At 34.8% G+C, this 144,179-nt stretch overlaps 5 protein-coding genes and 1 long non-coding RNA gene across 8 annotated transcripts; 4 read left to right on the top strand and 2 right to left on the bottom strand.

Annotated features, from left to right (window-relative positions):
* Window positions 1–35,976: 35,976 nt before the first annotated feature.
* On the top strand, window positions 35,977–40,536 carry LOC105165944 (uncharacterized). The gene is made up of 6 exons (XM_011085100.3): window positions 35,977–36,174; window positions 36,535–36,667; window positions 36,801–36,904; window positions 38,882–39,053; window positions 39,147–39,287; window positions 39,362–40,536. The coding sequence occupies exons 1-6, from the start codon at window positions 36,125–36,127 to the stop codon at window positions 40,328–40,330; spliced, it is 1,569 nt and encodes a 522-aa protein (XP_011083402.1). The 5' UTR covers window positions 35,977–36,124; the 3' UTR covers window positions 40,331–40,536.
* A 5,696-nt stretch (window positions 40,537–46,232) lies between these two features.
* LOC105165945 (ATP synthase delta chain, chloroplastic) lies at window positions 46,233–47,205 on the top strand. The gene has a single exon (XM_011085101.3). It carries the CDS (start codon window positions 46,268–46,270, stop codon window positions 47,075–47,077), a length of 810 nt encoding a protein of 269 aa, XP_011083403.1. The 5' UTR covers window positions 46,233–46,267; the 3' UTR covers window positions 47,078–47,205.
* Window positions 47,206–77,309: 30,104 nt separating this feature from the next.
* Window positions 77,310–84,633, top strand: LOC105165946 (phosphopantothenate--cysteine ligase 2). Of its 3 annotated transcripts, none has more exons than XM_011085102.3 (10): window positions 77,310–77,695; window positions 80,066–80,235; window positions 80,351–80,474; window positions 80,560–80,604; window positions 80,696–80,781; window positions 81,069–81,121; window positions 81,209–81,268; window positions 82,181–82,282; window positions 83,240–83,359; window positions 84,189–84,633. In XM_011085102.3, exons 2-10 carry the CDS (start codon window positions 80,082–80,084, stop codon window positions 84,423–84,425), a joined length of 981 nt encoding a protein of 326 aa, XP_011083404.1. In that variant the 5' UTR covers window positions 77,310–77,695; window positions 80,066–80,081; the 3' UTR covers window positions 84,426–84,633. The 3 variants fall into 3 exon arrangements, with proteins under 3 accessions (XP_011083404.1, XP_011083405.1, XP_088738658.1); XM_011085103.3 differs by lacking the exon at window positions 77,310–77,695 and adding an exon at window positions 78,240–78,403; XM_088882532.1 differs by lacking the exon at window positions 77,310–77,695 and adding an exon at window positions 79,618–79,733.
* On the bottom strand, window positions 81,811–83,359 carry LOC148787488 (uncharacterized). Its single transcript, XR_016066368.1, has 2 exons — window positions 83,222–83,359; window positions 81,811–82,359 (listed from the first exon to the last, which is right to left on the bottom strand). It is a non-coding gene; the product is annotated as an uncharacterized LOC148787488 (long non-coding RNA).
* Window positions 84,634–84,826: 193 nt separating the features above from the next.
* LOC105165947 (uncharacterized) lies at window positions 84,827–90,765 on the bottom strand. Its single transcript, XM_011085104.3, has 5 exons — window positions 90,354–90,765; window positions 89,432–89,506; window positions 87,174–87,313; window positions 85,445–85,582; window positions 84,827–85,190 (listed from the first exon to the last, which is right to left on the bottom strand). The coding sequence occupies exons 1-5, from the start codon at window positions 90,625–90,627 to the stop codon at window positions 84,984–84,986; spliced, it is 834 nt and encodes a 277-aa protein (XP_011083406.1). The 5' UTR covers window positions 90,628–90,765; the 3' UTR covers window positions 84,827–84,983.
* A 6,517-nt stretch (window positions 90,766–97,282) lies between these two features.
* Window positions 97,283–97,852, top strand: LOC148787489 (zinc finger BED domain-containing protein RICESLEEPER 1-like). Its single transcript, XM_088882382.1, has one exon. It carries the CDS (start codon window positions 97,283–97,285, stop codon window positions 97,850–97,852), a length of 570 nt encoding a protein of 189 aa, XP_088738508.1.
* Window positions 97,853–144,179: the final 46,327 nt, after the last annotated feature.

Consider the following 144,179-nt stretch of genomic DNA (forward strand, 5'->3'; position numbering starts at 1 on the left):
CTATAACCATTAATAGTATTTCTTTTACATAAACTATATCAAATATGAATATATTTTTTCTAATGCAAAGTGAGTTTCATAAACGGCAAAATATACATACACAAATTTTGATAAGAATTTATATCATGATCTTACTATCATGAATAGCTAATTTTATACCCGATTCAATTAAAAATGAATATTCTCTCTCTCTCTCTCTCTCTCTCTCTCTTATACTGTGTACATTTCTCAGTGTTTCAAATTTTAAACTTCTTATGTTGATAGGATATTTAAAATTTCTTTTTTCATTTTTCTAGAAAAATCAAGAGAAATGTACATATATGAACAACTACAAAAATGACATGAGGGTTTACAAAAGTATAGATGTCAATATTAAAAAGCATTAAATACAATATCAATATATATTAAAAGTTATTAGAATATTTTATATAAATATGAAAGTTTGTGGATGCAAGGTTTTAGCCAAACATAAAAATTGAGAAGTTTTAAGAAAGTTCTATATATAAGTCTAGAAGCTTTTATATTATTTAAAGATATTTTTTAAAGAATCTTTTAGAACTTCTCACCAAATCATTAAGATCAATCTTCACCATCTATTGGAAGAGCCAAATGTATAAATATTGGGTTGGAGTTCATTTTTAATAAACACATTTTGGTAAAACAATGTTTTCATCAAAATTTTCCATCAAAATCTTTTACTTATTTACACATTATCTAAGAATGGAGAAAGAAAACAATAATATTTAAAAATCAAGAACTATGCATCATGCACAATGCATCTGTTTTACTAGTATCTCATAAGCTATGGTTAGCTAGAACAAGACACTCGACTTTTCTAGCACAAGACACAAACATAATCTCCAATTGGGTATGATTGACCGCTTTAGGTATCTATCACCTAATAGTATGAGAGAGAGAGCAAGGGAAGATTGAAAGGTAGAACTAGACAAATATGTATGTCATCCTTCAAGGATGACCTTGCCCACTTTTCCCCAACTTCGTCATCGATCTTTTAAGAGCAACTGGTGAACACATTCTGCCACTAAACCTGCATTTTGTCTTTGTTACATCCAATCACCTTTAACTTTTTTCTAACTCCTCTACCAATGCCAAAATGGATACAGTGTAGACAATAATTTGCAACCTACAAATGGAATTGAAAGGCACCTCAAGGTGCGAGTGGGTCGGCTCGGGAACGCACAAGCAGAAGCGGTGATAATAAAATTTGTAAATTATAACGGAAACGCAATAAAACCATAGTTCCAAGGGGTGTACCCTTGGAGTTCCCTGGCGTTCAATTTAGTTAATAATAATAAACGACAATACTAAAATTAATGGGGCTATTGGGTGAATGAAATACGAGGTACTAGAACTTAAATCAAAAATTACCTTTTCTTGATTTATTTCGAAACTCCTTTGTTTGATTTGTTCACCCAAGGCCTCAACGTAGAGATGCTCTAAAATCGTGTCCACACACACCAGAATTGAGATCCTCAATTCTCTTTGATAGAAGAAAATTATGGAGAAAACATATCAAGTGTGTATGAGAGGAAGTGGGCGGCCAAATGGTGGAGTTAGTGGAGAGGAAATTAATTTCTTTTTTGTGTATTCATTCATTAGTGATTCTAAATGGCTAATATACATACATATATACAATATATATATATCTTGAATGGATGCATTAAAATATGTCTAGGTTCATTTAACCATCCATAAGGTAATAAAATCCTTTATTCCAAGTAAAAGATGACGAACATGACACCTTTCAAAAGTGAATTTGTTAGTCTATAATTTTCTTTTCCAATCATTTCCACCAACTTAATTAATGGGCTTGGGCCGATTTTAATTAATTAAAATACCAGGCCCAATTAATCAAATTTAATTTTATTAAAGTTCATTTAATTAAGTCCATCATATATTTAATCCAATTAAATATATGAGTTAAATAAACTTTTGTTAAATAATAAGTCCAACTTATTAAATGATAAGGGCAAGCCCATTATAAATTAATCCAATCAATTTATCCTTGGGTTTATCCATCCAATGGATCCCTCTCATATATAAGTAATCCAATTACTTATGGAATTACTAATTAATTTCTCGTTCCTTCTCGGTAATTTGTGTGTGACTCTTTATGTTCACCTTTCAGCTAGACTTGGACTAGTGTCCAATGCTGTTATTAATTAAATCCAATTTAATTAATAATTCTTGATCAACCTTTGATGAAGAAAGCCTGTCACCATGAGTGGTCGTCTAGCAACGGTCCATGGCACTAGAGACTAGGTGAAATTCATGTGAACTTTTAGGCTCCCAAGGCCAGATGGGTACTGTCCTTCCGTTTATCATCTCCCGGCCTTAGTCTAGGTATGGAATTGGGTGTCGGTTTCCATCCTGGACTAGGCGTCTATGCTTAATACTTGAGATCGTGTTACACCAAATTGCTCGACATAGAAACCTCTTCTTCCTATTCGACCAATGACTGTGGCCACAGCTTTATAGAGCTTAGATGCATCTCCAAGTGCATAGGAGATACCTCTATCATATTTTGACAGGGGACGGATCCTTTTCTTAGAACTCACCGTCCTCGCTACACTAGACGAGGCTTATGATGACCATGTCTGAGACACGATCACCTCTCGCACAAATCTAAGATACAGTCATCGCATGCACGTGACTTTCGTGAATCCTCAAGTCTGAGGACTACTCCTGTACTATTGGAGCCAGAGACTCAAGTCATACCGATCAAGCCTCTGACGCTTCCATATGATGATCTCCGTGAGTCAGTTCAGTTGATTTGAAACCTAGCTAATCGACCCATTAAGATCGCTTAGACGTCTCACGTCTGTTTTCGATGAAATAGGGCACTCATCAAATGAACGAGACTCTTAATGCAAGTCTCAGTAGGACTCTCGATGCCTAGTCTAGAGGTCCTCGACTTGGAACATTTGAGACCCAATCCTAAATAGTTGGTTTCATGACCGCCATCCAATGCGTAGTCCAACTGTTGCACGGTTGTTAAAGTAGTTTGTGGGCATCTGTTGTGACATCCAAGCAATGTTTGACGTAGTTTGGTAAGTACAACAGATACGTGTGTCGACAACGAATTCTTACCATATTCATCGGGACAACATTGTTGAAATAAAGATTGCTTGAATGGGTCTCAAAACCGCCAATCCAATTAGCTTTTGGTCACCCATTCCAACAGGAATACCACTAATGATGAATGTTCTTTGTTTGCAACATATAAAGTTAAATTACTCTACCTTTCTTAAAATTTGGCATAATAATGAACGTTTCCTATTGGTTAGGGAATTATAGATTCCCTGTCATAGCACGAGCTTGGACCAGCCTGGCAGACATCAGTTGGACAGGAGCTTTGATCCCCATCAGGTGCAATCTCGACATACGATGAAAAATATTTTGGCCTAGTTGCATCAAAAATTATTTTCTAGTCCCAATTCATTTGTTGGTAATCACCCCAATGCGTAGTTGTCTCCTATGCAGCTGCAATTTGCTCCTACTCCTAGACCCTTACCTCATCATGCGAAGTCTGGTTACAATATTCTGCTACAAAGACTTTTACACATCGTACATATCCGAAGTCTGATTATAATATTCTGCTACAAAGCCTTTTATACATAAGTCATACATAACCTCATCCATTGTTTTAAACCTTTCAGTCTTGCACTTTCATAATGAGCACCTAATCTTCTCGCAGTCTATATGTGCACGTTGACACTTGTTCCATTCTATGAAAGCGTGAACACCACCCTTAAAATCTTGCATAATCCCCACATTTCCCATCAAGTTCTTCCCATCTATCTACCTCATCAATTGTCTTAACATGCCTACCTATATATATGAATTGTACACGCACATAATCATATACAATATTCGATACTACTATACGTCATGCATGTATATAAGTTATAAATTAATTAATTGCCACTAATAATAATGAATATTTAAATATAAAAATTAAATAAACTACACAGAGAAAAAAAAGAGAGTTCCAATTGTTATCTGGTTAATCACAATCCACCTCCTCCAAACTCAGCTCACAGATCAACTAAACACGATGAAGGTACAATTTATATTGTACTCGAAATCAGAGAGAGAGAGGAGAGTATGTGTGTTTTAATGATTCAAGAGAGTAAATACAAATGGGATAAAAGCCATATATATATATAAATTTGTGTGGGCTTTATGATACAATTTTTTATGAAAAAACTAGCAATTGATAAGTAGTCATTACAACAAATTTCGGTAAGTTATGACACAATTTATGACGGGCAAAACTATCCATCGGGAATAACTTTTAAGTTTGCAACGGTCATTGCAAGATGCAAATTGGCCCGTCCTTTTCCATTGAATTACCAATGAAAAATAGAGAACCAAAGGAAATGTTATAAATGTCGTTGAAAATACTGTCCCAAAATTGGAATGGCAATATTCAATCCAAAATACTGTTAAAATTTATATAGCTGCAAATCTATTGTGACTGGTTCTTTGATAGTCATCGAGAAGACTGACTCTATGATAATGTTTGCAACAACACGTCCATTGAAAAATTAGGTTCTTTTTTTTCCAGCATCAGATGATGTCATCCATCATAAGATCATCTCAAACACCATCTTGAATTGGGACAGAATTTGCTCATCGTAATAAAATAATCTTTTTGAATTTTGGTATTTCTATTGTCAAGACCATAAAGTTAAGAACATTAGTTGCACCTCTCGTTATCCTATGGGACCAGAAGTGTGATTTTCTTATATTATATTAATGAAAAGTTTACATGATTTACTTTTAATAGTTTCAAGAATATTATGCACCCATATACTAAGAAAAGAGTTGATTATTCCTTACATTATACATATCTATGGTTTAAAAAGCATGATAAATTAATACTATCTAACACAATTAAATAAATTCACATAGAAACATAAATTTTGACCATAATTAGTCAATATTTGTTATAGAATTGTCTGTTGTCAAAGAGTTTACATTCTTAATTATGGCAAAACAAGTTGTCATGATTTTTAGTTATGATTAATGTTTTAACCAAGACTATTGAAATAATGCCCGTCAACCATGGCAAATCTATGGTTAATTACTATTTACTCTTCAAATTGGTTATGTTAATTAATTATGATCAAATACCATAATTCTTATAACGATATTTATACGTTAATAATTTTTATAAATTTTCATCTAGAATATGACAATGATTACAAGTAAGAGCGAAAGAATAAGTTAAATATGCAAAACTTGTGAAGAAAGTGAACTCAAGAACCCTCATGCTCCCTCCCCGTCACACATCTAATTTTTCAAAAATTGCACAACCTAAATTTAACATCCATCTAATCACCTCCAGAGCAATAATCAATTAGAATAGCCTTCAGCGAAACCTCTTGATTCTAGACTTACATAATAAATCGCTCAATCAGATACACATACAAAGGAACCACAAACCAACCACATATTCATAAATCAAAGTACACCACTCATGTCCAACACACACTAAGAACAAATGAAAACGAATTGACCAACTTCCCAATCCTATAAAGAAAAATTAATAGCCAACACCTAATATGTATACTTTCTTTCTTGATACACAACTGGATAATTGAAGATCAAGAACTCGAACATACTACAAACTCTATGCACAATTTAGAAATACGAACAACTCAAGTTATAAAGTCTAAACTAGAAAGAATTAGAATACCATGGAAGAGAGCCCTTGTTCTACAAACCTTAGGTCTCACAACATCAATTACTAACCTGAAAACACAGCTAACAAGACTAGGTGAAGGATACTATCTCATCAGATTTAACAATCCGGATGATTATTTTCTGGCCCTACCAAAAGGACCTTGGTACCTATTCAATTAATACCTAGCTACTCACAGTTATATCCTAATTTTCGTCGACAAAAACAAATACAAAAAAGAATATATATCCAGATACAACTCTCTTCCCTTCGCCTACAATGTACCAGATCACACAGACAATTGGGAGACCAATAAAAAGTCCCCCATCCTTGCGCTACATATTAACAATCATTAGCAAACTATCAGGTATAAAATTCATGTACTTTTCCTATCAAGGCTAGGTCATGAATCCAAAATATTGTAGTAATTAAAATCAAATATATAAAGAATGCAACAATAACTAGGAGGAGATCCACATGCCAAATCAACAAACACAATATACAAAGAATCAGAATGAAGACACAACATGAAGTAACAAATCAAAGTATAAGGGAAATCATTATTCATAAAAGCAGAATCCTCCGACACTATACAACAATAGAAATAATTAAAAGATTTCACCTATCAAACACAAAATAGTCAACTCTCATAACATCAAGTACCTAAACATACTCAAATTAAAGACAAAGGACACATGTCACAAACAATTCAGGAGGTGGAAACCAATTCTAAGGTGGTTCCGAAAGATAAAGAACACGTGGCACAACTAGCTAAAGGCAAAGTACATGTGGAAAAAATAGCTATATAAACTAATATAACCTCAAGAAACAACAAAACAATGCATACCCATGAGACGATTTAAGGGACCGGACAAATTACCATCCATAGGTTCACACTTCACTTTACTTAAGATAACAATTGATGGTTCAAGAATTAAAATCTTTCAAGACACATCAGCTTAGCAACAACTACAAGTAAAGGGATTTAGAGCTTCTCTATGCACAAATAAAGCATTTTCAACAGTACCTATCTTATCGGCAACAATAAAAATCAATAAACTTAGCATGCATGCAACTTTGGTTACTACATAAGATAATATAAAATGAATGATTACCACTTCCAAATGCACTACTCTTTAACCTAATACTAGAAACACCATCATTCCTCTTCAACGACCATAATTTTTCTTAATTAGAACTCTCATCCCCTCCCCCCAACCCAACCAGACACACTTTTATACCCATCGAACAAAAAAAATATGAGATGAACATCCCTTCTCATGTTATCACCCACTTCCAATTCTCTGTAAGTACAAAATTAAATAACAACAATAAATCAAAACAATGCACAACAAAACATGATCCTCCGCTATCAAATAGTGGCCCGAATGTGGAAATAGATTATTCCACTAGGAATAAATGAGTTTATAGTCCAACCCTTTCATACAATTTCACTTATTTTTCAAGAAAATCCATTTCCAAGCAAACCATCATTGAAGTGGCACAGTAGCAAGGGGCTTTCAAGAGAGAATACAAGAAGTCAAATTTCACATGACACAAATCCATTTGCAAATGAGGGAACTCACCCCTAGATTATCAACTAAACCACAAATGAATTACTATTGCCCTACGAAATAGTGTAGAGCAACAACGCGAGCACAACCTCATTCGCTTGACATACAACAACAAATTTTTTTTGCTAGAACTCCGAAGAACAAAAAGACCTAAATTTCTAAACTCCATGCGTGATTTGATACACAGGCATCAGCCACATGTTATCATACTTCTTGACACAAGTATGCATGCTAATAGAGTTCATCAAGTAATCTAATAAATGTCCGTTGATGGAAGTATTGTTATATCATCCATGGTTATGTATAGGGGTGGAAATTAGACTCGTACACTGCAGGACCCGCCGCACTCAGGTCCAAAAAATATTAGTCAGGGTGGGTAACAGGTCCTAAAAATTAGGACCAACTAGGGTCAAGGGTGGGCCTCGGGTCTATAGAGACCCACCCCAGAACCAACTCGATAATATATATAATATATGTAAAATATGTATATAATATATATGTACATATATATTTATATATATTTTACTTTGGAGGCATTGATGTGTTCTCGTCGTTGGTTATGGAATGAGGTAAATGGTAAGTAAAATTAAAATTATATTTTTTTACTTTAGTTTGGTAGAATAAATATTAATAAAATATTATATTCTTTGTTTGTTTATTGTAGGTACTTGTTCAACAGTTGAAGATTTGTCCAACAATTCTTGACGAGGAAGGAGATGAATGATGATATTGTATTTATTTTGATTTGAAAATATATTTTTGGACATGAATATTTGAGGAACAAATTTATTTGTAACCAATATGTTGAAATCTTTTTTATTTATACAATAAATAAAAAATAAAAATATAACCGAGTCCATCGGGTTAGACCCGCCTCGATGGGTTTTGTACTGGGGAGGGCAGAGTGTAAAGAAAATCGTGGTGGGACGGGTTCTGGGTCCATCCGAAAGCTGGCGGAGTAGGTTCCGGGTGTTAGAATTGATGACCGGAAAGCCAATTAGATTGGCGGTTTTGGAACCATTTAGCAATTTTTATGAATGTGATATTATCTTGATGAATGCAGTAAGCATTCATCTATGGCACCATGTGTTTATTGTGCTTTCTATTTACGTTGAACAGTGTGTAACATCACAACAAATGCCTAAAGACTAATTGAATAACCCACGTAGTTGGATTGCACATAGGATGACAACTATGAAACCAACTTCTGAAGACTAGTCTGAAACATTTCAAGTGGAGAACCTCGAGACTGGGTATCGAAAGTCCTAAATAGACTTACACTAAGTATTCCATTGGATAACTATTGTGTTTCATCGGCGACAGACATGGGATGTCTATGCAATTTTAGTGGATTAGTTCACAAGGTTGTTAACTGACTGAACTGACTTACGGAAATCATCATATAGAAGCCTCCAATAATACAGGAGTAGTCCTTGGACTTGAAGAATCGTGGCAGTCGCATGCATATGATGGCTAGATCTGGCGAGAGATGACTGTATCTTAGATGTGGTCGTTATAAGCTGTCCAATGTAGTCGAAGTATGTAATGAGGACAGTGAATTTCAAGATAGAATCCGTTCCCTATTAGTATATGATGGATATATCTCCTATGCGCTCTGAGATGGTTTAGATTCTCTATATTTATGGAATAGCAATTGGTCGAATAGAAAATAGTTTAGGTGGTCGATCAATAGAGTTAACGCATCTCAAGTGTTCAACATAGTTGCCTGGTCCAAGATGGGAACTGGCGCCCAATTCCATGCCCTAAACTGAAGCCAGGAGATGCTCGACAGAAGGACCGGACCTGTATGAAACTCGAGAGCCTAAATATTCACGCCAACATTCACCTAGTCTCTAGTGCCATTGACCGTTGCTAGACGACTACCCATGGTGACGGGCGTTTTTGTTAATGATTAATTGGAAAAAACTAATTAAAATAGATTTAATTAATTATTTGTGTTGGACACAACGTCTAAGTCCAACTGAGGGTAAGCCTGAAGAGTCACATACAATTCACTATGGAATTGATGGAATTAATTTGGAATTGGTGGAATTAATTTGGAATTAATTCAAGAAGAAACGAATTAATTTAATTGAATTAAATGCAAGGAGAATATATATATATATATATGCTTTGATCATTCATTTAATAATCCATTTGATGGATTGCTCAACAATTAATTAATTGGATTAATTAATTTTTGAGTTTCACCTTTAATTAATTAGATTAATTTATTAAGTTTGGCTTAATTAATTGATTTGATCAATTAATTAGGGTTTGGGTTTAGATTTATTTAATTAGATTAAATGAATCTTTGAACTTTGTTGGGCTAAAATTAATTTAATTAATTATTGTCTAATGGATTTTGGTTGGGCATGATTTAATTTGATTATATCAAGCCCAATACATACTTGAAGTTCCATTTGAGAGATATTGGAGCAAGTTAAGAAGTTGAAAGTCCTCACCATAATGAACATGATGAAGTGGTTTTTTTATCATGTTGAAGGTTATATGCATGTGTGTGTATAGGTTGCCTTTGAGGCAAACTTGATAGTTATTGAATTTTGAATTCAGTTGTATGTAATAGACAAAACTACACACATATCAAACGTAACCTACCAAGCCACGAATTTGCTCATTTTTTCTCTATCAAAATATTTTCCTTTTGTTCTATATTGAATTGAATTCAAGTTAGAACATATAAAACAATGCAAAAGCACTAAACAGTAGTGTTTGTTTGGAGTTATTTTTCTTCTTGTTCTTTGTCTATCTAGCAATAGGAAAAAAAACTATATCTATTCCATATTGTGTTGTGTACAAATTAAAGGGGTTCTAATTTGGATACTAAAGTGAACGGAAGAGGAACGAAAAGGGAAAAAATGCACATTGCTGCTCATCTAAAGAAACAAAAGGTAAAGCTTCATGTTGTATTTCTATACTTTTGTGTCATCCTTTAGCCACATGTCTAACATGCTTATATATTTATTATTATGCTTCTGACAAACATCGAATGCCCGAGTATTTCATAGGGAACACCCCTTTGAATCATTTTAATTTTTTTTATTTTACACTTCCTCCACGTTCTTGCGCCATACCAATTCTTTCATCGGATCCACCCAAATCTGCTCCAAACCCGCCCCATTGCCACTCCAAGAAAATAAATTATAAATCACCTTAGGAGATCTTAATAAATTGTTAGATTTATCTTAGAATTTAGGAGGGCTTTTTTTAGTTTCAAAGAGTTTACATTTCCATCATTACATGCAATATTGTGGATTAAATGATTTAGGATAGCATGGACACCCTTACACTAGGTCCTATATATAATTTGGAGCTTCATTTATACGTGAATATTTAGACAGAGGCCTCGCAAATTTTGTTTGGAATACTCTTTTTTTTTCAACATGCAAAGTTACACATATCACAACCTTATTGTCTAATCACTCACCTATATTATTAGATAATGTATGCAACTATAGTAAATGACACAAATTCTTTAAATTTAAAAAATATACGGTATGAACGCCCATAATACATAAGGATTGTACCCAATGCATGGATTTATAGCAATAATATCCCTCTAGATTTTGGTTCTACAAGCAATTGTAATAGGTTAATATCATTATCCTTAGCATAGAAGAAAAATACTTGGGTAATATTGATAGTAAAATAACATACTTAAATAATTGCTTAAATCAAATATATACACAAGTTGGTCCTCAAAATAATGATGCTTATTATCAAAGGAAAAAGAATTAAAAAAAATAATGAAGTTAATAAAAATAAAGGAACAATATTGAAACAAAGAGTTAAAATAAATTGAATAAATAATAGAGAACTAAAGAATAAATTTTATCATGCATATATGCAAGCTATAGGAAAAAAAATAGTTTTATTAGTGCAATTAAATATTCAAATAACAACTGAATATTTAATATGAGCAAAACAAAGACATCTTAAAACACTATTTACATATCATTACAACCCAACTGATATCTTTTATTTCATGAATCTTATTATATGGGATTTGGAAGGCTTCCTTTGTTAATGTATCTTATTAAGGTTAAAATTTCAATCATATAGGGCTTATCATTATATTATAAATTTACTTGTTTTCGTATCTAGGTTTATTAGGTAACTAAGTAGTATAAATAAGTTATATAATCCAAAATATTGAGACCAGATCTCATCTTATCTTTTATTCTCCGTGTTTTCTATATAAACTTCTCTCTTTTCCTTTGATGTGTTTTCTTATTAGCATGTGAGGCTAGTTCTTTTATTTTTGATAAAAGCTATGGTGAATATTTGATTCAAATATATTGTGAGATCTAATTTGTGCTTTCTACTTCCATTCATTGAAGTATTTGTTTTTATTCTCTAAGCTCTTATTATATATAATCTGACTTTTGAATGATTTGATGTTATTATTCATTATCAAGAATATTTACTTAGCCAATTGAACTTTCAAATTCATAATTATTTGTTTAGTCCAATAACTAATGACGACACGACATAGTTCATTAGGTCATAGTTACCGATTGTGTTAAGGGGATTGCACAATCTAGTTTAAATAAATCCTCATTGAAATTTGTTTGTTAGAATTGGGCCTTTCTAATTCTTAATGTTATTTGAAAATTAAATCTTGAGTACGTTCTCAGCATTGCTTACTGATTAGAAAATTAGACCACGGACGTTCCTTGACTAATGAAAATACAAGAAAATGTGAGGTTGTTAAGTCGTAGCAATGACCACAATCAATTTATACATTATGAGTGATTATTACATTTACATCGATGACCAATAGAGGAATCAAGCATGATTCTTTTTTGAGGATATGAACCCATCAATAGAAAACCCGTAACTGCTTTTCCATTTTCGTCCAATTAATTTATGCAATGTACTATACAAAATAATATCTAACATAATTGTAAACCATATAAGACCATACATGTTACAAGTAATCTCTCCATTTCAAACTATATTGGTCCCCAAATGAATAGCTTAAGATAATTAATATTATTCTTACACAAGGACTTTTACACTCAATAAAGAGAAAAAAGGCTAAAGATACATATATGGCAAGAAAAGAAGGTTCCAAGAAAACTTATGACAAGCTACAACGTAATTTTATTCAATTCACATCACAAAAATTTGATTTCCTGGAAGTACTAATAACTAGAACCCTCACATTTAAATCAGTCTCATACAAACTTATAGTCAATGGGTTCGAAACAACTAAATGGACATAAACAAAGGCCCACGCAAGGGGATAGATTATCACCATATCTCTTCATACTTTGACCCAATATGTTAATATAGATAGTATCTGATGTTATCGGAAAAAAATAATTTGACTATATTAAGATACACAAAATGTCCCAAGCATCCCCATCTTATACTTTGTTGATGATTGTATGTTCTCATTTAAATCTTCATATAAAATAATCAATACTATTCAAATCATATTAAGATCGTTTGCCTTACCAGCATACCGAACCATTTGTTGGAAAAAATAAAAATATTATTCTCATTAAATATTAACACAAATGAAAAAATAAATATACTTGAAATTAAATTTTATTATACAAATGGGACAAACAAAGAGAAATATTTAGGAATCCCCTTAACAGGAGGAACGACAAGAAATAAAAAGTATTTTTTAAACTTCTCCCCAAAGTACAAGACAAAATATGCAGTTGGTACACAAAATTGTTATCCCATGCAGAACAACTCATTTTCATAAACATGTGTTGAGTACTATACCACTTTATACAATGAATATTTTTAAATTTTTCCATAACCATTATAAAAAAGGCGGGTTTCGGGGAGGGTTTTGAAATGGTATTTCTTTACTTTGAAACGGGCAGATGAATACTGAATTTATTTGGAGCAGATGTTGGAACAGATTGAAATCCGTCTCTGCAGTTGGCGTTATAGAAATGTAGGAACAATTTACGAAAAACCGTTCCAAATTGAGACGATAATTGTATCGGTTCTTCAAATTCATTCCTAATATCGATTTAGTCTGAAAAGTTATTAATTTAGCAATTGGAATGGTTCGGGACGATCTCTGGAATGGTTAGTTATGGTTTTTAGTTGAAATTTTAGAACGGTATTTGTATTACACGTGAGTTCATTTTTAAACTGTTTATTCTTGTTAGGAACGGACTTTGGAACATTATTTTGCAACGGGTGGTTGAATTTGGAACACATTGTAGAACTACGTTAGTAATAGAATTAGGAACGGTTGGCATAATTTGAAATACATATGACATACTTATTAATAATGCTATTTGTAACGGTTTGGTCAGTGTAGGAACACTTTTTGAGGAAATCTTTGGTGAGGGCTTTAGAACTGTGTGTAACATTTTATTTAGCATTACTAAACCCGTTCCTAAGTTTGATTTTTTTAAATTTTTATTATTTATTATTATATTTAATAAATATGAATGAAAAAATAAATTTATACATTTTAACAAATTTTCAAATATAATTAATTTAATTTAATAAATTCCTATAAATTTAATTAATTAAATAAATATAAAATAAGGGAATTTAATAAACATTAGGAAACATAAATAATTTTTAAAAAATTTATATTAATATAAAAAATATTTAATTACAAAAATGGAAAAAATTATAAAACCTAATCTAAGTGTTCCTTGTCATTCTCCTGATTCTCGACCGGGGGATTTGTCAGAGGTGGTGCTGCAGTCGACGAGGAGGCCCGCATCATGTCCATCATGTCGGCCATCTTCATCTCGAGACGGCTAACCATGGCTGGGTTTGAAGGTTCCAGTGTCGGTGGCGGTGGCGATGGCAATGTGACTGTGCGGCTGGAGACGTGGGCCTCAAAATCAAGGTCGAATACTCAGCCCTTGTTCTTGGCCCCGACTGCAACCAGCCACAACTGTTGCTCCAACATCGCCATTGAAGCCTCGGACTTGGCGGGGGCACTGAGTCGTCGGTCGTGGGTTGGGGCTAACGATCCTCTAGCATTTTCTAGAACGTCTCCTATAAAACAAATAAAATTATTAGTACTTTATTAAATAAATAATTAATTATTAAAAAATAATCTCGTCGCCCTCGGCCCACTCCAACTGCCATTCTCTTTCTTCTTGTAGCAGCGCTCAAATAATTCCATCTGCTTCGGCAGCTGACCGAGCTCTTTCTCCTGTATAAGGAAATAGCAATTAATTAATTAATTAGCATAACATTTATAAATAATAATTTAATTAATACACAAATAATTTATCTTTACTTACCAACTTCCTGTTGTGCATGTCGACTGAGGAAGACCCCCCTCCTCAATAGACAGTCGAGGACGCGATGGCGATCGCCACCTGGTTCACCTTATTCTTTGAGAACTCCTGTTGGCATTGCTGTCCCAGTACGCTTGGAGCTGGAGCCAAATCCCATTGGCCAGCCATAGGGGCCTGACCAGGCTGGACGAGGCGACGGAGAAGTTTTCCTGATGTACTTTCCGGCCCACATGTGGAAGACCCAGAACAAGGACTCATCGTCATAGTCCCACCAGTAGGTTAGCTACAGTATTAAGAATAAACAAAATATTAATAAAATAAATTAAACAATTAGATTACATATTAGATAAAAAAATAATTTAAAACTAATTACCTTCATACTCTTGAACCAGAAATACTAGTGCTCTGGCGGCACCTGCCTCAGACACGGCCATGGGTTGGGGAAGTGTCCCCACGACCGCATTGATGCGCTTGCAAACTCCCGGTCAAACCTTAAATGTATTTTAAATTAAATAATTAATTAACCTTTTAAAAATAAAATAATTCATAATAAAAAATTAGGTAAACTAGCTTACCTCGCCTCATGGAGGATGGTGGGGGGATTGATGGTGGTGGTGGAGCAGCCACTGGTGTGGCAAGTTGCTGTAATGCGTCATCCGGAGCCGTGCATACAGCTCCAGATGTAGCAACATTATCTGGAGTCTACAAGGCGAGGGACGGTGAGGGTGTATGAAGTGGTGTGGGTGGTTGAGGGGATGCTTCCCCAACCTGGGAAGCATCTGATGGTACTAGTGGCAGTATCGAGCCACGATCGCGACCACACTTCTGCCACGTGGTAGAGGCGGCGTACCACTAGACATTATCTACACCAATTATACAAAAGTATTAGTCTAAATTTTTGTGTTATTGACATTAATATGTCATTAATATATTATTTACAAAAAATTATGAAATTGATCTAAATTAATTTTTTGATTATTTACATTATTATGTAAAAATATAAATATGTATTGGGAATATTGTTCTAATTTATTTTAATTTTTTATTAATATGTAAAAATATTAATATTTGGAAAATTGGTCTAAATTAATATTATGATTATATACATTATTATGTAAAAATGATATGGGAATATTATTGTAATTTATTTTTAATTATTATGATTAATATATAAAGTGTTAATATTGGAAAAATTAGTCTAAGTTAATTTTGTGTTATGTACATTATTATGTAAAAATGATTTTGAGGAATATTGTTCCAATTTCTTTTTAATTTTTTGAATATTATGTAAAAGTTTATTAATGTATTATTGTTAATATTGCATTAATTATTCTGAAATTCTTTATTAATGTGATTAAAAATTTGATTAAATTGCATAAATTACAGAAATTGTGTAATAACACATAAATTGCATAAATTTAACATATATTGCATAAATTGCATAAATTACAAAGAAATTTCATAAATTACACATGTATTGCATACATTACAAATAAACTGCATACATTACACATGTATTGCATAAATTATAAATAAATTGCATAAATTACACATAAATTTTAAAAAATACAAAAAAATTTATAGAAAATTTTTAAAATACCAAAAATTACCAAAAAATTAGGAAAAATTGCAAAAGTAGTTTTTTGAAAATTATTTCTAAAAATTATTACAAAAGATAATTTTAAAAACAAAAAAATTTAAGAAAATTTTTCAAAATACCAAAAATGCAGAGAAAATAGTTTTTCAATTTTTTTTAGAACATATCATCTGAAAATTACACAAACACTAACAAATGCAAAAAAATTACCAAAAAATTTTATAATTACCAATTATTATGAAATTTTGAAAAAGAAAATACATAAAAATATTTTCAATAACATTTCTCTTCAAAAACTGAAATTTTTGTAAATGTTTCAATAAAATTTCTCTTAAAATAATTTCAGAAATGGGTGAGGGGGAGTCGGGGATTTTTGTTGTAGAAATGAGGGTGGGGGTGGGGGATAAATAGGCGGAAATGGCGGGGTGGGGTGGGGGATTATGGACAAGAGTTACTTGGGAACCTGTTTGATGGCGGCTGAGAGGGAGATAACAGCAGCGGACGGCGATAGGCGAAGGGTCACAGGTGCAACACCCAGTAGAGATTGAGAGAGAGGAAGGGAGAGAAAAGAGAAGGAGGAAGGAGAGGGAAAAAATCTGCTAAGTGTTTTATATATATTGATTTTTGGAACGGGCGTAGGAGCAGTCATTTTTAAGTAACCCATTCCTACGCCCGTTCTGAACTAACAAAATGATAACGTTTCTTGTGACGTACTTTGCTTAAAAAATCATTCCTATTTAGTAACTGTTTCAAATCTGCTCAGGTTTGCGAAAGACCGTTCCAAGATGGAACGAGCTTCAGAATGGGTACCCTGGCCGTGTTAAATTTCGCCTTTTTTTTAAGTGAACATCATAGACCGAATAAATATTATCTATAAAAAGATTTTATGGCAATCTAAACTACAAGAGGAAAAAAATTAGTTTAGTAAAGGTGAACAAATATGTACAACACTATATATGAGAGCTCTACAATTTCCTTGATATCAAATCTTCAAGCATTGATACATATTTTAAGATAACATGTAGTTTGCTCTACAAATTCGGAGGAGATTGCATATACACATCAAAGAATATGTTTCAAACCCTTGGATTGAAATTCAAAGCTAAGAATTGGAGGATTACCTTCATTTCAAACAATGCAACACTTTTTATTTAAATTTATAAATTTTATTTTTTTCCATATTTTTCTAGTCTTGTAATTCTTTATTGCAAACTTGACATTTTGTGTGAACAAAATTTTGGCATGCCTAGTGGGAAAATCTCTGCCCTTTTTCTCTTCTTCATACATCAAAGTTCAATAACAACCAAGAAGGGTCAACTCCCCATGAATAAAAAGACATTTTTCGACGTCACCACGATCGGTGAACCCTCTACTTAGAGCAAAACCATTGACACAACTCCCTCTGACGATTAGAACTGCAAGTCCTACTGAGATCAGCTCAAGGTCTACTCCTTTCACTACCCTCTCGCCCTGATGATTGAAGTGACAACATGGAGAAACAACATGCACCAATGGCCCAAGCCATCGCCAATCTCCAACAGATCGTTGAGGAGAAATACCTCAAAATTAGTCAATCGATGAAAGAATAAGATTCTACAAATATTGAAGAATGCAAGCACAATCATACCTCCTTAAAACCATATTGAAAAAGATAAGCAATTGGATAAAAAACCACCAAAGCACGAGTATATGGAAAACTCTACTCATTCTAAGCTGACACTACGAAAAGGGACCATAGCTGGGGGAAAGCTTGAAGAACATACATGACAAGGATGCATGAGTAGGCAAAATGAATCTTGGCTTCATGAAGGATGCTTGAATGATGGTCTAGAACCTCTTTTGTGCAGAATGTTCTTATTGCAAACATATGTGAAACAAAATGCTTGAATGGCTAACAGATACATGGCGTCATGAAAAGATGCTTGCATGATGGCCTAGTGCGTATTTCATGAAAAGGGCCTTGTAAAACTTGGACTATGGAATCTTCCATGAACCCCATCGCGTGATGGAATGACAATTCAGAAGTATAATTTTTCCATCGGATTGTAAAATAGGTGACTAGAAAGCTAATTAGATTGGGCTTTTGTAATTCATTTCTAACAATTTCTATGTAATCTAATATTTACATTTTTAATAAAAGTAATATTCAATCAATGGCGTTATCTTTGTTGTGCAATTAAGAAAGCATTAACATAAAGAAGTAAACACAACAAAGAATCACACCATTGAATAAATATTACTTTTATTCGAAACAAAAATATTACATTACATCAAAATTGTTAGAAATGAATTGCAAAGCCTAATCTAATTGGTTTTATGGTCACCTATTCTAACATTCTTCCACTTGACCTAAAGCCAATCACTCATTTGCCTCAAACCTATCTTCCCAAGATGTTTTTCATGATCTAGGATACGGGCTTGGTCAGCGAATTCGCTATATTTTCCAATTGAGTTGACTCAATCCATCCTTACGTCACCTCTACCTACCATCTCTTTGAGCAGATGGTATCATCAATATGTTTGGATCAATGATGAGATCTCAATTCCTTGACTTGTGTTATAGCCTCGTTGTTATCACGAAATATGACTAGTAGCTCGGCAATGGTAAGAACTACACCCAACTCCTAGATGTAGTTTTTCATCTAAACCACCTCCTTAGCTGCTTTTGAAGTGGCTATGTACTCAGTTTCGATAGTGAAATCAGTTGTAGTATCCTGCTTGAAACTTTTTCAGGCAACCACACCACCGGTAAGCTTGATTACAAATCCTGACTGTGATTCGGCATCATCGTCATCCAATTGGAAGCTAACATAATTATAGCATTCCAGTATCAACTTTCCACTGCCATAGACAAGGACATATTTTTAGTCCTTCCCAGGTACTTAACTATGGTCTTGACTGCAGTCCAGTGTACCTTTTCGGCACATGCTTGATATCTGCTTGCTCCACTCAAAGCATGAGCGACGTCAGGCCTAGTGCACTGCGCAACATGTTGAATGTTGCCTACAGCGAAAACATAGGGGAAGTTCAACATCTCTTTAAGCTCCTCATCAATCTTTGGAGACTGTTTCTGGACAACTTAACCTCATGTTTCTTCGGAAGAAAACCTCACTTGTAGTGTTTCATCTTAAATATCTTTAAGACTTTCCCAACATCCATGTTTTAGGTCATTCCTAACATCCTCTTAGATCTTTCCTAAAGATTTTGATCCCAATGATGTAGGAAGCCAAGTCCTACATGGAAATTTAATTGGATAACCATACTTTAGTATCTCCTAACATCTTGACATCATTTTCAATGAGCAAGATATTGTTCAAGAAAAGCATAAGGAACGGAACAAAGCTCTTGTTTACCTTCTTGTATATAAAAAGGTCAAAGTTATTCTTGATGATATCATAACCCTATATAACTTTATCAAAATGTATGTTCCAGCTTTGGGAGGCTTGCGTCAAGCCATAGACGGATTTTGGAGATCACAGACCTTCTGCTCTTTTCTTTCTTCAGTGAAACCCTCCGACTGATTCATATAGATCTCATCCTCAAAGAGACCGTTAAGGAAATTTGTTTTGATGTCCATTTTTCATATTTCATAGTCATACCATGCTGCTCCATTTAGCATAGTCCGAATGGACTTAGCTATGGCTACGGGCTAAAAGGCCTCTTCAAAGTCGACCCTAGGTCGCTGAATGTATCCTTTTGACACAAGCCTAGCCTCAAAGGTTGTTACCTTCCCATTATCCCCACGATTACGTTTATAGATCCATTTGCACCCAACGGGCTTAACACCTTTACGTTGGTCCACCAACGTCCAAACTTGTTTCAAACTCATTGAGTCCATTTCAGATTTAATGGCTTCAAGCTACTTTTCAGAATCGATGTCCAACATCACTTCTCCAGACATCTTTGGATCATGATCCAACTAACAGATCACGCCTAGAAAACAATACCTCTTGGGAGGATAGGCACTCTAGCTGAATACGAAGGAGTGGAACATTATCAATTGGAACATCAAGTATAGATGATGTACCTGCATTCGACTAAGGTGCCTCACTTGATTCCTCAAGGAGTAACTCATCGCGTCGAGTATCCAGTAGAAAAGTTCTTTCCAAGAACACTGCATTCCTTGAGAGAAATACCATTTGCTCAGAGGGTCACAAAAATAGTACGCTCAAATGAATTTTTCAATAAATGAGAAGTAAAATTGTTGACCCAAATGTTTGAACAACTTTTTCTATAAACAAGAGCGAAAAGACAGTAACATATAATATTAAACCAGAAGCTAGTGTTTGGGATGCAGTGCACTTGTTATATTTTACCCTGCCACTACTTCCCACAACGGCTCGTCAATGAGCAGGATCATTTTTCTTGGAATCCAACGAACACTAGGGCAATTAAGTAAGCTAGGTAAAGGTTACATGGAGCTCCTTCAAGTGATTCCAACAACATCAGCCACATCAATAGAATATTTGGGTGTCGAAGCACTGATTGACCTTAGCAATCGCATGACAAATGGTCGTTGGATTAGGGTTAACATGTGGGGAATGGGCTTCTTCAACAGTTCATACAAATGTCGTGATGACCACTAGATCCATGGCCTTGCCAAAATGTCTGTAGTAGAAGAAATATTTTGGGGGAGGACAGAGTTTAATGCACTTTTAGGATACAATTAAACATGCAAAGCAGGTGAATGATTGCTGATGGGATACTAATTGATACAATATTTATATAGGAAAAAAGGGAACACATGCATCTAATTAAAGGTTGGTGGTAGATAGTAAAGTGGCCAACAAACTTAAAATAGTAATTTCTAGCATCCTTGATGTAGCAACAATTTGACATCCATTTACTTGTTCGAAAACAAGTGTTTTTGGGTGACAAGTCAATATTTTTTAAAAAAGTAGAGCCGCCACTTTAGTATGTATATGCATAACAACATATCTTATCGTTTCTCCTTTATATTTGTATTTGCGAATAAATCATTACATTATTCCATAACTTAAAATGTTGTAGGGAAACATTATACAATGGGCTTTCGTATGACAAAAACAAGTGGGGTTGATGTAGTATTCTCACATTCTCCTCACAATAATAATTTTATAGCGCTTAGTAATAATGCAAGATATCAAATTTAATCTCAAATTGGCATGGTTACAAAATAGGAAATTGAGTACCATATTATTACATCTGAATAGGTGCTTATAGGGGAATTATAACTTCTACATATAGTATAGCCTCTGCATATCATAGAGTATAATTCCCCATCTTCAGGAAATCACAAGATGAACTAAGGTTGAGGGTTTGAACCAAGATATCATTCTACGTATTGTAATGGATGCCAAAGTATGCTAGGATCGCGGTAAGGGTAATTGCACTTTGTTGCACGTTTTTGCCTTGATTCAACACAGGCAAGTAAGTCTTCCTGCAACTCCTGAATTATAGCGTCTGAACAAGAGAGATATTCCAATAAACCTAGAATAACCTCGTTAGAGAGTTGGCATATAGGGGGATCATCCTAGGTGAATGTCCCACAGTACGACCCCTTGAACCGGAGGAATTAAACATGAAAAAATATTAAAACATCTCATCAATTAACTATAATCATTAACCATATAAGACACGAATTTATGAAAAATAGCCAATAATCAAATGGACGTTAGTCCTAGGGTATCCACATAATCATATTCCGGGATTTGTAGTCGTCCAAGATGTCCTAAGAATAACATTAAGGCCACAATTGCATAAGCGAAACACACTGTCCTTGTCTATTAAATGCTCGAAAATGAATTGTTTTCTTGATCTAGCATTTGAACTGGTTGCAGAGCTACATCTCGAAGCCATCTTATCTTCAGACATTAAATTAAAGTAATTGTTAAGAACACCAGAGCAGCTGGTTTTAATATCATGAACATTAAGCATTTATATTTATAAGAATTTGAAATTCACAATGATTCGTATTTATCTATTTTTAGTAAGTCCTCGATGGCGTAGTTTCACTTAAACTTCAAATAAAGTTCCAAAGTATGTAACTATATGAGGAAAGCACTAAAATCAATTTGGTCACAATTACATACGGCATAACATTCATCAATAATTGCTTTAGATGTAGGTAAATAATTAACACAGGAGAATGGGAGAAAGAACAGCAGCCCACATACTATGATTTATTTTCATATTCATAAGGAGAGTGAAACTTTAATAAATGATATAGTAAATAAACTATGATATACTGGCAGAGAGCATAACAAACACCTTATACATGGTTTGATGATTGATTCATTTGAGATTCCAGGTAATGTAGTGAAAAAGTTATTGTATTATATACAACACGATGAATGGAGAATCCTTATCATGGTCAAAATATAAATAAAGCCCAAAGATAATAGATGACCACGGAAGAAAACCTAAAATTGAATTACATTAATTTTCTTTCAGGAAGAATTCTAGATTTTCCTTGCATCAGGCAAAGCAGTTGGGTTGATGTTTATTGCAAGTGAATCGATGTATGAGCAAAGAACCAAGCCCAAAACATGAAGAATAGGGTTGCACGCAAACATATAAAGTTGATAGATTGATAAGAAATTTTATCTTATTCTAGTGCAACTAAGTAATTTGGCCACACTATCAACCATATTGTCCTAATCTAGTAAATACACATTATAGTAGTTATACATATAATCAAAAGCAGATTGAAACTAGTAAATGACTTACAAATCAGTCACTATCCAACTAATCCACAAGAAAAATCCCAAATACGCTATTTGGGGTATTTATCCCATATCTTAAAGTAACAATAGCCAACATATACTACACAAGACATAGAACAAATCAAAAGGACTCAAGTGCAAAACTCTCAGCCACAACGGAGCTCTACAACTGAGAAAGTTATACATCTTCCTTGGCATTAAATTTTAAGCTTTGATACCATATTTCAAGGTGACATGTAGTTGATCCAAGAAGCACGAAGAGATTATGGATCAATATCAAAGTACACTTCAGACCCTTGAATCGAAGTTCAGAGCGAAGAATATGGGAATTATTTTCACTGAAGAGATTGTAATACTCTCTATTTAAATTTATAATTTCATTTTGTCCATATATTTTTAATCTTGTAATTCTTTTCTGTAGACCTAAAATTTTGTGTAAACACAATCAATATATATAACCTATGGTTTTTAAATATTACATGAAAGCTGTAAATAATGAAGATAATACCCTATTATACTACTTTTAAAATGTAAAGTACTTTCAAAGTAAATACTCTCCTAGACCTCTCTTAAGGCGCAACACAAGGTCCTCTTCCTCCTCTTCTCTACAATTTTAATGTTTAAAATCACCATTTGGAATATGTTTGTTGTTTCCGCTACCTCTTTTTGTTGTTCTATTTTGCATTTGCACTCATCATGTATTTGTGAATTGTGCTAGGACTTTGGGACTGAATATGGCTAGTTTTGCTTGATATGATCTACTACTATTGCTCCTTTGGTCTTTTAGTTGGCAGGTTGATCCTTATTGGAATTTATGTCGCTTCCTTTTATCTTGTGAGCACTTTGGGTTTGTTTTTAACTCCTGTGCATACTTGTATATTGGATATCATGTTCACTTCTTTGCTTGAAGTGCTACATGCCTATTCTTTTGTGAGAGGGTGAGTGATTTTCTTAATTTTAAGCATTCCTCGTTGTAACTCACCTTCCTCTCTAACTTTGACAGCCTCTCTTTTTTGCCTTCTCTTGATCTAACTATATTTGGAGACGCTCTCCACACGTGGACGCTTGTTGGTTTTTGTTGCATAGTTTGTGTTACAGGTACTTTGTTAGATCCAATGATTTGAGAGTTCTGGCAGAAACTTTTTGACACATTAGATTATCGTCTCCAACTTTTTATAAGGGAGTAGTACTCCTTATTTACGCTTTCCTGCATTATTGTAGGGGAGTAGTAGTCCTTATTTATACTTTTGATGAATCTATTGTAAGGGAGTAGTACTCCTTATTTACGCTTTCCTGAATTATTGTAAGGGAGTAGTAGTCCTTATTTATATTTTTGGTGAATCTATTGTAAGAGAGTAGTACTCCTTGTTTATGTCTTTCTAGAAAATGATAGGGAGTTTGTACTCCCCATTGTAAAATTACTTTTATTTTGGCTTTAAAAAAGAAGGGACAGGGACCCCGAAAAGTTCCCCCCACCTCGAGTGGTTTAACTAAAAGTAAAATAAAAAAAATAAAACCTTTTACATTACAGACCAAACCTTACCATAGTCGGATTTGGAAACAAACACATAAAACAATTTTGATTATAAAGGGATCAATAAGATGGAATATTAGAAATGGAACTAAAATTGAATTCTGGAATCAAAAATCGCTAGATAATTATTATTGAAAGACATAGTTAATAATATATCCGACCACCTACAAGTATTACACATAACAAACTTTTGACACCACATTAGACTTGGGACTTAGACCCTATATAACATTCTATTAACCAAACCATTATCGACAAAATACTAGTAAACCGAATTTCCCATATAAGTTAAGAAGATAAATAATTATGAATTTAAAATAAGACAGGAAGGTTTACCATAAAAATCGTCTACCAGTACTTGATACATTACTACATAGTAGAAGAAAACTCATAATTGTACTTTGGGGGGGTGGGGGGGGGAGCCAATTCTAGTGTTCTTTTCTTCACATGCCTACTAACACACCATAATTGCCCATAGCAAACTTTCTTTCAAGTTGAGATCTCTTTAAGGGTATTTGAACAATATATGGATCTTGAGAAAAGAAAAATTGTTAGGCCTGTTGAAATGTCCCCAGTTAGAATCCTCCGATATTTAAGTTAATTTGAGATCTAGATAGAATAATTCAAACTGGAATATTTTATAAAAGAAAAAAAAATACAAGTGGATCGGTCCGGGAACGCGCAAGCGGATCGGTAAATTAAAAATTCATAAATTAAAAATCGAATTTAATAAAATCATGATTCCAAGGGGTGTACTCTTGAAGTTCCCAGGCATTCGATGTAGTAAATAAAATAAGCAATAGAAACTAAACCAGGGCTTATGGTGAAATTAAAACGAAAAGTGCAAGAAACGTAAATCAAGGAATACCCTTTTGTTTGATTTAATTCGTAACTCCTTTTGTTGATTCATTCACGCGAGACATAAATGTAGAAGTCCTCTAAAGATACGTCAACACCACATTGGAATATGAAATTCCTTAATTCCCTTTGCTAGAAGAGAATAAGGGAGAAAAACACACACCAAGTGTTTTGAGAAAGGGGGCGGCCGAATTTGGGGGTTCTAGGGTAGGAATAATTTTGTGCTATATAATCTTATTAATTATTCCAAATAACTAATATATATACCTTATATGGATGTACTAGAATGTGTCTAGGTTGATTCCACAATCCATAAGGTAATAATTCTTTGTTTCAAATAAAGAATAACTAACATAGCACTTAGCAAAAGTGAGAATTGCTAATTAATTATTTCCATTCCTAGAATTATCCAATGAGTTTTAATTAGGGGTTCTTTGGCTGATTTTATTATAATAAAATACAAGGCCCAACTAATTTTAATTAAATCTAATTTAATTAAAATCCACCTAATTAAGCCCATCATATATTTAATCCAATTAAATATATAAGTCTAATAAGTCTTTATTAATTAATAAGTCCAACTTATTAAATAATAAGGGCAAACTCAATATAAATTAATCCTATTAATTTATCCTTGGGCTCCTCCAGCCAGTGGATCTTTCTCATTCGTAAGTAATCCAATTACTTATAAAATTAAGTCTCAATTAATTCCTCGTCCTTCTCGGTGATTTGTGTGTGACTCTTTAGGTTCACCTTTCAACTAGACTTGGGTTAGTATCAAACACTATGGGTGGTCGTCTAGCAATGGTCTATGGCACTAGTGACTAGGCGAATTTTCATATGAACTTTAGGCTCTCGAGTCCATACGGGTACGGTCCTTCCGTCTACCATCTTCCAGCCTTAGTCTAGGCTTGGGATTGGGTGTCGCTCCATCCTAGACTAGGCGCCTATACTTAATACTTGAAATCACCTTTCGCCAAATTGCTCGACATAGGGACCTCTTTTCCTATTCGGCCAATGACTATGGCCACAGGTTTGTAGAGCGTGAACGCATCTCCAAATACATAGGAGATACCTTTGTCACGTATTAATAGGGGATGAATCCTCTTCTTGAAACTCACCATCTTCACTGCATGCTTTGACTATACTGGATAAGGCTTATGATGACCATGTATGAGACACGATCACCTCTGTCACAAATCCAAGATGCATTCATCATACATACATGACTGTCGTGATTCCTCATGTCTGAGGACTACTCCCATACTATCGAAGCTGGGGATTCGAGTCATACTCACCAAACCTCCAAGCTTCCATATGACGATCCCAGCGAGTCAGTTTAGTCAATTCGACACCTAGCTAATCGACCCACTAAGATCGCATAGACGTCCCACATTTGTCGCCGATGAAACATAGAACTCATCAAATGAATGTGAATTTTAATGCAAGTTTCCATAGGACGCTCGATACCGATTCTCGAGGTCCTCGACTTGGAACATTTCAGACCTAATCCTTGAAAGTTAATTTCATGACCGCCATCCAATGCGCAGTTCAACTATTGCACGATTGTCAAAGTGGTTTGTGGGCTTTGTTGGGATATTTAAAAGAAATGTAAATATATATAATGAGCACAATAAAGGAAACTCCAATTGCGAATACTCATTTTATTCATTAAATAATATTACATGGAATGGAGTTATTGTCAGAATGCATTACATGTATGCTAATCTAATTGGCTTTCAGGTCACATATTCTAACATTTTAATGCTAGTGAATTGTAGTAAATGTGCCTTACCCTAACATAAAGCATAATGAATGTATTTATATGGGAAAATATTCCCTCTTACTTGGTCCACGTGGCATCATCATCAACTAAGTGTAGTTCGACGATCGACGATCTTGATTTTATGGTTATTAGATTGGGTTATTGAAGCGGCCCGACCCAAACCAAAGTAGAAGGGTGCGAATCCTATGGCATAAGTTGTATTTTTCTTTATGAAGAACAACATTTATGTCCTTTTGCAGATAATTATAATATAGTCTTATCAAATTAGGAAGAAACTTATGTCCCCAATATGCACCCTCTGTAAACTAGAAGAAAAAAAAAATATAGGAGCATATGTTTACTGCTTACCCATACTTCATCTTTTTACAACAATATATACTTGAAATTACAAGAATAAAAACTGAAAAATGTACCATATGATAGGGATATAACCTGTTAGATGGAAAAAATCCTAAAAATGCCCTCTTAATGGTGAGAAATACCAAAAACACCATAAGATCTGTGCCCATGGCATCAGGTCCGGTCGCGCTTCATTAACCTTTTTCCAGAACCCAGATGACGTGTAATAACAAGTTAATCCTAAAGCCACAACCCGAACCGGACTCTGCTACCACTGAATGAATCGGTATGGCTTGGGAACGCGGTTGAAGTATGAAATAAAAAAAATTATTAAAACGAATCCAAGGGGTGTTCCCTTTAAAAATTCTGGGTGTTCGGTGTTTGTCAAAAGCATAATAATCAACATATAAACATGCTAGACAAGCTAGAGGATAAAACAAAAATCATAAAAACAAAATATGAAACTTTACCTTTTTATTTCTATAGTTGAGCAGCAACGTGCGTTGTTCCCTTTACGTTCTCTTGTTCACTATAGGATCCAAATTAGAACCTTTCTAATTTGTCCATACCACACCAAGGAATATATATAGTTCTTTTTTTATTGCTAGATAGAATAAAGAACAAAAAGAAAAAATAACTCCAAACTAACACTATAATTTAGTGCTTTTGGAATGTTTTATGTTCTAACTTGAAAATGTAGAACAAAAAGGAGAACATGTTTGGAGAGAAAAGAGAGCAAATTTCGTGGCTTAGGTATTGGTTATACATGATATAGGTGTAGTTTTGTATATTACATACAATTGAATTCAAAATTCAATAACTACCAAGTTTGCCTCCAAGGCAACCTATATACACACATGCATATAACCTTCAACCATGATGAAATAACCACTACATTATCATCATTATGGTGAGGAGTTTCAACTCCTTCTTAACTTATTCCAACCTCCCTCAAATGGGCTTGGACTTCAAGTATGGATCAGGCTTGATTTAATCAAATTAAATTAAGCCAACCAAAAATCCATTAAATTAATTTTTAGTCCAACTAAGTCTAAAAGTTTATTTAAACCAATTAAATAAATCTAAGGCCAAACTCTAATTAATTGATTCAATCAATTAATTAAGTCAAACCAAATAAATTAATTCAATTAATTTAAAGGTGTTAGGCCCAAAGTTAATTAATCTTATTAATTAATTCTTTAGTCATCCATCAAATGGACTATTAAATAAATGATTCACTCATTTATATATTATCCTTGAATTAATTTAATATAATTAAATTAATTTGTTTCTTCTCGAATTAATTTAAATTAATTCCATCAATTTCATAGTGATTTATGTGTCTCTTTAGGTTCACCCTCAGCTAGACTTGGGCATTGTGTCTAGCTCAAATAATTAATTAAATCTAATTTAATTAATTATTTTCAATGAATCACTAATCAAACATGCCTGTCACCATCGGTGGTCGTCTAGCAATGGTCAATGGCACTAGAGACTAGGTATATATTGGCGTAAATATTTAAAGCTCTCAAGTTCCATACAGGTACAGTCCTTCCGTCGACCATCTCCCGGCCTTAGTCTAGGGCATGGAATTGGGCGTCAATTCCCATTCTGGACCAGGCAACTATGTTGAATACTTGAAATTCATTTACTCTATTGATCGACAAAGGAAACCATTTCCTATTTGATCAATCGCTATGACCATAGACTTAAAGAGTCTAAACATCTCAAAGCGCATAGGAGATATATCCATCATATACTGATAGGGGGCGGATTCTATCTTGAAATCCACCATCCTCAATACATAATCCGGCTACACTGGAAAAGGCTTATAATGACCACATCAAAGACACAGTCATCTCTCGCTAGACCAAGATATAGCCATCATATGCATGCAACTGCCATGATTCCCAAGTCTAAAGGCTAATCCTGTACTATCGGTCCTGGAAATTCAAGTCATACCGACCAAGCCTTAAAGGCTTCCGTATGAAGATTCCCGCGAGTCAGTTCAATCAGTTAACAACCTTGTTAACTAATCTGCTAAAATTGCATAGACATCTCATGTTTGTCACCGATGAAATACGACAGTCATCCAATGAATGCAATACTTAGTGCAAGTCTCCATAGGATTCTCAATGCCCAGTGTCGAGGTTCTCGACTTGGAACGATTCAGACCAACCCTCAGAAGTTGGTTTCATAGCTGTCATCTAATGCACAGCCCAACTACATGGGTTATTTAATTGGTTTGTAGGTATTTGTTGTGACGTTAAAACCTCATTGAATGTAAATAGTAATCACAACAAACACATAATGCCATAGATGAATGCTTACTACATTCATCAAGATAACCCACATTCATAAAGATTGCAAAATGGTTCCCAAAACCGCTAATTCAATTGGCTTTCTAGTCACCATTTCTAACATTTTGTTGAATAGATGTCGTCACCGCCGTCCGAGCAGATGCACGATCTTTTTTCTTCTTTCTTTTTTTTTTCAACCGGGTCGATGGGTTCCAAGTTTGGTCGTTTTTTAAAGATTTTCACGGGTTTTGACCAGTTGACTCCGGGTTTGACCTCCCCTGTTTTCGTACCCTAGCCCGGACAGGATGCAAGTCAGATTCCCGATCCAACAAGCCGATCCAATCCGAGTTTGAAAACATTAACTTAATATAAGCAGCGAATTCATAGGTAATCAAGGTCAGACAGATTAGGACCAAACATGACCTCAAAGATAACTTTGCCAAAACATTTCGAATTTCCATTGGAATTTGTACAAACACTATGGCAGAAATTTGAGCCCTTAGAGATAGAATTTTACTAACAATACAAAAAAAAATTAAAAAATTTATGAAACTGACTCAAACTGTGTATTATAATATTATTGTCAGGAAGGAGAATAATTAATGTCATTACCTTGCAAGATTGCTAGAGAGCTACACTAACTTCCACATCTCGCTTAAATTTAAAAAAAAAAAAAAAAAGAAAATCCCATAGCTTGCAAATACTGTTCTGCTGTAGGGATCAAGCGGCAGACCTTTTGGCAATACTTGAACTATTAAATTAGACTCAAATTTTATACAGAAACTGCATTTATGTGTAAAAGGTTTCCCATTCTGAACATCGAACACATACTCTTGTATAAATCTTAGAAATAATTACGTTTCCTTCCATTTAAGTTTGGTATAATTATATATAAACCCCTTATAATTTAAAAAATTATATATAATTTCATTTAGTAAATAGATCTTTCGTTTGTAAGAATTCAATGAATTTGCTGACATTAACAAAAGAAAAAATGCTATATTTACCTACTTGTTACTGACTTATTGCAAGTCAAACAAATTTTTTCTAATTAAACTATCCTTATAATGATAAAAATATACCGTCTCACATATATTAATATGTGAAGACGTGTGAGGGTAATTTGATCATAGAAAAGTTTATTTGACTTGCAACAAATCAATAATAAGTCAATCGAGGGTAAATATAGGTTTTTATATGATTTTTTGTCAATATCAGGGAATTCGGTTAATTTTGCTTAATGGAAGGACTTGCATGTTAGATGGAAGCAAACTTTTGGGATGCCAAATATAATTTTTAAGTCATAGAGAGTTTACATATAATTACACCAAATCTTAGGGGAGGTTGGGTGTAATTATCCTAAATCTTAATATTATTAATACTGTTTCTGTTAAAAAGAATTAATAGGTAGCTTTTCTTAATGTAGTTTATGATATTTCCTTATTATCTAATTGACCAAAGTCTAAGGTCTCATTAATCTTGAAATTTGCTTACATACTAAGAAACCTCTCACCTATCTGAAGCTCATATACGTCTCCTTTTAGTATTTTTTCTCTCCTTAAAATATCTCACAGCCATCGGATTTCATCATCATCTCCCAAGAAAGTAATCACTATTCGGAACACTATGAATTCAGGTTTACTGCCATGGCGATGCTTGATTCATTCTTCAAACAGAGCTTCAAGCGGCAGACCTTTTGGCAAAAGAATCAATATTTGAAACTATTATATTAGACTCCAATTTTGTACAGATACTGCATTTATGTGTCAATCATCTTGGCACCGAAAAATAATTTTAACAGCATATCTAATATGCTGGTACGAAACCGCATAGACTTGGCTCATGCGGAGCATTATCGATTGGACATCACATGCCTATCACTATTTCTAAATGTCATTGGTCATTGACCCAGTACGATACTGCGAACCTTCCGGTTGTCCTCATGCCACTTCTCGAACTTCAAACGTTCTTCGCATGTGGACCCTTCCGGCAAAGTCCGAGGAAGAGACCCATCCAGAACATAGGTCTGGTTCTCAAAATCTAGGACAATCCTAAGATTTCGTGGCCATTCATTTGTATTTTATTTCGTTAAATTTATTAGTCTCAAGAAATACAGTTAGTGGATTCTTAGACATTTACACCAAATGGAAACAAAAATTTAGTAGATTATTGCAATATTATATATCAAGTTTAAGACTTAGTTTTTAGTCACTAACCCATCCGACTATTTCTTCAAAAAGCCCACCACTTTCAAGTGGGGTTTTTAGGAAACCATTCCCTAGTGGGCTTGGAGTCCACAAACGCAATTCTCCATGTCCCGCTTTTACGATTCATATGGAAAAAGGCTTTATGTGAGGTAACCTATACCATTCTCATCCAATGAGATCCTCATGTTATTTTGCCTCACTTCTTCACATGATCCCGAGGACTCCAAGCGAATCACGCTACTCAGTGTTAGGCCTGACCAATCAACCAAATGAATATCTCAACTGCCACCTCCCACAACTCGTGAGACCAACCGATCAACCAAACGAATATCTCAACTGTCGTCCCCCACGACTCGTGAGATAGGGAAACAGGAGTATATTCCATTCATTCACAATCATAGTGTAGCTTTCTTCCATTACAAACGTGGCATGACTCGTGAGACCATGAATGAGTGAATGTAGCATCCACAACATATTATTGTGGATGGAAGGCTTGAATTTAATCAAACTATTTGAATTTTAATCCATTATGGGCCTAATATTTAACTATGGACCATTCAAGTGAGAGTTAAGATTGTTGTAACTAAGACCTCATCATTATAAGATTTACATGCATCAGTTTTAATCATTGAGTATAAACAGATGCATTCCAAACACATCATACTCCAAATATTAAAACATACACCACATGCAAAAACAAGCCTAACATGCCCATGTTGGATGATCACAAGCCCAATCCTAAGTGATTCACTGAACTTGCAGTGAGTCTATTGTCAATCTAGGGTGTGGCCCTAACTATTACAAAATAGTAACCCATTACTATTCTAATGGGCCTTCCTCTTTATTCTTCTTCCGTCGTGAGCTCGGTCCAACGGGCCTAGGCCTTCCTCTCCTTAGAAGCTTACATTTATTCAAAATAAATAAAACCTCACTTTCCTAACTACACTCATTACAACTGAAATTGAAAACCCTAACTAAAAGTTGGGGGGAGTACAAAAGGAGGGAGAAAGCAAGCCTTATTATTCCAAGGCTAAAAACGAAAGAAGGAATTAAAACAAAGAGGCACGCATGCCTCACCCAACATAAAATTAAACCACGCATCCGGCTAATGGGCTTTGTGATCATCCCTATTGTTTATCCAATAAATAATAATTAACTCATTTATATCAAATATAAGCATGTTAACCAACTAAATACAACCCATGTATTTAACAATAGGTATCCAATATCTAATACTAAAAACATAATTAAACGCAGAAAATAATATACTAATAATGCAATTAAAAAATGGATATCAACCACACATCCAATGTACAATTTTTTTGTTTGCTTGGAAACCATTTTCAAATTAATTTAGGGCACAATTAAATTTTAAAAAAATCCAATTTAACTAAAATTAAAATTTGCTAATATTAAAAAATTGCAGAAGACAGAAAATTCTAATTTTTCGGAAAAAATGGCACAAAACGACCCAGCCGTTCGGACAGCAGATGGTCGTCTGCTATTGACCGCACTCCCTCCTGGCCAGTGACCGACCGGCAAGCCAGCAACGGTCGTACAGATCCATTTTTTAAATTTTATTTTTGAATTTCTACAATTAAAAACTGAAATAAAGCCATGCATTTCAGAAAATCCAATTTTAAAAAATGCATAGATATCCATAATTTAAAAGCTAAATTAATACACATTAAAATCATAAAACATGCTTTTCAAGAGCATATTAAACACGTTATTCATGCTCAACACATAATAACATGTTAATCGTAAAGCCACAACACTGAACCGGGCTCTAATACCACTGAAAGAATCGGTAGGCCCGGAACGCGGCAGAAGCATGAAATAGAAAAAATTATTAAAACAAATCCAAGGGGTGTTCCCTTTAAAATTCCCGGGCATTTGGTGTTTGTCAAAAGCATAATAATCAACATATAAAAGCATAGAAACAAAATATGAAACTTTACCTTTTTGTTTCTATAGTTGAGCAGCAACATGCGTTGTTCCCTTTCCGTTCTCCCGTTCACTATAGGATCCAAATTAGAACCCCTCTAATTTGTCCACACCACACTAAGGAATATATATAGTTCTTTTTCTATTGCTAGATAGAACAAAGAACAAAGAAAAAACAACTCCAAACTAACACTATTGTTTAGTGCTTTTTTTTTTTTTCTACTTAAATACAATTCAATGTAGAACAAAAAGCAGAACATTTTTTGGAGAGAAAAGAGAGCAAATTTCGTGGCTTAGGTGTTGGTTATACATGATATATGTATAATTTTGTATATTACAGACAATTGAATTCAAAATTCAAAATTTTGTAACTAATCCTATACTATCAGAGCCGAGAATTCAAGTCATACCGACCAACCCTCCAAGGCTTCCATATGACGATTTTGCATGTTAGTTCAATCTGTTAACAACCTTGTCAACTAATTCATTAAAATTGCATAGACATCCCATGTCTGTCCCCGATAAAACATGACACTAATCCAATGGATGCAATACTTAGTGCAAGTCTTCATAGGACTCTCGCTGCCCAGTCCCGTGGTCCTCGACTTGGAACGTTTCAGACCAACCCTCAGAAGTTGGTTACATAGCTGCCATCCAATATGCATCCCAACTACATGGGTTACTCAATTGGTCTTTGGGCATCTGTTATGACGTTAAAACCCCGTTCAACGTAAATAGTAAGTACAACAAACACATAGTGCCAATGAATGCTTACTACATTCATCAAAATAATCTCACATTCATAAAGATTGCAAAATGGTTCCCATAACCGCCAATCCAATTAACTTTCTGGTCACAATTTCTAATAATTTGTTGAACAGATGTCACCGCCATCCAAGCAGATGCACGTCCTTTCTTCTTCCTCTTCTTCTTCTTTCTTTTTTTTTTCAACCAGGTCGATGGGTTCCGAATTTGACTGGTTTTTATAGATTTTCACGGGTTTTGACCGGTTGACTCCGGGTTTGAACTCCCCTATTTTCGTACCCTTGCTCGGACCGGATTCAAGTCAAATTCCCGATCCAATAGGCCGATCCAATCGGAATTTGAAAACATTGACTCAATATAAGCAGCGAATTCATAGGTAATCAAGGTCAAACAAATTAGGACCAAACACGACCTCAAAGATAACTTTGCCAAAACATTCCAAACATCCATTGGAATTAGTACAAACAATATGGCAGAAATCTGAGACCCCTTAGAGATATAATTTTATTAACAGTACAAAAAATATATTAAAAAATCTATAAAACTGACTCAAACTGTGATTTATAATATTATTGTTAGGAAGAAGAATAATTCATGGCATTACCTTGCAAGATTGCTAGAGAGCTAGACTAACTTCCACATCTCGCCTAAATATAAAAAAAAAAAATTCCACAGCTTGCAAATACTGTTCTGCTGTAGGGATCAAGCGACAGACCTTTTGGCAAAAGAATCAATATTTGAAACTATTATATTAGACTCCAATTTTGTACAGATACTGTATTTATGTGAGAAAGGTTTTCCATTCTGAACATCTAACACATACTCTTGTTTAAATCTTAGAAATAATTTACATTTCCTTCCATTCAAGTTTGGTATAATTATATATAAACCCCTTATAATTAAAACAATTATATACAATTTCGTTTAATAAATAGATCTTTCGTTTGTAAGAATTCAATGGATTTGTAAAAATATAACGTCTCACATGTATTAATGTATGAAGACGTGTGAGAGTAATTTGGTCATAGAAAAAATTTATTTTGACTTACAATAAATCAATAATAAGTCAATTAATGGTAAATATAGATTTTTATCTGGTTTTTTGTCAATATCAACGAATTCAGTCAATTTTGCTTAATGGAAGGACTTGCTTATTAGATGAAAGCAAACTTTTGGGATGCCAAATATAATTTTCAAATCATAGAGAGTTTACGTATAATTATACCAAACCTTAGGGGAGGTTGGGTGTAATTATCCTAAATTTTAATATTATTAATACTATTTCTGTTAAAAAAATTAATAGATATCTTTTCTTAATGTAGTTTATGATATTTCCTTATTATCTAATTGACCAAAGTCTAAGGTCTCATTAATCTCGAAATATGCTTACATACTAAGAAACCTCTCACCTATCCGAAGCTCATACGCGTCTCCTTTTACTATTTTTCTCTCCTTAAAATATCTCACAGCCATCGGAATTCATCATCATCTCCCAAGAAAGTAATCACTGTTCGGGACACTGTGAATTCAGGTTTACTGCCATGGCGATGCTTGATTCATTCTTCAAACAGCGCTTCAATGCTGCCAAATGGTAAACCCCAATTTCAGTCTTCTTATCTTTATTTGATCTGACCTGACCTGATTCCTCTATAAATTCTGCTACATCATGTGCTTTAGGGTTTTATTTTAGCTTCTTCAAACTGTTGAAAAGAGTTAGTGTTCATGGAGCCGGAAACTTAATCTTGATCTTATTATTGATATGCGTTATGGTAGTATAAATTAATTATTTTAGGCGGAAGTGTTGAATCAGACTTATTTGCGGTGGTTGTGTCCTCTTTTTGTATACTTGAATTGTACAGTGATTAGTGAATTACCGGTGGTTTTATGAGTTGGTTGTGGAAATATGCACTCTGATTCAACCTGTTTTCAATCTTTTGGTGCGGAATTGCAGTAAAACTTTGCTAAAACTCACAATCCCTCGGATAAAGTTACTGAGGAATCGAAGAGAGATTCAGTTAAAGCAGATGCGTAAAGAAATTGCAAAGCTACTTGAAACTGGTCAAGAAGCCACTGCCAGGATTCGGGTATTAATACAGCACATAGTTACTCTTGTTATTTTGTCATAATGATCATCTGTATAACATTTATGTGAAGCCATTGAGGAGATGTTGAAGGATTTGTAGTCAACCTTTCTGAATGTTATTTTCTCTTGGTCAGGTAGAGCACATTATAAGAGAAGAGAAGATGATGGCTGCACAAGAAATAGTTGAGCTCTTTTGTGAGCTCATTGCTGTCCGCCTCCCAATTATTGAAGCGCAAAGGTATTACTTCTCTTCAAATGTTAACATTATTGATTATAGTAGTAGCTGCAATAGTAGAAGTAGTACTTATAAGAATTTGAATAGTGATAGAAGTAATTATTGGGTTCTGAGCTTCGTTTATTGTGAAATTATATGAGAATGGTTTATTTTTCACGAGGTTGAAATTGGTCTCAAAGATTTCTGAGGTCTTATGTTACTGAGGTCTGCTAATAGTTTTACGAAGTAATTACCAAACTTTGTGGTCCAAGCCCAAGATGCAAGTAAATATTGGATCCTTCACTCCTGATGTTTTGCTTTAGTATCCTTTGTATAATTCACAATTGTCATGCTGGCACTGTCACTTGTTTTTTCCCTTTTTCATTCTAGCGTAGTGAATAACAGTTTTTGCTTCTTTTGCCTTCTGGTTGGTGATTTGTAGATATCCTCTATCTCGCTTTCTCTGTGGTCTAGGACTGTCATATGTGAAGCCTGGCCCGTAACAGTATGGTGGCAATTGAGTGCTTTAGTAAATACTGTTCAAGTAATTCATTTTTTTGGTTGAAGTTTCTGTCAAACAAATTAATGGCACAGAAATAGAATTTACTAGCTCAGTGTCTTCTTTTGGAAAAATTAATTGTCTGAACAGTCTTGAAAAACTGAACTAGGACCATCCATTCACTTAGGTCTAGACTCTAGAATTATGCATTTGCCCCTTCAGTGAATAACATGTCCATCCATTTTTCTTGGAAAGCAAATTTGGTATCATATCCCTCCATAGACCGAGTCAGAGAATCCTGTTTCAAGGAGCACGGAACTAGAAATCCTAGAAGTCACTTGCACTTTTTCTTACCGGACGAGCTAACGTAACGAGCTTCCCTTCTACTACAGAAGCATAATGACAATGCGCATGTGAATGGAAGTGTGAGAGTGCATCAAATTGGAATTGAGTTAACAGTTTGATACCCCAAATGCATCATATAAATTGCACTAGCAATGCATATTTCTAATATGGACCCAATTTAATAAATCACAGCAGTATGCATTTGTAAGTCATCACACGTGGCAGATGAAAAGTAGCTTCGGTTTCCGGTAGGAAGAAGGGAATAAGAACTTCTAGTTGCATTCGAATATTTATTTTACAGCACCATACACCTGAATGAAGTTAAAAGTGTTGTATCTCACATTCATGGCAGTGTTGATCTATTCATGCGTCTGAATGTTGGTTCTTGCTATGAGCTGATGATTGCATGGGATTTTCTCAATATAAAGACACACTCACAATTAGCCTTTTATAGCATAGGCCAAGTCTACATTGGAAAATCTCATATGAATTCAATAGAGAATTGATTTTCGTCTTCGGTATAGATAAAATTTTTCATGTTGGTGAAAGCTTTTGGACAACCACCTTTTGAAGAGGATCTAGAGAAAGCCATTTCCAATTCCAGGCACTCCCTGTAGCATCCAAATTTACATCCTTTTCGGGTTTGGCTACAATCTGACGTTCTTGATAAAGTTGAGGCAAGATCTTATTATTGCATAGGTGCTAATTCAAACGAAGGACCCTGCCATTTGAGTTATGGTTAGGTAGGGGGAGGCCATTGAATCTTTACCTTCGGGGTCACATCATGTTTACCTTAGGTATGAACTGCAACCACAGGAACAAAAGTAAATCCCTGCCCCACTGCTAGAATGAAAAGGGAAGGGCCAGTATCGACAGACAGTCGAAAAGCATTGGCGGAGGCGTTCCCCCTTTTCACCAAGGAAGACACAAGCCTCATTGATGACGGAAGGGGGGAGGGGGGATTGTGGAAGTCTGAAATGAGGGTTGGTGTAGTCCGTTTCTTTTTCTTCCTCGTGGAGGTGGCTACTTTGTCCATTACCGTAACTATATCCTTTATTCTGTCCCAGTGACCCTCTGAACTTTTTTCTTGATGTGTGAACTTTTTGGAGTTTGATTTGTCTTGTGAGCTAAGCCTGTTCATGTTGTATGCATTTCAGGGATTGCCCTCTGGACTTGAAGGAGGCTATTTCCAGTGTATGCTTTGCAGCACCGAGGTGTGCCGATCTGCCAGAGTTGCTACAGGTGCAAATTCTGTTTGCTGGTAAATATGGTAAAGAATTCGTGTCTGCTGCAACTGAGCTTATGCCCGAGTGTGGGGTCAATCGGCAGGTTAGACAAAGTGGCTCTTGTGCTCCATTTTACATAGCCACTTGTATTCAGTTCTTCTGTCTAAAATTTTCTTTTTGAAATTTGGAATTGCAGTTGATAGAGCTTTTATCCATTCGAGCACCTGCACCCGATGTAAAGTTGAAGTTACTGAAGGAAATTGCTGAAGAGTATGAGCTAGACTGGGATCCAAGTGTTACTGAAAGTGCATTGTTGAAACCACATGAAGACTTGCTGGTAATTACTGCTGCTTCTTGATTGCATTTCAATGTTCTGAACTGAGCTCCTTTTCTTTTCCCTTCCCTTTCCAGAACGGGCCATCGCAGTTTGTCAGTGGTTCCAAAGTCCCTCTTCCCAAAGAGAAGCATGATGAAGACGCTACAGCGGAACCTGCCGCCGACGAACACTCTGATTCTGATGCAGACTTTGACATAATCGATTTTCCTGAAGTCCCCAAGCAGGCATTACAGTCAAATAAAGGCTCCGTCACAGCACCAGAGATGTTGCCCTTTCCTGCCTCTGCTCTATCCGATGTTGATGATCAAGAAGAACCCAATCCTTCTGGAGGTAACCAAAATCTATCAAACTTGGGGTCTGAGGATGTAATGCTGGAGAAATCAGCTATGAAAGAAGACGCATCACCCAAAATTTCAGCCAGTCCAGTGGGAGACAAACAGTTTGTGCCATTCATATCTCCTCCATCACAATCTCCAGCATCATTTCCTGCGAGAGAGCACAGTTCACCTCCTGCTGTTCCGAAGACAAAAAATGTTAATGTGGATTTGCAAGACGTATTGGCTGCAGCTCAGGCTGCTGCAGAAACAGCCGAGCGTGCAGCAGCAGCTGCCCGGTCCGCAGCAAGCATTGCTCAGCTCCGGATCAGTGAGCTTGTAAAGAATAAGAACGATGCCGTCTCGGTTCCTACTGTTGAGAACCCATTTCATCTCGAGAAATCCAAGTCAGATGTGGTGGAAAAGACCGATCTACTTAAACACAAGTCGGTTGGTGATTCTGACAGTGCTTCGACTTCTCCAAGCCAAAATGAGAGTTATGAACAATACACGACTCACCAACCAACAGCCCATCCCTCACACTTTGATCCACAAGTGGCTGCTGGGACTTCTCTCGGCAGCAATGTTCTCAATCAAGGCGCCGGACATCACCAGCCACAGAGATTGCCCTCGTTGGATGACGAGACTTACTTCTCATACCCAAACTTGTTCACATCTCAAGGCTCAAATGTCAGCCCTCATGCCCAGTCACCTGCGGACTCCAAGTAAGCAAGACAGGATTTACATCCGTTGTGTTGATATTAATTGCTATAGTCTTGTAGCATTTCTATTCTGTATTTGGGTTGTGAGGTGAATTGCGCTTTTCCATTCGAATAATTCTCTATCTGCACGTTCATACAACCTGTTGTAAATTGAGTTGATGCCATTCTCCATATTTCATATGAGACGAGTTATCAAAAAATAGTTTTTGAAAATGCTGATCTCTTTACTAGCAAGGTGAAAGTGATCTTGTTAGCAGGCAACACATGGGATGAATGCATGTAGTTTCAGACGCTTAACATGTTCGAAATACAGCCATCTCAAATTTGGAAGGAGATACGGTGCAAACACTCTTATGACACATTTTGAATACATAGTTGGTTCTAATGCTTTCAATATTTAAGCATTTCAAATGATTTTGATTCTGATTATTTTAGTTATAACTTGATATCTTGTATATTATATGCACACATATCTGTCATGGTTAAGCCGAGACCAATGCAAGTGTTTGAACTTATGTATAGCTTGTGTATATTATGGTCGAATTCATGAACACATTACTTTGTGCATTGAGTGTAAATAATTATTCTATACCTTTCTTCTTAAAAAAAATAAGGTATATGTCAACCATCTAACTATTCTGACACTTCGAGGTCGTTGGAAATTTTGCAAAAGAAGTTTTCCAAGTACAAATGATCCTTTGAGGTCGTTTGAAGTAAAATTCTGAAAAAAAAATTCAAGTAAATGACCCTTTGAGGTGGTTCGAAGTAAAAATCTGGAAAAAAAAAACAAAAATCTTTCCAAGCATAGATGACCGTTTGAGGTTCCATGCAAAGGGGTCAGTTGGGACTACGATAAGAGAATAAATTCATAAAGTAAACCAGACAACCAAGAAAGGCCAGTTCATTGCAAAATGTTATCAATGGAATCGGGAGGCCATCTTCACATTGAAAATTAGGAAAGGGGGATGGCTTCGCGATCGAGCATCGCGATTTGACCAAAAAAAAGAAAGAGACGAGAATTTCAAGTCAGAAGTACCCATTTTTCCTGTCTCCCATATTAGACTAGCAAATTCATCACTCTCCAGGCTGGCTGGATCTTCTTTCGAAAAAGCAGCCGAGTTATCATCCAATGGGGGTTGAAGCAAGGAAGTGTTGGATCCTACTGTAAAACTCTTGCATAATGTTTGGTTTTGTGTTTTGGAGTGTTCTATTTGTTAAATTGTTTTTTTAGGTATTGGGTCATTGAATACTCTTGAGTTTCGTATGATCCATCTATCTACGTTGCGACCAGTTGAGAGTCGGTGTATACATCTGACTGTTTTACTCCAGCATCCAAAGCGTTCTTAAGCCAATAATCAGGGCCTCGCATCATGCTTCATTGTTTGTGGTGGGGAAAACAAGCCTAGCTGCGACCTCGATTTCCAAACTTCCTGGTCCTTAGAGCAAGATTTTCGCTCAGCACTTGAGGTCGAGGATCCATGGCTACATGCAGCATCCATCCTTCCTCTCTAAGTTGTTCTCCTTCCTGTTCACCTACCAACTCAACTATAGAGTCAGCAAAGACTTGGGCTTTCACAACCATTTTTTATTGGTACTCTATATAAAATTCACCTAACTCTGCCACCCATTTTACTAATCGTCTTGAGGCATTAGGTCGAAATGTAATCTGTCTGAGCGAGTGATTAGTCAATATTACCATGTTGTGTGACTCGAAGTAAGGTCTTAACTTCCTTGGTGTTGTTACTAGTGCCAGGGCCAAATTCTTTATCTGGATGTATTTCTTTTCAGCTTCTGCAGCATCCTGCTAGTATAATATATTAGGTAGCTTTCCCTACTTCTACTCTTACCAAGACCGAGCTCACTACATCATCAAAAACCGCTAAGTATAAATATAAAGTTTCCCACACGTTGGGTTTGCTAGTAGTGGCTGGGTAATCCGGTATTGCTTCAAGTTTTTAAGGGCTTGTTTGCACCCTACTTCCACTGAAAATCCTTTACCTTCCTTAGCGTTTTGAAGCGAGGCAGATTTCTATCTGTCGACCTGGCTATGAAGTGAGCTAAGGATGCAATCCTCCCTGTTAACTTTCATACATCTTTGATTGTTTTTGGCGAGCTTATTTGAAATAGCCTCTATCTTCTCCAAATTGGCCTCAATTTCCTTTTCACTTACCATGTATCCTAGGAATTTTTCATATCTAACTTCGAAAGTGCACTTGGCTGGGTTTAGCTTCATGCCGTATCTCCTCATGACCGCAAAGGCTACTTGTAGGTGAGACAGGTGCTCCTCCTCTTTTTTGCTCTTTATCAGCTTATCATCTACATATACTTCCATGGATGTTTCAATGGGATCTTTAACATCCTATTGACAAGTTTTTGATATGTGGCACCTACATTCTTTAAACCAAACGACAATACATTATAATAATACATGTCATTTTTAGTAAAGAAGGAAGTTTTATCTCTATCTTCTTCGGCTATAAAAATTTGGTCATATCCCTAGTATGCATTCGTCATGCTGAATAAGGCACAACATGCAATGAAGTCCACTAACAAGTCAATCCGAGGTAGTGGGTAGGGATCCTTTGAGCATACTTTGTTCAAGTCCGTAAAATCCGTACACATCCGCCACTTTGTTGCTGTCTTTGGTACCACTACGACGTTGAGTAACCATTCCAAACCTCAGCTAAATAACCTACTTCTAACAACTTGTTTACTTCCTTCTCAATTATTCTATTGCGCTCTACCCAAACGATCTCTTTTCTGCTTCAGAGGCTTGGCTTGAGGATCCACGTTCAACATATGCACAATAACTTTTGGATCTATTCCTCTAAAATCTGAAGGACTCCATGCAAACATATTTGTATTTTTTTCTTATAAAATCGATCGTGAGGGTTCTACGAGCTCATACACAATCCAGTCCTTGTTGTTTTGTTTGGCTCCCCTGAGAACAACTCTATCCCCTTATGCTCTTCCACTGGCTCTATGCATCTCATTCTTTTATTTTCTTCCATCGTGCTACTCCGAATTATTTTCGATTGATAAGGCACTTCTCTATCTTTCTCAGATCTGTTTCGTCTATCTCTTCCTCTATCCCGATCTCAATCTCGACCCTAGTATTTGACCATTCTCCATCTTTTATTGAATTCATTTCATCTTCGTCTATGTATTTTTGGGCTAACTGCATCAATTGTTCTACATCCTATGGGGGTTCCTAGCTAACGCTGAAGCGAAAGATCACTTTTTTAGACCATTTACTAATATACTTACCATCATGTCTATTCTCACGTCCTGCACTTTCAGAGTTTTATTATTGAATTGACCTATAAAACTTTATGGATTCATCATCTGTCTGTCGAATAGTGAATAGGTAGGTAGCTTATCTTTTTTCTTTCCTTTTGCTACCAAAGTGGAAAGTGAATTTTTGGATCAACTGGCTATAAGATTCTATGGTTTCATTTGGTATACTAGTAAACCATTCATGTGCTTTTCCTATCAAAGTAATCACAAATAATTTTTCATTTATAGAGTCAGTTTGCCCATATAAATTCATTTCAAGTTCGATGGCTAATACATACTCTTGGGGGTCCTTGGTTCCATCATACTTAGGTAGATCTGGCAACCTGAGACTTGGGTCCACTAACTCAATGAGTATTTTGTTTGGAAATGGCGAGTTCTTATTCTATGCTACCAATTCTCCATGCCTTTTCAATTCACCTATATGTTGGCCCGGCCTTTCTATCTGCTTTCCAACGTCCTCCAACTCTGCTCGTGAAACTGTTGGATCCCTTCGTCTTTCTCTTTTGCTAGATCCAGACTCTGATATTTTCTTTTCATGACCTTTCTCAGGTACCTGCCCTTTGTCGCATTCTGCTCAACTTGTAACCTCCTTTGGGTTGTTCCTGATCTCTTTTCCTTTGATCCTGAACAACTGTCTCCTTACAGGTTCTCAAACAACTAGCATTGACCATTCTTCTTTCATACTCTACAATGGCATTTCTGCTAACCGCTTCAATCATCCGCTGCAATTCCTCATGGGTTAAATGTACTATTTTTTCTTCCTGTCTTCTGGGGTTCTGTTCCCCTTGCTCCAATTGTGTTGGTTCTTCCATAGGAGTGTGATCTCCTATGGAGGTTCCTTCCACCTCGAATTGAAATGATTCTTTTTTTAATTTCCTACAGATGACGCCAACTGATTAGGGGTTGCAGGTCGTAAACTACCTCGCGTCTTCTGAATAAGTGTTGGGATGTGAGAAAATAGCAAATTATTAGGCCTATTGAGAGGCCCCTAGTTAAGACCCTTCGACGCTTAAGTTAGTGATGGGTCGAGATAGAAGAAAACGATCTCAAAGTATTTAGTGAGATTTTTAGTATCATAAATGTCTTACCATAAATGAATTGTATATGGGACATTTATAGTGTCGGAATGGGACCACCAGCCTGTCTGAAAGGGTCTACTTACCTCGTGCCACGTGTCATGATCCTAAACTGTAAGATATCAGATGAATTGACGACCCTAAGCAATGGGTCCTTAGAACCGAGTCGTAGGTCCAGATCCGGCGCGAATCTTTACCCTGACCTTCTAATAAATACCTACTTTAAGGACATTTGTGTCATTTCTTCTATAATTTCCTTAGTCCCGATCATATTTGATGTATTACACACTGAGTGGAGTAATTGCAGGATATAAGAATTTACAGCCAAGCTTATTTTTTTGGGGTGAAGACAACATCAACAATTCAAACTACTGACACACTATTTATATCAATACACCTTGTTGAATATTATTAATTGTGCTTGAAGGTACGCAGTGGGTCGGGTCGGCTCAAAATCAGTATAGACTAGTTCGAAAAAATTCGGTTTAGAACTAACCCACTACTGTATAGGATCAGTTCTAAGCCTTTAAATGGGCCCTGATCGAGTCCATTTATGAACTCAATTCCAGCTCACGAACCAGCCCGATTGAGGCTTGAACGATGTCTGAATGTGCCTTTTTTGTAATTTTTGAAATAGAAGTTTTCTTTTGAATAATTACTTAGATTTATGATTATATTATGAAAAAAAATAAATTGAACTTAAATAATAGTTAAGAGTACATAATGAACTTAAATAATAACTTGACGAAAACGCTTACAATAATAAATTTAGATGATAATAAATTCAAAAAGTATTTAAATTAAATTTTGAAAAAAATAAACAAAGAGTAGTAAAGAATTAAAGTACTAAATATTTAGAAGTAGAACAAAAGATAATAATTTTTAGAGTTTTAAAAATATAAAAAAAAACTATTGAAATAGTTAATTTTTTTTATATATCATGCATTATTTTTATAAAAGAAAAGGTTCAATAAGTTCAGTCCAGCCCAGCTCAAACGATAAAATAAAATTATTTAAAAAAAAAAAGAGTGAGCAGGAAAAGAGATTTCAAACTTAAGAAGAGAGAAAAATAACAAATTGTGAGAATAAAGGGAAAAAAATAAAATAAATAAAAAGCAAATGACAGATAAAAAAAAATGCTCTTTAATTATATAAAACTACAGATAGTAATTGTAAATTTGACTGAACTTGAAGCAATAGATCTTATTTTACCTTCACACTATTTCAATATTTGCAAAACGGAAATTTGAGGAAAAAATATTGTTATATTTGGACTCATTTTCAAGAAATTGTTTTCTGAAATCATTGTGAAAAATCTTTCTTGGATGTGTTATTTCGAATTCTCAATTTTACCCCTAATAAAGACCAATAATCACGCGTAGGTGTCTGGCATTTTGGTCAATCTTCGCAAAATATGTGAAGCGCACACGTGTCAATTTCTTATCTCGTTGAGATAAGATGCCATTCTTCTCCTCAATCACTAGATAGTTACTCTAATCTCCACCGTTTGTCAGTTAAGCTTCCCGAATCCTAGCCGTTAATCCCTATCCAAAATCCCTCTTCTCCTATCAATGCTTCTCAAAATTCTTTCCCCCAACCAGAAGCAGCTGCCACCGTCGTTCGCAATGGCCGCCACAGCCGCCGCCGCCGCCGCCCTGCAGCAAACCCCAGTCACTTTCTCGCCGCTGTTATCCCAACTCCATTCCAAACCAATTACCAGACTATCCCTCTCGTCAAACCTTAAAATCCCTAAACTCACTATCAAGCCCCTTCTCCGCCGCCGCGGCCGCGGAGGCGGAGCCTCCGGCGCCAGAATGGCAGACACCGCAGCTGGAAGTTACGCCAATGCCCTCGCCGAGGTCGCGAAGTCTAACAACACGCTCGATGAAACCTCCGGCGACGTCGAGAAGGTCGAGAAAATATTCTCCGATGAGCAAGTGCTGAACTTCTTCACCAATCCCACGGTTGGCGAGGAAGAGAAGCGGAAAATATTGGACGAGATCGCGAAATCGTCAGGCCTGCAGCCTCACGTTGCGAACTTCCTCAACATTCTGGTGGACATGAAGAGGATCGATCTGATAAAGGAAATCGTGAAGGAGTTCGAAGTGGTGTACAACAAATTGACAGACACACAGGTGGCGATCGTCACATCGGTGGTACAATTGGAGTCGCAGCATCTGGCGCAGATCGCGAAGGAGGTCCAGAGACTGACCTCGGCGAGGAACATCAGAATCAAGACGGTGATTGACCCGTCTCTGGTAGCCGGGTTCACGATCCGGTATGGAAATTCCGGGTCGAAACTGATTGACATGAGCGTAAAGAAGCAGCTTGAGGAGATTGCTGCAGAGCTTGATCTTGGGGACATTCAATTAACTGTATGATTATTATTTTTGTTCCTAATTTTTGGGATAAGAACTCTCCCTCTCTCTCATGCTTGTTTCTGGGAAGGGTATAATATGTATGGATCTATGATTTTTTTGGTGGAGAATATATGTGTAGAGTTTAATTCTATCTAAATAAAGTAGGAACCTAATTAGAGTTTAATTTCTTGAAATCAATTAGCAGTATGCGCTATGGTTCAATATCATGAATTTTCAATTTGATTGATATATAATGTAGATGAGTTGAAAATAATATTGTGTTAATGCAATTTAATTTTTATGATATCTGAAATCAACATATACTTAATGTGAAAAAAAAAAAAATAGCAAATTATTTTGTGTTTCAAAAAATAAAGTAAATTATTCCTGTCAATTTTTGAATAGGGGATAATTTGCTTCGTTTTTCAAAATAAAGAATAATTTGATATTTTATTTTTTACAATGACATTTTGCTCATTTCTAATATAATTGAAGGTAAATTGTATTTTTTCCAAATAATATTTGATTAGTAAGATTGTTATATTGTTACTTTATGTAAGAATTTTTCTTTTTCTTCTTTTTTTTAAGTAAAGTTCCATTTAAAATTAAAATTTTATTTAGAATCTCTTGAAAGTGAAAAAAAAGAACAATGAATTTAAGATACAGATTTACTTATATTTTATAAATGTAAATTTAACTTTCAAAAACACCTCAAACATAGATAGAAATGATTTTTATTTGAGTAAATTATATTGATATTTTTTGAGATTATGTCCAATATAAAAAAGAGAATGTGTTTGGATATAATTTGTTATATAGGTATTTTGTACATATTGCATTCTGAATATATAGTATTATATTATTATTTTGGATAAATTACAACGACCTCTCTCGATGTTAAGCATAATTACGAATATCATCTCGTTGTTTGAAAAATTATCAATATCTCACTGATTTTAACGGCCGTTTAATAATTAGCCCATTCGTTAGTCTCCGTTAGGTTTTTATTTATTTTCTTGTGGTGAACAAAGCCCTCGTCGACTAAAGATTATAATTCGATTTCTTTTTAATTTTGTTATTGATTAAGTGAATAGTTTCTTTTGTAATTTTTAAAATTTTTTCATTAACTCTATTTGATTTTTTTACAATTTTTTTTGAAGAAAGAAAAAAATACAGTAAGAGTATAATTGATAATTTCATACTCCAATTCAAGAATTATATAATTTTATCAAACATCAGGGGGCATTTATAATTTTTACATAACGAGAAGTATTCATAATTACGTCAAATATTATCCTATTATTTTTGTTAAATAAATCAATGTGACATGACAACATTTTTTTACTAGGCAACCATGATGTCTAAAAGTGTGGTTTAAGTAGATTATCCTGCAAATTTTCAATGAAATTAGCTAAACAAATTGAGAAAGTATAATGTAAAACACGAATTTACATCAAACACAACAATCTAAAGTAAAAACTAATTGTTTATTTGTGGTTGGACTCTTTTTATTTTTCTATTTCCTTTTTAATAACTATTTGTGATTGGAGTTATTTTTATTTCCTTGTAAAACTAATTCAATATTATTCCCAAACTCTCTTATTATAGATTGAGATATATCTTTTATCATACGTTTCTGATTTGAGTTGTTGATGGAGTAGAATGCTATTGCCAAATCTCAGGGAAATTGGTGGATAGAATTGCCTCTCTCTCATTGCCACACCCTGCTCTTCTGGCTTCTACTTTGGACAATAAATATAAGGGAGGGGTCAATATGGGTTACGATCCATGGGTTCAATTTGATCTATTTAGTTTTGAGTTGAATTGAATTTGTTATAATTTAGAATGGGTTTTTATGGATGAAATTTAAAAAAAATTATATTTTATATGAATTGGATATGAGTTGTTAATGTGTGTGTTACGGATTTTTGATAGACTTAATATGGGTTGATTATGGGTTCAATCTAGAGGGATTAATGTGGGTTAAGATCCATGGGTTCAATTCAATTCAATGTTTTAGCAGGTTTGGTTTGTTTTGATTTAGAATGGATTGTTATGGGTGGGATTTAAAATAAAATTATATTTTATATGAATTAGATATGAATTTTTAATGGTTAATGGGCCTAATATGGATTAATTATGATTTAACTCATAAAATAGAAGTAAAGGTAATTCTAGAAAAAAGAGACTATGCACTTTTTTGTAAATGGCAATTTGAATTTTGATCCCATGACGATTCATATGACAATTGAGAGAAAGGGAAAATGAAAAAATTAGTCCTGTAAGTTTGGTTAACGGCACATTTTAGTCCTTCAACTTTTGGGCTAACAGATTTAGTTCTATAATTTCAAAAAAGAGATAAATTTAGTCCTGTAACTTTATAAAAGCGACATTTTTAGTCCTGCGATCAAATTTAAGTCAATTTTACCCTTGTTTAACTTTAAAATGAGTTTTTCTAGTCCAATTTCAATCCTATTTGAATTTTACTCCCATGCTCACAAAAAAAGGTACGAGTCTAAGTTTATTGAAAAAATATTTAATTATATTATATTTAGATATTTTATCCACTAACGGAGGAGATTTTTGAGAGAATTGGAACCAAATGAAAGTTCGAGTTGCAATGGGAACATGGAGTATTTCCAAATTTTGGAAATACAAAGAAGGGAATTTATTATGAAAATTCTTGAGAAATGTTGCAACAGTCCTAAAAGGATTGACTTGGATCTTCTCAGGAAAGAAAAAATAGAGGAACTGATTGGAAAGAACTTGAGCTGGACACCTTGAAGATTTCACAAGATCTAAGAGAAAGTCAAAAGACAGTCCAAAACTGTGGACATAAGTTAATTCATATACCTGTGAAAATAGAAAAACTTGAGCCAAAAGGTGGATGAGATCCTTAAGATCTTCCAAGATCTACACAAGAGTCATGCAGATATAAAGATAAAAGTTGCATATATAAAGAGAAACCAAAGGGAAAACCCTGAAACATTCAAATCCTGACAAGAACGTATCAGGGACGCCCTTGGAACAGTGCCTCTTCTACACCAGAAGGGGAAGGCTACAGAGATTCCAAAACTAAAGACCTGAGAGGATCTGATCACTGCATCCATCATATTTATAAAATAATGGAAGTAACAAGGGTAAATATACCAGATCTACAAAATTGGCTGAACCCTTTCCCAACTTGGGACTGTGGACTTAGTCAACATTCAAATCCATAAATTAATCACTCCAGCCCTACCACCGTGGGAGGGAAGTACAGGTTCCAATGATCCTCCAGGATCATCCAATGATAGAAAGTACAGATTTCCAACCAACAAGACACCGACACTCGTGGGAACCTGACTTACAGAGAATTTAGGGAGAAATCCAAGGAAGGTGCCAGAAAATACATCTTGGGCAAGGACTATGCTCCAGCCCTTGCATCCATACGGGTCATGAATGTTATCAATTTTTAGAATATCGAGAAGTTGATAGATGAATAGGTTGCAACCCTAAAGATAACGACAACTACCTTAAAACTTGACAAAGAAAACTTCATAAAACTAGTGGAGTTAAGCTTGGGGGGTTCGGTGAAGATCGGATGGGATAACACCCCAGAAGTGACCAAAGCCAGCATTCTTGTTGGAGATTCACAGACCAATAGCAGATCGCTAGGAAGGCTTATCAAGATACACTTCATCGGAGACGGATACTTTGAGGGAAGTAAAGCACAAAAGGCTAGAAAATATGCACAAGCTCTCTTTGGCCTTCAATTAAGGAGTATTTGGGTATTAGATGAATATATCTATTGGTTTCGCAAGTTTTTCTTTTAGAGTGGAGTAGCAACAAAAGTAGCAGCTCCAATATTCTTTGGGAAGATCTACAGTCCATGGAGGAAAATATTGATCCAGTCATACAAAGTACCCAAAGGACAGCTGGATTCCGTTGTAAGGAGGATGTCTTTTCTTAAAGACAAGCTGAAAGATTGATGTTATCAAGTATCCATCCAGGAAAACATGAAGAAATTGAGAAGTAAGATCAAACGAATCCCTCTCTGTTGCGATAATAATGATTTTCCTACAGTTATAGGGGAATCTAACGAGTCAAGGAAGAGGAGAAATCATAATAGTGACCCCTACCCTAGGAGTTCTAGAAAAACTTCTTTTAGGCCAAGATCATGATGGTCTAAATCAAAAGCCAGATCATACAAATATGGACAGAGACAGGACCAATAAGGGCTTCATTCCGAGGATCTAGACGAACAGATGTAAGATCCATAGGAAGAACACCTACAAGGAGAACTTTTACACGGGCATATACCTAACCTAATGAAAATTCCAAAGACTGCAACTGCTGGACTTGCGAAGCATAAGGTCATATATCTTCAAATTGCCCGCAGAAACGTGGTGAATTATGAAAATTTGAAGCCACGAAGAACATCCTAGATGCAGTCTACTATGGCGATTTGGTACCCATTTACCAATTCCAAGACCTTCCTTTAGACGAAAGCGTCCATGAGGAGGAAATAGAGACTGATTCGGATGGATCTTCAACCGAGTCAGAATAATTACAATAAGGGAGATATGCTCCAAACCTTGAAAAGCCTGTCAGATTTCTTTTCAAGGATGATGGTGTCAAACAAAATCATGGAAAGAATCATGTGTCAAGACTCCAACCTCAGCCCATATGATGGATTTAGAATTAGAGGGATTGGGAGAGTCCTCAACCAGATAGGACGAACCAAAGGAAACATCACATAATGTACAAAGTAAATTCAGGTGATTGCTATTCCCATGGAGCTTAGGGTAATGTGATGAAAGTGCAACTTATCCATAAAGAAGAAATTCTTGAAAAATTAAGTAAGATTAGAGAAGAGGAAATTGTTACGATGAAACGGATCCATATAGGAACTATTAAGGTAGCAACTTTTAATGAAGGAATTATTGAGGTAGTAATTAAAGCAACTTTTAATGAAGAAATTGATTTAAAAATACATTTATCTATAATGATGGAAGAATCAATAACTTAAAAGATGGTTGTCTTGGGACAATGATAGGTAATTTATATGTAGGAAAATTAATGTTTGATATCTATCCTAGGATTACATACAACCTAGCAAACCAAGATTTCAATAGAGTCTTGACCTTTGATCAACATTTTAAAAGAAAAGATCTTATGAAAGAAGGTAATAGACTATATTTCATAACTTATAGAATAGCTTATGCCCTTTTCAATACACATTATTTTGAGTATATTGAGATTCCTAAAATTTTCAAGAAATTTGCCAAGATGATGACACCAAACCCGATTAGGATACCTAGAGTAGGTGGTGTCGAAATCATAATCAAGGATCACACAGTTTCAGATCGATCACTTAGCTCTATAATTGAGTTTAGTAGTAGGAATGTCTTTTTTTGAAGATAGGATTACAAAGGCTACAAAGGAAAAGAAAAGTAGTTGATAAGAACATTTATTCATCAAGAAATTAGGGTAGATAATGTAAACTTAGATGCTCTGAAGGAGGAAAAGAAACACAAGTTATATTTGACATCACTAAGAAAGAAAATCATTTTCCTTGTGATGACTTATATCATTTGTAGCAACCTGTTATTGATAAATATGAAGGCATGCTAGAAATAGCAGGATATGAGATCATGATTGTAGAGGTTGCAGGAACAAAGAATGGGAGTATGACTTTGGGGTTAAATTTTCTTGAAGATCATAAACCATTGGGAAGAAAAGGTAACGGGATGGAATTCAATCTGGATGGTGTTATCATAAGATTGCATGACCAGTCCCTTTTCTATATACATATTTGTTGGTATGTTATATGATCAATATAAGATATAGTACCTTTGCAGCTTATATTGACTTAGGATCATAAATTTCTACAACAAAGCCTGGAGTTTTTCCTAGAAAAGCTATGAAAACTTACCCATTATTGCAGACAGGGTTTTTTCACAATACTCAATAAGGGTATATGAGAAGCAAAATCATGATTGAAGAAGCATTTGGAGCATCTTGGTACAAGGTGAAAACACCTCCTATTTACTTTTATGATACAAGTGCTGTGCAGGATAACAACAGAAAACTGTTGATTTTTACTACTAACTGTGGTAGTGAGATACAGGTTTTGCAAAGAGAAAAGACATTCAACAGGATAATGTCTATAAATTTTTGCAGCCAACATGGTGATGATGTCAAATTAACTCATTAAAAAATGTAGGATTAGAGAAAATTTGGTAAAAATCTTTTTGTCTTTTACGCAACAAGGACTCATTGATAGCAATAGTTTCTACGAGGAATCTAAAGAAGAGATTAAAAACCTCAAGGAAGCATTGCAGGAGATAAAGTCACTAGACATACGTGCGGAGAGCAGACTTTCCCTCGAAAATGTCAAAAGACTCATCTGGAAAAACTTTAGTGAAAAACCCTCTAGCATGGTGAGATAGGAATAAACTCGAAGCTACTATGAAGGTTAAAGAAGGGTGCAAGTACGAGTATGTTCGACAAAAATCTATCCAAATGAATATGGAGGATAAGAAGGATATGCAAGAAATTATCAATGAGCATATCAATCTTCGACTCATCAGGCCTGGAGTCTCTGCCTATAGTAGCCCTGGTTTCTTGATAAGAAATCATGGGAATACTATATTAACTTGAATTTATTAAATAAAAAAAAACCAAAAATTGACCTATAGTTGTGTCAGAAAAATTAGAAAATTTCCAAAAATTACAAAAAAAATGCAATCAACAAAAATAACGTAGACAACGTCACAAAGTACACACACTTGAAACATATATACCAAACCCAAAAAAGAAAGAAAAAAACCAAAGGAAAAACCATAAAATCTAACATTGCTTCTGTTAAAAAGGAAAAAATTCCAACATTTGAGTGTTAAAACGTGAGTACAACAATACTATGAATAAAAATGCGCAAAAAAAAAAAAAAAAGGAAATTGTTGATAGTTATGAGAAAGTATGCATAGCTTTTCTTCTTCACTCAAACAGTTGAGGCGATGAACAAGACTTCTCACTCCAGCAGAATAGCGACTATCTCATACAAAAGATGGCATGTGGAAGCTTTGAAGTGAATATGATAAAAGGCAACGAGAGGAGAAAGGTTTTTGTGTTAATAGGATTTGTTCTTGGAAATGTTATGGAGATGAAAAGACGTGGGAGAAAAGAGAAAGAAACGGGCAAAAGACTGAGGGGCGAAATGGACTTTACACAAAGTCATATTTTTCTAATTTTTTTCAGCCATAAAGAAAAGAAAAAAATAAGGGTAAACGTGACATTTTTGTACCAACCGTCTAAGGATTACATGATTTTAGCAAACTACAGGAGGGTATTTACAAATTTTGAAATAACAACATGGTATTGGTAATTAAGTCAAACCTTAGGAAAGGTAGATGTAATCTACTCTTATATTTATACTATATTGAATAAAATTGTCCTCTAACATAGATAACAGGAGCAAACAAATTGGCTTGTCAGTCACCTATTCTAACAAACATGTAACCACTTAACCTATTTTTAGCTACTTTCTTGCTGATGTGGTAGATTTTTGCTAGCTTGGGACACTGATGATGTGGCATCCATCTGGACCGACCATATTATGAGAAACTAAGTATCCCTAGAAATCCGAAGATATCTTAATCAACCTCAACAGCTTCCCCCTTTCTCCCATCCTGCTCCTAGAAATATAGATTTAGATAAGTCAACAGAGGTAACTCATTTTTTTCAAGTACCATTTTCACTTCAACTCTCAAACACGAAATTCTCTTCAATATTCACTCTTTCCAGTTTATCCACACAAGTTCTACATATTTCATCATCAAAATCACTTATTTTGAGTAGCTTACTAGTGTTCCTATTTTATGTTCTCCACAACATTTTGCTGACTTAAGCATCGCAATATTAACCCAAATTAGTCATTCTATATTTTTAGCATACTCGGACGATGGTTCGAAAACGTGTAGTGCTACTAGACTCCATTACCATCATATATGAAATTTATACTTCATTATCAATTGGGTGAATTGCAACAACTCTCAATGTAAAAACACTAACACGCAACAAAAACTCCTAATAACAAAAAAAAAACAATGCGGCTCCTGATGTTGGAAGCAATCGGCTTCTCTTTAAAGTTTCAAGGGTTGCTTTTTTACATTTTTTTTTTGGTGGGGACTTTTTGCTTATTAGTATTTTAACAAAAATATAAAACATAGTTAATTCATATAATACAAAGTACGCAATACCCTTATGCATCACGATCATTGGCACTACACACCTAGCCAACGACGAAGTTGAGGTCCAATTCTTATGATGTTATTTGGGCTCAGATCCTATATATACCTATTTTCATATTTTTGTGTACTTTAAACAGATATTTTGTTAAATTACAATAATCTCTTCTAAGATTTAGCATAATTAGAAATACTTATTGTTTGAAAAATTATAAATACCCCTCTAATGTTTGATAAGTTATGTAATTTTTGGATGAAGGTCATATGAAATTGCCAACTTTGACCTTACTGTAATTTTTAGTTTTTAAAAAATAAAAGAATTATAAAAAATCAGACGGAGTGGATGAAAAAATTATAAAAAATATAAAACTATTATCCGCTTAATCCATAAAAAATAAAAAATAAATAAAATAAAATAATTTTTAATTTTTAATCTCAAGGGTATTTTTATCAATTCATACAAAAATATATGGAAACCTAATGGATTGAGTTAAATGTTAGACGGTCGTTACACTCAGGGGGTATTGTGTTGAGAAACTGAATTGCAGACATGAATTGAAAACGATGGAATGAATTCAAAATGGGAATCAAGTATATGAACAATACTTCTGTATTTCTTGGAAGTTCTCAGAGTACATTGCATTCCTTCAGGAAGAGAAAGGCAGTGTATATATACACTGTTGGACCCAACTAACTTAACAACTACTAAGTTGCTGAAAAAGTAAACGAATAGTAAAAAACGCAATTAACAAAAACACGACTATTGCAGATAAGGGAACACTTCTAGCAGCAGCTACTGTAACTCCTTCGTTCTGAACAATTGAATCTGCAACTCCAGACCTGTTGCTCTGTTTCCATTTAATGCTGAATTTCATCACCCCCCTCGCAAGCTGAACTTGAATTAAGGTTTACCAAGGACAGTTTGGACCTGAGATGAAGGAACGAGTTGCTAGGCAAAGGTTTTGTGAATGCATCTGCTACCTGCTGTTTTAAGACCACATAAGTTAGCAGTATAACTCCTTCCTTAAACTTGTTTCTCACCACGTGACAATCTATCTCGAGGTATTTTGTTCTTTCGTGGAACACTGGGTTCACTGTTATGTGTAACGCGGCCTTGTTGTCACAGAAAAATGGTTCACTTGAATGTCCAAGCTTTTCAAGAGGTAAATCAACCATGTCACCTCACATGTAGTGGTTGCCATACTACGGTACTCAGTTTCAGCTGAGGACCTTGCCACCATAGTTTGCTTTTTAGTTTTTCAGGATATAGGAGTCTGCCCAATGAAGATACAGAACCCACTTAGTGATTTTCTTGTTAGATGACATGCAGCCCAATCTGCATCATAAAAGACACGAAGTGAGAAATCGGCATTAGAGGGGAAAAACAAACCTGTGGAGGCAGTACCTTTCAAATATCTAACAACATGTGTTGTAGCATCCCAGTGTTTTTCACAAGGATGCTGAAGATGCTGGCTCAGTTGCAGCACAACATAGCAAAAATCTGGCCTTGTGAAGCTCAGGTATAATAGCCTCCCAATGAGCCTTCTATACTTGGAAGGTTCAGTAAGGTCAGCCCCTGTTTCAGTTGATAACTTTAACCCTGCAGGCAATGGAGTAGTGGTATGTTTTCCTTTGCTCAATCCTATATCTTTGATGATATCTTGAGCGTATTTGTGTTGTGTAACAACTAACCCTTCAGCTGAATGAGCAAGTTCAAGTCCTAGGAAATATTTGGCAGTTCCTAAGTGCTTCACAGTGAACAGTTCATTGAGATAATCCTTAACATTCATGATTTGTTCCTCAGAGGCTGAAGTGATGAGTATGTCATCTACATACACAAGTAAAACAGTTAAATTTATACCTAAACCCCTTATAAATAGACAGTGATCATGATCACATTGCTCAAAGCCAAAATTCTTCATTTTGTTAGTGAACTCCTCATTCCACTTTTTGGAGGCTTGCTTCAAACCATACAAATATTTTCCAATTTGCAAACCTTTCCTGATGGTACTGTGTAACCTTGTGGAGTGCCATGTAGGAAGGCATTATTCACATCAAGGTGGTGTAAAGGCCACCCTCTTCCCACAGCCACAATAAGGAGAAGTCTTATAGTGACTGCTTTTGCAATAGGTGCAAAACAGTCATTGTAGTCTTCTCCCAATTTGGCTGTATCCTTTTACCACTAATCTGGCTTTATACCTTTCAATTGTGCCATTAGGATTGAGCTTTAGTTTGTAGAGCCATTTGCATCCAATGGCTTTCTTATTTTGAGGTAGGTATGTCAGTTTTCATGTTTTATTTCTTTCCAGAGCATTGATCTCTTCTTTCATGGCCTGCTTCCATTTTGGATTGTCTTGAGCTTCTATGTAACTCTTTGGTTCCTGCAAGTTAGAGACATTCTCCACAAAGTAGCTATGTGCAAGAGTCATTTTAAGGTTAGTGGGATCATCAGCATTGCAACAGTCATAGTCTTTCATCCACACAGGTTTGCTTACAAGTCTACTTGACCTTCTAGGTGCTAAATTATCACTATCATGTTCTTGACTAGGAGCTGCAGGCACTATGTCAGGTTCACTGTTATCATCAATCTCATCATGTTCAATGATGGTAGGTAATGGGCACACTATGTCCTTGTTTTCTTCTACAGTGGTTTTAAAGGGAAAAGAGTCTTCATGAAACACTATATCTCTACTAACATGTATGTTACCTGTGTTTAAATCTACAACCTTATACCCTTTTATACCTTGCACATATCCTAGAATTTGCATTTTTGTCCCCTTGGTTCAAATTTCCTTTTAAAAGAGTGTACATTAGTAATATAGCAGAGGCACCCAAAAACTTTGATGTGATCATATATAGGTTTTCTGTTATATAACAGTTCATAGAGGGATTTCCAATTCAAGTTTTGAGTTGGCAGTCTATTTACAAGGTATGTGGCCATTAGTAAATCTTCTGTCCAGAATTTTGAAGGGAGACCAGCATGAAACATAAGGGATCTGGCAATTTGCAAAAGGTGTTGGTGTTTCCTCTCAACAACACCATTCTGTTGAGGTGTGTACACACATGTCCTTTGATGTATTATCCCTCTTTTGTGGAGAAAATCTTGGCACTCTTTGTTAACAAACTCAGTGCCATTATCAGTTCTTATCTGTTTTATTTTAACATCAAACTGTGTTAGCACCATATTACAAAATTGTTCCAGTTTTGATTGAGTTTGTGATTTATGAACCATTAAATAAGTCCATGTGCTTCTACTGAAATCATCTACAACTGTGAGCATGTATTCATAGTTATTAATAGAGTAATTTCTGTAGGGACGCCACACATCTACATGAATCAATTCAAAGATGGACTTGATCTTGATTTCACTATTAGGGAATGGTATTCTGTGCTGTTTTGCTAAAGGGCATGCTTCACATACAATTTTGTCATTAACATTGTCAGTACATAGTTGCATTTGTCTCAAAACACCTAGGCTAGTATGACCTAACCTATTGTGCCATAGCCTTTCATCACATTTAGGCTTACACCTGTTTACATTGCATATATCAACCTTTATATTTTTTGTATTTGGAGTAGTCATTCTAAAATCAGTGGGTATGTGAGCTGGTAGGTTCTTCTCTAACACATAGAACCCCCTTTGTTGTCTACCTACGGCCATCACTCTTCTAGTCCATAGGTCCTGCACAATGCAAGTTTGATTTGTGAAGTGTATATTGTAATGTTCATCTCTACATAACTTGCTAACAGAAAGCAGGTTGTGTTTGAATGTGGGCACATATAAGACATGTTTTGGTGTAATGTTTTCAGAGATATGAACTTCTCCTGAGATCTTAATATGTTGGCTGAATCCATTAGGTAATTTCACAGAAATTTCATTATCAAGAATGTGAATGTTTGTAAAGTCCTTTATAGAAGCACACATGTGGGCAGAGGCCCCACTATCAATAATCCAGACATCATTAGTAATAGGAATTGTACCTGCATAGCTTTGGAAGTCTGAAAAATTCGAACTTATCTGGCTACTGCTTTGATCTTGCATGACCTTGAGGACCTCCTTCTTGATTATTTCTGAAAGGCTCTTATCATTTGCAGTATTGAAAGAGGTCTGTACATCATTCATTTCTTGTTCTGTCCTAGCATTCATAGCCCTTGAATTTAATGATCTACCAGCAACTTTTCTTTGGTCAAGAATAGTTTTATACGAATCTGAGAAGCCTATTAGTTCAAAGCATCCCTCCTTTAGGTGTCCTTTCTTCTTGCAGTAATCACACTGTAGTTGCTTTTTGTCCATTGGTAGCCATTTCTTGAGATTTCCTTTTATGTAACTTTGCTTTCTTGGCTCAAAAGTCTGCACAGCCATGACCCCTTCCTTTTCTAATTTAGAGGTGCCAGAGTTGACTTCCCTTTGCTTCTCAACCCTATGCACCATAGAATAGGCTTTCGCAGCAGTTGGTAAAGGGTCCATAAGTAAGATCTGTTTCCTCACATGGTCATAGGCATCACTAAGGCCCATGAGGAATTGCATTAATTGGTAAGAAGCCGCCCTATCAAACAACTTCTTGCTTGCCCCACAGGAACACTCAGGCAGAGGGTCCAATGATCCTAGTTCATCCCACAGCCTTTTAAGTTTTGTAAATATACAGCTACAATCATATCCTTTTGTGATATTGAGGCAATTTCCCTTTGTATCTAGTAGAGTAGAGGGCCGTTGCTATCACCAAACCGTGCTTCAAGTTCGACCCACAAGTCCCTAGCTGAGTCTGCATACAGGAAAGCTTCTGCAATTTCTTTTGCAATGGAACTCAAGATCTATGAAACCACCATGTAATCATTCCTTTTCCAAGCCTCTATGGCCTCCTTACCTTCTGTAGGTTTTTGGTATGATCCATCAATGAAGCCCAATTTCTGTTTTGCTCCCAGGGCTATCTTGATGGATCTTGCCCATGATAGGTAATTATTTCCGTTCAATGGTGCTGACACAAAGTTCATTCTAGGTTGATCATTTCCTTGTGATTTCAAATTGATGAAATCAGAGGAGTTTTTCTCTTCCATGGTGTTCTATCAATTGTTTTCTTGGATTTTGCAGTTTTCTTGATTCCAAGAACTGATAACAATGGCGCAGCAGTTGGTGGTTTCTAACAGTTTCAGAGCTTTGCCTGCTCTTATGCCATGTTGAGAAACTGGATTGCAGACATGAATTGAAAACGATGGAATGAATTCAAAATGGGAATCAAGTATATGAACAATAGTTCTGTATTTCTTGGAAGTTCTCAAAGTACATTGCATTCCTTCAGGAAGAGAAAGGCAGTGTATATATACATTGTTGGGCCCAACTAACTTAACAACTACTAAGTTGCTGAAAAACTAAACGAATAGTAAAAAATGCAATTTACAAAAACACGACTACTGCAGATAAGGGAACACTTCTAGCAGCAGCTATTGTAACTCCTTCGTTCTGAACAATTGAATCTGCAACTCTAGACCTGTTGCTCTGTTTCCATTTAATGCTGAATTTCATCATATTTATAATTTTTTAAACAATTAGAGGGTATTCGTAATTATATCAAATTTCAAGGGAGGTCATTGTAATTTATCCTAAATATTGATATATTTTAATAGTAATTAATGTCGAATCAATAATTTATTCATTGTCTTGTTAAATTTTGATTTCAAATTAAAATTTAAATTCACAAACTCGAAACCTATTAATGGCAATTATTATTTACTACAGAATATCATCTACTCAGATCACATTATATTTAATTTATAATCCACAATCCAATTTCTTTGATTTGTAATCGATCCAGCCAGCACATTTCCGAATATACTTTCTATATTATGAACTATTAAATATACAATACAAATATGCCATATATATAAATATAGTCTCCTCCACCCAATTCATTTCAATTTGAAAAATATTCGACACTAATATGAACTCTTCTCTTCTCATTTTTTGCTTTATTCTTCTCATTTTTGCCAAAGAAGGTACGTAATTCATCCCATACACGTCGCGTCAAATACAACAGACTCTTGTAATAACAGTAACAAACAAAAAAAAGGGGCAACGCGATCTCCTTTCGACACTGCGACCCTCTGATGCTATAAGTTCAGGGAGCTCTTTTTTTTTTCCTTTGTTTAGGGAGATTTTTTTTGTCTATTAATATTTTGATATGAGGTGCATGAAATATAGTTAAAATGCCAATGAAGCCTTTTTGGATTGGTTTGATCGAGGGTTCACAACTAAAAAGTTGTGGGTCCAAGTGCCAATAAAGTCTTTGTTCACTTTAAACATATTCGCTGGTCTGAAATATTAGTGTATGAATCAGAATTTGAATTTAATTGTACAGAATAATGTAATAAATTTTTATTATTAAAAAAGAAAAAAACATGTAGCTAACGTAACAAAGATTTGCGCATGTTGTGCTGTAGGGACGAGAGAAGTGGAGGCTTGTCTGAATATGCTGTGTTCTGTGGCAATGGGAGTGCAAGAATGTACGATGGGGAAGTGCATGGTGTCGTGTGCTACAAAGTATAGCGGCATTCGTTATGGGGAGTGCCTCTCTAGCACCAATTGCCGCTGTGTTGTTGATTGTTGTATTTAATGATGAAAGAGTTGTTTCTTCAATTGGTTCAAATTTAAATACAACCAATTTTCACCCTCAGTTATGTGGTTTCTTCTCTGTGTGTGTGATCGATGCTTTAAAATTTTACTAATAGATAACTGATGGAGGACAAACAAATTGCAGAATAAAGGGAAAGATCGTTCCAGTAAAGAAGGGAGGATACCGCCTTAAAAGGAAAGTTTGAAGTCAAACTTACCAAAATATTGTAATTCGACAGATTACGAAAATACTCTTTGTAGACAAATTCTAACCATGTGAAAGTGTAAATATAATTCTAGCCATGTAAATATAAGATAAAAGTATTCCAGGTAAAGACATGATCATGCTTAATTCAACGGTCGATCATAAATGCAAATATAACGATTATTCATTATAGATAAATTGGGTATGGTCATTGGTACGACCTAACGATCTCACATTTTCTTACCTTGTGGATAGTCAAGGATCGTCCATTGACTAAATCCCTGATCAGTAAACAATTTTGGAAACGTTCTCAAGATTTAATTACCGACAACATTAAGAACTAAAAAGGCCCAATTCTAACCAATGAATTCCTACGAGGATTAATTTAAGTTAGATTGTGCATTCCTCACAACATAATCGAGAACTTCTACATAATCAATTATGCTATATTACCACTAGTTATCGAACTAAATAAACAATTACGGATTTGCAAGTTCAATTGGCTAGACAAATATTCTTGATAATAAATAACGGTACCTATCATTCATAAATCAGATTATTTCTAATAAAAGCACAGAGAACAACACAAATACCAATATGAATAAATATAGAAAGCATAAATTAGATCTCACAACTTGTTGGAATTAAGCATTCAACAAGTTTTCAACCGGAATGAGAGAACTAGCTAGACATGCTCATGGAAGAACGCATGAAAAACAAAGTAAGAAAATATCATAAAAACGTAGAGAAATAGAGAGACGAGAATTCAAGGTCTGAAATTCTCAAGAGTTCAAAAGTTTATTCTTAAAGTAAATTACATCACATATATATATATTAACTAGATACTAATTCTACTGGGATTAAAGGTAGTCCTAATTGGACTAAAAGACTAATAGAAATAAAATTATAATCCTAGTTAAACTCCTCATTCATCAAAAGGTAGTCCAAGCAGTTCCAAATTCTTGCCAAAAATTGAGTTTGAGTCTTGTCCAAATTTCCATTTTGGTTCTTTTCTTTATTTTTTATTTTATTTGTCCTAATGCTGCAACATAATATTTAATTAGGAGCATTTTGGTCACAAAATAGGTCAAAATATCACATGAAATAAACACAAAATGTGATCCTATCAAGGACGAAACGTTATTTTGCCTTTACCTACTCTAAATTCGCTTAAGTTTTGTACTAGTATAAATACCCAACTTCATTTGAGGAGGGATTTTTTGGGAGGAGAATTATAGTATGAAGAGTGCTGAATGGCACCCCTATAATACAAATCTAATCGATCTTGCTTTTTAACGATATAAGTAACATGGCAGTGAAATGTATTTTGGCGCACATGAAAATATTAGTGAGAAATCCTCTAAATAAAGAAAATATCACATGCGGCCCCCTAAGATTTTAGAAATGGAGATCATTGTTTCTCGTGGGGAATTTATTTAAAAAATACAAGAAAAAAAATTAAAAAAGTAATGTATTTTGAAAAAAATTAGAAAAGTAAATGGCACCGCGGTGAGTAACTGCAATGCCATAATTTTTTATTTAAAAAAAAAATTCACTATGTCACCGCGGTGGTCAACCGTGGTGACATTGTTTTTAAATAAAACAGATTTTTTGATGTGTCACTTTTTTTTTTAAAAAAAAATTATTTTATTTGACGACAAATTGCTGCCAATCTCTTATTAAAATTTCGGCACCATCATGGCGAGTTGTCAATCATTAAATATACCGTTTGACTCCCCTTGATGAGGCGAACATTTTCCCACAAATAATTTCAAGTTTTATCAATCGTAAATAATGAATTTTTAGCACGAACACCGCACCTTTCGACCGTCGATTCGCCGCCACCGGAGCGACCCACGATGACGAACCACCACCAGTGGACTTGCCTCGACCTAACTGTTCTAACGAGACCAACCTAGTTCAGTTTTATTAAATATTTGTTAAGATATGAAAATTTGAAGATTTTTTCGCGAAAATTCGCGCTGAAGCTGTTTGCTACCATTTCTACAGCACGATTCACAGATTAAGACCATAGCCGTTCGAATTCTGTCGTCCAAACGATTCCAACAAGACCAATCTTGCTCAATTTCATCAAGTATTTATTTGTTCAATTAAAATACATATTTTATAAAATAGTTATAATTAATTAATAATACTATTTATAATAAATAATTAATTAATAATACTATTTATAATTAATTAATAATTAATAATACTATTTAGATCAGTTTTGCTCACTTTCATCAAGTATTTGTTGAGATTTGAAAATTTGAAGATTTTTCCACCAAAAATTCGCTGAAACTGTTTGTCAAATTTATTTTCTTTTTTTTTGTTTTCAATTAAAATACGTATATTTTAAAATATTTATAATTTTATTAAATTCTATTTAATTAATTAGAAATAGTATTATTAATTATTAAATAATTAGAAATAGTATTATTAATTATTAATTAATTATAAATAGTATTATTAATTAATTAAATAGAATTTAATAAAATTATAACTATTTTAAAACATATGAATTTTAATTGAACAAAAAAATACTTGATGAAATTGAGCAAGATTGGTCTTGTTGGAATTGTCTGGACGATAGGATTCGAACGGCTATGGTCTTAGTCTGTGATTCGTCCTGAGGGTGGAGAAACGGCAGCAAACAGCTTCAGCACGAATTTTCGGCGGAAAAATCTTCAAATTTTCATATCTTAACAAATATTTAATAAAATTGAACTAGGTTGGTCTCGTTAGAACCGTTAGGTCGAGGCGAGTCCAGTGGTGGTGGTTCGTGATGGTGGGTCGCTCCGGTTGCGGCAAATCAACGGTCAAAAGGTGCGGTATTCGTGCTAAAAATTCATTATTTACTATTGATAAAACTTGAAATTGTTTGTGGGGAAATGTTCGTCTCATCAAGGGGAGTCGAACGGTATATTTGATGGTTGACAACTCGCCATGCGTAAAATAAAATAAATTTGTTTTTTTAAAAAAAAATTTGTCAAAGCGGTTCAAAATCACAGTGACACATTAAATTTTTTTTTTTTAAAAAATAATATCACCGCGGTTGGCCACCGCGATGACATAGAGATATATTTTTTTTTTAAAATAAAAAATTGTGGCACCGCGGTGCCACTTATTTTTCTAAATTTTTCCAAAACACATTACTTTTATAATTTTTCTTTTTTCTTGCATTTTTTAAATAAATTCCCCGTTTCTCGTTTTATGGTGCCATCACTAAAAATATTATAAATAATCATATTTTAAAACTTGTGGTTAGTAAATAAAATCGAAGAAATAATTTTAGTTTTTATTACGATTGATCAATATTCGCCATAAGTTTTAACCATACCAAAATATTTGTCATAGTTTTGGTCATATCTAATATTTTGATCATACTTGTATAAACATTAACAGCCAATCACCTTTACGAGATCATAATTGATTTGTATTCATTATAATTTTCTTTTTTTAATTATAGTAATAATTAACTGTAGTAAAAAATTTTCTACTCCATATTGCCCTTTTTTTAAAAGTTAAATAGGGTCATATTCCCCCCACCCTCCTTCTAAGGAGATCTTTTTGCCTACTAATATTTTCATAGGGTATCACTAGCTTGTTGCATTTAACACAATAAATTGATGAATTGAAATTTGACTTTAATTCGATTTTGGATCTAATTATATCATAATTAAAAATTTTCAATAAATTGATATATGAGCTCAAATTTCACTTGATATATGAGCTCAAATTTCACTACAAGAAAGTAGGGTATCATGGATGAATATTACAAATATATATTCTTTTTTTCATCTTGATAGAAACGGATTTAGAGACAAAAAGTAATTTTTTCTTAATATTGTGAAGTTTTAAATCATAAAGAATTGTGGCGGGTGTATTCTTCCGTTTGATTCGAGTCGAAATCCACACTACCTCTCTAGACGAAATGATTTGCTAGGCTGTACGAGTTCGCTACCTCTACCAGACAATGTTAAGAGCTCTGAGAAAAGAAAAGCAGATTGTTAGGCTAGCTGGGGTGGCCCCAAACTAAGACACTTTGATGCTTAAGTTAGTGTTTGGTATCGAGGTCGTCAATAAGCGGGTTGCTAAAGCATAAGCGAGCTCCAATGATATAAAATAGAGTGTTGACCGTGATTAATGTCTTACCATAAATGTACTGACCATAGAGTATTTATAGTGTATGAGGGGGTCCATTTCTCCAATAGTTGTCCGCCACGTGTGTCGGGTTATTAGGACAGCTCGCGGGTCTCGACTCGAGTATCAACCTAAACCCATCAAAAAGACGCGGATCTTCTGGGTAGAGTTGAAATGCGAACTCCTTCAAGGGAAAAATAGTCTTTTTCAAACAAATTAGGGTTATACCCATTATTATTCCCCTACTTCTTCTTAGTGTCTCCAACACAGTAAGAGAAGTTAAAGAGTTATTCAATCTTAGCCTTTTGATTCTCTTGTTATCCTTAGCATCTAGCCCTTAATTTCGACGCACTTTTCCATTGTCTAGGTGCAATCTACTACCTCTAAGTGCGATTTGCTTGTTTCCTGGTACCTTCATTCCCAGGTACTTCCTCGCAACCTCCCATTTCCTTTTAATCATTTATTCGAGTTCTAGTTCAAGTTTGGAGTCTAGTTCCAACTCCACTTCTACCAGTTCGTCCGCGACCTCCCGCCAGCCTTTAACTCATAAGAGTCAAGTTGGCCCCTCTTTTAGGATTGATATACATGATAATGTAGAAATCTTAGCTCCCTATCTTACCCTTGAGCAATACAAAACAATGATAGCTGACGAACCCTGGCTTGGTATTATAAGTACACTACAAATGACCGTTGCAACGATTAGGAAACTGATTCGGGTCGAAATCCACACGACCTTCCTAGACGGAATGATCTGTTAGGTTGTTCGAGTTCGCTACCTCTCCCAGACAAATTTTAAGAGCCCTGAGAAAAGAGAAGCATATCGTTCGGTTTGCTGGGGCGGCCCCGAGCTAAGACACTTTGATGCTTAAGTATAATGGATGATACCAGAGGAGTTTCTCCTGTGGCGGCCTTGATTTTATTAAAAATTATTATGTTTGGTCTTTGTAGCTTGATGAAGTGAAAAGTTGGATGAAACCCTTTTCCTTCAATTTCTGGAGCTGCTAAAATGAATTTTTACTCCAGGATATCTCCTCATTTTAAATGGGGGTTATTTTTTCCATGCGCCGTATACTGCCCCACAGATCCATTCCGGAAATTTTGCGATCTCCAAAAAATCTGGTGACATAGTATGAACTTAAACGAGTGCTCAAAAATTATACCATTCTCTGACATCTTTTGGTTTAGACCTCTCGAGCATCCAGATCCAATAATATTCTCCGGATGCGTCAATTACGGTCTTGCTTGGATTAACACCTATGCGGAAACCAATTTTTCCACATTCTCCGGTATACCTGCCAAGCAGAAACCGAAGATATATTAACTTTAGAAGTGTTTGTTGTCCTGAGGCTAATCTCTCCCTCTTTAACCCCAGAGGTGCTGGGTTAAATTGAACCATTAGGAGCTTGTACTTTCTGTGACTCAATAGTTGCCTTTTCACTAGAGTCTAGCGATAACCTTGTGTAAGCACTACTTGAATTTGCTGCTACAGGTGTTGAGTCCTGTACTCTAAGTGTAGGTTTAGAGCCCTACTCTCTCAACTCTCGAGTCATCATCGAAGGCGATGCTTTTCGAATTGATTCCATTAGATCGTGCCATAATAAGCTAGAATCCAGTTTGGTACCCCTGATTGCCATCTATAGTGTCAAGATCAGCCTGTTGAACTTGGCCAGTTATTTGGGTTTTCAACGTTAGTTGTCCAAACTATCAAGCTCCTCAAGATTTTTCCTGAGATGCATAACCTTATAATGATGAAATATACTTTAGATGCCTCCATCTTTGTCAGGAAATATGCAAGAACATTGTCATGAGATTTTATAACAGTAATATTGGCTTTCTGCTTGCCATGATACTACGTGCTTTCTCAATTTTTGATTCGAGTTTAGTTTTTAAGAAAGCTTTAACATTTTTTAATTATCAACTTTTAAAGTGAATTTTTTGGCAAGTAAGAATAAAGGCCATTTTTTAAATGCCTTCCAAACCACAAAGAACTCTTTTTCGTTGATACGCCAAAGTTTAGCTTGTTGTTGTGTAAACAATCCTCCTGTGTATGTACATGGGCTCTTCATCAGTAGTTGTCTTTTTCATGAGCATGGTGTAAAATATCAAAACCCAAAACAGAGTGCCATGTAAATCAGAGCCAATGCATTGATCATAAACCCTTTTTACAAAAATCTCACGTGTGTATTGATGAACTACTTGTAGGGAAGAAATAACCTGCTTTAAGTAGGAGCTCCCTTCAACTATTAAATCAAGAAACCAAGAAGGAATTAATAAACTGCTCCAATGAACTCACCTAACCTCTACTAACTAACCTGAAGATAAGAAGTGTTGAACTAGCTAAAAACATAAAAGACAAATAAACGCTTAAGCTATTAAGCTAGCAACAACAAAGTGTATTACTAATAAAAGTGTAAAAAGAAAAAAGCGACTGCAACTAGTCGTTAATACTTTTATGAACATTAACTCTGAAACTCTGTTCTGTTCTCTGCACTATTGCTTGCTATTCATATCTTAACATCCACTCCTCAAGATGGACATGGGAGAAAATTGATCAAGCCTAATTACCCAAAAGAGGATGGAATGAAGGACTAGGAAGAGATTTAGTAAAAATGTCGGCAAGTTGTTCCATAGAAAAGATGTGTTGAGGGGAAAGAAACCAGATTCATATTTGTCACGCAGCAAATGACAAACGATTTCAAATTGCTTGGTTCTTTCACGAAAGTATGGAGTGCTAACTATATGAAGAGTTGCACGATTATCGCATAGAAAAGGAACTAGTGTAGAAACATTAATTTGAAAATCCTGTAGTAAGGAATAAATCCAAGTAAGTTCACACGCTACAGATCCCATGGACCTGTATTATGCTTTAGCTGTGGACTTAGAAACAATGGCTTTTTTTTTTGTTTTCCAAGAGACTAAGGCAGGACCAAGAAGCACATAGAAACCTATAAGGAAACGACCAATATCAACGCAAGAAGCCCAGTATACATCACAGAAGAACTTCAATTCAAGGGCTCATCCTGAAGGGAAGAAAAATCCTTTCTGCATTATGCCTTTAAGATAACGCACTAGATGTAGTGCAACATCCCAATGCTGCTTGCATGGTGTTTTTGGAGAAACTGACTTAGTTGCTGTGTAGAATGATATATATCAGGGCTTGTGAACCCCAAATATAACAGGCGGTCAACTAGTCTTCTATACACTTTAGGATGAGGTAAAGGATTTTTTGCCTACACAGTGAACTTGATTCCTGCTGGTAAAGGTGTGGTGGTTGCCTTACCCTGATCCATCCCAACATCTGCAAGAATGTCCTTGGTGTATTTGGTTTGTGTGAGAACCATTCCTTGTTTAGAGTGGGCAATTTCAATCCCTAGGAAAAACTTTGCAACTCCAAGATCATTGATGGTGAATAGCTCATGTATACATTGCTTGACATCTGAAATGAAGTCCTCTAATGGTCCTGTGAGTAAATGTCATCTACATAGACAAGTAAGCCAATAAAAGCTACAGGAGAAGATTTAATGAAAAAACAGTATGAAAGATCATGTGGTACGGCCCCAGAACACGCAAGCAGAAGCGGTAGCGGTAGCATAAAACACATACAAAAATTGAAATTAAAGCATAAAATAAATGAATCCAAGGGGTGTACCTTTGGAGTTCCCAGGCATTCGATGTAAAGTTAACAATAAATACTAACATAAAAGGAGGTGAGGTAAAATTGCATAAAGAAACCAAAAAGGAATAGAAAGAACGAAATTTTATCTTTGTCAGAATCCGCCTACTTTAAACGTTCATGCGAGGCTTCAACACAGGAACCCTCTAATTCTTCACACTACACCGATACTAGAATCCCAATGCTTCCTTTGCTAGAAGAAATCAAGATAAAAGAACACCAAAAAGTTGGGGAGGGAGGGGTGACCGAGAGAGATAGACTAGGGAGGGAAATTATTTTTGTGTTGTTGTTATTATGTAATAATATTATGTACAATGATATATATGTATATATATACCTTGTATAGATGTAGGATAAATGTGTCTAGGTACATTTATTCATCTACGAGGTATGATTAAAATTGCACTTTCCAAAATTGCAACTTGCTAGCCAATAATTTTCATCCATAGAATTTTCAAATATGCTCAATTGGGGAGTGTTGGCCAATTTTTATGATTAAAAATACAAGGCCTAATGAATTTTTATTTAAATTCAATTTTAATAAAAATTCACCAAATTGAGCCAAATATGTATTTAATTTAATTAAATACATAAGCCCATATTGTCTTTATTAATTAATAAGGTCTAACTTATTAAATAATAAGGAGAAGCCCAACATAAATTAATCCCATTAATTTATCCTTGGGTCTTCTATCCAATGGATCTCTCGTTTGCAAGTAATCGAATTACTTGTGGAATTAATTTAAATTAATTCCTTGTTCTTTCCTGGTGATTTATGTGTGACTCTTTAGGTTCACCTTTCAGCTAGACTTGCGCTAATGTCAAACACTATTATTAATTTAATTTAATTTAATTAATAATTCTTGATTAACCCTTAATCAAGAAAGCCCTTCGTCATGGGTGGTCGTCTAGCAATAGTCCATGGCACTAGAGACTAAATGAATGTTCGTGTGAACATTTAGACTCTCGAGTCAATATGGATACGGTCCTTCCATCTACCGTCTCCCGACCTTAGTCTAGGACATGAAATTTATCAGTTTTCATCTTGGACTAGGTATCTATGCTTTAATATTTGAGACTGAGTTACACTTAATTAATCGATAGAGGTACCTTCTTTGAAACGCGACCAACCACTGTAGCCCCAGATTCATAAGGCATAAGCGCGTCTCCAAGTGCATAGGAGATAACTCTATCAAAATACTAATAGGGGACGAATCCTCTTCTTGGAACTCACTGTCCTCGCCATATACTCCGACTGCACCGGACGAGGCTTATGATACCATATCTGCGACACAGTCACCTCCCGCACACATCCAAGATGAAGTCATCGTATGCACGTGACTGGCGTAATTCCTCAAGTCTGAGAACTACTCACGTACTATCGGAGCCAGGGATTCCAGTCATATCGATCAATTCTCTAAGGCTTTCATATGACGATCCCCTCAAGTCAGTTCAGTTGATTAGACACCTAGTCAATCAACCCACTAAGATCGCATAGACGCTCCACGTCTGTCACCGATAAAATACGGTACTCACTAATTGAATGCTACTCTTAGTGCAAGTCTCCATAGGACTCTCGATACTCAATCTCGATGTCCTCGACTTAGAATGTCTCAAATCCAACCTTTTGGCAGTTGGTTTCATGAACGTCATTCAATATGCGGCCCAACTGCGCGGTTGCCAATTGGTTTGGTGGATTTTTGTTGTAATGTTCTAGCAGATGTAAACATACAGAATGAGCACAACAAAGTAAATACCAAATGAGCGACTACTCATTTTATTCACTTAAAATAATATTATATAATATCGATTAATTTTCATAATAGAATACATTCAGGTCAATCTAAATTGGTTTTTCGATCATCTATCCTAACAAAATAATCATTCTTTAATTGCTTAAAATATGACATATATATACAATTATGTAAGTTAGAATTTATGAAAATATTATTAAATTTATAATTTCTCTGCATAGCACAGGGTTCACGCTAGTATAAGTCCAGCACTATAAAACCTCTCGTTTATGGGACCAAATGTATCTTAATTACAACGTTTATTGCCATCTAACTCCAATATTTCAATCTACGACCTTCATAACTAATTTGACTGTCGAAGTTATTATGCTTGGACAAGCCCGATACCTTTGTTATCGGTGCAGATTTCTGATTTACTTTGTCGACAAAATTACATTTTTTTGTCCTGTAATTTTAGGTCATTAGCACTTTTCGTCCTGTAAATTTCTTGGTTCACACATTTATCCTTTTTATGGTATTTTTAGTTCTGTACTTTGCAGATTTGGTCCTTTTTTGGCAGATTTAATCTTGTTTTTACAATTTTGGCCCTTGAGTAAATTTTTCGATCAATCCGTTTAGTCGGATTATTACGTCAAGTAGCACCTCATCTACCACGTAGCTTTGGTTTTATGTTGACTTGCCCCACAAAATCCTAAGACACTTGGCTTTAAAAAAAACATACACTTTTTCTACAAATCCCCAATCCAAAATCCAAATTTAAGAGAGAATCCCTTTGAAAATATGTAACTTCGTGCGAAAATCACTGATCGATTAGAAGAATTTGTTGATTTTGTTGGACTCGAAGGAGGTTTGCAATGTTACAAGCCAAAGACCGCAATTTATTACCTCCACCGTACTGTGATAAGTGACTGTTTGATTGTTTGTTATGTCTTGTTTTTTCTACAAAAGAATCATAATATGAAAATAAAAATTTATGAAAAAAAAATTGTGATAATTTATAATTAGAATATCACATACTTTGTAGTCTTCACATGAGTAGTATTTCCTATCGAATTATCATTGGTCCCTGAACACTTCAATCAAACTTGCTTCCCACATTTGCAGTTGACTCGACTTGACCCACAACTTCTTTAACTCATCCTTTTGGTTTCTTTAGCTTGAAGTCGAAGTCCGAGGTTGTTGGACTTGTTCAAGAAGACAACAATTTCATTTAAATTTTTCCTTGTCCTTTTGAAGAAGAAAATGAAGGAGTTAAGGTTTGATTTTGGGAAGATTTCTTCTCATCGTTGGTTTAAAAGTTATAAAAACTATGACTCATGTGTCAGATGAGGTGTTACTTGACGTGGCATCCAGTCAATCGAATTAACAACTAAATCTACTGAAAAAGGATCAAATCTGTGAAATGCAATACTAAAATTACCATTAAAAATGACTAAATGTATAAATCAAGAAAATTACAGGATGAAAAATACTAATAACCTAAAATTATAGGACTAAGAATATAATTTTGCCAACTTCATCCTATCAAGTCAGTCCGTGTGACCTCCCAACCATATGATCCCGTGATCAAAAAATACTAATCAGTACTTAACAAGCACAATCTTTAAAATCTTCTCTCAAGACATTGTCCTCAATACATAAGTAGGTTTTGATGTAAGTGAATGAAATATGAAATGGGAATTGAGTTAAACATTCTTTCTTTTGGAGTAAATTTTTAGCGCCCAAAGTTATTTCACAGATGCTCCATTATTGATTTTTTTTTTTATTAATTACTACAGCTAAAATTAAAAATTATGATAAATATTAAGAGATAATTACATTTACTCCTCTTGATTTATAGTATGTTTACACAAATCACCCTTCTCTTTTAGATAATTATACATATACTCACTAAGATATCATTATCACAAATCACCCTTTATTTTTTTGAAAAGTTACACACGCACCCCTTAAAAATGTTAACATCATTACATAAACTACCCATATTTTTTGGCTGTCAGGGGTAATTTCTGTAATTATGCAAAAGATAGGCGATTTGTATAAATAGACCATAGGTTAGGGAGCATGTAATTATTCCAAATACTAATTAATTATGATAATTGTGCAATGATTATTATCAGTTTCTTCTACATGCGAGACCAATACATAGCTAATAATCATGACTAATATTTTGGCCATGGCTAACCATGACAAATCTATTAAAAGTGAATTTCACATTTGTTTAATTGATTTTGATAAATAGTATCAATTTGTCATAATTTTTAAGCTTTAGTCATTTATTATATAGAAAAGGTAAATGACAACGAGCTCCCATGATGTTTGCCATAATTATAGATACACCTTCATTGTTTGAAAAACTATCAATACTCCTGGATTTTGACGATTGTCCAACATCTAGCCCAATATTTTAGAATTTTCAATTCGAGTTGTTCGATTATATTACAATTTTTTATTTTTATTTTTATAAAAGAATACAACCAAAGAAAAATTGATAATTCCACATCTCCATCCAATGATGACATAATTTTATCAAATATCAAGAAGAATATTGATTATTTCTCATATAAATATGAGGTGTTCGTAATTATACTAAAATTTTAGAAGATCTTCTTGTAATTTATCCTATAGAAAATAATTCATCTTTTGGTAATGTATATACATATAACTCTTCTTTTGGCAAATTAAATTGCACCTCAAAAAGCCTATGCTTCAATAGCAATTATGTAAATAATACAAGCTAGAGATATTAAAGCTAGTTCAATAGCATTAAATTGTAAGCAAGTGGGGAGGAAGTAATTAGCAACTACTACTTTGTTATTGATGAAAGAAGCAACTTTGGAGGTGCAATTATTACTGAGATTTTTTTAATTGTTTTTTTCAAGAAAATTCTTATATGCAGCAAATGTAAAAGATACAATTATATTGTATAGTACTATTGTGTGTTCGACCCAATGGGGCCTACAAACAACATTTAATTTTATGGGTTCGAATTCCGTCATATATTTGGAGTGTTGTTTTTATTGCATAATAGGTATTATTTCTACTGCATAATAGGTGTTTTCTACTGTAATAGTAGGTGTTGATTAGATTTTGTTAATTTGATATTGTTGATTATGTTATAATTGTTGTAATAATTTTGCTAGATATTGATATTCGACGGGGATGATTACAATAATTTTTTTTTTTAAAAAAAGTATCATTGTGTGTTCGGATTTAAAGAGTAGATTAAAAGTCTATATGTTTTAATTTTTAGGAAGACTTCGGTACTGTTTAGGTAAATTTGATATCCAATTGAGTGCTCTAGAAGAAAGGAACGTGTGAGAACAATACCAAGAAGGTTTTGGCTATAGCCGTCCAATGCTTGAGCCAATAACATCGTGAGAAGAGAAATTATAAAGTCGTAAAAATAATTACAGTAGCAAAAGTTGTACTCAGAACACAGAAATGTAGCATTTATAAACATCTTTGAGTTGTATGATTATGCATGAATCATCCAGATTTCAGAAATGGTCGTGTTGTGGTCATGAGTCCCCACATACCAAGGTTCAAGTCCGGCTGGATATGCACAAACCAAAAAGTAAGCACGATTTTTGTCCACTTTTGATATTATTGAGAAGTTCAGGGGCGTTTATATAATTTAAAAAAATCATACCCCAATCAAGTATAAAATAAAAGTCAAATTACATAAAAAATCTTTATCTTTGAGTTTAAATTTAATTGCGTAAAGATCCTTTATTTTTTATAAAATTACAAACACATCTCCTGAAGAGTATTAGTAATGGACCTTTGAAGATGTTTGTATAAAATTTAATCACTAAATAGTAGATATATTTATAATTATAATTATAATATCAAGGGTGTATTTATAATTTTATAAAAGATACAAATAAATTTATTAATTAAATATAATTTCAGGGATTGTGAATGTAATTTATGCTCAATTTTATCATCAATGTGATTTAATCATTACCTTTTCATATATTTGCATTTGTGCCCCCCAAAAGTTCCCTAGTTGTGAGTTCTAATTTTGAAACATCTCAAAAAAAAAAAAAGTAATTCATTAAAATTAAAAATTTCTTTATTAAATTTAAAAATCATAACGTTATTAATGACAATATCAGCTATTATTTTAAATAGAAAAATGTAAAAAATACATAAAACTATTTTTTTATAAGTGAAATAATTGTGGCCCTAGGATTGAGAGGGAATGACGGCTATATTTGAAGCGCAATAAACACCGACACACGTGGCAGCAGATCCCCGCCTAATGGAACTGTAGTCATCAGGCCGGTTTAATGCCCCACCTATAACCTCAACCGCTTCCCTCCATGTATTTGTTCCCTTCCAGATAAGAAATCACCTCTGCCACATTCCATTTTCTCCGAATGACAGTTTTACCCCTCTTAAATTTAGATTTTAGCTAAACCCAAAATAGGTCCACACAACACGGAGAGAAATTTTAGTTAAATTTAGGTCTGGTAAAAACTGAATCAATAATTATTTTTGTGATTGATATAAAATATAAAATAATTATTAAATACTTATCAGATAATTGATAATACAGTAAATCAGTGAATGAATAACACTTCCATTTTTTGTAGACGAGCACAAATAGTTTGATTCTTATCCAAGATCATCAAACAGTATTAATATTAGGTTAATTATACTTAGATCCCTTCTCCTTCTTTTTCTGAGAGTATATTTAGGCCCCTTTGAAAAATACAAAAATTATACTTTTTTTCAAATTGAAATTACACTTAGATCCCCTCTTGAAATTTCCTATTTACTCCTACCTCCTTCCATTAGGATTTTGATGAAAAATACTGATTCACAAAAAAAAAAAAATAACATAAATTTTTAATTTTGCCCCTCATTTAGCAGTCTCATATATATTTTTATACTTATATAAGAATAAATATGATATATGTGTATGGAGTGAGGTTAACATCATCACATTTTTTCTCTTATATGTACAAAATTATTATATGACAATATTAAATAAGAGGTAGAATTAAAAATATATATAATTTTTTATACGACAGTATGTCAACTATAGAAATTTTGATCGGGTAGATTTGCATGGTTTTGTAACAAACCGATATTTATCTTTGTTCAACAATTTTATTAGATTTTGTTTTTGTAAATTAATCGTTTTTGTATGTATATAATAAATATTATTTTTTTATTTTAAAAGGATTATATGTAATTTATCCCCTTGTGCTGTGAATATAGAAGGAAAATTCACTATAAAAATACTTTTTGGCAAATTACCGTACGGTGTCTAGAAAAGTATCAAGGGTTTAGATAGGAGTAATTTGTAAACAATGGATAATTTGTTATTTTTTTTTCACAAAGTATCTTTTGCTCTTTTTTCATGTTTTAGAAAGGTAAATTGTATTTTTTATTTTAAAATATATTATAAATAAAAATAGAATATATAATCACATATTAAAAGAAAAAAATAAATAAAAAAAGCCAAATTTACAGTGATATTAAAATGACGTGCAGTTATTTTTGAAAAAAAATATAATTATATTTTAATATCGATTATCTTTTATTTATTTATATTTAGATTTAGATAAATTTATAATTGTTCATTTATTCCAAAAAAGAAATGAAAAATCGTTGATTTGATTTAGTTAAAATTTTGATTGTTACACTCTATCGGAATCACTTAGATTGGCCCCAATCCTGCGAAGATCGGGCAGTCAACTCCATATCCTCATCTCTCATCCCCCGATTTCTCCTCGCCGGCGCCGGAAGTTAATTTTTTCGTCATTTGGCCCATCTGAAGTGAGTTTTGCAGTCCAATAGAAATAGCCGCCGCCATGGTTAAAACGTTCCCTTGTTGCTGACTACTACGGGTTGGTGCCCGAGGAGGGGGTGGAGGTGCAGTGGTGCGTGGCGTTTCAAATCGGAATCGCTAAGAGGCTACAGAAATGTGGTTCTGATCCGGATCGGATCGGTTTCGGCTACCCGGACCTTGACTGTTGAATCTGAAGCTCAATGCAGATCTACCATCTAAGGTTTAAAGCCAAAATTTCTTTCTTTCTTTTATCTTTTTCATCGATATGAACAGTTGTGATTAGGATTTTAAGGGTTGGAGATTGAGGGAAAGGGAAGCACTGTAGGCGTGTTAGGAAATGGTTTGGTTTGCGCGGGGGCGGTGATGCTGATGGGACTGCATGTAATTAAAGTATTGGTTTCTCTTTGGTGAGAATAATAAAAGTTTTAATTAAGTGGTTGCCCTTCTCAACTAGTTATTAGTACTTTTTATAGTGATGGGCATATTTGAGTCTTTAGCCTCACAAGTTATTCGGCTACCAAATCCTTTACTTCCTGCTTTTTTACTCTTCTTCAAACAAATTTTCAAACTTACCCCTCTGCAAATAAGTCTAAAAAATCTCTTAACTTTTGAAAAACAGACAATTGACAAGTCACAAGTCGCAACACTTTAATTGAAGCCCTCTCTCACTGTTGATCCCAAGAGAATATTTACCAGAAGTGACTTGTCCACATTATTACCAAAACCTCTTTCACAGCCATTCAATCATGAGTCCAAGAAAGTTGCCAAGGGCAGAATTGGGCTTACAATAAAGTATAAACCTTTTTGGTCTGGCGGAATCATGTTCTAAAGGATTATTAGCCACCACATTATTGCCCATCAAGTTTCCTATTTATAGTGGCTGGATTAACTCGATTTTCTTGTCCATCCTAGTCCAATCCTTCTAAAGGTAAAGTAGGATTTTCTCTTCATCCGTTTGATATGAATAACTGTGTTTGCTACTCGTTTGCCAAGAAATTAAACTTTTGTTTATCTGACTATTTATGTGAAATTTCATTGCTGTGAATTTTCATTAGTTTATTGAGGTTATAAGTGTATGACATATGTAGAATCATTGGTATCACCGAAAGCTTTTACTGTATTTGTGACAATTTTTTATACTACTTAGATTTCTTGAGTCAACTTAGTTTTATTGATGTCTTTTTTCTTTTTTAGCCTCTGATAATGGATATTGGTGTTGTTCAATCCTAGAATCCGTGCTCAGGTTGAGAACAATAATGTCACATAAAAGGTGATAAATAAATGGAAGCTTGTTTACACAGTGATGATAATAGGTGCTTGAACAATGTCGAATCGGTTGTGCATGATTTATTTGATGGATGCTGATGAAATTATAAAACTTCAATCAAGGTATTTGCTGTGGTAAGAGAATTTCAATCATTGTAATGTGATGACTTTTTATTGTGTATAATTCGAATAACACATGAAATGTTAGTGAGGTGAAAAGTTAAGGAGGTTAGGAAGTTAATTGATATACGACTGAATCTTAGAGTGACCTTGTTTTGTCGTAGCATGGAAATATGGCCATGTAAAGGGTGCTGTGTAGTACAAATTGTTGTTTCTTATGGTCAATGGTTCACCTTTTATTTGTGTGTCAACTTGGGTTCATCTTTCTCCTTGAGTTCATTATTCACACTTTAAAAAAATATCTACTGATATTTTTATCTATTTGAACTATAAGTTATTGTGGGTGGGAGCTAGCACTTCACAGTCATTTGATGGCAATTTTTTGTATGAATAGTACTTGAAATTTTTTATACTGGTAATTCAGTGACGATTTGTTTGCCCGAATTATTTGTTCGAAGATTTGGCAATAAAGGTTTACTGACAAAGAAATGCTTTATGTCTTGGGGATCTTAGATTTTCTGAATTTACTGTATTTTTTTCACTTCTCATGGAATGGCTGAGTCATTGTTGCTTAGGCATCTAAAAATACTTTATATGCATTTTGTCTATGATTGTGTGGTAACAGTCACGTATTCCAGGGCAGGTTGTATCTTTGTCTGACTTTGGTGTGGCACTAAGGTGATTAACTAAATGGTTACAAAAGTATTTGTATTGTTATTATCCTTAGAGATGGTTGGGTGTTTTTCAGGGGGCAGGGGAAGGGAGTGTATTCCAGTTTATTCAAGAGTAAATATATGCAATATTATGTAAGTAGGTTATGCGGGACAAAACAACAAAATGGAAATGGATCTTCGAGTCCGGAATATGCAGGTGTAAGATTTCATGTTTCATACTGGTTTCTACACATTAACACCTAGCTGCACTAATATAAAACTCAACCCCATAGTTGGCACTTATGTTATATGTTGAGTTGGCACCAGTAAAGTGACGTTTTGGATGTTATATAAGTTCGTTGAATATCTGGTTGAATGAAATGGACTTGCATCACATGGGGTTTTGTTATCTTAATCTTTCAACTATTTGATTAGATGGGCTTGTTTGCACTTTAAGTTCACATATTAGCTTATTCGTGCCAAACTTTCTTTCTACATTGGCAACTGTAGATTTTCTGCATCCTCAAATTTCAGAGTTTTGGTTGTTACAGGTAGCGAGTTCATTTAATGGATGCAATAAATGGTTCGGAATCTTTCGAAGAAATACCTTATGCAGATATCAAGTCTTTCTTTGATTCTGCTCCTTCCCTGGGAGATGCTGCAGAAACAAAAATTAAAGAGGAATTAGAAAATTTTATCAGAAGGAATTCTTCACCATCAGGCAAGTTTGCTAGTTTAGTTACCTCAAATGACAGTTTACACTCTTTCTCTCCCCCTTCTTAGTTCAGCTGCACATCTTGACAGTCTGTGCTTGGATTTGTTAATATGTACATCAGAGAACGGAACAGCCAGAAGGGTTGTCTGTGTGACATCTGGAGGTACAACTGTTCCTTTGGAACAGCGATGTGTTCGTTACATTGACAATTTCAGCTCAGGTCACAGAGGAGCTGCATCCACGGAGTAAATTACATTCTGCTTCGTTTCTATTGGATGAATTTGATTTTTTACTTATTTCTGATCCAAGAAAGTTAAAAAATGACTGCAGATACTTTTTGAAGGCTGGATATGCTGTTGTATTTCTTTACCGAAAGTGGGTACTCCAGAGACTACGTGCTTTGTTCCTATTTAATTAGACAATATGATTTGTTGGCATTGACAACATCATGGGAATGTGTATGCAGAGGAACCTGCCAGCCATATTGCAGTTCTCTTCCAGATGATCCATTGCTTGAATGTTTTGAAGTTAGTAGTGAATCAAATATTACAGGTTGGTAGCTCTTTATTTTCATCAGATCAGTTACTGGATACAGTGTTCATTTGCATAGAGTTCACTGAAAGGATGTGAGTGTTTATTCTGGTAATGGATACCCATCCTACAGCATAAAGCAATGCTTGAGGAGGTTAGAATTAGGTCTACACTGTTTGTTTACCTAGAAATAGATTTATAAAAGTATAGCCTCTCTTGATATTATGACCAAGTTGCAAATTCATTTTCTTGCAAAAATTATCATTAATAGTTTGCTTGACAGTATAAATTTTCATGTTTGCACTCAGTGCACCAGACACATGCAGAAAAAGTAAAGGGAGCAATCAGTGATCATCGTGCAGTAAGGATCATCACTGTCTTCATAATTTTTTCACTGCTGGCATCTGATTTGATCAAACAGCACTGAGACCATTCAACATTTTTGCAGGCAATTGCACGAGGCTCCTTGTTGAAACTTCCCTTTACAACAATTTTTGAATATCTTCAGGTTATTAAATTTCCTGAAATTGAAACCCATGTTAATTTAACACTGCAATCAAAAATCACCAGAACTATGGCTTTGGGGATTGAGAGTTTGGTTGGTGTGTGTTAACAATCACCCCTAACAATTTCTTTAAAATTAAAAGGAGAAATTAACTTTGAAGGGAACATAAGACTTACTGTCCAATATTCTTGTGTGTATAAAATTACTTGCAGATACTGCAATTCCATGAGCATATTGTTCTTGTATATATCTTCTAAGGAATTTTCTTTATAACAGTTTAAGATCCTGTAGTTGCAAACAGCAATCAGGATAGCCTGCGTCATTGTTACACCAATTCAGAAAGTTGTTCTTCATGATTTTATATAGCATATTGGTATGTGTTTCCCATGAATGCAAAGTTTACCATTTATCATGTCTTTCCTGATGAATTCCACATTTCCATGTCAAGTAAAGATATGCCTCTCCATGTTTGTCAACTTTTTATGAGTTCATTTTTGTCCTTCTAGAAGTTAATCTGTTTAATCAAGTATATGATGGATCAGGAGAAAGCAAAAAGAAGCTTGTTATGCAATAGGAATTTTACACTTTGATAGGTCCAACAGCAAATGTTAAATTGTAATATTTCTTTAATACTCGATTAACTACTCTAGATAGTTTTTCCCTCTATTGTCTTCTTTCTTCTTTTTTTCCCTGGAAAGTCCATCTTTCCTCCCCTGGTGGTAGTAGACATGGACGCATAATGCATCTGGAGATGTTTTCTTGTCGGTTAATGTTTTCTCGGCAGTTAGATAACCAATTGTTTCTGGTTGCACTTGCTCTTTAGCCAAGTCTTGCATTACTTGCTGGCACCTACATCTACTACTACAAGGTCTTGTTTCCTTCATTTGATTAATGACTCTCTTGGATGGCGTGCAGATTTTGCAGTTTATTGCACTATCAATGAGGAGCCTTGGACCAAATGCTATGTTTTATCTTGCCGCAGCAGTTTCTGATTTTTACGTTCCTTGGGAGAGTATGGTAATGAGCCAAACTCTCACAACAGCATTAGAGCATTTAATGCGGAAACAAGCGGATTTACTGGAATTTGAATGCATCTGCAAGAAAACATTATAGTGAAATACTAGCTAAAGAAATTGATGTTCGAGAAAAACTACAGAAGATATTCTAATGAGCTGAACAATTGAGAACCATAAGTCACTTTAATGGTATATCTAAATATTTCTTCATCTAAAAATGCTTTGGGATTATATTTTACATTCTTCGAAATGCATATGAAGGATTACATCTCCTCAAGTTTTAAGTTTCGTATGTTATATAGCTTGAGGGTCTTTTAGACTTCTAATTGTACCTCACATATGATGGGGGGATTATTGACCAACGTATTGTCATTATCATAGGATCCAGAACGTTTTCTGTCCAGTTAATGCTTTAAAAGTGTTGGTGGATGCCAAGGCTTCGCAATCAAATTTTGCAAGCATATCAACCATTGTCATCTGTCTTGTCAAAAGTATATGAAATACCATATTGCAATCCCTATTCACCTATAAAGATGACTGACTAGGAATTCAAACTCTTTCCATTAGCTGCCTGAATGATTAAGTTTTGACATGTTTCTCTAGTCGAGCTAGATTACATGGTCATGTTGCTTTTGCTAGTCTATGAGTATTTAAAATGAGGTTGCAGGCAACTAGAAAATCTGGTGGCAGAAACTTAATTACATGACTACTTGAAGTTTTGCAACCATGAATACCTCTTTGCCTAAATTCTTGCTGGTCTATATCGATTTTCATTTGCCCAAATTGCATATCGGAGATGAAACTAAACATGCTTCAGTCATGCCTTTAGATGTTCTATTCTTGGGAATACAAAACCTCTATGCTTCACCATATTTTACTGACAATAGAATCATAGTTCTTTGAGAGAATTGCATGCATCATGTATCTGCTGCTATCTTACCATATCCTTTAAATACAGGCACTGCATAAAATCCAATCTGCCTCTGGTCCTCTGGACATTCGACTTGCTCAGGTCCCAAAGATGCTTCCGGTGCTGAGGAAAGACTGGGCACCTATGGCATTTTGCATATCGTTTAAGGTAAGGTTTTCAACACAGACTGTTCATATTTGGGTGAAACTCATCTGTGATGTTTGAACTGCGACCATATAGTACATACTGCCTTTATCCATAAACAACTGTATAATGAGGAAACAGACGAGTAGAACTGGCATCCCTTTGCCTATCCTTGTCTATTCCTCCTATATAATTAATCCATCAGATGTGCATTAAACTTCAGAGGAGAAAATGTTTTGTACCTTAAACTAATTATTTGTGTTGATTTGGAATTCAAACCTTTCACATTTTTCCTATGACACTTCAACTTCTTGATGTGTAACCAAAAGAATTTTTCTGGCCACTTAGCCTACTGACAAAATGGATATTTTCAACCACTTGCCTTAAAGTATTGACTTCTGTATTTTCTTCTGGCAGCTTCTGAATTTTTGGCAAATATCATCCTCTTTTCGGATTATTTCATTTAAGATATTAACAAAATTTTGTTAAAAGACCACAGGACTATGATTCCCGAGCTTATGCAAAAAGAGAAAATATCTGTAGAATTAATGTTAGTTTTTTTTATAATGCATAATTATTTCTTTAAAAAAGAAATGAGTCAATCAAATTTTAAACTTTTAATGTGTGTTCAATAATATAAGAAAAAGTATAGATCAATACTATTTTTTGCATGTACTGGAATTCATAATTTTCATTCAAATTAAAAGATGCATCACGATTCTGTTTGTTCAAAGATTCTAACGAAGCTCAAACTTTTACTGTCTCAGTAATTTATGTTGTTGTCTAAATGCGAGAAGAGTTCACTTATTAATTGACTTGAAATATGGTTGAATCACATTTCCTATCGTAACAGCTAGAGACTGATACGAAAATTCTGCTGGAGAAAGCTGACATGGCCCTTAAGAAATACAATATGCATATGGTGGTAGCTAATGAGCTTAAAACACGTAAAGAAGAAGTCATAGTCGTCACAAAGAATGGAAACATCACAATTCGCCGAGACATGACTCACGCTGGTGCCGATGTAGAAGAGCCACTGGTCAAACTCATTGTGGATAGGCATTCTGCTTATATAAGTTCTCAATCATGACTTCAGATGAACAACGTTAATCGGGTGACAGAACTATCTGGCAAAACTTCTTCATGTCCATTAATGAATGAAAGTGAAGAAGTCCCAGTTTTTTTCTATTTTAGCAGTGTGGTTTGTTGAAGTGCTTCACGTATGACACAATAATTGTAGACCTAACAATTTACCTATTTTTGTTATAGAAGAAATGGATAGCATCTCTTTTAGTTCATTTTCTTCGTAGTATATCTGTCTTTCCTTACAGCTTTGTCTTTGCGAATTTTAGCGGATAATGAATTGAGTCTCAGGTGGTTGGTTCCATTAGGTTTCTCTTTCTTTTTCTTGTCTAGATATCAATATATGTAGCACAATAAATACACAATATGTAAAAAGTATGTCAAGATCTGGGAATTGGAATCTAGAAGTTGCTGAAGAACTTTTGTTAAATAGTAATTGATTTTTGTAAGAATTGTCGCGTGACAATATATACAACTCCCCATGGTTTTGTGCAACATATCGATATGCATTTCAAGAGATACACTACAACAAATATTAGAAAAATGCTAACTAAAAGATGACTATCTACAATTCTTCTTCATCCTTTTCAAGTTCAAGACCCTCAGCTGCCAGAAGCTGGCCGATGATCTTTTTCCTATCTTCTTCTGCCTTTTTCCGCATTAAATCCCTTTTTCTTAGGACAAGGGTATGTCTCCTTAGAGTGTTATTGAAGTTCTCTATGGACGCCTTTTTCTCTTTAGCCAATATCTTCCGTTCTTCTTCAGGATCAATCTGAATTTATTTTGGTAAAGATACATGGTTAGATAACAGCATCGCAGAGATTATGCCCTTTATTTTTTTCAAATTGTAGTTGTCCAACGATTGAGGGAAAAGTATGAAGTTTCATAGGTATAGCGAAAGTTATATGGGCTATGCATCACAAATTTTGGATGTGATGTAATGTACTAGACTAAATATGTTGCATATCCTCTCTTAATGAACTCAACAGGCATTTAGAATCTGCAAACTGAAACATACTGTAATACCTTTGATCGAGCAAGACGGCGTGCACGAAGATTCAGCTCACGCTGCTGTTGTTCAGCCCAAGATGCTATTGCCATATCCCCTCTTTGGTCGAATGCTTTCCGCTTCTTCATTAGCCACTCCATCCATGCTTGAGATGCCTGATACAGAATATAAAGTAGGCTTCATTCAGATGAAAAGAACACTAAAATAGAAGAAATAGCATCAGTCTGGACAAAGGCAATTCTGATCATTTGAAGGACGTAATCTAAGGAAGCTCAAGTTTGTCATTCAAACTCTATCAAGTCACCAGACACTCAATCATCTAGACCCACCCAGGAAAAAACCATAATAATACTAGAAGTTTGAATCATCACAAAATCCTGAACTGCAGTATAAATACAAAATACTGCTTATAGGCATAATTTGAATTTGAACGGAAATTAGTTCAGCACTTCCATACAGACATGCATATACAGGAACTTTTATTCGATCAAAAATGTAACTGGTAAACACCAACTTAAATGGGTTTATTTTATTTATTTATTTTGTGAGGGGCTAAGTCTTCACTTTAGAACATACTACTTAAGCAGTGGAAATGGGGAAAATTACCCATAACAAATGACCGTCTGTCTCCAGTATTCCACATTGATTACTTGAAAAACACAATACAAATTTTTTATGCAATATCAATTTCCATGTACTAAGATCCGTACTTTAGCTGCTGCCGGAAGTAAGCTCTAACGGTGCAGCTTAATTTAATGACTTCCAATTTAAGCACAATATACTATATCTTAAGCTTTACTACGGTTTCTCTCCAGTACAAAAATTCAGCATGCCTGACCAGTGAAATATTGCTAATTTTCCATGTTTCTGTTTTTTGCAACTTTGAGTGCATAAGATATAAAATCTTAATTAAATAAGTAAAATGCGCTTATCCCCAACGTAAGATAACTAGGGGACAACCTGGGCAAGCAGAGTTGAGTTTTGGGCCTGTACTAGACCAAAGTAAACTCCTGTCTTATGTCAAGTATAATCAGATTTCACTTTTGGTTTTCTCATTAGGATTCAAGCCCAAGTAAGGATAATTCATTTCTAGTTAAGCTAACCAAAAGAGGAACTTAATTGCGAAAATCTCATAAACCCAAAGTTACCGACCTACATTCATCACTTCTCCACATATATAAGATCATAATAAATTTTAGTAGATCAATGTTTCCATATTAAAATGAAGATCCATCATCAATTATCAATGCAATGACATGTTAGAGCAACCAAGTTTCAGACTTCTGAGACGTATCACCCAGGCTAAAAGAAAGTAGTGAGATTTCTCCCATGATCAACCCAAAACAAATTGTATTAGTATCAGGCAAAGGACAACGATTTTTGTCCATACAGTTGAAGCAGGCCCTCCCTCTCACAGAGCATCCTCAGATAAGCGTTAAGCTATCATTTTATAATAACATTCTTTGGTCATGAATGTAGTATATAGACTGATCGTGCCCAAGATTATAATAAAGTGGTCTTGTTAAGCAAATGAAGAGTCTTATTCATCTCGAAGGGGGCGCCTTATGCATAGCTAGATCTCCTAGATTATAGAAATATCAGATTCCTTTATAAACTCAGGACATTGGAATCTTCAAAAGAAGGTTCAGAAGTATATAAACAATTAATCTTAAAAAATGTTGTACATAAAATGGCACAATCTAAATAAACCATAATCGACTGGTGGAGGATGGGAACAAATATCACCTTAATTGGATTCACACGGTTGTCAGTATCATATTGTCTCCGCTTCTCCTCATCTATAAGAAGCTCATACGCAGCTTGAATCTTTATAAATCGAGCTTCAGCTGTTTCCCCTTCCTCTAAGGTCCCTCTACCATCATAAACTTAACACATAAACGTTATACATTAGGGCATATTAGGAAGAACAGAAAGGAGAATTAAAAGCACTGCATGTACAAAGCTGCAGAAAATTGTGATGAGCAAAATCAAATGACTACTTTACAAGAGAGCTTCTTTTTTCTTTGTAATTATCAGGAATTATTTTAAGAATTGAGTCATTTCTAGGTAATAGTCTGGGTGGAACCTCTTAAAAAGATCTCAATGCTATGATAGCAAACTCGATTTCTCTCAAATTTATGCTTGGATTAACATATATTTCTCAGACAAAGAAGCTGAATCTTAATATGATGTTACTTGGATCAATGATAAATAATGTGAGTTACAACGCTCACTCTCTGTGAGGTATGGGCTAGTTAATGGCAGAACCCTTCTCTTAAAGAAAATTAACAAAACATCCCTGGAAGGCAAACCATTACGTGGAAACTAGACAAGTAATTCCAATATTATACATTCCAAATACATGGAAACAGAAAAAGATGCATCAACAGAGAGCCATTTTTATCTTTCACCAATTCATAGCAAAGAAGCAAATACAATGCAAATAAGGAAAGGCAGATGGTGGTAGTTATAGATGAAAAGATTAAAAATAATAATACACCCACGTAAACTGGAATCTTTATCTTTATAGTAATGCTTGTGGATCTCCTTCATTAAATGGGTTCATCAAGAGCTATAGCAATTGGCTTCCAGCTTCTAAGAGATCCTTAAAAGAGTGACTTTCTCAGAGCTACATGGGCAAATCTGTAGTCCAACATAAATTGGTTGTATAATAACTTGATAAAGTCTTTGGCTTCCTTAGCAAAGCAAGAAGTTAAGCATGTCCTTTATTCCTGTGTTGTAAGGTTTTCTAGGATAGAGATAGCTTTGGAATAAACTGGAATACAGGATAGACACAAATTTCTAATTGTTGCTCATGTCCTATGTTTGACAGAGCTGAAGATATACCAAAACCCACTGAAAGTTTGGCACATGAAACTCAGCCATTAAATTTGTTATTCCCAAGAATTCATACTTATCATGCAGCTCCTTAATAAATCTCATCTTCAGTTATATCTTAAATATTTTTGGTCAAGGCATGTCAACTTGCCTTCTTACCAAACTCAAATATGCAGCAGTAACGAACAATTCTAATCCATGCCAACGAGGATTTGTAGTCTAGGAACAAGATTATTGTGCATGCATTATCTTCACTAGATGATGTGCAATATGGGCATCGAAAAAGAAAATCACAAAGTATCGCCTCTTGACACCTGAGCTGCAGTTATTTATTCATGAAATGTTGCTACAATGTCCTCTTTCATTTGTCAAATCCATCTAACATTACATAACTCCAACGGTGATAACTGATCAACCTCATGCAAATTTCATTGCTTGTGTTTCTAAAAAGGAAAATAGGAGTTCATACTTTTGTAAAATTTAGGTACATGATAAATAAAATAAGATGATCAATTGTATACAAAAATTCAAATTTTTAACTGCATTACGATAGTCGTTGCACTTAAGCATGAGAATGATGCATGAGTTTCTGAATTTGTACTTCCCCTTGTTTTTCACATTCTTTGACTTGATCTTCTGAAATCATATACTGTCTCTGATAAACTGATTAGATAGTTCAAGGCCATCATCCACCAGAAAGGTGCAACAATTTCTTAGTACAAGAATATGCTGCTCTAAATAGTATAGTACCATTGTTCGTTCGTACCATTGACCAGCACAGCAAACAGATCAAGTTTTCAAGTTCAAAACTTTGCCAATCCTAGTTAATGTGATTTCCATAAAATATATACCCATTGCGCTGATAAAGGGCCTAGGACTAACTTGAATTTATTTTTGAGATCAGAACTTGTATCCTCAAGTTTTAGCTGCATGCTACTTCTGGTACAAAATTTAAATATCGGATTTATAAGATCAATTTCTAGACAACATAGGATGGCACTGTTTGTTAAATGACTCTTGACGAAGAACAAGACTCTCAAGTCTCAATCCTGACTAAACACACAGATGAGACATAAAGTAGCAAGATATGTGCATATCTCCAAATCGAAATTCAAGCCATTCATCAAGTTGGACTAAGAATAGGCTAAGAAAGAGTAGGGACAAACCGTCAGGATGATAAAACTTTGCCAAGCGTCTATAGGCTACCTTTATTTGTTCTTCATCTGCATCTCTATCCAATTCTGCAATTAAAGAATTGCAGAATTGTGCATCAGTCAGAAGGCATGACGTTAAATGAGAATGAAACAACGGCCAAAGAACAAAGCAATAATAGAAGAGAGTCTAAAAGAATCAAATTAAGACATGAATTATGAACCAATAAAGAAACTGCCTAAGAGCATATCCAGCAAGATTTCACACAAAAAGTTCCAATCCAAATGAAAAAGCGACAAAAGAGGAACAAGCCCAGACCAGCCGAATGCTCGTTAAGTGATTCTTCACTTCTCATCCCCTTATCAAGGGCCTCAACCAGCTCATATGTTATTGACAATTAATTAGGACAGGACCTTTTTCTGCCAGTCCAAATGACTCGTCTGCAAAAGTTTTGAAAACACTGCCCATAATATAGGGAAAGCACGAACATTTACCAATTAATGCTCAAAGTTTTTCAGATGTTTCTATCATGCACATACTTCACCAAGCATCGAGGCTTCGTTAATATAACAAAATTTGGAATTCATACTTGAAAGCCTCAACTTCACTCCACTGTATTAATGCACTTTATCTTTGATCTTTTTCTGAGCCTTCAGAATTCATAGTTACAGCACCATCAGTATATCATCCAAATAAAAACCTCCACAAGTACTAGAAGAAAGTATTTAAAACACAAAAGCCATTGTATCCCTAAATACTCCCATATATTGGAAATCCCTCGAAATATCTTCATGCTTTAGCTAAATTAATTCATTCCATCTAATATTTTCAGAATAATTCATATAACCCGCTTTGACAAGTCTAACACCTATAACGACATAAAAGATTAAAAAATAACTAATTAACTCCAAAAATAACGCGCGCGAAAACATTTACCGAGAGTATCATAAGGAGACTTGGAGTCGGTCCAATTGGAAGCCCTAGTAGCCACCATCCTCCGCTGCTGATTCAATCTCACCCTCGGTTCATACTTTCCCGGAGTACCCAATTGGTCAAACCAAACAGCAAAAATCGATGTCGACGAAGGGGAACCAGCTCTGCAATTCCCACTAGGGTTTTCCAAGGACGCAACCCTGATCACCGACCTGTAGCAGCACGCCATGGACGAGAACACGACGTTGGGCCTGCATATCGCTCTCAAATTGCTCATCTCCCTCCTTTGGAAAACCAGCTTAGTACGCCAGATTTTGGTTTCTGGTGAAGACTTTACACACAATTCTTGAAATTCTTATATATATAATTTTATTTTCTTTTAAATTTTGTGGATCGTTTGGCTCCAAATTTCGTAGACAGTTGGGGTACGGAAGTAATATACCGAGAAGTGACGGTTTTGTCATTGTTAGCAAAGGTAAATTGGCCATGTTTGCTGCCTGCAACATATTAGTCCAGATGTCGGGATGCTCCCATTTAGTTTTAGGGAAAAGTATTATTTTAGTTCGTTAAATATGTTTAATTTTAATTTTAGTTCGATAATTATATTCATTTTTGTTTAGATCCAATAACTTATGAAATTGTCTACTTTTAGTCTTTTGGCAAATTTTCGAACAATTTTATCCCTATGAGTGCATATTGACTAAAATTGCCTTTCAAAAGTTACATAGGGGTAAAATTGTTCGAAAATCTGCTAGAGGACTAAAAGTAAGCAATTTCGTAAGTTACTGAAACTAAATAAAAATGGACATAGTTATCGAACTAAAATTAAAATTAGTCATACTTAGCGAACTAAACTAATACTTTTCCCTTTAATTTTACCCTGTATTTCTTTAAAATAATTAAAATCTTTCTATATTTAGAAAATAATTAAAAATTCTCATGTGATTCGATAAATTCAGCAAAAAAAATTCTTTTTGTTAAAAATTAAAGGAAGGTGGAGTGCACACGCCTGAAGTTCGATTAGGCTTTATTTATTTATTTATTTTTTTGCATATTTTGATCTTTTTTTACTTTAATTGATTAAAATGTTCCTATATTGTATCTAAAATTTCAACGATTAAATTGATTTTTTAAATTTTTTTGTTACATTTTCATCTCTTCTAAAAATATAAATTCTTTTATTTTTAAATATATTTATATTAAATATCAAAATACAAAAAATTAAAAATTATTAAATTTTATTTTTCAAATTCGGATATCGATATATTATAGAAATTATAAAATTATAATATTATAAGTTATAGATCAATTTAAATATAATAATCATTATAATTTTTTTTAATGAATTCAGATATAAAATATGTATCTTATTATTATAATTGTCTAAAATAATTTTAATTAATTGAAATATATATTTAATTATTATAATTATCTAAAATAATATTTTTAATTAATTAAAATATATTTAACTAATATAATTAAAATAATTAAAAAATTAAAAAAATGGGGGCGACGACTACGGCCGCCGCCCCCACACAGAAGGATGACGACGCCGTCACTCTTTACCTGAATAGGAGGCCGTCATCGCCGCCCTCTTTCTTTATCTAGACGAAACCATTGCCCTCATCTGCAAGGCGTAGGGGTGGGGGCCGGTGGTGAGAGCGGGGGCGAAGGTTGGTAGGCGGGGAATTTTTCAAATAATTTTTTTATAATATATATTTTTAATTTATTTTTTTATATATATTTAAGATGCAATGGGTAAAATGAAAATTGAATAGATCTAATAGTTTTAATATAATCAATACAGGAGGATTTTATGCATTTTAATCTTTAATAAATTGTTTATTAGCTTTCAGCCCAGTGTGTGAGTCCTTGGACTGGCCCAGTACTGTAGGTTAGTTTGGCAAATTGTACGTGGTGATTACTGTCAAGAACGGTCGGCCCAAATTAAGATTGTGCTTGACTCTATTACTGTCCTCAAATCTACCTCCTTAATTGTCCTTTTTTGCCCTTATTTTTCACCTAATCTACAAACCACCTCGTCTCTACCTTCATTTCCCGTCTAGGCGAAAAATAGGTATGACATGGTTGTTTCTTCTACCTTCTTGTTCAGCCTTGTCTTAAAAAAACCGAAGTTCATCTTCATTTTGTTTTGCTTTTTCTTGGGGCGTAACAGTAATTAGCCTATAATCCTTAAACTTGTCCTAAACTAGTAAACACATATTTTTATTAATAAAAACATTGTACTAAAGAAATGAGAACTAGTAACAAATGACTAAATAGTCATTTCCAAATTAATTACCAACTCAATTGATTTTAGAAATGGATAGCTTGTAAATAAATAAATATGCGTAAATGTAATTTTTTCGATAAATATTTTTGCAATCAAGTTAGTTACTCGATTGATTTGTGTGATAAAATTAGGCATGATGAGATGCGGTGGGATGAGAAATAGAATGGTAATTAGTCCCATCATCTATTATATAGTGTTTGGTTTGACGTATTGTATGTGTGATATTCTAATAATAATATAATATAATATAGTATTTGGTTGAAGGGATTACAACATATAAATGTTACAACATAGTATTTTTACATAGTAACTTCTGAATAATTGCAAGAGATTAAAATTTTTTCAATATTTATAGAAATATAATTTTTGAAATAATAATTCTTGTAAGAATACTTTTATATTTTTTTTTTCTACATTCATATGAAGCAGAAATTCAAAATAGACATTCAATAAATAGAAAAAAAAAGAACGAAAGTTTAATTTTTTTTTTTAAAGAAAACTTATAAAAGTGATGTGTACGGCCCAAGAAGGAATTAGGGAGTTCAAGCTTACCTCATCAGCCCAAGAAGAGGGTAGCGCACCAGAAGGACCGCAGATCCGACCCAAGAAGGAGGCATGGTAAAAGCTTTTCAAGCCACAGGCCTGCATCCAAGGCCCAACTATGGCAACCCAGGAGAAGGGAGAAGCCCCCAAGACTCAGGACTTCTTAATCTAAAAAGATTCCACGCAGACTTCTAGTACTAGATTGTAGGGGGGGCCCAAAGACGAGCAACAAGGTGTCTGATAGGATCGCTTTTTTTGCTTATTTCATGTGATATTTTGACCTATTTTGTGATTAAAATGCCCCTTATTAAATATTATTTTGCAGCATTAGTCTATTAACGAAAAATGGAATGAAAAATACCAAGATGAAAATTTGGACATATTTGAAGAAACGACTAGGCTTGCCCATGCCTAACTGGCATATTTTCGTCTGGAAAAGAAAAAACTTAAACTTGAATTTTGGCAAGAATTTGGAATTATTTGGACTATCTTTTTGATGAATGAGGAACATCTTTTGCTGGAGAAGTCTAATTAGGATATTAATTTTATTTCTTTTAGTCTTTTAGTATAATTAGGAATTTACCTTCGTAATCCTAATAGAATTAGGTGACTAGTTAGTAGTATATATATGGAATGTAATTCACCATATGGACATTTTTGAATCTTTTGATCTTTAGATCTTTAATCTTTCATTCTTGGGAGATTTTCTCTGTGTTTTTCTATTATTGTCTCTTCTCTTTTATTTGTTCTTTCATTAGCATGCTAGGCTAGATCTTTTAATTCCAGTTAAAAACTTGGTGAATGTTTAGTTCCAATGAGTTGTAAGATCTAATTCATGCTTTCTACGTTCATTGATATTGATATTTGTGTTGTTCTCTGTACTTTCATTATAAATAATCTGATCTATGAATGACGGGTACCATTATTCATTGTCAAAAATATTTTCCTAGCCAATTGAACTTGCAAATCCGTAATTGTTTGTTTAGTTCAATAACTAGTGGTAACATAGCATAATTGATTATGTAGAAGTTTTCGATTATGTTGCGTGGAATGCACAGTCTAACTTAAATAAATCCTCATAGGAATTTATTGGTTAGAATTTGGCATTTTTAGTTCTTAATGTTGTCTGTATATTAAATCTTGATTACGTTCCCAAGGTTGTTTACTGATTAGGGATTTAGTCAACGGACGTTCTTTGACTTTTCACAAGGTAAGGAAAGGTGAAGTCGTTAGGTCGTACCAATGGCTATAACCAATTTATCTATCATGAATGATTATTATCTTTGTATCTATGATTGACCGGAATTAAGCATGATCTTGTCTTTAACTAGAATACTATCCTCTTATATTTACCTCTTCTAATTTTAGTAGCTCCTTGGTTTAATTTAGTTTTTATTTTTATTCTCTTCACAATTAATAATCCCCTAATTATTTTTATTTTTGAAGGAATTAATTTAAAACCAATCCCTATAGATTCGACCTTACTCGCACTTCTATAAAAGTGTTCATAGGAATTATTTTTGATGGATTTGACACCCATTAAATTTTTGTGCCGTTGCTGGGGATTGGTGTCTTTAAATTAATTTCTTTTGGTTACTTATTCTTGTTACTTGATTTTCATGCCATGCTCTTCTCGTACAGATGAACTTTAATTTGACCCGGAAATCGAGAATACCGCTCGTAGACTCCAAAAAGAAATCAAGCAACACAAGAAAGATGTTTCTACTTCCTTGAAACTAGCAGGAGATTCTGAGTTAGACGTGCCCACATCTAGCGACTCTGAAGATGAAGTCATGGCCCAAAATTCAGAACGAACGATCAAAGAGATGACTTCCATTGACTTAAATCAACAACCTCTCCGCATCGAATATCCTGTTTTAGATGTTGATTTTGAACTTGAATCCGGCCTCATTTACTTACTTCCTACTTTTCGTGGCTTTATAGGTGAAGACCCACACAAACACCTCAAAGAATTCCATGTGGTGTGTTCTGGCATGAGACCTCAAGGAGTTACCGAACAACAAGTCAAGCTAAGGGCCTTTCCATTCTAATTGAGTGACAAAGCAAAAGATTTGCTCTACTCCTTACCTTCGGGAACTATTGTTAGTTGGGACGAGCTAGAGAAACAATTTATTGAGAACTACTTCCCTGCTTCAAGTAGGGGTGGGCGAACAGGGTCGGGTTAATCGGGTCCCGACCCGACCCGACCCGATCGGATAGCAATAAAGTGGATTGGGTATATCGGATTTTTGCACGGGTTTGGATTAACCCGTAACCTGACTAAGAGTAGTCGGGTTTAGGTTCGGGTTCTAGAACCCTACCCAAAGAACCTGATCGGTAACCCGATCGAGATAAAAGAAACAAGTTGCAGTCTGTGTCTTCACTCTTCACAACGGGTTCTCAGTTCTTTCTCTTCTTTCTCTCCTTCTTCCTCACAATCTTCTTCCTCCATTGCCGCCGGCGCCAAGCCCATTCTCACTGCTGCCGCCGCGGACCAGAACTCCAACGACCGACCCACCACTGCGACTTCTCCTTTTTCGCCGATAGAGTTCGTCGTCGCTATTTTGCTAGGTAATTTTTTAATAATGGAGTTGTAAACTTGTAATCATGTAATGGACCTAATGATGATGCATATTTTTTGAAATTAGATTAGATTTTTGGTCAGTTATTGGGTTTGTTTTGCATTTTTATTTGAAGTTACATTTCTATCTTTCTATGCATGTTAAGTGTTTGTTGAAATGCCAAATTGAAGTGTTTGTGGATTATACTTGAAATGCTCTAAATTGAAGTGTTCGCCCTTTTGATCTCCTATTTCTTCTCAGTTGCCCTTCTTCTGTTTGCTTTTCATTCTTCTTTCGTCTTCTCTGCTGAAAATTTTCGAGTATATGTGTGTTTTTCTCATTTATACTGCGGCCTGTAGACTATTCATGAGAGGTAAATTCTTTAGTTTAGAGCTTATGAATTTATGCATTTTTTTTAAATTGGATTTAATTTAATTCAGTTAGGTTTTCGTTTTTCTTGTGAAGATGGATTGTTTCAGTGTTCTATTTTAAATCCTACTATACTCATTAAATATTGGGTTTATGGAAGTGTTTGAATCTCCCATTATTGAGTTTTGGAGGTTGAAGAACGTTAGAGAACGTGCTAGTTTATTGGTTGTTTGTATTTTGTGCTTTGCTGTTCTTGTATTCTCTAATATTCTTGTACATGTTAATTATACTGCCAATTATTGATTGCTTATTTTTTCGTCTTTCTTTTTTGTTTTTCCCGCGGATGACCTTAGGATTTTATTCTCCGGAAATTGAAGGTGAGAATGAAGAACATAGATTAGTCTTTGCTTGTAATCAGTTTTAACTTTTGATGTTTTTCTTCTTGTTTTTATGTGAGCATAGGAATTAAGTGATAAGAATAAAAAGTAATATATTGGACGAAGCTTTACTTTTTTTGTTCTTATACTTTACAGATTGAAAACATTGATTTCTCAATGGATGGAATAGAAGTCACTCTCAATCTCAGTCTAATTCGTTACCGAATGCCCAAACTGTAAATATGGATGGATTGAAAAATCAGGTTAGTGGTGATCATCTTGAGCATTATATAGATGATAATATTGATAAGGAGTTGGAGGGAGAGGATAAGGAGGAAGATCTGTCAGGTGATTCTAAAAAAAGAAAAAAGAGGGTAGTGACTTCTAGATCACCATGGTGGGATCATTTCATTAAATTTCATTGTGAAAAGGATAATTTCCAAAAGGCTAGGTGCAAATATTGGATCGGTTTTCTCTATCACTGTTGATAATGCGTCTTCCAATGATGGGACTATCTTTTATTTGAAAAAAAAGTTTGAAAATTGGGGGCAAAATATCTTAGGTGGGGGATATGTGCACATGAGGTGTATGGCACATATAGTTAACTTCGTTGTGCAGGATGGTTTACAGGGTGAGCATGAAACTATCTCTCGTATTAGAGGGGCCATCAGGTATATTAGGAATTCTCCAACCAGGTACAAGAAATTTCAAGAGTGTGTTGAATTTGAAAAATTGGAAACAAAAAAATTATTATCTCTTGATGTACCTACTAGATGAAACTCTACCTACATGATGTTGGAGACGGCTATAAGCCTTAAGATCGCATTTGATGCTTATGAAGATGTAGATCTTGCCTATAAGACTTATCTTTCGAGAGAACCATTTGATGAGATATCGATTGATTATGATTGGGAGAGGGCAAAAGTATTGGTGAAAATTTTAAGGCATTTTTACTGTCTCACTTTGTGCATTTCTGGTGCCTTGTATGTCACATCTAATCTGGTTTTTTGTGAAATATGTGAAGTTGACTTGCTTCTCAAATATTGGTTAAGTAGTAATGATGTTGAATTAAATGAGATGGCAAGAAAGATGAAAGAAAAGTATGACGAATATTGGGGATCAATTGAGAAGATGAATATGATTTTATATTATGCCGTGATCCTTGATCCACATCATAAATTGGAGTTCATTGAATTTAGCTTTGATAAATTGTATGGTGGTACCGAACAGAGCAATGTGATGAAAGAACAAGTGAGAGATGAACTTTACGAGTTGTTTAATGATTATAAGTTGAGATACGGTCATAGTCTTCAAGGAACGCTAGAAAGCTCGGGATCATCATTTAGTCGTGTTTCTTAATCATCTTCCTCTTCAGTTCGGACATCTACGCAATACACTGATTATGAAGTGACTCGTACGTTCACCATAGAACAAGAATTCAGTATGTACAAATTAGGTGGAAAAGGCGATCGTGTAAAATCAGAGTTAGAAAAATATCTCGGTGAGGATGTTGAAATGCATAGAGACAAATTTGATATACTAAATTGGTGGAGAGTAAAAGCCCAAAGGTTTCCCATTCTTTCCAAAATAGCTCGGGATATATTAGCAGTTCCAGTCTCAACTGTTGCCTCGAAATCCGCATTTGGTACCGGTGGTTGTGTTCTTAACACTTTTAGGAGCTCTTTGTCTCCTAAAATAGTGCAAGCGCTTATTTGTACTCAAGATTGGATACGAAAAGACTCCAAAGCAATTAGCATTGAGGAGGATTTGAGTGAACTTGAAGTGGTTGAGAAAGGTGCTTATTTATTTTTTTCTTGTATTTTGATTATTGTTCAATTCTATGTATTCTATTTATATATTTTACTTGTCTAACTACTTTCTATTTTGTTGTACAGTTGACTAAGTTGGGGGTTGATTCAACAATTATTGACATTTAATGGTGCCAACTAGTACTTGTAAATTTTTGACAAGGTATTAGAACGGTAGAAACTCATTGTCTAATATTAAATTTTTAATGTGTTTGACTTTCTCTAATAGTTATTCCACTTTGTATATTTAATGCTTGACAGGTCAAGGACTCGAGGATGAAAATGTGACTTAAGCTAGTTGCTTTTTCAGTCTGTAGGCATTAGGATTTAGGAGGCCTTGACTTTATTGTTGTTACTGAAATAATTTACAAAAACCTATGATAATTTATGGATGGGATTGAATTTTTTTTTTTGGTATTTATGTAAAGCTTTAAGTATTTGTATGCATAACTTATATTTTAGATTTACATGGAGTGAATTACTTTCATTTTGAAAAATTGACCACCTACATTTTTTGAAGCTAAAAAACCCGAACCCGATTGTCGGGTACCCGATTGGTCGGGTATTCGACTTAGTCGGGTTCGGGTTCGGGCTCATTTTTCCCAAACCCGATGTGTCAGGTACCCGACCCGAACTACCCGACCCGATGCCCACCCCTAGCTTCAAGGACTACAAACATCCGGAAGAAAATAAATACACCAAATTCCAAGAATTTCAGTATCTCTTTTTGCACCAATTCTCTAACAGTCGAAAGCTTCGAAAGACAGAGCTCAGCCTTTTTACCATATGCAAAAAAGATAATGAACCTCTAGAGATACTTGTAGAGATTCAATGCTGCAGCGTTGGAGTTACCGTTCGCCACTTAAGAAGTGAAGGCCAGTGCTTTTGCACAAGCACTTTTGGACGGGGACTTCTTCAAGTCCTTGGCCAAGAAACCGATCTCCAAATTCGATGCCCTTTTAGCTCGTGCAGCAAAATATATCAACATAGAGGCTGCTGCCCAAGCTGCTAAAAAGGAGAGTCATGGAGGAAAGAGGAAAGAAGGGAAGAGATCCCCTCCAAGAAGCCCCAAACTGATTTTTAGGACAAAAAGCCACCCTTCTAGAGGGTTAATGCAATATACACGCTCTTGACTGTACCTATCACACAAGCTCTTATGACAGTTGAAGGAAAAGACTTACTAGCTCGTCCCAAGTTATGAAGAGATGGCCCCTAACGCCCTAAGTTCGACAAATTTTGTCATTTTCATAACAACTATGACCATACTACTGAAAACTGCTAGCATTTGAAGAATGAGATTCAAAGACTTATCCAAAATGGATATTTATAGGAGGATGTCTATTGAGAGAAAGCTCGAGGAATAGGGCCATATAAAAAACAAGAGACAGACAAAGGAAAGGAAGCAAAAGTTTCTAGTCCTAAGTCTCTCCCAAGAGAAGAGCACAAAAATGCACTTGAGGGAGGGCTGAGGCTAATAACCCTTCCCATAAAGGAGTTATACGAATGATTGTTGGAGGCCCCAGTGGGGGCGACTCCCATTATGTTAGAAAGGCTCAAGTCAAGGAGGAACACGACATAACCATAACGGAAATATGGGACGTTGGGGCGAGGGAAGACACCCACTCATCCAGTTCGAAAGAGCTAAACAGTCGGGTCCTAAAAATTCTCATAATGATGCTCTAGTCATCACGGTATTATTGGCAAATTATGAAGTAAGGGACGTCTTTATAGATTCCGGAAGTTCTGCAGATATATTGTTTAGAGAGGCGTATTATCAGATGCAGTTTGGAGACACTCCTTGGAAAAGGTGAACAATTCCTTGTATGGTTTCACAGGAGAAGTAAGTCACTCTCGGGGCATGGTTTCACTCCTATTGACTCTAGGTACAGGAACTACTTGAAAGACTTGCCTGTTAAAATTCTTAGTGGGGGGTACACCCTCTTCCTACAACATCATCTTGGGGAGACCCACCCTCAATGCTTTCCAAGTAGTGATTTCCACCTATCATATGAAAATAGAGTTCCCTAGGTCTGGTGGTGTGGGAGAAGTACAAGGAGACCCCCTCTAATTTTACAAATGTTATGTGGAAGCTGTACGTAAAGGCTAGAGAAGAAACAAGGATGAACCACTTAAGGAGGCACCCTCGAGCAAGCGGGGGAAGGAGGCTGCAGAAGATTAGGAAAGTAAGGGAACATCCACCCAAGGTTCAGCCAGCTGAAGAGTTAATGAATGTCGAACTCATACTCGGGGATCTGGAGAAAAGTACACGAATTGGCTCCCAGATGGAGGATACAATGCATGAAGAAGTAATTCAATGTTTACGTTTCAATGTAGACATCTTTGCATGGACTTCTCAAGACTTAGAAGGGATCGATCCTAACGTCATTACGCATCACCTCAATATAGATCCCAACATCAAGCTAGTGAAACAAAAGAAGAGAAACTTCGGACCTGAAAAGGATAAGATAATCCAAGCTGAAGTTGATAAATTACTGGCCACAAGACATATCAAAGAAATACAATTCTTCGAATGGCTAACCAATGTCATATTAGTACCCAGCTCGGGTGAAAATGGAGGATGTGTATCGACTTTAAGGATCTCAAGAAGGCATGCCCCAAGAATCTTTATCCTTTACCACAAATTGATCAACTAGTGGATTCCACATCAGGATGTGAGCTGTTAAGCATGTTGGACGCATCTAAAAAATATCACCAAATAATATTGGTTCCAGAAGATCATAAAAGAGTTAGTTTCATCACTTCCGCTAGAACATTCTGTTATGTGGCCATGCCATTTAGCCTAAAGAATACAGAATTACAGAAGCAAAGATTGTCACAGAAGCATAACTACTAAGTTTTTATATCGTGTAGGTTTACTAGATTTACAAATTAACAACTGATAAGAAGCCAAAAGAAGTCAAACACACTAGATGAAGGAAGCAATAGAAGAACTTCAATGTGTGGAATAGGAAAGAGGTAAGAAGAATTTGATGCAAAAATTGTTCTATTCTGATCTTTAACAATCAATTTTCATGGGACAATTCTTCCAATTTTCTCCTTTTCATGATATGTCCATATTATATCAGCACCAACAACAAAATGGAAATGGTATGTCTTTGTTACTATATGCATGAATGTTTCAGATTTAGCCTCTACTTTCTCATATTAGCTTATCATTCATGTGTGGAGTTTGGACATATCACAAGTTTTTCCCACTTCTGGAGATTGTCAAGTGGTGCAACTGTTTTTGCTGGTTCTTGTGTAAGTTAATGTTTACTGATAACATACACACATGTCCTCCTGTTGGAAAGTAGTGTTGGATAACCAAACATATCAATTTAATCAGAGATGTGATGAAAGTAGTGTTTGATAACATGTAGCTTTCACTTAATTGAAAAGCGAATGATTTTTGACATTGTAATATTGATTAAGAATTATTATAATTTATGCAGTTTCTCATTCCATGGGACTTTAGCAGAGAAGAAACTGCTGGAAAATTTTAGTATTTATCAATCAAAACAGCGTTATTACAATCGAATTTAGAAATCAAAAGCAGTTAATGCCACGTTGGAACAAATAATATAAAGCAATTAGAAACTATTAATTTTATTATTTTCAACTCGAACTTTGAACAAGCCATCGTTTAAATAGCCTTTACCGAAAAAAATACAAAATTGTTGAATTACAACTTTATTAAATTTAAAGACTAATTCATATCCCTCCCTAACTATTACAGAACCACTAATGATGTTTCTTCTAACAGTGGTACATGATGAACTCTTTTTAATGACAGAATTTGCCTTGAAGGAAACTTCAAGTCCACACTTCCTCTCCCAAGTACTTCAACTGTACTGGAGTTCCCCATGCTTACTGTCCTTCCACTGATGGCTTGATAAGATAGAAAGAGAGATTTATCAGCACAAACATACACTTTTGCTCTCGTGTCAATCAACCAATCATACAGTTCGTAAATAGTCAGGAATTCGGGTTGTACAGATACATACCCGCCAGTTGCTCCTGAGGTGCTAGCACCGCTAGAACCTCCCACAACCATGTTGACAGTTGTCTACCCAGTCTTGACCTTTTTATTAGGATAAACCTTGGCCCAGTACCCAACCTGCCCACAGTTCCAGCATGGTTTGTTTGCTTTTGGTTTTCTATTTTCGGAGGCCTTGCCTTTATTGATGGCATTCGAGTTCGAGTTAATCTTATTCACTTTCTGTTTCCCCACTATAAGATTGGCCCTAGGTTGCTGTTCAACAGGCATCTTGTGGGTTTGATTTCTATGTTCTTCCTTAATGCTGAAAGCAATCATAAGATCATCCAGAGATAATCTCGCTTTCTGATGTTCGAGTGTCATGCCAAAATTTTCCCAAGATTTGAAAAATTTGTCCACTATGGATATGACTAGAAACTTTTCGGGAAACTTCATCTCAGCATCAGCCAGAGCATACTCAAGGTTGATAATCTCATGAGTCTGTTTACCTACAGACCGGTCCTCAACTATTTGATACATCATGAACTTGAAACCAAAATACTTTTCAAGCCCTTGCTCTTCAGTATTATATTTTCGGTCCAACTCATCCGACAAAGACTTAGCAGTGTAAAAATCAGAACAATAGACATCGAATAGCGTATTTGACAAGGCTGACAAAATCGCTCCTCTGCCTATTTGATCCCTTTTTGTCCACTGCACAATCTCAGCAGTTTTGGGATCAGTATCTGTAGGTTCAGGAATCACTGACAAAAGTCCTTTCATCGTCAGCCATATTTCATTTGCTGTTGCCAGCGTTTGAAAAATTGGCCCAAACACTTGTTCGACAAACCGATCATGTCAACCGTGGGTGTGATTGGAATTGCAACAGAATTAGCTCGGCCATGTATAGTATTTTAGGAAACTAAAAAATAGCATTTCAAATAATAAGTTTGAAAATAGCGTTTTCCAAAACAGGTCCAACATCAAAATCCAATTTTTCAAAACCTGTATATTTTCTTAAAGATTGTTAGAAAAATTTTAGTATTTAGCAATCGATACAGCGTTTTGAAATATTACAATCGGATCTAAAAATCAAAAGGAATTAATACCACATTGGAACAAATAATTTAAAGCAATTAGAAACATTATTTATGACAATAAATTTAAGTCGAAAACTTACAACACGAATTGTATCGTAACAATTCTCAGTCCAATTGAAGTAGTTAATTTAACCGAGTCGCAGAATTACTGCTTGCCTTGAAAAAAATATATGTCCCGTATCAGTAGTGCACCAGGTTCAACGAAATTTCTCTCAGGATAAGACGATTACAGTTCTTTCGATTTTAGCACTATACCGAAGAACAACTCAATCAAGCACTCAGAAGCTAGTAATCAGAACTTTATAGCTCAAATCTTTAAAAGGATAAGATAGAAGCAGAGAGAGAGAGAGAGAGAGAGAGAGAGAGAGATCACAAAAGATGAGAGTTTGTGATTGTTGTTGCCACGTGGGTCAGTGGGCTGTCACGTGTATGGGCCTTTTGGGCCGAATGTTTTAGCAAACTTTGTTCATGGTCTGAGTTGGGAGGTGTCTTGGGCCTCCTCCTTTTGTCAATCTATTTTTTGGGGGACACTTGCAAAGGCCGCCAGCCAGGTCCTCTTGAGCCTCCTAGGATTTTACGTGCCTCTCGTTTCTTTCTTCTTTTTAGATCCCTTGGGCCTCTTTGGGCCAACTTATTTTTATGCACATCAAATTTAATTTTATCTAAATGACGGACCGATATTAATAAAATTTTTAAATTTGAACCTTAAACTTATCCAAATAATATTGTACGGATATTATTAATTGAAAATCGATACAAGTTGGAAAAAGGAATAAAAACGTAAGAGTTGGTAAAATAGAATGAAATTAAGTATGATATATCTAACTTTTATTCAAATCTCTCAAGTATAATTTGCATTTGCATTCAACTTTGGCTCGATGAGTTTTTAATAATTTGAATTCAAACAAATTTTATATATTCCATATATTACTAAAATTTAACTACAGTAAGTTTTGTCTGTTACTAATTCTTTTATTTTCTAAATGTCATGTTAAGTTTTACTTAATTTGATTATAAAATTAATTTTGAGTAATTACAAAATCAATATGAAAAGTTGTAGTATATTAATTCAATACGTAATAAATATAAATAATTAATATATGTACTGAAATGATTATATACTATTTAATTTTTTAAATATTAGATAAATTTAGTCTATTGACTTATCAAAAGTTTATGAATTTAATAATCTTTATTAATGAATAAATGAACATATTTGGGCATTATATTAATACCCAAGGGTATTTTAGAGTATTAGGTCATTACCCATGATATTTTAGGACAGGGTTAAAAAAAAAAAACAAAATACGCCCCCTGTCAAATAAACATTGTAGCACACTATCTTTCTACATGAAATAAACGTTGGTGAAAAGGGTGAAAGATGAAAATACCCCTCCTTATATTTGAAAATGCTGACTGCTAGTCAAACTTAGGGTTTTCATTTATTGTCGATTTTGTTTCTGGAAAGAGGAGGAAGAGAGGCGACTGAGAGGAACCATAAATACGAATCCACTCAAGTCTTTGAAAATCCACCACCACCGCCAGCAAAATCCACTCAAACGTTGTTGCCCGCAGCTGCGACACCGATTTTTGCTATTTCGAGCTCCAATTTTCGCTATTTCGAGCTCCGATTTCCGCTATTTCGAGCCATCGCCCGCGGTTGCGACACCGATTTCCGCCGGCAAACTCTTTCCCTCCAAACGCCATTGTCCACGGTTGCAACACCAGACACGGTCAATCTCGATCTATACAGCTTCATATTTCGAGCTTCGATTTTCGATTTCTGCTTCTTCTTCTTGAAAATCAACCGAGCCGACGAACTCGTTCCCTTCATCCCGCCCCAAATGCTGTCGCCCGCGGCTGTGACACTGGACATGGCCAGTCTCTTAATCCCACTTGCCGATATATACAGCTTCATATTTCAATACTTCTTCAAGAACTTGTGTGCCTATACATACACTTAACAGTAGTATCTATGTAATAGGTGAATATATATATGGGTGAATATCTATGTAGGCTTGTACTGCTATATTTTTTATTTTTTTACCTTTTTACGAGTTTTGTTGCTGACTTTTATGTTTGTCTTTTGGTTTAATGGAGGCTTTTTGTGAGTGAAAAAGTTGAGCAAGCCTCAGATTTGGAAGCAATTAAAGTAGACCTTTCTGTCTATACTGGTTTTTTTTATTCGTTTGGTTGGGATTAGGGTTTAGTATATTTTATTCTGTTTTAGGGGGATTGTAGATTTTGTCATGTTGTCCCAACTGTGTTAGGTGTATGTATGAAAATATTTAATAATTTGTGGTCCATTTTGTGGTCCCAACTGAGTTGGATCTATTTTTTAGTCAATCTATGCTTTGAATAAATAATATTATGCTTTTATTGTTATGTCCATGAAAAGAACACTGTGTTAGGGTTTTGCTTCTTGCTGAAGCATTATTGGTTGTCTTTTTTTTGTTGGGAAGTTGTTGTGCTTTTATTGTTATGTGCATTTGTACCCCCTGTGTTATGGTTTTGCTTCTTGCTGAAGCATTATTTGTTTGTGGTTTATTTTATTTATGTGCAAATATTTCAGGCACATAACATAAATTTTTGAAGGGGTGAAAAATTTATAAAACATCCTAAACTTAGTTATGTAGGAGGTATAAGAAAGTATTTGAGAAATTGGATTTAGATTATTTGGGTTTATATGAATGAGGATAAATGTATGAACAGTGTGGGGGGAAAAGTCAGTGCTTAAATTTTATTATAAAGATCCCACTCTACCATTAGAATGGGGCATAAGATAGATTAAAGAAAAATGTCCTGATATTTATTTGGTTGACCTACAAAATTGTTATAAAAACTTGAAAGTTCCAGTAAGTATTTATGTAGAGGAAGAGGATGTTAAACCTATTCAAGTCGTAGATAGTCAGGGTAAGCCAGTTGAAAAGGAGCTGGAAGAAGAAATTAGATACTTGTAAGACGGAGTAGATTTTGATGAATTGGATGGGGATGAGAATGAGAGTGAGGGTGATGGGGGGAAGGACTGTGAGGGGCAGGGTGTAGAGGGTCAGGGATGGGATGGAGTTGAGTTTGAGATTGTTGACTGTGAGGGGAAGGGGGGTGTTGCATTCGGGGATGATGTTCCAATAACTGAAAATGCTGAAAATCAAAGTGAGATTGGAATTTCATTTCAGTTCAAGAAAATGAACCAAATCCACCTGAAAATGAACCAAATTTCACTAATGTTCCAATAACTAAAAATGGTGAAAATCGAACTGGTAATTTCACTGAAATTCCAGTTCAAAACAATTCCGAAAAGATGACTGAAACGAGAAAAAGAAAGATGTACAAAAGATTTTTGAATGAGTTCTCATCGAAATTTGATGATTTATCTGATGAGGACTATGTGCAAGGTTGTGAGGGGAATGATAGTGAAGCCCCTAATGTGGTTTTAGAAGATATTGAATGTGAATATGATGATAACATTTTCCTATTAAAAAATCCAACCAAAAAAGACTTGATCAAAAAATTGAAAAGAGTAATGAAAGACAAAAATAAAAAAAAATTGCCTGAAAGAGTTCAAACTGAAGTTGGAAAAAATGAAGGGCTAGTGATGATGGAAATGAGGATGATTTGGTCAGCTTAGAAGGTAGTGGTGACAATGAAAATGAAAAAGCACCCTATTTTCAAGAGTAAGAATTGAGCTATCCCACTAAGTGTTGTTCTCGAGTGTGTATGTTGGGTAACTTTATGTTTTATGAGTCTTGTGTACTTGTTTTACTTGTGTTGTGGAGATCTTGTTGGTGTATGGTTGACCTTATTATGTTTATATATTCTAGTGCAGTCTGACGTTTGAGAGTTGTTCTTTCATAGTAGATTGTTGTTTATTTGTTATGAAGATCTCATCTTAAAAGTCTTACTTTTTGGGGCTATATTTTTTGGGCAGCATTTCTAAGGATTACTATGGGTTTATTGGATTTGTTTGTCTGGGATTGCAAGGGTGGTCTTTTTTCTTGTTGATTTTGTACCTCATTTTCGCGAGGCGATAAATATGGGATGATGGTTTATTTGGATTTTGGTATTTATGCGATTTCATCTTTTTCAAAGTTGTCTTGTGCTGTTTTTTAACGACTTCCTATGTTGAGTGTTTTTGTGTTGTTTTAGTAAAAATTCTTTCAAGCGGTGCTTTATGCAGAAAATATATTTTTACTAATAATAAATTAACAAGAATGCTACTAAATTTTTGTGATTTTGTGTACTTTTGGAAGACAAAAAATCACTGTTCATTGTCAAATCATTTCTCTTTCATATTATATTTAATATATGTATATATATATATTATATAGAAAGCCCTAAACTAAAAAAACATACAAATAAGGTGGAAAACAATATAGCCAAATATCAGAATGTTTTATCCCATCTCGAAAACAGTCAAATATGAAACCAAACATAGTGCCTCGACCTTATATTAATACACAACTATCATATAATCGATTCATTTTTATAACACAATATTATATATATATACATACATTTCTACTAAAAGCACAATAATTGCAAGAATAAAAAACAAAACGTATTTACTGGAGAAATTAAGATGCATTGCATAGCTAAGGTCCAAAAAATGTGGCCTCTTTATTGTTTATTATTATTAGATAAGAACACATTTTATAATATAAAGACTACATTTAATTGTGAGAGTTGAACCGATTTCCGCATATAATTTCACAAGTACATTGACTTTTATTTGAGCCCACATCCACACACTTGATACTTTTGGGCATCTTACTTGCTGGATATTGGCCTATTACCTTCAATATGCAGTCTTGCAGTCCACTCGACCCACATCGACCATCCCTAGGAATTGGGGGTGCTGGGCAATATGGAAATTGTCCTGACCAAAAAATTATCAATATCAGTTCCATGACTAGTTTTGAAAAATAAATAAATAAAAATATTCATGTAAATTACCCATGGATGGAGTGAAAAGAGCTAGCAAGACTGCTGCACCTAGCATCAAGATAATTGAAAAACTCTTCATCTGTTTCTAAGTTAAAGAAGATGTGATGAACTATGGTTGAATTTGGTTGAGTTGAGGTTAATGTTTTATAGGTGTTAAAAAATCAAAATTTGACATGTTCTCATAATCTAATATTATGAGATTGCACATAGTTTCTATTTTTTTGTTTTGTTTGGTAAGAATATTGATTTTACTTGTAGGTTAATATGAATTATTTGAATCACAAGAAAAAAAAAAACAACGACCTACCTTATATGTATTATATGGTAAGGGAAGACTTAGGGATTAGAGATTAAGAGTAGATATTTCTTTTAATGCATAATTTATTAATGAAATCAATTTAAAGAATTATTTTAAGTGATAAGATGTTGTTACCAATTACTTAGAATGAATTAAAATTGAGTAAATCGAAACATTATAATGAGAAAATTAATTCTTAACTTGAGGGACTGGTGCATACGGAATGGGGTAGATATTGAGTTTTTAAGAAATAAAGCTGCAAGATTGATGTCTAGGTTGCGATTGAAAAAAGAGGGAATGAAGAAGTATGGAGGATGTATTTGCCCTAACATCCTAAAGAAGATAAACAAGCAATAAAATGCCGCAAAAAACTGTTTCATTAGGTGACGTGGTGGGGGAGAGTATAAAATTGACCACTTCTTGAACAAGTATGTGGTTGACTGAAAGAATAAAACATGCAGTTGTGGCATGTTTCAGTTAACAAGTTACCCATGTTGTCATGCTTGTTCAACAATTGTTTCAAAAAGGGCTAGAATAGATGATTTTGTGGATGATTTTTACAAGAAGACAATTTACCTCAAAGTGTATAATGACATGATACATGCTGTTCCTGGAGCACAAAATTATATAAAAACCAATTTTAAGCCCTTTAAACCTCCTAAGATTAAAAAAAAGAGGGGCATACCTAATAAACTTAGGAGAAAGGGTCCTAATGAGCTGCAGTCAAACACATCAATGCAAAAAGGATTGACGCAGAGCTGTAATAAATGTCTTCAAATAGGCCACGATTAGGGCAATTGCAAGAATGAAATACATCCAAAGTCAAAGTTTTACAAGGTTTGTGTCAGTTTTTTAATATGTCATATAATAATTTTAATTTGTTATGTAACAAAATTATTTTTTTGCAGGCAAATGTTGCTGTTCCTGAAGAAATTCCACATGGATCTCGAGCCCCCCCCCCCTTTAAACCAGGAGCAACCAAGTAAAAAGGTAGTACCAAATATGTTCAATGAATTATGGTCTTTCTGTTTTGTCCCTTCACCTTTGTTTTTTTAAACTCATTTAAGATCACAATTTGTAGGCTGCAGCAAAAGTAAAGAGAAAAAGCAGCAATGTAGTACAACCACCTGCACCTGCACCAGGCTTTGCAACCCAGGTATGTTCTTCTTTATTGAAATATTTTTAAACCAAACCAGTTGCAACAAATGTTTTTCAAAATCTAAATTTAATGCAGCAACAAGTAGGCTATCAAGGCCCTATACATGCATCCTTGCTGGGGAATGATACTCCAACAATTTCTTCAATACCTGCAACTAGAAGATACAATGAAAGGCCAACTATTTCACAAGTTTTGGACAAGGTGAAAGAATGACAAAAGAGAAGACAACAAGAGTAGTTTAGACTGCATCGGCTTTCAAATTGCACCCACATAAAGGCGTAGATGGAAATCTCAGATCTAGTGATTGCGTGTTTTGTCTTTATTTGCTTTATCGGAATGAGGAAGATGACCTTGACATTTTCTATATTTTTTGAGAAATAAACGTGAGAAACAAGTGGAAGAAGGAGAAATTGCAATAATATATGAGCAAGCTGATACACTTTTATTTGGGGAAAAATACAGGGGTGTAATTTGCTCTTTACACTAACACAGGGGGGTATTTTTCACTTAATCTCTTTCATTTGATGAAGGAGGGGCAGAATTGTCAAAAAACAACATAAATATGGCCCCCCAACCGCAATATTGGCGCGTGCGCCACACCTTGGACTCGCAGGGATCAAATTGCTACAATAAAATTTTCATAGGGAGGTAATTTCATATTTTTTTGTATCACAGTAGGTATCATTCACATTACCATATCACGGGAGGTGCGCTGCATTTTTCCCTTTTAGGATATTAGGCCTTATCCATACTGATGCATTTAATTTCATGGATTTAGGGTAGCATACGGATACGGATATTAAAGTTATGTTTTGGTGTATGGGTTGACAAGCTACTCACTACATTCCTAGCAAGTCTTACGTTAGCTGATTTGTTCATAAACATACTTTCTACAACTGCTTTTGTTCACTTATTGTCCAAGTTAGGCTTACTGCATTTTTACCAAGCTCTAAATTTTGGGGGAGGGGGGGGGTTGGGTGATTGTTGAGTTTTGGGGGTCTGTAGCTGTATCTCCAACTTTCAACCAAGTTTAAAATAAGAACCAAGAAGAAACGTGTTTCACAAAATAAGTTCTTATTAATTACTTGTATTACGTTGTTTTGTTGCTTGTTTTTATTACTTTTTCTCATTTCTCCAACTGGCACCTACTCAGTTGGAAGGTAGTTGTGTAAAATAAAATGGGCTATTGTTTAATAGCCCAACCCAACACCCTGAATGGCCCAACTTGAATATGGGCTTCAGGCCCCATTCGATTAGACAAGCCTAATTCATGAGGCCTATTAAGCTCGAAACTGATTAACAGCATAGATGCTTACAATTGGCAGAATCTAATGAAGCTCCCATGTGCCCATACCATTGGGCCAACCTTATAAATAATTCAATCATTATTTCATGGATCATATGAAATTTTAGAAACCCTTTACTCTTATTTGTTGTTTTACAAGACCAATTTGTTGATTTTGGCGTCGGAGTGTTTCTGTCAAGACTATTTTAGTTGTTTTAAATTTGTGTTTTCAGATTATTTCCAAATTATAAAATGTTAGATGAAAGCTTGATTCAAGACCTCCACTCTACGACACAATAAACGAAAAAAAAAAAAACAAAAAAGAATTGTTGTGTTAAAAGTTAGCTCCAGATTGTAGCCATTGACTTGAACTTTTTTGAAATGCTTCTAAAAGTAAAAGGGGGTTAAATGCAATGGTCCTATGTGGAAATATTAATAGGAAAAATTTTACCCTAAATAAAATTATGCAATTTTTTAATTTTTACAAAAAATGAGAACCATAGTCCTGTAATCTAGGAAACAGTGAGTTTCTTAAGTCGTTGCTCCTCTTCTTCTTCTATTTTTTTCCTCTTCATTCGTGGAGGATTTTACTTACTACTATTTTGATAGGGTTAAATGAAATTTACTCTCCGTGTATTAAGAAAAATGAGCAATTTATCCTTCTATGAAAAAATAGTAATTTATCTTCATGTTAAGCTTTGCTTAATTTTATTATAAAATTAATTTTGAGTAATTACGGAATCAATATGAAAAGTTATAGCATTTTGGCAACAATTCAATACGTAATAAATATAAATAATTAAAATATGTACTGAAATGATTATATACTATTAATTTTTTAAATATTAAATAAATTTAGTCTATTGACTTATTATGCTTCTATCCGAGTCCCTGAGTCAGCCTTAGATAGAGCTAAAGTATCCCAATCCTGTTCTAGGAGTCTAAAAGCTCCCGGATCAACATCTGAATCTAGCATCCTCGGTCCGAACAACATCGAACGAGGGCTTCCTTCTTCTCTGGTTCACCTCCAGGAAAGCTTGTTTTTTGAGTTGAAATCTAGAGTGGAGCTACCTGTTTTTTCCTTACGGAAAGTTGTAGTCAGAGCTAGGTCCGGGCCGAGCGAAGCGGTCCGGGAACCATTGCTGCTGGTTGTATGAATGCAGCTAAATGGAGTGCGGCATCCGAACGGCTTTAATGGGGTAGCGGGTAGAGAGTGCTTTCCTAGTTGGAAAGCACGAATGTTTACATCAACCGAGCCGGGGGGTCTAGGGGGGTTTTTCATAAACTATATACCAGTGCCTCGCCTATAAAAAGGCCTCAATCCCCCTTGCCCTATGTATCCCTATGTAGCTCTTGTTCCCTGCCTTATGTAGCTAAGGAGCCTTGCTGCTATTGCCGCCCTATCCGTCCTATTCTCTATCGTAGACTATATACCTTAATCCGTCTGCCTTGTAGTCTGGTATTCTATTCTAGATTTATCAACTCAAACGTGCCTTCTGTCTTCCCGTATGGAGCCACCGTCGTTTCAGTCAGTTGTCCCTCTTTCTTCATGCCCGACCCGAATTTAATAATCTTTAAATTAATGAGAAATGAACATATTTGGGCATTATATTAATAGCCAAGGGTATTTTAGAGTATTAGGTCATTACCCATGGTATTTTAGGACAGGGTTAAGAGATAAATACCCCTCTGTCTTATTGATAAAGAGCAAATTACCTCCCTGTATTAAAAAAATATACAAAATACCCCCTGTCAATTAAACATTGTAGCACACTGTCTCCCTACATGAATTAAACGTTGGTGAAAAGGGTGAAAGATTAAAAATACCCCTTCTTATATTTGAAAATACTGACTGCTAGTCAAACTTAGAGTTTTCATTTATTGTCGATTTTGTTTCTGGAAAGAGAGGAAGAGGGGCAACTGAGAGGAACCATAAACACGAAATCCACTCAAGTCTTTGAAAATCCACCACCACGGTCAGGAAAATCCACTTAAACGCCGTTGTCCGCAGCTGCGACACCGATTTTTGCTATTTCGAGCTCCAATTTTCGCTATTTCGAGCTCCGATTTTTGCTATTTCGATCCATTGCCCGCGGCTGCAACATCGATTTCCGCCGGCGAAATCTTTCCCTCTAAACGCCGTTGTCCACAGCTGCGACACCAGACACGGTCAGTCTCGATCTATACAGCTTCATATTTCGAGCTCTGATTTTCGATTTTCGCTTCTTCTTCTTGAAAATCAACCGTCACAGCCGACGAACTCGTTCCCTTCATCCCCCGCCAAACGCTGTCGCCCGCAGCTGTGACACTGGACATGGCCAGTCTCTTAATCCCACTTTCCGATATATACAACTTCATATTTCAATACTTCTTCAAGAACTTGTGTGCCTATACATACACTTAACAGTAGTATCTATGTAGTGGGTGAATATATATATGGGTGAATATCTATGTAGGCATGTACTGCTATATTTTTTAATTTTTTGATCCTTTTACGAGTTTTGTTGCTGACTTTTGTGTTTGTTTTTTGGTTTAATGGAGGTTTTTTATGAGTGGAAAAGTTGAGCAAGCCTCATATATGGAAGCAGTTAAAGTCGGCCTTTCTGTCTATACTATTTTTTTTATCCATTTGGATGGGATTAGGGTTTAGTATATTTTATTCCGTTTTAGGGGGATTGTTATGCTTTTATTGTTATGTGCATTTGTACCCCCTGTGTTATGATTTTGCTTCTTGCTGAAGCATTATTTATTTTGTAGTTTATTTAATTTATGCGCAGATGTTTCAGGCACATAACATAAATTTTTGGTGGGGTGAAAAATTTATAAAACATCCTAAACTTAGTTATGTAGGAGGCATAAGAAAGTATTTGAAAAATTGGATTTGGATTATTTGAGTTTATATGAATGAGGAGAAATGTATGAAGAGTGTGGGGGAAAAGTCAGTGCTTAAATTTTATTATAAAGATCCCACTCTATGATTAGAATGGGGCATAAGATAAATTAAAAAAGAATGTCCTAATATTTGTTTGGTTGACCTACAAAATTGTCATAAAAACTTGGAGGTTCCAGTAAGTATTTATGTAAACGAAGAGGATGTTGAATCTATTCAAGTCGTAGATAGTCAGGGTAATCCAGTTGAAACGGAGCAGGAGGAGGAAATTAGATACTTGTCAGATGGAATAGATTTTGATGAATTCGATGGGGATGAGAATGAGAGTGAGGGTGATGGGAGGAAGTACTGTGAGGGGCAGGGTGTAGAGGGTCAGGCTTTGAATGGAGTTGAGTTTGAGATTGCTGACTGTGAGGGGCACGTGGGTGTGGCATTGGGGGATGATGTTCCAACAACTAAAAATGCTGAAAATCAAAGTGGGATTGGAATTTCATTTCAGTTCAAGAAAATGAACCAAATCCACCTAAAAATGAACCAAATTTCACTAATGTTCCAATAACTTAAAATGGTGAAAATCCAACTTTTAATTTCACTGAAATTCCAGTTCAAAACAATTCTGAAAAGATGACTGAAAACAGAAAAAGAAAGATGTATAAAAGATTTTTGAATGAGTCCTCATCGAAATTTGATGATTTATCTGATGAGGACTATGTGAAAGGTAGTGAGGGGAGTGATAGTGAGGCCCCTAGTGTGGTTTTAGAAGATATTGAATGTTAATCTGATGATATCATTTTCCTATCAAAAAATCCAACAAAAAAAGACTTGATGAAAAAATTAAAAAGGGTGATGAAAGAAAAAAATAGAAAAAATTTGCCTGAAAGACTTGAAAGTGAAGTTGGAGAAAATGAATAGGCTAGTGAAGATGGAAATGAGGATGATTTGGTTAGCTTAGATGATAGTGATGATAATGAAAATGTAAAGCACCCCATTTTCAAGAGTGAGGATTGAGCTATCCCACTGAGTGCTGGTCTCGAGTATGTATGTTGGGTAATTTTATGTTTTATGAGTCTTGTGTACTTACATTACTTGTGTTGTGGAGATCTTGTTGGTGTATGCTTGACCTTATTATGTTTATATATTCTAGTGCAGTCTGACGTTTGAGAGTTGTTCAATCATAGTAGATTGTTGTTTATTTGTTATGAAGATCTCATCTTCGAAAGTCTTACTTTTTGGGGCTATATTTTTTGGGCAACATTTCGAAGGATTATTATGGGTTTATTGGATTTGTTTCTCTGGGATTGCAAGGGTGGTCTTTTTTCTTGTTGAGTTTGTACCTCATTTTCGCGAGGCTATAAATACGGGATGATGGTTTATTTGGATTTTGGTATTTATGCGATTTCATTTTTTTCAAAGTTGTCTTGTGCTGTATTTTAACGACTTCCTATGTTGAGCGTTTTTGTGTTGTTTTAGTAAAAATTCTTTCAAGCGGTGCTTTATGCAGAAAATATATTTTTACTAATAATAAATTAACAAGAATGCTACTAAATTTTTGTGATTTTGTGTACTTTTGGAAGACAAAAAATCACTGTTCATTGTCAAATCATTTCTCTTTCATACTATATTTAATATATTTATATATATATATTATATAGAAAGCCCTAAACTAAAAAGCCATACAAATAAGGTGGAAAACAATATAGGCAAATATCATAATGTTTTATCCCATCTCGAAAACGGTCAAATAATGAAACCAAACATAGTGTCTCGACCTTATATTAATACACAACTATCATATAATCGATTCATTTTTATAACACAATATATATATATATATATATACATACATTTCTACTAAAAGCACAATAATTGCAAGAATAAAAAACAAAACGTATTTACTGGAGAAATTAAGATGCATTGCATAGCTAAGGTCCACAAAATGTGGCCTCTTTATTGTTTATTATTATTAGATAAGAACACATTTTATAATATAAAGACTACATTTAATTATGAGAGTTGAACCGATTTCCGCATATAATTTCACAAGTACATTGACTTTTATTTGAGCCCACATCCACACACTTGATACTTTTGGGCATCTTACTTGCTGGATATTGGCCTATTACCTTCAATATGCAGTCTTGCAGTCCACTCGACCCACATCGACCATCCCTAGGAATTGGGGGTGCTGGGCAATATGGAAATTGTCCTGACCAAAAAATTATCAATATCAGTTTAATGACTTGTTTTGAAAAATAAATAAATAAAAATATTCATGTAAATTACCCATGGATGGAGTGAAAAGAGCTAGCAAGACTGCTGCACCTAGCATCAAGATAATTGAAAAACTCTTCATCTTTTTCTAACTTAAAGAAGATGTGATGAACTATGGTTGAATTTGGTTGAGTTGAGGTTAATGTTTTATAGGTGTTCAAAAATCAAAATTTGACATGTTCTCGTAATCTAATATTATGAAATTGCACATAGTTTCTATTTTTTCGTTTTGTTTGGTAAGAATATTAATTTTACTTACTTGTAGGTTAATATGAATTATTTAAATTACAAGAAAAACGACAACCTACCTTATATGTATTGTATGGTATGGGAAGACTTAGGGATTAGAGATTACGAGTAGATATTTCTTTTAATGCATAATTTATTAATGAAGTGGATTTAAAGAATTATTTTAAGTGATAAGATGTTGTTACCAAATACTTAGAATGAATTAAAATTGAGTAAATCGCAACATTATAATGAGAAAATTAATTCTTAACTTGAGGGACTGGTGCATACGGAATGGGGTAGATATTGAGTTTTTAAAAAATAAAGCTGGAAGATTGATGTCTAGGTTGTGATTGAAAAGAGAGGGAATGGAGAAGTATGGAGCATGAATTTGTCCTAACATCCTAAAGAAGATAAACAAGCAACAAAATGCTGCAAAAAACTGTTTCATTAGGTGACGTGGTGGGGGAGAGTATGAAATTGACCACTTCTTGAGCAAGTATGCGGTTGACTTAAAGAATAAAAAATTGCAGTTATGGCATGTTTCAGTTAATAAGTTACTCATGTTGTCATGCTTGTTCAGCAATTGCTTCAAAAATGGCTAGAATAGATGAATATGTGGATGATTTTTATAAGAAGACAGTTTACTTCAAAGTGTATAATGACATGATAAATGTTGTCCCTGGAGCACAAAATTACATAAAAATCAGTTTTCAGCCCCTTAAACCTCCTAAGATTAAAAAAAATGAGGGGCAGACCTAATAAACTTAGGAGAAAGGGTCCTAATGAGCTGCAGTCAAGCACATCAATACAAAAAGGATTGACGTAGAGCTGTAGTAAATGCCTTCAAATAGGCCACAATTAGGGCAATTGCAAGAATGAAATACATCCAAAGTCAAAGTTTTTCAAGGTTTGTGTCAGTATTTTAATATGTCATATAACAATTTTAATCGGTTATGTAACAAAATTATTTTTTTGTTGGCAAATGTTGTTATTCCTGAAGAAATCCCACATGGATCGCAACCCCCCCCCCTCTTAAACCAGAGGCAACCAAGTAAAACGGTAGCACCAAACATGTTCAATGAAGAATGGCCTTTTCTGTTTTATCCATTCATCTTTTTTTTAAACTCATTTATGATCACAAATTGCAGGCTGCAGCAAAAGTAAAGAGAAAAAGCAGCAACGTAGTACAACCACCTGCACCTGCACCAGGCTTTGCAACCCAGGTATGTTCTTCTTTATTAAAATATTTTTAAACAAACCCAGCTACAACAAATGTTTTTAAAAATCTAAATTTAATGCAGCAACAAGTAGGCTATCACGGCCCTATACATGCATCCTTGCTAGGGAATGATACTCTAAAAATTTCTTCAATACCTGCAACTAGGAGATACAATAAGAGGCGAACTATTTCATAAGTTTTGGACAAGATGAAAGAATGACAAAAGAGAAGACAACAAGAGTAGTTTAGACTGCATCCGCTTTCAAATTGCACCCACATAAAGGCGTAGTTGGAAATCTCAGATCTAGTGATTGTGTGTTTTGTCTTTATTTGTTTTTTCGGAATGAGGAAGATGAACTTGAAATTTTCTATATTTTTGGAGAAAAAAATGTGAGAAATAAGTGGAAGAAGAAGAAATTGCAATAACTTATGAGCAAGCTGCTGCACTTTTATTTGGAAAAAAATGCAGGGGGTAATTTGCTTTTCACACTGACACAGGGGGTATTTTGCACTTAATTTCTTTCATTTGAAGAAGGAGGGACAAAATTATCAAAACTAACATAAATATGGCCCCCCAACCGCAACATTGGCGCGTGCACCGCACCTTGCACTCGTAGGGGTCCATTTGCTACAATAAAATTTTCACAGGGAGGTAATTTGGTATTTTTTATATCACAGTAGGTATCATTCATATTACCCATATCACAGGGGGGTGCGCTGCATTTTTTCCTTTTAGGATATTAGATCTTATCCATACTCACGCATTTAGTTTCATGGATTTAGGATAGCGTACGGATACGGATATTAAAGTTATGTTTTGGTGTATGGGTTGACAAGCCTACTCACCACATTCCTACCAAGTCTTACGTTAGCTGATTTGTTCCTAAACATACTTTCTACAACTGCTTTTGTTCACTTATTGTCCAAGTTAGGCTTACTGCATTTTTACCAAGCTCTAAACTTTGGGGGGGGGGGGGGGGGTTTGGGTGATTGTTGAGTTTTGGGGGTCTGCAGCTGTATCTCCAGCTTCCAACCAAGTTTCAAATAAAAATCAAAACGAAACGTGTTTCACTAAATAAGTTCTTATTAATTACTTGTATTACGTTGTTTTGTTGCTTGTTTTTATTCCTTTTTCTCATTTCTCCAACTGGCACCTACTCAGTTGGAAGGTAGTTGTGTAAAATAAAATGGACTATTGTTTAATAGCCCAACCCAACAGCCTGAATGACCCAACTTGAATATGGGCTTCAGGCCCCATTCGATTAGACAAGCCTAATTCATGAGGCCCATTAAGCTCGAAACTGATTAACAGAGTATAGATGGTTACATGTGGCAGAATCTAATGAATCTCCCATGTGCCCGTACCATTGGGCCAACCCTATAAATAATTCAATTATTATTTCATCGATCATATGAAATTTTAGAAACCCTGTACTCTTATTTGTTGTTTTACAAGACCAATTTATTGATTTAGGCGTCGGAGTGTTTCTGTCAAAACTATTTTAGTTGTCTTAAATTTGTGTTTTCAGATTATTTCGAAATTATAAAATGTTAGATGAAAGCTTGATTCAAGACCTCCACTCTACGACACAATAAATGAAAAAAAAAAAAAAAAACAAAAAAGAATTGTTGTGGCAAAAGTTAGCTCCAGATTGTAGCCACTGACTTGAACTTTTTTGAAATGCTTCTCAAAGTAAAAGGGTGTTAAATGCAATGGTCCTATGTGGAAATATTAATAGAAAAAATTTTACCCTAAATAAAATTATGGAATTTTTTAATTTTTACAAAAAACAGCAACCATAGTCCTGTAATCTAGGAAACAGTGAGTTTCTTAAGTCGTTACTCCTCTTCTTCTATTTTTTTTCCTCTTCATTCGTGGAGGATTTTACTTACAACTATTTTCATAGGGTTAAATGAAATTTACTCTTCATATATTAAGAAAAATGAGCAATTTATCCTTCTGTAAAAAAAATAGTAATTTATCTTCATGTTAAGCTTTGCTTAATTTGATTATAAAATTACTTTTGAGTAATTACGGAATCAATATGAAAGGTTATATCATATTTGGTCAACAATTCAATACGTAATAAATATAAATAATTAAAATATGTACTGAAATGATTATATACTATTTAATTTTTTAAATATGAAATAAATTTAGTCTATTGACTTATTAAAAGTTTATGAATTTAATAATTTTTAAATTAATGAATAAATGAACATATTTGGGCATTATATTGATACCCAAGGGTATTTTAGAGTATTAGGTCATTACCCATGGTGTTTTAGGACAGGGTTAAAAGCAAAATACCCCTCTGTGTTATTAATTAAGAGCAAATTACTTCCCTATATTAAAAAAAAATACAAAATACCCCCCTGTCGATTAAACATTGTAGCACATTGTCTCCCTACATGAATTAAACGTTGGTGAGAAGGGTGAAAGATGAAAATACCAATTCCTATATCTGAAAATGCTGACTGCTAGTCAAACTTAGGGTTTTCATTTATTGTCGATTTTGTTTCTAGAAAGAGAGGAAGAGAGGCAATTGAGAGGAACCATAAACACGAAATCCACTCTAGTCTTTGAAAATCCACCACCACCACCAGCAAAATCCACTCAAACGTCGTTGCCCGCAACTGCGACACTGATTTTCGCTATTCGAGCGCCAATTTTCACCATTTTGAGCTCCGATTTCCGCTATTTCGAGCCGTCGCTCGCAACTGCGACACCGATATCCGCCGGTGAAATCTTTCCCTCTAAACGCCGTTGTCCACGGCTGCTGCACCAGACACGGTCAGTCCCGATCTACACAGCTTCATAATTCGAGCTCCGATTTTCGATTTTCGCTTCTTCTTCTTGAAAATCAACTTTCACAGCTGACGAACTCGTTCCCTTCATCCCCCGCCAAACGCTGTCGCCTGCGGCTGTGACACTGGACATGGCCAGTCTCTTAATCCCACTTGTAGATATATACAGCTTCATATTTCAATACTTATTCAAGAACTTGTGTGCCTATACATACCCTTAACAGTAGTATCTATGTAGTGGGTGAATATATATATGGGTGAATATCTATGTAGGCATGTACTGCTATATTTTTTAATTTTTTTATCCTTTTAAGAGTTTTGTTGCTGACTTTTGTGTTTGTTTTTTGGTTTAATGGAGGCTTTTTATGAGGGAAAAAGTTGAGCAAGCCTCAGATTTGGAAGCAGTTAAAGTAGGCCTTTCTGTCTATACTAATTTTTTTATTCGTTTGGTTGGGATTAGGGTTTAGTATATTTTATTCCGTTTTAGGGAGATTGTAGATTTTGTCATTTTGTCCCAACTGTATTAGGTGTATGTATGAAAATGTTTAATAATTTGTGGTCCATTTTGTGGTCCCAACTGTGTTGGGTTTATTTTTTAGTTAATCTATGCTTTGAATAAATAATGTCATGCTTATATTGTTATGTGCATGAAAAGAACCCTGTGTTAGCGTTTTGCTTCTTCCTGAAGCATTATTGGTTGTTTTTTTTTTTGTTGGGAAGTTGTTGTGCTTTTATTGTTATGTGCATTTGTACCCCCTGTGTTATGGTTTTGCTTCTTGCTGGAGAATTATTTGTTTTGTGGTTTATTTTATTTATCTGCAGATGTTTAAGGCATATAACATAAATTTTTGGTGGGGTGAAAAATGAGAATGAGTCTGATATGGGAGGAAGGACTGTGAGGGGCAGGGTGTAGAGGGTCAGGGATTGGATGGAGTTGAGTTTGAGAGTGCTGACTGTGATGGGCAGGGGGGTGTGACATTGGGGGATGACGTTCCAATAACTAAAAATGCTAAAAAAAAATCAAAGCGAGATTGGAATTTCATTTCAGTTCAAGAAAATGAACCAAATCCACCTAAAAATGAACCAAATTTCACTAATGTTCCAATAACTGAAAATGGTGAAAATCCAACTTGTAATTTCACTGAAATTCCAATTCAAAACAATTTTGAAAAGATGACTGAAAAGAGAAAAAGAAAGATGTATGAAAGATTTTTTAATGAGTCCTCATCGAAATTTGATGATTTATCTAATGAGGACTATGTGCAAGGTAGTGAGGGGAGTGATAGTGAGGCGCCTAATATGGTTTTAGAAGATATTGAATGTGAATCTGATAATAACATTTTCCTATAAAAAAATCCAACCTAAAAAGACTTGATGACAAAATTGAAATGAGTGATGAAAGACAAAAATAGCCTGAAAGAGTTGAAACTGAAGTTGGAAAAAATGAATGGGCTAGTGACAATGGAAATGAGGATGATTTGGTTAGCTTAGAAGGTAGTGATGAGAATGAAAATGAAAAGCATCCTGTTTTTAAGAGTGAGAATTGAGCTATCCCACTGAGTGCTGGTCTCGAGTGTGTATGAGTGTGTATGTTGGGTAACTTTATGTTTTATGAGTCTTGTGTACTTGTTTTACTTGTGTTGTGGAGATCTTGTTGGTGTATGCTTGACCTTATTATGTTTATATATTCTAGTGCAGTCTGACGTTTGAGAGTTGTTCTTTCATAGTAGATTGTTGTTTATTTGTTATGAAGATCTCATCTTAAAAGTCTTACATTTTGGGGCTATATTTTTTGGGCAGCATTTCTAAGAATTACTATGGGTTTATTGGATTTGTTTGTTTGGGATTGCAAGGATGGTCTATTTTCTTGTTGATTTTGTACCTCATTTTCGCGAGACAATAAATATGGGATGATGGTTTATTTGGATTTTGGTATTTATGCGATTTCATTTCTTCAAAGTTGTCTTGTGCTGTTTTTTAACGACTTCCTATGTTGAGTGTTTTTGTGTTGTTTTAATAAAAATTCTTTCAAGCGGTGCTTTATGCAAAAAATATATTTTTAATAATAATAAAATAACAAGAATGCTACTAAATTTTTGTGATTTAGTGTACTTTTGGAAGTAAAAAAATCACTGTTTATTGTCAAATTATGTCTCTTTCATATTATATTTAATATATGTATATATATATAAATAAATATTATATAGAAAGCCCTAAACCAAAAAAACATACAAATAAGGTGTAAAACAATATGGGCAAATATCAGAATGTTTTGTCCCATCTCGAAAATGGTCCAATAATGAAACCAAACATAGTGCCTCGACCTTATACTAATACACAACTATCATATAATCGATTCATTTTTACAACATAATATATATATATATACACACATTTCTACTAAAAGAACAATAATTGCAAGAATAAAAAACAAACATATTTACTGGAGAAATTAAGATGCATTGCATAGCTAAGGTCCACAAAATGTGGCCTCTTTATTGTTTATTATTATTAGATAAGAACACATTTTATAATATAAAGACTACATTTAATTGTGAGAGTTGAACCGATTTCCGCATATAATTTCACAAGTACATTGACTTTTATTTGAGCCCACATCCACACACTTGATACTTTTGGGCATCTTACTTGCTGGATATTGGCCTATTACCTTCAATATGCAGTCTTGCAGTCCACTCGACCCACATCGACCATCCCTAGGAATTGGGGGTGCTGGGCAATATGGAAATTGTCCTGACCAAAAAATTATCAATATCAGTTCAATGACTTGTTTTGAAAAATAAATAAATAAAAATATTCATGTAAATTACCCATGGATGGAGTGAAAAGAGCTAGCAAGACTGCTGCATCTAGCATCAAGATAATTGAAAAACTCTTCATCTTTTTCTAACTTAAAGAAGATGTGATGAACTATGGTTGAATTTGGTTAAGTTGAGGTTAATGTTTTATAGGTGTTCAAAAATCAAAATTTGACATGTTCTCGTAATCTAATATTATGAAATTGCACATAGTTTCTATTTTTTCGTTTTGTTTGGTAAGAATATTGATTTTACTTACTTGTAGGTTAATATGAATTATTTAAATCACAAGTAAGAAAAACAACAACCTACCTTATATGTATTGTATGGTAAGGGAAGACTTAGGGATTAGAGATTAAGAGTAGATATTTCTTTTAATGCATAATTTATTAATGAAGTGGATTTAAAGAATTATTTTAAGTGATAAGATGTTGTTACCAATTACTTAGAATGAATTAAAATTGAGTAAATCGCAACATTATAATGAGAAAATTAATTCTTAACTTGAGGGACTGGTGCATACGGAATGGGGTAGATATTGAGTTTTTAAAAAATAAAGCTGGAAGATTGATGTCTAGGTTGCGATTGAAAAGAGAGGGAATAGAGAAGTATGGAGAATGAATTTGCCCTAACATCCTAAAGAAGATAAACAAGCAAAAAAATGCTGCAAAAAACTGTTTCATTAGGTGACGTGGTGGGGGAGAGTATGAAATTGACCACTTCTTGAACAAGTATGTGGTTGACTTAAAGAATAAAACATGTAGTTGTGGAATGTTTCAGTTAACAAGTTACCCATGTTGTCATGCTTGTTCAGCAATTGCTTCAAAAAGGGCTAGAATAGATGATTATGTGGATGATTTTTATAAGAAGACAGTTTACTTCAAAGTGTATAATGACATGATAAATGCTGTCCCAGGAGCACAAAATTACATAAAAATCAGTTTTCATCCCCTTAAACCTCCTAAGATTAAAAAAAAGAGGGGTTGACCTAATAAACTTAGGAGAAAGGGTCCTAATGAGCTGCACTCAAACACATTAATGCAAAAAGGATTGACGCAGAGCTGTAGTAAATGCCTTCAAATAGGCCACAATTAGGGAAATTGCAAGAATGAAATACATCCAAAGTCAAAGTTTTTGAAGGTTTGTGTCAGTATTTTAATATGTTATATAATAATTTTAATCTGTTATGTAAAAAATTATTTTTTTGCAGGCAAATGTTGTTGTTCCTGAAGAAATCCCACATGGATCTCAAGCCCCCCCCCCTTAAACCAGGAGCAACAAAATAAAAAGGTAGCGCCAAACATGTTCAATAAATTATGGTCTTTCTGTTTTATCCCTTCATCTTTCTTTTTAAACTCATTTATGATCACAATTTGCCGGCTGCAGCAAAAGTAAAGAGAAAAAGCAGCAATGTAGTACAACCACTTGCACCTACACCAGGCTTTGCAACCCAGGTATGTTCTTCTTTGTTAAAATATTTTTAAACCAACCCAACTGCAACAAATGTTTTTCAAAATCCAAATTTAATGCAGCAACAAGTAGGCTATCAAGGCCCTATACATGCATCTTTGCTGGGAATGATACTCCAAGAATTTCTTCAATACCTGCAACTAAAAAATACAATAAGAGGCCAACTATTCCACAAGTTTTGGACAAGTTGAAAGAATAATAAAAGAGAAGACAACAAGAGTAGTTTAGACTGCATCCGCTTTCAAATTTCACCCACATAAAGGCGTATTTGGAAATCTCAGATCTAGTGTTTGTGTGTTTTGTCTTTATTTGCTTTTTTGGAATGAGGAAGATGACCTTGACATTCTCTATATTTTTGGAGAAAAAAACGTGAGAAACAAGTGGAAGAAGGAGAAAGTGCAATAACATATGAGAAAGTTGCTGCACTTTTATTTGGGGAAAAATGCAGGGGGGTAATTTGTTCTTTACACTAACACGGGGGGGTGTTTTGCACTTAATATCTTTCATTTGATGAAGGAGGGGCAGAATTGTCAAAAACTGACATAAATATGGCCCCCCAACCGCAACATTAGTGCGTGCGCCACACCTTGGACTCGTAGGTGTCCAATTGCTACAATAAAATTTTCATAGGGAGGTAATTTGATATTTTTTATATCACAGTAGGTATCATTCACATTACCCATATAGCACAGGGGGGTGCGCTGCATTTTTCCTTTTAGGATATTAGACCTTATCCATACTCACGCATTTAATTTCATGGATTTAGGATAGCGTACGGATACGGATATTAAAGTTATGTTTTGGTGTATGGGTTGACAAGCCTACTCACCACATTCCTACCAAGTCTTACGTTAGCTGATTTGTTCATAAACATACTTTCTACAACTGCTTTTGTTCACTTATTGTCCAAGTTAGGCTTACTGCGTTTTTACCAAGCTCTAAACTTTGGGGGGAGGGGGGGGGGGTTTGGGTGATTGTTGAGTTTTGGGGGTCTGTAGCTGTATCTCCAGCTTCCAACCAAGTTTCAAATAAAAACCAAGAAGAAACGTGTTTCACAAAATAAGTTCTTATTAATTACTTGTATTACGTTGTTTTGTTGCTTGTTTTTATTCCTTTTTCTCATTTCTCCAAGTGGCACCTACTCAGTTGGAAGGTAGTTGTGTAAAATAAAATGGGCTATTGTTTAATAGCCCAACCCAACAGCCTAAATGGCCCAACTTGAATATGGGCTTCAGCCTAAATGAGATTGCTGGGGAATGATACTCCAACAATTTGTTCAATACCTACAACTAGGAGATACAACAAGAGGCCAACTATTTCACAAGTTTTGGACAAGATGAAAGAAGGACAAAAGAGAAGACAACAAGAGTAGTTTAGATTGCATCGGCCTTCAAATTGCACCCAGATAAAGGTGTAGTTGGAAATCTCAGATCTAGTGATTGTGTGTTTTGTCTTTATTTGCTTTTTCGGAATGAGGAAGATGACCTTGACATTTTCTCCATTTTTGAAGAAAAAAACGTGAGAAATAAGTGGAAGAAGTAGAAATTGCAATAATATATGAGCAAGCTGCTGCACTTTTATTTGGGAAAAAATGCAGGAGGTAATTTTCTCTTTACACCAACACAGGGGGCATTTTGCACTTAATCTCTTTCATTTGATGAAGGAGGGACAGAATTATCTAAAAGATAACATAAATATGGCCCCTCAGCCGCAACATTGGCGCTTGCACCACACCTTGGACTCGCAGGGGCCCAATTGCTACAATAAAATTTTCACAATGAGGTAATTCGATATTTCTTATATCACAGGAGGTATCTAAACTTTGGGGGGGGGGGGGGTTGGGTGGTTGTTGAGTTTTGGGGGTCTGCAACTGTATCTCAAGCTTCCAACCAAGTTTCAAATAAGAACCAAGAAGAAGCGTGTTTCACAAAATAAGTTCTTATTAATTACTTGTATTATGTTTTTTTGTTGCTTGTTTTTATTCCCTTTTCTCGTTTCTCCAACTGGCACCTACTCAGTTGAAAGGTAGTTGTGTAAAATAAAATGGGCTCTTGTGTAATAGCCCAACCCAACAGCCTGAATGGCCCAACTTGAATGTGGGCTTTAGACCCCATTCAATTAAGTAGCATCTTATATTATTGTATTGGATCGCCTAATAAGACCGATAGAATTTTAATCAAATCATTGAATATTATTAAATTGACAAAATACTACACTCGATGAAGTTTTGGATATTTTTGTTATACGTATGGTTAGATATCGTATCGGATACACAATCAGCGAGGTTAAAAACGATGCAACTGTCCATCAGACCATGTGATTTTAGATCAGACGACTAGATATGTTCACATATGGAAAGAATTATTACGTGTTTAAGTTTGTAATTAATCAGGATCCCAAATGTTGAGATATCGCAACCAGGAAGTGAATGGGAATCTATGGACATAATTAAGAACAATTTTGGAACTCATTTAGCAACGATTTTTGTTAATCATTTTAGAATCGGATATATTATACATTTAGGAAAGGTTTTAGCTAAATTCATCTTAGGAATGGTCAAATATTTAAAACCATTCCTAAGTTTGATTTTCCCTTCACTTATCATTTGGCGTGAAATTAAAATTTTTGGAACTGATTTTGGAACGGTCAAAATAAATTGACCGTTCCTAAATTTTGAGTTTTTCTTCTTTTTTTATTTAGAATATTGTAATGTATTTAGGAACGATATTCTTTTCTAAAGTCCGTTGAAAGTTGAAACGGTGTTTGGAACAATTTTTTGATTTTGGGACCATTCCCAAACAGGAAATTATGTTCTTTATCTTAAAAAATAATTTTATTTGTGTGAGAATATTATTTTGCAAATTGTCCATAAAATTTGCTCCAAAAACCATTCCAATTTGTGGCGGATTTTTGAACAATTTTTGAAACACATTACTTAAGTAAAACTCCTAATTTGGAAAGATTTTTGGCATAATTGATTAAGTTTGTACTCAAACCGTTCCAAATTGTACCACATTTCAGAATACGTTTTCTAACTGTTATCTTTTGTACATTCATTGTCACACATATAGGAACAGTCATTGAAACCATCCCTAATTCTAAAAATGTTTTTCAAACAGAGTTCCAAATATTAACCATTAGTATTTTGGAGCGGTCTTTGGAACGGATTTTGTAATTGTTAGTTTGGAAACCATTCCACAATTATAACCCAATAAAAATATAAATCATGACATCATCTATCAATATTCGTTCCTCATGTATTCCAAAGCCCGTTCCAATATGGAATGGGATTTGGAACGGTTGCCTTGTCGTGCCGAATTCTGCCTTTTTTTGTAGTGGTATATAGAAATGAGAATGGTACCATAAAAAATAAAAAATCAGGGAAGACCTTCAATACGGAAGGAAAAATCTATATGTTTTCATTCAAAGGGAAAAATGATCAATAATTAGGCATAAGGACCAAAACTGTTAATATTTTAAAGAGTTTAAGGACTAAAATAATATTTTCAAACAACAGGGGGAAAATTGAAAAAGAAACCGTGGCTTACCTTTAGTGCAATTTTACGGCGGCTTTACGGAGGGGAACGACAGCAGGGAGATGAAGAGTCGATCCGGCTGAAAGAGTGAGGGAGAGAAAGGGAAGAGGAAAGGAAAAAATCTACTAAGTGTTGTATATATATATTGATTTTTGGAATGATTTTGGAACGGACATTTTTAAAGAAATCGTTCCAAATAACCAAGACGACGTCGTTTCAGTTGACGAGCATTTTTAACAATAATTGTTCCTATTTTAAAGTCGTTCCTAAAAATCGTTCCTAAAAACAAAAATGATGTTGTTTAGTCCAAAAACGATGTCGTTTTTTAGCATTTTAAAAGAATCATTTATACTTTTTAAAAAAATTGTTCCTAATTGTGTCTCAAAATTATTTCTAAAAAATCAGCAAAATAATAAATATAGAAAAAACTGTCCCGGACATACTAATTGATTAGAAAAAAGAAGACCATAAATTAATTTAGGCCATTGTTAACATATAATTCTTTGAATTAAATTACATATTCAGAAGATCAAGTATATTTGTATATATAAGTTTGTTAGTCTTACATAGATATAAGTAGCATCTTATACTGTTAATATTTTAAAAAGTTTAAGGACTAAAATAAAATTTCAATATGTTTAGCGACTGAAAATGAATTAGCAACAATATATGAGGACCAAAACAATAATTATCTCAAAAGAATAAGTAGCAATGTTTGGGGAGCAAAAGTGTAATTCTCCTGTCTTTTGTATAATTGTAATACTGATATAAGAAAGGGTAAATTATAACCACTTCTCTTAATATTTGGCATAATTATAAATATATTGTCATTGTTTGAAAAATTATAAATACCCCTTGATTTTAACAGGCATATAACAACGAGTCCATTCCATTAGCCTTTTTTAGGTTCCCATCCAGTTTTTTGTGCTGAATCAACAAAAATATCCTGGAGTACTAGTAATTCACCCGATAAAAAAATACAAAAAAGAGTATTATATCCTTAAAAGGAAATACATGTAAACTACATTTTGAATAATTAAACAACTAAAAAAAATAAATGTTCAGACATAAAAAGACATGTTGCAATTAAGGAAGAGAAAGTCTTGCGACTCATAAGCTTCTGGTCTTGAATTGATATAAAACAGATGCAGAAACCATAAGAAAATGTATTTAGTATGCCCACTACAGCAGAAACTGTAATTATGAGAAAACATATATGACATCTCACAAACTGTAATTATGAGAAAATATATATGACATCTCACATGTATGTGTAACTTAGAATTTTATTCTCTTCTTCAGAATATGTGAATGAGGCACTACTTTACCATACAAAATTAATTTTAAACAACTAAAGATAAAGAAAACAAAAGCCATGCAAGCATGCACGCATGCTGCTTGTTGCTTATTCATATGTAGTAAGTAGTAGGGTATGTAATAGGAGCAGAATGAACTGGAGAAGCATGCTCCATCAACAGGACTTGAAATGACAATTACACCGTCAAATTGATAAATCCGTTGAGGGTTATGTTTAGAAAGATCCCTGATGTGGTGTTAACCACAGTGCCGACAGTTTGGAGGGTCGAGGTAAGTACGCCGGTGGTGGTGGAAAGCACAGGGCAGATGGTGGCGTTCAATGGAAGTTGAACAGTGACAACACAAGGAATTCTGCGCAAGCCAAGTAGGAGCCCAAGTATACGAGGAACGGTAATGTTGAACGATCCGGTGGTATTGGTGGTGGATTGGCCGACGGTGGTGCTGACACCCAGAAGATTGGTGCAATTCAGCTTAACAACAGTCCCATTAACGCCTTGGCCAGGGCAGTTTCCAGTGGATGTGCAACAAAGTCAGCCATTGACAACCAGGCCGGGCAAGAGCTGGCTCTGGCCGTGGCCGCGGGTGGTGAAGAGGAGGAGAGCCACGATGAAAAGGGTGGAAATGCAAGTAGAAGCCATTCGGAGCTTTGAGGTTTATGTGTTGTAGTACTTCTTTACTTCTCTACTTTGTTGTGTTTGAATGCAAGGATTGAAGTCCTATTTATACAATTTTATCGAGTTTCTAGCTCAGATTAAATTTAACTAAATATGAACCAATCACATAAAAAGTGTACCACGATTGGATTCTTTTTCTTTTTTTCCATGCAGAATGTTTTTAGCAAGTTGAAGTAGGAGTTGTAGTTTGGGTTGCTCTATATGTACTACTCCTTTATTACTGTACATGTCAACTTGCTTGTTCTTGTTGAATAGTATTTTATAGATGTTCTGATATATCTACAAAATCTAGGGATAGATACAGTTAAGAGCTCAGACATAATGAATTAGGGAATTCTGAAAGTTTTACATTTTACAAGACTTTTGCAATTATGAAGTTTAATTATCTTTAATTAATTAGATTAAATATGGCAATGGAAATATCATTAATGTTTTATTTTAATTTATAATATCATAGTTAATATATAAAACTCATAAGGTAGTGGAATTATGTAATTTCTTTTTTTTTTTATCATTTTCGAGTTTGAATTGCTTTTATGCCCTATTCTATATCTATATATCTATGTAAGTACAAATCCCTCTTAAAGTTTCTTTCATTTACTCGTTTATTTTAATTAATCTTGTAATAATATTTTTTAGGAATATTCATGTAGCACAATTGACTTATTAGATCAGATTAATTGTTTGTATTTTTGTAATTTATATTTGATGGTTTTTCGAAGTTGAGTCATCATACAACAAAGGAGCTATGTCATACAGGTGACTGACACCTTAAAATGTATTATAGTAAAAAAACCTCCGATTAACTCCAAGAGATTCGACTGGAGTTGATTTTTCAGTTAGCAAGTAATTGTCTTCCTAGATACACTCGCATACTGCGCAATGCTTGGTCATTCTTCAGTTATTGACATGTTTTTGTCCTGTTGATACATAACAATACTTTTAGAAGCACAAATAAGATCTAAACATTTATGTAGAAAAACATAATGATAAATATGTATTAAAATAAATTTTAATACATATTTAATCTTTGGAAAAAATGTAATTTAAGTCCAGTAATTTAGGAAGGGTAGCCTTTTTGTCATGTAATTTTATAAATTTGATAATTTTAGGAACTTTTTAGTAAATTTTGGACCAAAAAATTATATGTGACTTGTACATGACTCAATTAAATTAAAATATTTTAGTCCTCCAATTCAATTTTGTACAAGACTAAAATTACCAACTTCCATATTACAGGACTAAACACTACAAGAAAATGACTCAATGACTACAAAAGATTTATTACTAGAATCGACGTCGAACTTATTAGCAATTTTTTCAGCCAAATTAGACAAAAAAAGAATAAAAATTGCTAAACTTTTAAAATTATAGGACTAAATTATAAAAATTAATTCGTGCTTTGATTTTGGTTGATCAGAACTCGAATTTCACATTATTTCAAATTTATTGTTTGACTTTTTTTGGAATATTATATTTTTAGTCATCAAACAATACCATTTATTTATTTTTATCCTTAAATATAAGCTCGTTCTAATATTGATCCTCAAACATACACTTTTTGTACATTTTTTGTCCCTGACCTCTACTTTTTTGTCAAAATTGGCAGAATGAGCCACGTGTGACTCACGTGAGGTGGATGGGAGGCTCAAGATAATAGCCAAGACTAGGTATTCACTTCACTTATACACAAAAATTTTTGCTTTTTTTCTCACCCAATTCCAAATCCCTAGCCCGATTCTCTTTCTCCTTCGATCGAATCCTCGATATTGATTAAAATTTTGTGGTTGTCTACACTCATTTTGGTGCTTTTTTCTTATCTCCGAGAGAAAAGAATATTAAGAAAGTATATATACTACAAAAAAAAATGGGATTTGAAGCCGATTTAGGAATGACATTTTATTTATAACATTGTCTTTTGTTGACTGATGAAGATGGATAAACCTAAATAGTTCTACTGGCAAAATTCACTTGATGGGGCTAAACAAGTTTAAAGACATGCGTATTCTGTTTGTATGTGGTTACAAAGGAACTATACATTTTTAAGTAATTATTATTTATTGGAAATATTGTCCTTAATTTGTTTTCAATTTCTAATGATTATGTAATTGTAATTTAATATGAAATATTACCTTCATATTGTATTATTGACATTATTTGAAAATAATATTATTATCGGGAATATTAGCTTAATTTTTGTGATTATAGAAATTTTTATGTAAATAATGTATTGGGAATATTAGCCTAATCTTTGTGATTATTGATATTGTTATGTAAATAATATTATTATTGGGAATATTGGTCTAATTTTTGTGATTATTGACATTATCATCTAAAAATGTTACTATTGGGAGTATTTGTCTAATTTTTGTGATTATTTACATTATTATTATTATTTAAAAAATAATGACAAAAATCAAGATTGTATTTGGGTGAATTTAGTTGTTTTCTAATTAACTCTTAACATTATTGCCTCAATTATAATGGCAGTTTTCATGTCTGCAACTCAAGAACTACAAACTTATGAACTATATGCAACTAGAACAATAATACACGCAGTCCATACGTCAATAGCAGCATCTGTAGTGCAGTTGCATTATAAAATCAGTACTGTCCGAGCAAAATTAATGGTTGTTTTAACATACTACCTAATGATGTTCGCATCATTTTGTAGATTAGCCAGGTTCTCGATATAACTAGCGAACCAGAGCGAGCTTGATGAGGGTACAACCCTAAATTATTACAAAAGGATAATTTTGTCCCTGAGACTGCACAAAATTACAAGTTTACCGGAAGGATACGCTGACTTTTGATCGGGTCGGATAGCAACCTACCCGACAACCCGAGACACGTGGAAGACGCACAGTGGACCGCCAGACACCCAGCTTCTCTCTATAAATACTCCATAATCAGTGTAGTAATGATACGTTGACTTCACTACTTTTTAGTTTCTGGTCACTTCAGCTATCCTGCTCGCTAAGCAACCTACTTTTCACGACCTCAGAACCAAACACTAACTTAAGCATCGGAGAGACTTAGATGGGGGCCACCCCAGCAAGCCTACGATATGCTTCTTTTCTCAGAGCCCAATCACTAGTCTGGGAGTGGTAGCGAGCTCGAACCACTTGGAGGACCAGCTCGCCCGACCAAGGAGGTCTCGTGGATTTCGACCCGGATCAGTTGGCGTCGTCTGTGGGAATCCTGAGAATAATTCCTTTGATTTGGTCTTGAGGTGGTTGAAGGACTCGGATACCCTGCAGGAGAATTCGCCATGTCCGAATTATCAAGGCACGAGCAAGAGGGAAGGTTGCATGTAACGAACGAAGAAAACCAACAGATGATTGAGATAACAAGTAGGAATGTTATGGTGGAGCATGAAAGGAGACTGGTTTCATCGGCTGTTGGGAGTCCATCAAAGAGAAGGCTGATGGGAGAGCAGAGGAAAGCAATCGCGGATAATCACGTGGATGGAACTGATCGCATGAGGAGGAATATGGAACATATTCCAGGAACCAGCCGAGTAAGAGAGAGATTAGTCATCGCATCTAGCAACATCAGGATGAGGGAACCAGCAATCTCTAGAGCTGAAGTGCAAAGCGTTGGAAACCAGATAGAAAAATTGAAGCAACAGATAGATGACTTGAAGAAGCGAGGCGACCTGGTGAAGTAGAATAGGAACTCGCCTTTCGCCAACAAAAGTTTGACCAAAGTCGTGGGTCCAAATTTTTTATTACCCGACCTACCCAAATACGCGGGCCGAAGGACTCAAGGGAGCACATCTCGACTTTCGAATTGGTAATGAATTTATACGGGCAAACGGATTCTATTAATGCAAAGTTGTTTGTGACTACTTTGACAGGGAAGGCACAAGAATGGTTTATCAGCTTGCCGAGTGGAACCATTGGATCATATGGGCAACTGGTACAGAAGTTCGCACTTCACTTCGCCAGCAAAAGGAAGTCAAAAAGATCAGCAACCCACTTGTTCACGATCCGACAAGGAAGCGACAAATCCCTTAAAAATTTTATAGGGAGATTTAATAATGAGACTTTAGAGGTGCAGGATTTGCGGATCGATATGATGACGAGCATATTGATACATGGATTGCAGAAGGGACCGTTCGCATCAGCGTTAGCAAGAGATCCTCCTGAAAATATAGAATAATTAATACACTTAGCCCGTAAGTATATCGATGAGGGGGAAATGAATGCGATCAAGGACAAAGAATGGGAAGGAGGTCGAGATCGAGATAAGCAAAGGCGAGATGAAGAAAAACCAGCCCAACTGAAATACCACAAGTACACGCTGTTGATCAGCTCCAGAGAACAAGCGATGATGATGGTTGAAGCGATCGGTCTGCTGCGATGGCTAGAACATCAGGAGGAAAGGATCCCAAGGAATACTGCAAGTTCCACAGAGAAAAGAGGACACGACACGGAGGATTATTACCAGTTGAAGGACGAGATTGAAAGATTAATCTGGCAAGGGTATTTCAGAGAGATCGTGTACGAGGGAGGAAGTCGAGATCGAAGATCTCCAAGTAGATCGCGAGCTGGGTCATCAAGTAAGGAGAAATTGGAGCTTGATAAAACAATGGGAGGACGACGCTTTCGGTGAAGAGGGTATCAACCCGGAAATGTGGGTACACCTGTATCTCTATTATTTTCATTGCAGATGTTAGTTTTTGCAGGCATATTATTACTTTGTTTACATTATAAATTATGAAATTATGTGTAATAACTGCAATATTTTGGAGTATTTGCATTTGTGTGAGTGTTTGCATGAAATAAATAGCCCTTTTGGGCTTACATTACAATGAAATACTATGCGACCTGTAAAAGGTGTGACCCGGTGTCTGAAAAAGACTCAACAAATGCAACTTGAGAAAGGCGAAATCATGTGTCTGAAAAAGACCATTGAACCCGACCTGAAAAAGGTGCGATCAGGCGTTGGAAAAAGACCACTAAAATGCGATCTGAGAAAGATGCAACCCAGTGTCTGAGAAAAACTTCGACTTGCAAAAGGTGAAATCATGCGTCTGTAAAAGACCACAACAAACACGACCTGTAAAAGGTGCGACCCAATGTCTGAAAAAGGTGCGATTCGATGTCTGAAAAAGACTGACCTGAAAAAGGTGCGATTCGATGTCTGAAAAAGACTTGCAACCTGAAAAAGGTGCAAATTCTGTAAAAGACTAACCTGAAAAATGTCGAGGTGCGTCTCAAAAAGACGACGATAGTACGCGATACCTTTTCTGCAAAAGGTTGCGACCTGAAAAAGGTGTTATCATGCAAGGGTGTTCTACTTGAAAAAGATATTTAGCCAATTATTTTTCCCTTGGGATGGATTACATTCAAGGCAATGCTTCTTATTTTATTTGTTCAATGAAATTCTTTAAAGTGCATATATCAAAGGAAATTTCTTGTGAAGAAAGAAGTTCATTGATCTGAGAAGTGATTTACAAATTCTGGTAACATAAGACGATCTACATGGAAAGTCAAAAATTACAAAAAGTACACAAGCATATTCATCAGCTTGATCTTCGTCCATCTTCTCGATCTCATCTACGAGAACCGCAAACTCGTCTTCATGTTTCAATGGGGGTTCTTCAGGAAATTCTGCAAGATTGCCATCTAGGGTTAGGTCGATCCAATTTGTGTCAAAGTCTTCTGCAAATCCTTTCAATTTTCTACTCTGAGATGTGCAGCGATCAAAGCCTTACATCAGGTAATCTACCGATTTTAATCACCACAGCGACCTTAAATGCAGTGGACTTCAGGAAATCGCGAGCACCCTGCAATCGACTGTTCAACAGAAGCAGCCTATGGTCATCGGATGCCAGATATTGTTCACGACCTTGGTTGCGAGCCATTTCAATTTGCTTTTGATAGTCATCTAAAAACATACTACTCTCGACTAGCTACTCGACCTGTAGAGAAACTTTCAGCTTTGGCCGATTCAACGCTGGCTACGACTTTTGACTGGAGTTGTCTTAGTTGGACGAGCTGAGCCTTTTGCACCTCGAGCTCGCCTTTTTCCTTCTCGTAGGCCATGAGTTGGGAATTCTTTTTCTTCGAGTAGCTTGTCGGCAGCTAGCTTCTCATGGCGCTAGTGTGTACATTTTAGTGACAGTTGATGGCTAAAAGCTTCGACCTACATAAACATTGAAGATTAATTAACCAATGTAGGAGGTTATGCTACCTGTACACTAAGAGAATGTTACTTGAGAAACAGAGTGAGCCAAATTTTGTTCCACGCGAATGTGAGATAGAGGAGTCAGCAAGCCTTGGTCGCTAGGTAGAAAGGACGACTTGTATAATTCCCATGAGTCCTGGCCTGCATAGGTCTTCAACACAGAACTTTGGACAGATATAGTCCAGTCAGGTATTAGCTTTTCTCCCTCCATCTCCGTAGATTTGAAAGAAGGGGACAAGAGCTCTATCTGGGATTCCTTCCACCGAAATTTGAGCTCGTCAACAACATTCAAGTTTTCTGCCTCCTCTACGATTGAGGCAACTGCCTTTGCTTTCTTCTGAGGCGTGGGGCTAAATAGCGGGGTCGGATGCTTTCTCTTGGATGATGCCGTGACCTCCTTACCCTTGGATTTTTATCCTTAGATTTTTTCCTAACAAGCGGTTTAAGGTCAGATTCCTCGTGAGATCTCTCAGCCAAGGAATGTCCAGCTGCGGGGTCTCTACTTCCACTAGCGATCTCAATGGAGTAGTGTCGCGTGGACTGGGGGATCTTCTTCTCGGTGACCTGAGAGTCTCTTCAGGAACAACATGGGGAGATGAGTCAGATCGGGTAGGAGTAGTCATCTATTTAGCCTTTTTGGCACGAATTCTTCTAATAATTCGAGCGTCTATGACGATAGAGGCTGAAAGAAAACAAATTTAGTCACCATCACATATGAATATATTACAAGTGGAATGAGGAAAAGGATTGATCACCTAAAGAACCCTGAGTTTGAACGGGTGCCGGACTGAGACCAGCGAGCTTCAAGGTATTCTCCGTCAAGAGTAGATTGGCCTTGTATTGATACCGGGTGAGATTACCAATCAGATCATCATCTAACCCTACACCGTGGATTTTGTGGTCGGATTTGGGTGTGCACCAGTCATAAAGAAAGGGCTAGACTTGGTTTGGGGGAGGTCGAAGAAAAAAGAATTTTTCTTTCCAAGTACCCACGTTTGATTTCAAATTTGAAACGAAGACACAATGTGGTTTAGCGGTGAGATAGAAAAAACCCTGGACTTATAAAAAGACCAGAAATTATCAAAGTCTGGTTCGAGTCCTAAGTGCTCCATTATTATAATAAAGGCAAGTATATGCATATGGAATTCGGAGCTAATTGCATCGGACATATTCCAACCTACACAATATTCGAGTAATAGATCACAGAAGTGGAAAACGAGGACCTGCGTCTAAATGAACAGTAGAAATCGGACAACTACCTTGCAGAGGTTGATTCATGCGATCGGAAGAAGACGGAAGAATAATTTCAAAATTCGGGGGAATATGATACTTATGCCTAATTATATCTACTGTCAAGCGTAGAGTACTTTTATAGTAAGCCAGGGTTTGTTTATTAATTTATCTTCATATTGTTTAAGGGTCAAGACTGGGGTCGCTACATCTGGTTCACTTCTATGTACCTTAGGAGAACCGATCCGTTTTTTTTGAGCTAAGGGCATATGGGAGGTTGCGGATAGACTGTTAGATGACCTACTGGAAGAACTATCAGATGAACTAAAACTACTTGACTTAGAATCTGAAGACATAATTGAAAAGAGGAGGTCGCAAAGAAGTACCTGGGTTTGAACTCAAGCAGATCAGATCGCTGGTAGAGGGAAGAGGTCGCACTCAGAGAGGTTGAGATCGCGAGTGAAGGGCGAATTTATAGTCAAACTCCTCTCTATTTATAGGGGTAAACGCATGGAGATTCGCACCAAGATCAACGATCGAATGTTGAGGTAGCATGGATGATCTAAAGGCTGAGACCGAGAGTCTCTTCAACTTCCCTTAGTGTCTTCTGCACACTAAGAAAAGTAGGGGAGTAATGACGTGGGTAAAATCCTAAATTATCACAGAAGGATCATTTTGCCCCTGAGACTGAGAAAATTACAAGTTTACCGACAGGATCCGAGCCATTTTGATCGGGTCGGGTCTCTATTCGAGATACGTGGAAGACGCACAATGGACCAACCAGACCCCAGCTTCTCTCTATAAATACTCCATAGTCAGTGTAGTAATGATACGTTCACTTCACCACTTTTTACTTTCTGGTCGCTTCAGCTCTTCAGTGCGCTACCTACTTTTACGACCTCAGAACCAAACACTGACTTAAGCATCGAAAGATTTTAGTTGGGGCCACCCCAGCAAATGTAACGATTTCTTTCTTTTCTCAGGGCCTAGTCACTAGTCTGGGAGAGGTAGCGATCTCGAACCACTTGGAGGACCAACTCGCCCGACAAAGGAGGTCGCGTGGATTTCGACCAGGATCAGAGCTGAGTGCATGTAGGCGCTGAAAATACTCCCTGGAAGCAAGCAACCCTTTTGCTGCTTGACCTGTTGTCAAGATACGGGACATTTGGTACAACGTTTGCTCTCAAAGATGGTCAGCCTGCGCCAAGAATGTGTTGGGAATCTAGTTTATTATTGGTATTATTTGAAAATAATATTATTATTGGGGATATTAGCTTAATTTTTGTGATTATAGACATTGTTATGTAAATAATGCATTGGGAATATTAGCCTAATTTTTGTGATTATTGATATTGTTATGTAAATAATATTATTATTGGGAATATTGGGCTAATTTTTGCGATTATTGACATTATTATGTAAAAATATTATTATTAAGAATATTGGTCTAATTTTGTGATTATTTATATTATTATTATTTAAATAATATTATTATTGGAATTATATATTGGTTTGAATTTTTGTGATATTTACGTTACGATGTAAAAATATTATTATTGGAAATACGGGTCTAATTTTGTTATTATTTAAATTATCATTTAAATAATATTGTTATTGGGATTATATATTGGTCTAATTTTTGTGATTGTTTACATTATGATGAAAATATTATTTTATTGGGAATATTGGGCTAATGTCATGTAAGAAATAATATTGGGCTAATTATACAATAAATTGCACATCTATAAAATAAATTTCACAAAACAATTGAGCAATACACACAAGAATTGCATAAATTATAGAATTATACGGTAAATTGCACAAATAACTACACTATACAATTACTAAATTACACAATAATAATTGCATAAATTACTCAACTATACAATTAATTTTGAGAAATTACACAAATTTTTATAATTCCATAAAAATAACATAAAAAAAAATTCTACTATTGTAGAAATTCTTACACAACTATATATTTCTATGATTACAGAAATTACATAAAATAAAAATTTTTACAGAAATTTTTTAAAAATCTTAAACATAATATAGAAATTTTTTATAAATCACCAAAAATTTACAGAAATTTTTTAAAATTACCACAAATTTGCAGAAAATTTTCAAAATTACCCAAAATTTACACAAAAATTTTAAAATTACCAAAAAATCACAGAAAATTATTAAAATTATAAAAAAATATGGGGTTTTTAAAATTTCATAAATGTATAAAATTTTTTAAAAAATACAGCAAAATGAAAAAAAAAATTAAATTGCCGAAAAATTTTGAAAATGTTTTCTTTTACATGATGTATTGAAAATATAGAAAAATTATATAAATTACCCAAAATTTTTAGAAAAATACTTTCTGAAAATATTTTTTGAAATATATTTAGAAAATATTTTCAAAATATTTTTCCCAAAACATCCGTTCAAAAAATTTTCAAAGATGGGGTTAAGTATTTAACGAAAATGGGGGGAAATGCGATAAAGATGGGAGAAAAAAGGGAAGAAAAAAGAGGGAGCAGAAAAGAAGAAAAATGGGGGGGAGGGGGGGTCACAAAAACAGGGGGAAAATGGAAAAAGAAACCGTGGGTTACCTCCAATGGGGTTTTACGGAGGCTTTACGGAGGGGAACAGCGGCAGGGAGATGAAGAGTCGATCCGGCTGAGAGAGTGAGGGAGAGAAAGGGGAGGAGGAAAGAAAAAACTCTACTAAGTATTGTATATATATATATATATATATTGATTTTTGGAATAGGCATTTTTAAAAAAAAACCGTTGCAAAAATCGTTCCAAATAACCAAGACGACGTCGTTTCAGCTAACAATAACTGTTCCAATTTTAAAGTCGTTCCTAAAACTCGTTCCTAAAAACAAAAATGATGTCGCTTAGTCCAAAAACGACGTCATATTTTAACATTTTTAAAGAAATCATTTCTATTTTTTAAAAAATTTGTTCTAATTGCGTCTCAAAATTATTTTCTAAAAAATCAAAAAAATTAATAAACATAGAAAAAACTGTCCCAGACATGTGAATGATCAGAAAAAAGTAGACATAAATTAATTAAGGCCATTAGTAACATATAATTCTTTGAATTAAATTGATACATGTTCAGAGCATCAAGCATATTTGTATATATAAGTTTGTTAGTCTTACAAAAATGTAAGTAGCATCTTATATTATGGTATTGGATCGCCTAATCAGACCGTTAGAATTTTAATCAGATCGTTGAATATTATTAAATTGACAAAATACTAGACTCCATGAAGTTTTGGATATTTTTGTTATACGTATGCTAAGATATTGTATCTGATACACAATCAACGATGTTAAAAACGATGCAACTGGCCATCAGACCATGTGATTTTAGATCAGACGACTAGATATGTTCACATATGGAAAGAATTGTTACGTGTTTAAAGTTTGGAATTAATCAGGATCCCAAATGTTGAGATATCATAACCAGGAAGTGAATGGGAATCTATGGACATATTTAAGAACAATTTTGGAACTCATTTAGGAATGATTTTTGTTAATCATTTTAGGAACTGATATATTATACATTTAGGAACGGTTTTAGTTAAATTCATCTTAGGAATAGTCAAATATTTAAAACCATTTCTAAGTTTGATTTTCCCTTCACTTATCATTTGGCGTGAAATTAAAATTTTTGGAACTGATTTTGGAACGGTCAAAATAAATTGACCGTTCCTCAATTTTGATTTTTTCTTCCTTTTTTATTTAGAATATTGTAATGTATTTAGGAACGATTTTTTTTTTAAAGTCCGTTCAAAATTGAAACGGTGTTTGGAACAATTTTTTTATTTTTGGACCATTCCCAAACAGGAAAATATGTTTTTTATATTAAAAAATAATTTTATTTGTGTGAGAGCATTATTTTGCAAATTGTCCATAAAATTTGCTCCAAAAACCGTTCCAACTTGTGGTGGATTTTGGAACGATTCTTGAAACACATTACTTCTTAAGTAAAACTCATAATTTGAAAAGATTTTTGGCATAATTAATTAAGTGTGTACTCAAACCGTTCCAAATTGTACCACATTTCAGAATACGTTTTCTAACTGTTATCTTTTGGACATTCATTGTCACACATATAGGAACAGTCATTGAAACCGTCCCTAATTCTAAAAATATTTTCCAAACAGAGTCCCAAATATTAACCATTAGTATTTTGGAGTAGTCTTTGGAACGGACTTTGTAATTGTTAGTTTGAAAACCACTCCACAATTATAATCCAATAAAAATATAAATCATACGTCATCTATCAATATTCGTTCATCATGTATTCCAAAGCCCATTCCATACTGGAATGGGATTTGGAACTGTTGCCTTGCCGTGCCAAATCCCACCTTTTTGGTAGTGGTATATAGAAATAAGTACGGTAGCATAAAAGATAAAAATTCAGGGATGACCTTCAATATAGAAGAAAAGATCTATATGTTTTCATTCAAAGGGAAAAATGATCAATAATTAGGCCTAAGGACCGAAACTGTTAATATTTTAAAAAGATTAAGGACTAAAATAAAATTTCAATATGTTTAGCGATTGAAAATGAATTAGTAACAATATATGAGGACCAAAACAGTAATTATCCCAAAAGCATAAGTAGCAATGTTTGGGGAGCAAAAGTGTAATTCTCCTGACCTTTTTATAATTGTAATACTGATATAAGAAAGGGTAAATTATAACCACTTCTCTTTATGTTTGGCATAATTATAAATATATTGTCATTGTATGAAAAATTATAAATACCCCTTGATTTTAACAAGCATCTAACAACGAGTCAATTCCATTAGCCTTTTTTAGGTTCCCATCCAGTTTTTTGTGCTGAATCAACAAAAATATCCTGGGGTACTAGTAATTCACCCGATAAAAAAATACAAAAAATAGTATTATATCCTTAACAGCAAATATATGTAAACAACATTTTAAATAATTAAACAACTAAAAAAAATAAATGTTCAGACATAAAAGACACGTTGCAATTAAGGAAGAGAAAGTTTTGCGACTCATAAGCTTCTAGTCTTGAATTGATATAAAACAGATGCGGGAACCATAAGAAAATGTATTTAGAATGCCCACTACAGCAGAAACTGTAATTATGAGAAAACATATATGACATCTCACAAACTGTAATTATGAGAAAATATATATGACATCTCACATGTATGTGTAACTTAGAATTTTATTCTCTTCACCAGAATATGTGAATGAGGCACTACTTTACCATACAAAATTAATTTTAAACAACTAAAGATAAAGGAAACAAAAGCCATACAAGCATGTTGCTTGTTGCTTATTCATATTTAGTAAGTAGTAGGGTACGTAATAGGAGCAGAATGAACTGGAGAAGCATGCTCCATCAACAGGACTTGAAATGAAAATTACACTGTCAAATTGATAAATCCGTTGAAGGTTCTGTTTAGAAGGATCCCTGATGTGGTGTTAACCACAGTGCCGACAGTTCGAAGGGTCGAGGTAAGTACGCCGGTGGTGGTGGAAGGCACAGGGCAGATGGTGGCGTTCAACGGAAGTTGAACAGTGACAACACAAAGAATTCTGGGCAAGCCGAGTAGGACCCCAAGTATACGAGGAATAGTAATGTTGAACGATCTGGTGGTATTGGTGGTGGATTTGCCGACGGTGGTGCTGACACCTAGAAGATTAGTGCATTCAACTTAACAACAGTCCCATTAACACCTTGGCCAGGGCAGTTTCAAAGTGGATGTGCAACAAAGTTGGCCATTGATAACCAGGCCAGGCAAGAGCTGGCCCTGGCCGTGGCTGCGGTTGGTGAAGAGGAGGAGAGCCACGATGAGAAGGGCGGAAGTGCAAGTAGAAGCCATTGGAGCTTTGAGGTTTATGTATTGTACTACTTCCTTACTTCTCTACTTTGTTGTGTTTCAATGCAATGATTGAAGTCCTATTTATACAATTTTATCGAGCTTTTAGCTCAGATTAAATTTAACTAAATATGAACCAATCACATAAAAAGTTGGGAATTCTTTTCTTCGAGTAGCTTGTCGGCAGCTAGCTTCTCATGGCACCAGTGTGTACATTTTAGTGACAGTTGATGGCTAAAAGCTTCGACCTACATAAACATTGAAGATTAATTAACCAATGTAGGAGGTTATGCGACCTGTACACTAAGAGAATGTTACATGAGAAATAGAGTGAGCCAAATTTTGTTCCACGCGAATGTGAGATAGAGGAGTTAGCATGCCTTGGTCGCGAGGTAGAAAGGAAGACTTGAATAATTTCCACGAGTCCTGGCCTGCAAGGGTCTTCAACACAGAGCTTTTGGCAGATACAGGCCAGTCGGGTGTTAGCTTTAATCCCTCCATCTCAGTAGATTTGAAAGAAGGGGACAAGAGCTCTATTTGGGCTTCCTTCCACCGAAATTTGAGCTCGTCAACCAGATTCAAGTTTTCTG

Source organism: Sesamum indicum, linkage group LG7, assembly GCF_026168435.1.
Source record: "Sesamum indicum cultivar Baizhima isolate 11 linkage group LG7, ASM2616843v1, whole genome shotgun sequence".
NCBI classification, from domain to species: Eukaryota; Viridiplantae; Streptophyta; class Magnoliopsida; order Lamiales; family Pedaliaceae; genus Sesamum; species Sesamum indicum.

Coding starts and splice junctions, on each gene's coding strand:
- LOC105165944 (XM_011085100.3), top strand. CDS start 36,125: ATGGCGATGCTTGATTCATTCTTCAAACAGCGCTTCAATGCTGCCAAA. Junction 36,668..36,800: donor AAGCCACTGCCAGGATTCGG/GTATTAATACAG, acceptor TCTCTTGGTCAG/GTAGAGCACATTATAAGAGA. Junction 36,905..38,881: donor CCAATTATTGAAGCGCAAAG/GTATTACTTCTC, acceptor TATGCATTTCAG/GGATTGCCCTCTGGACTTGA.
- LOC105165945 (XM_011085101.3), top strand. CDS start 46,268: ATGCTTCTCAAAATTCTTTCCCCCAACCAGAAGCAGCTGCCACCGTCG.
- LOC105165946 (XM_011085102.3), top strand. CDS start 80,082: ATGGATGCAATAAATGGTTCGGAATCTTTCGAAGAAATACCTTATGCA. Junction 80,605..80,695: donor GTTGTATTTCTTTACCGAAA/GTGGGTACTCCA, acceptor ATGTGTATGCAG/AGGAACCTGCCAGCCATATT. Junction 83,360..84,188: donor CATTTTGCATATCGTTTAAG/GTAAGGTTTTCA, acceptor CTATCGTAACAG/CTAGAGACTGATACGAAAAT.
- LOC105165947 (XM_011085104.3), bottom strand. CDS start 90,627: ATGAGCAATTTGAGAGCGATATGCAGGCCCAACGTCGTGTTCTCGTCC. Junction 89,507..90,353: donor GTCTCCTTATGATACTCTCG/GTAAATGTTTTC, acceptor CTTTAATTGCAG/AATTGGATAGAGATGCAGAT. Junction 85,583..87,173: donor ACCGTGTGAATCCAATTAAG/GTGATATTTGTT, acceptor ATTCTGTATCAG/GCATCTCAAGCATGGATGGA.
- LOC148787489 (XM_088882382.1), top strand. CDS start 97,283: ATGATGTTGGAGACGGCTATAAGCCTTAAGATCGCATTTGATGCTTAT.